Source organism: Chiloscyllium punctatum, chromosome 1 (assembly GCF_047496795.1).
Source record: "Chiloscyllium punctatum isolate Juve2018m chromosome 1, sChiPun1.3, whole genome shotgun sequence".
Classification (NCBI taxonomy): Eukaryota; Metazoa; Chordata; class Chondrichthyes; order Orectolobiformes; family Hemiscylliidae; genus Chiloscyllium; species Chiloscyllium punctatum.
The window spans coordinates 46,156,457-46,300,635 of NC_092739.1; the positions used below are offsets into that span (position 1 = coordinate 46,156,457).

The 144,179-nt window shown below is 41.3% G+C and overlaps 1 protein-coding gene and 1 long non-coding RNA gene across 6 annotated transcripts; both read right to left on the reverse strand.

The window, feature by feature from the left end:
* Window positions 1-63,902: 63,902 nt before the first annotated feature.
* On the reverse strand, window positions 63,903-115,723 carry LOC140460727 (uncharacterized). 2 transcript variants are annotated; one of them, XR_011954325.1, is made up of 3 exons: window positions 115,478-115,585; window positions 114,903-114,985; window positions 63,903-64,004 (listed from the first exon to the last, which is right to left on the reverse strand). It is a non-coding gene; the product is annotated as an uncharacterized lncRNA (long non-coding RNA). The 2 variants fall into 2 exon arrangements; XR_011954324.1 differs by lacking the exon at window positions 63,903-64,004 and adding an exon at window positions 115,678-115,723 and having other exon boundaries at window positions 114,457-114,985; window positions 115,478-115,541.
* Window positions 115,724-118,718: 2,995 nt separating this feature from the next.
* LOC140460429 (heparan sulfate glucosamine 3-O-sulfotransferase 1-like) lies at window positions 118,719-124,846 on the reverse strand. 4 transcript variants are annotated; one of them, XM_072554996.1, is made up of 2 exons: window positions 124,504-124,846; window positions 118,719-120,581 (listed from the first exon to the last, which is right to left on the reverse strand). In XM_072554996.1, exons 1-2 carry the CDS (start codon window positions 124,506-124,508, stop codon window positions 119,528-119,530), a joined length of 1,059 nt encoding a protein of 352 aa, XP_072411097.1. In that variant the 5' UTR covers window positions 124,509-124,846; the 3' UTR covers window positions 118,719-119,527. The 4 variants fall into 4 exon arrangements, with proteins under 4 accessions (XP_072411097.1, XP_072411167.1, XP_072411294.1 ...); XM_072555066.1 differs by lacking the exon at window positions 124,504-124,846 and adding an exon at window positions 123,371-124,492; XM_072555193.1 differs by lacking the exon at window positions 124,504-124,846 and adding an exon at window positions 122,730-123,056.
* Window positions 124,847-144,179: the final 19,333 nt, after the last annotated feature.

Sequence of the window (144,179 nt, forward strand, 5' to 3'; positions counted from 1 at the left end):
ATTTATTATCAAACATCAATAAATCAACCATTTCAAATTAATCAGTTTTTGTTTCAAGACCTTTTTGGGGGGTCCTCTTGTGGTCCAGTGGTACCGTCCCTGCCTCTGGACCAGCGGGACCTGCGTTTGGGTCCCACCCTACACCAGAGGTGTATGCTAACATCTCTGAACAAGTTGATTTGAAAAATAGGTTGAAAGGAAGAAAAAGATCAATTGTTTTTTTTTGAAAGGGGCCCCCCTTATGATATAGTGGTGGTGTACCTTCCCCTGGATGGGGAGACCTGGGTTAAAATCCCCCCTGCCGCAGAGATTGTAATAACATTTCTGAACAGGCTGCTTAAAAATATACGATTTTTAAAAATCCCGACCCTTTTTATTGGGGCCCTCTTGTGGTACAGAAAGAGTGTCCCTACTCCTGGACTGGAAAGCCTGTGTTCAAGTCCCACCTGTTCCAGAGTTGCGTAATGACATCTCTGAACAAGTTGATAAAAAAAAGTTTTAAAACTGTTGTTTCAATCCACCAATTCAGAGATGTTACCACACACCTCTGGAGTAGGTGGGGCTTGAACCCAGCCATTGTAGTCTAGGGGTAGGACGCTACCACTGTGCCACAACAGCCCTTCAAAGCTGAAGTGCTACCACCTGAGCCACAATTGGTGTCTGCTGATGCCTGTTACTTTTTTGTATTCTGTAGAATAATACTGATACCTCAAACCAATAGCACAAAATCCTTTATTATCTTTATTTGTCCAGCAGTGGCACTATTTGCCTGTTGCATCAAGCACTTATAAATCTCCCGCTGAGCTCCAAACCCAGTTAAACGTGCGGGAGGTAACATTGGACAATGGAGATTCACCAGGTGTAGCCATTGCCTAAAGTTTTTTTTTGGTAATGAGTGACACTGTCACTCACATTATTTAGTCATCCTCTTATGGCCTTTCCTTATGTCGCTCCCTCAGTTTTATACTATTGACCTTCAAAAATAATTTTCTTTCTTTGTCATTTCGCATTGACAGTGTTTGGAAAATGTAGATTTCCCACAGTTGCCAAGCTGCAAATAAATGAATTAATTAGTGAATACAGCTACCACCTGATTAAAAATAATCCCTGGCTTCATTTCATACAATCCTGGCCTTTTGAAATGAGGATTTCTCTGTCACTGCTGGCACTAGACTAAATAAATAACAATTATCTAACTTCCCTTCATAATTTTTTTAAATACTACTATTTGAGAAATCAGCATAACCTTCCACCAGCAGATGAAAAATAAATGTGATTGCAATTATTCATTGTTCTCTCCACGTATAATTCATAGTTACCTTTTAAAATAGCTGCTTGCTGGGATTCATACCAGCCTCTCCACTGATGATTTCACCCTTTTATATTTTTTTATCTTCTGAGCTTTCCAAAATATCCCTGAAGCCGTGAGGGATTTTAAAAAACGATTTGCTCATGGCGTGTGTCAAGGCCTGTGTTTGCTTCCTATCCCTGAATGCCCTTTAACTGTGTGGCTTGCTATTCAATTTGATGGGAAGTTAAGAGTTAACCACATTGCTGTGTGTCTGAAACCAGGTTGAGGCAACACCAGATGAGAGTGACAGATCTCCTTTCTTACAGGACATTTGTCACAAAACAGCTATCAACTCATGAAAGTGGTTTCATGGCCACCATTAAACAGGTTTTTAATTTTGTGTTTATTATCGAATTCAAATTTCACCAGCTGCCATGACAAATTTGAACCAAAGTCACTAGACATTAGTCTGGGAATGATTGCTCGTTTAGTATCATTACACCCCAGTAAAATACGGCTTAAATCCAAGTTCAAGAAAATAAAGGTACAATTGTCTACTACAACCTAAATGTCACTGGTTCAAATTCCGCCAGTGCAAATGGTGTTCAATTGTAGTTCCTGCAAAAGCTCCTTAAAGACTGAACTGACCACCAACTATCCCCACCTAATATAGCTAACCTGTGATGCTTCTCCAGCCTATGTGGTAGATACTTCATGTGAAACTTTCCCAAAGGCTTCCCAAGTCCGGATCAAATGGAGGCACAAGACAATTTCCTGTACATCCCCCCCATATCCTTGCTCACCATTACTGGACAAATAATCAACAATACTCTCTTGAATGCCTCAATTGAACCTGCCTCCACCACACTTACAAATAGTGCATTCAAAACCCTCGCTACTCACAACATCTTTGCTCCTTTTGCATATCCCTTTAAATCAATGCTCTTGGTATCTCTCCTAATTGACTTCCTCAAAGCTCACCAGTTAATTAAAGCTGGCAGGCAGGCACAATGAGATGCAGGCTCAACTGGAAGACTGGCACCTCTGAAACTGGGCAACTCTGCCTGGAAAGATGACAGCAGATTTAAAGGTGACACATAATTAAAGGAGAGAGGCAACTTTAAAGGAATCATTTCAGGCCTGGCATAGAGGAGCCATGTGCTAGGAGTTGGTGGGAAGTTGGGGGGGGGGAGTTGGGGGCTTCCAAATTGTCCCTAACTTGGGCCTTCAGGCAGCTGAATCAAGTTTTTGCCTGCTGCTGAGGAATTATTCCATATCAGGGATCTAGGGTGATGCTGGGCTTGCTGTTTTCCCACCATTCCCATGTCAAAGCCTGCCAATATGGGCTTGGAAAATTAATGGGATTTAATTTCGGGCACTGATGGCAACCTGCACCCATGCCAAGATGTATGAAATTCCGTGGGCCTTATCTGAATAGTTGTATTGAGTTGCTCATGGAAGCTGCTTGCCCATTGGGTAAACATTGGGCTTGCTAACCCTCTGCAGCTGTCCTCCGGTAGACCTGGGCACAGGAAAACAGAGAATCACTGGAAGAACAACTTGTGCTGGGGAATGGAATTGGAGGAATGTTCCTGCTTCTGGTTCATTATTAAGGGTTCAAAACAAATTCTCAGACTTACCTTTCTTTCGCACTGTGGACAGCACTGAAGAATCAGAAAATTGAAAATGAATCCTCTGGCTGTAATTACCTCATTGACACATGTAAGAGACATCATGTGAGTTTGAAGCATGATCAGAGAGGGTAATAGAATTAGTCGAGCGTGTGGCACAAGAAAAACACAGCAAGTCAGGCAGCATCCAAGGAGCAGGAGAATTAACATTTCAGGCATAAGCCCTTCATTCCTGATGAAGGTCTTATGCCAGAAACGTCAACTCTCTTGCTTCTCGGATGCTGCCTGACCTGCTGTGCTTTTCCAGCACCACACTCTGGACTCTGATCTCCAGCATCTGCAGTCCTCACTTTCTCCCAGGATAATAGAATGAGTCTTGCACATTTAGTTGTGGACTGTACAGATTGACATGGGCTGCCCTACCAGTATATCGATGTGCTCTGCAGTTTTCACCTATTTTGCACTAAAAGAACAATATATTAATTGTTACCCGATTTCCTAGTGAATTGGCAAATGATACCATTGTCAAGCATCACCACATTTTTAACTGGTGCTTTGCAAGTACGCTGTGATAGTATAGATCCTAATAAGAACTGAATAGTCACTGCATTACTGGCAAATCATCCAATATTTATAACTGATTTACGTATATACTCGGATAATAGTCTACCCCATATTTTTGGCCAAAAATCCTGGAATTTTCCATATATCTTATGTAAACGTTGACCCTTGTTCTTCACAGATAACAGATCACCATTTATGAGTCAGTATGCCGGCTGTCACGTCCCGCTCCAGTTCCAGTCTGCCGGTTGTTCCACTCCACTCCCAGTCTTCCAATCCGCTGGCTGTAGTGCTCCGCTCTGGGTTTTCAGAATTAACATAATTTGTTTTTTTCTTCTTCATTACTTTACACATCACTTGGCCTTCTGCTAATGATACAGGCATAAATTTTGACAGGCATGGATTTCAGTCCCTCGAAAGTAGTATCCATGTAATAGTCGACCCCATAAATTTAACCTTAAAAAGTAGTCATAAAAATTTGTACGGTATTTTCCTTGTTTCTTTTTCTTGTCTTTCCTTTTAATGAATATCAGCACTATTTTCAATACCAGTCCTTACATTAATATGATGAAAGTCTTGTAACTGCCATGTACTTTTTATCACTATTTGTTTTAGACACCACTGAGAATCAAGGTATATTGGAAGGGGAAAAATGGATTAAATTGGAAAATCAAGCCTAATCTTATTAAATGTGGAGTAGGTTTGAAGGGCTCTGAAACATACGCCCACTCCAAATTCTTATGTTCTTAAATTCCTGCTCATGACACCCCTTTTATAAAATAACGTACTATGTGATGAGGGATCTACTAGCATAGATTAATCCTTCAGTAGGTTGTCGTGCCTCCCCATCCCATTGAAGTCTGGGGCATTGTAGTAATGGTACTGGTGTGATCACAGTGTGCAATCTCTAAAAATAATTTCCATTCAGCATCTTTGATCTCCAGCCATTACTTTTGTTCAAATTCCAGAGAAAGGAAATAAACAGTCCATTATGCCATATGTGTGGGTTTCTGGTGAAATGATGATAGGTAAACCATCATAAGAATTAACAATGAATGTTGTTGATGTTGTAAATGATGGCCCCTTTCAGCATGAACATCTCCAAAAATAGTAAAGAGTAACTAACGCTTATTGGAATATGTTGAAAAAGGCTGATGTTTTTCCCTCACAGTGGGGATTTGATTAGGAAGGACAGGAAGTAGACCTGAGTTTGTATTTAACTATGAACTGCAAAAATCAGTAGTGGAGGATGACTGTTTCCTACTTCAGTCAATAGATGCTGAGCAAAATAAAGAAGACTAGGATCCCTTTGTGTAAGCTCTCTCAGCCTGTTTCAGCAAAGAACTTAAAGGCATTCCCCTGACAAACTATGTAAAAGGCTGTGCCAGCTAATGTAAGCTTGTTGCAAATCAGTTGCAAGGATCTAATTCAATCAAGATGGCCTGATAAAATTGTAAAATTGGGAAAGCAGTAATTCAAGCCTATTTGCAATTTGAAGATCTCTGAGACAACTTTGACTCATTTTGCATCCCTGATCTTTCCAGCTCAACATGTAGGTTGGTGCCTGTTGGTCTTTTTTTAAAACCACCTGCCTACTGGACTATATATAGACCTGGTGGTAATGAGTGTAGATCATGTGATCAGTATTTCTTTCAGGAAGGGCCTCAAACAGTATTTCAACCCCTTGCTTACCTATACAATGATGTGGACGCTGCGTGCCATTATCTTGGCTTTTCACTGAAATGGCTGGTGGCACAATTCCAATTTGTAATGGGTGTGCACTTCTTGACACCTTTGAAATTATTTAATGCTGGAAAAATAGTCAGGCACAGTCAAATATCTGGACCATTTTAAAAATATTCACAAGAAGTGTTGTGCTTGGCAGTAATAACTGGTTTTAATGGTCCTATAACTGCTGCCGATGTTCACTTAACAGTTTCCTACCTCTGGCACAGATGTTTGGCTCAGCATTCAGTTTCCCACTGGCAGATTTTATCATAAATCCCATCAGCAAGTTTTCATTTTCTGACCTTAGGGGATTTGTTTAACAAAGATCAAGGCAACAACTAAATTGCAAAAACTGAAAACATACCACGACACTACTTTTGGTTTAAATGGATGCAGTTTTAGCAATTAACCTTTCTTTGCAGAGGTAGGTCCATCATTTAAATATTTTAATGAGACTTCATACTGCAAATTCTACCATACTTTTTAATTAAGTATTGGGCACAAAATTTAAAAGAGGTACATGTTGCCAAAACCTATCATTGTGCAATCAACAGGACAAATGTAAGAATAACAATTTACATACACTCATGCAAATTTATAACACAGGAAAGGGATTCTGACAGGATGGCAAGTTGTCTCTGATTTGCTGAGGCATTATCATGAGAGAGAAATGGGAAGCCATTGGCTTCCTGTGCTTCCAGTAACTCACAAAGAAGGACGCAAGTATTAAACATCTTCCTTTGCTTGCAAAGAACAGGTAACACATTGGTAACTTCTTACAAGCATAATGACCTATGCTACAATCTCATCTAATGATCTTATATTGATTGTTAATGTGGCCATTTCTGCACTGAGAATGGTTCCAAAGATGTTGCTCAATTTTGGAACCATATCTAACAGTAGATGCATTAGTGCACGTTTTATAGTCATAGGTATTTTGAGCACTGTCTGTATTTTGTTATGAACAGTTAGAGGAAGGTGCAGCTGCAGTTGTGGACCAATGGCTATGTTAGCTGGGAGGGGACTCTGCAATAAAGCGTTGGCCTAACATCCATCTGGAGGCCATGTCCTCCCATTGACTGTGTTTCAGTTGTAGTGTGGGCCAACCTGCCACATGGACTGTATGGGAAAGAGGCTTTAATTACATTAATTGGATACACAGTCTGTCAATGGCTCAACTACTGAGTGGTGCCAGAGAACATGCACGCTGGCCAGCACTTTCAGGTCCTGCTCCTCGGATGCTGCTGCCTGACCTGCATTTCCAGCACCTCTTTAATCTAGACTCTGATCTCCAGCATCTGCTGTCCTCACTTTCACCTAACTTCAGGTCCTAATCTATCCTTCATGAGATCCTTTACAATCTTCTCACGCCCTTAATTATGTGAGCTTACATTATATAGCACTGTGTGAGAATGATTTCACTTGTATTTATACCATTCAAGAAAAGGAAGTTGTGAGCATGACATTCAAGGACACTGCTGAGAAATGTACACATTTACAGGAAGGAAGTATAATAAAATGGGCATGTTTGAGGCAAATTGTTGCAATATCTATGACCTTATAATTGCTTCGAGCTTGCAGGATGCATCAAATATTTGAACTTTTATATGCTTAAGGGCATATATTTAATAGGTCTCAAGAATATGGGTCTATGACCATAAGAGATTAATGTGAAATCAATGAGCTACTCCAAAAGTATCTGTAATTAATTTCTGGGAATAATTATTTTGTGCAATTAAAAGAGTTCATTCTGATAATACATGGAAATTTGATTGCATTGTTTGCTCACCATTTGAAATGAAACAATTAATTAATATCTAGTAATGTCCAATTCATTATGAAAAACACAAAAATTGCATGAAAATATTCTTCACTTTCCAACACTAGAATACAAATTTAGCACTATTCTAATTTTAAAATATGACTGGAAGACAACTTCAGTAAGGCTTTCGACAAGGTTCCCCATGGGAGACTGATTAGCAAGGTTAGATCTCATGGAATACAGGGAGAACTAGCCATTTGGATACAGAACTAGATCAAAGGTAGAAGACAGAGGGTGGTGGTGGAGGGTTGTTTTTCAGACTAGAGGCCTGTGACCAGTGGAGTGCCACAAGGATCGGTGCTGGGCCTCTACTTTTTGTCATTTACATAAATGTGAGCATAAGAGGTACAGTTAGTAAGTTTGCAGATGACACCAAAATTGGAGGTGTAGTGGACAGCTAAGAGGGCTACCTCAGATTACAACAGGATCTGGACCAGATGGGCCAATGGGCTGAGAAGTGGCAGATGGAGTTTAATTCAGATAAATGCAAGGTGCTGCATTTGGGGAAAGCAAATCTTAGCAGGACTTATACACTTAATGGTACGGTCTAGGGAGTGTTGCTGAACAAAGAGACCTTGGAGTGCAGGTTCATAGCTCCTTGAAAGTGGAATCGCAGGTAGATAGGATAGTGAAGAAGGTGTTTGGTATGCTTTCCTTTATTGGTCAGAGTATTGAGTACAGGAGTTGGGAGTTCATGTTGCGGCTGTACAGGACATTGGTTAGGCCACTGTTGGAATATTGCATGCAATTCTGGTCTCCTTCCTATCGGAATGATGTTGTGAAACTTGAAAGGGTTCAGAAAAGATCTACAAGGATGTTGCCAAGGTTGGAGGATCTGAGCTACAGGGAGAAGCTGAATAGGCTGGGGCAGTTTTCCCTGGAGCATCGGAGGCTGAGGGGTGACCTAATAGAGGTTTACAAAATTATGAGGGGCATGGACAGGATAAATAGACAAAGTCTTTTCCTTGGGGTCAGGGAGTCCAGAACTAGAGGGGGTTTAGGGTGAGAGGGGAAAGATATAAAAGAGACCTAAGGGGCAACTTTTTCACACAGAGGGTTGTACGAGTATGGAATGAGCTGCCAGAGGATGTGGTGGAGGCTGGTACAATTGCAACATTTAAGAGGCATTTCGATGGGTATATGAATAGGAAGGGTTTGGAGGCATACGGGCTGGGTGCTGGCAGGTGGGACTAGATTGGGTTGGGATGTCTGGTTGGCATTGATGGGTTGGACCGAAGGGTCTGTTTCCATGCTGTACATCTCTATGACTCTATGACTCTATGATATGTATAATTAACTCAAAAAATAGCTATGTCTCAATAGGTAATAATTAGTGTTTCCTCATTCCCATGGCATCTAATTGCCTTAAATTATTTGTTATGCTTTGTAGTTCCCAAAAGTTCAAAATAATCATGCTTTTATACACCTGAGGCTGGATCTTCATGAAGCAGGCAGAAAGGTTGACTTGGGAAACCGAGAGGTCCCATTTGCTTTTAAAAGGGCCCTCATCTACTATATTTACATTCCAGAGAAACAGGTTAGGATAGATTCTGGATTACCATAATTGGAGATGGGCTCAAGGCAACAGAGGCAAGCAGGGGTTAAAGCCAGTAGGTTGGATTACCTGCTTCTGTTGACTGGGATGTCATCCTAGTTTTAAAGTGAATGTCATGCCCTCAAATCCTCACCCTTCATGTCCAGTTCCCTGTCTCCATCTACCTTCCAGGTCCCTACCCTGCCTCCTCAAATCCCCGATATGCCCATGAATTCTCCATAGTCACACATTCAGTATCCACTTTAAGCATACTGAGCCATGTCACTAATGTGGACAAAAAAAAAGCCTCTGAAAATCTAATGCTATTGCATTTTGAACACAATGCACACTGTAAAAGAAAACTCTCCTTCAAAAAGTTATTACAAAATAAACAATTCTCCCTAGGCGCTCAATCTGTTCCCACAATAGACACAATTTTCCTAAATGCAACAAAGACAGGTAATCCTTTAATCAGCATTTAGAACCGTGAAACAAAATGTGAATACAACCCACTACCCTGAGTAGTTCTGGAGTTTTCATAATATGAATGTTGTAATGTGTTATATTGTTGTGGCTGCCAAACAATGGTTCCTATTGAAATTGCAAAAACAGGTGCCTTAAAAAATCACCAGATGATCTGTCATTCAATGCACTCCAAAGGAGATATCTTTTCTCACTCTGTGAAAGTTTCATTGTTTTTTCCAAATCTGAAACAGGTGTGATTCCAATCATTTCATATCATAGCACTTAGAGTTCATAAGCAGTGTTTACTTCAGTTTTTATTTCATAATAACGTTTTTCCTATTATTTTCCTTCAAAAAAGCTACCGCATCTCAACGCTTACAAATGCAGCTGAACATATGGTTAAATTACCTTGGCAGGACTGACCCCGATAATCAATCAAAAAAAGTTGCCTAACTTGGAATATAGCATCTAACTATTGCAACTGAAAGTGATGTGTTTCATGCTTCAAAGCTTGTCTATGGAAGAATTCAAAAGCAGATGATTTTTAAAATTTATTAGCCACATGGGACTGTCATGACCATGGATCACAACTTATGGTCATCTATGATGATAGTAAACTTTTAATTGCAAAATCTTGTTTTACAAAGACACGGTGCATCAAAAAAGTGATGGAAGATTTCAATTCAGTAACTCTCCCAAGAGGAATCCTGGAATGTCACCCCTGAAGGTGTTAAAGAAGCTTCTGAAAATCTAACACAGCTGCAATCTGAATATATTGCTCACTGAAAAAGAAAACATTCCTTCAAAAAGCTATTACAAAATAGCCAGTTCTCCTTAAGTATTCAATCTATTGTCACAACAAACACAATTTCACTGACTACAACAAAGAAAGGAAAAAAAACAGATTAAATTACAATCTCCTCTGAGAATCCATTTTGAATATAACGGAAGAAAATACAACAATATGGGTAAGAGGCATGTTTCCTCTTTCCTCTTTCAAGATTGCATATGGTCAAGAGGTTAAAAGTCAGCTTCAACCTTGGTCTATCAATTTGTCTCTGTTTGCCTAGGAGCTCAGTAATTTTGGGTATTCTTTCTGAAAGCATGACAAATTAGGGAAAATTGCCTGGAGTCTGGTCAGAACTGACTGACATTTCTCTGTGCTTCACTGATATACTGTGAATTATATATTCTTACAAAAGAGACTGATTCCTCAAAGAGGCCAATTCCTCAAAAAAGTCAAAGGGGAGTTAGACTACCCAGCCCCCCAATGTAGTTATCCAGGTGAGGAGTTTACTATGTAGACTACGTAATCTTAAACTGTGCTGCAAAAAATGTTCAAAGACTGGAATAGAAGTAGCAATTCCAGAATCTGGTCCTTCTGCCATTTTCATAGAGTTTCCAAGTTGTGGTGTGAATTTCTCTCTGTCAGGATGATTTACCTGATATGGCAATGCTTCTGGGCATGATATTGTGATATTGAAGATTTAAACAGAGATTTATTATTATTAAATCATGTACAAGCATTACATTCCTCAGCTGCAAGTGTTGGAGCAAGTATTAGGTTATAACAGAGGGGCATTCTTCCACAAGGTTTCACTTGATCTGAGGTAAGATTGTGCATTAGACGATTATACCCTTGGGTGGAAGGGAATTTCCTATTTAACATCCATTCAATGCCTGATCAAGTCTGTAATGGGTGCCAGTGAAAGATGATATTCTTACATTGACCCCAGCACCACTGTTCCCTATAACTAGCACCTACCATGGAACCCCTTGGAGCAGTTCCAACAGCAGCCACTGCTCCCATGTTATAGTCCGTGCCAGAGAGCTGCTACCTTGGATTGATCAACAACTCTTGGGCCACATTATTACCCCACTAAAGTGTGTGTAAGTCATTGCCATTCTAAGGAATGTAGTTCTAATTATGCATTACATCTTGGATATTATCCAGTTTTGTCACTTGTTTAGAGATTACATTTTCTATGATAATGAATTATTTTGGATTTATCAAAAAAAACCTAGTGAATATTCTCTGGATAACAGTATCAAAGAGAAAACAAAATCTTTTTGTTGATTGAATTGAAACCAATTAGACTAATGAGGCAAATTGTGGAATGGTGAGATTTGATTTTCAGTACAACCAAAGCACAAAAGGATTGTTTGCTGGCTTTGACTAGTTCGCTTTACTTCCATGTTGGAGAACTGACACTATTAAAATGATGGTCCCATTGATTCTTCAAGTTGTGAGGAAAGTCCCTGACACTAGAATTCAATCCTGCTCTTTGTTAGTTTGGCACAATGAATGCAGTGTGGTCATGTATAGTGTGATGTGATACTTGTGTACATATGAACACAAAGTTCTGAACTCATATTAGAATTACACAGTACAATATAACAACTCATTAAAAAGATGTTTCAATATATCAATATAATTGTTCAAATTATTAACTTTAATTTTCTTTAGGTTGGGAATAAAAATAATATATAATTGGAATGAATATTTTAAATCTTTTATAACTAGTTTTCCTTCCTTGAAATATTATTTATGGCATTGACTACTTAGTTAAAATATTCTGTTTGTTCTTCTCAGCTAAAGTTGCATGTTGCATTTGATCTAAGGTCTGGCAATAATTCTCCTCCAGCTGTACATTCTGATTCTGTAGCTTATATTTTCCTTCCAACCACTCTGTGAGCCTGAATTCCACCAGTTTTTCAGCTTCCTGCTGTGCCCACTTTGCTTGGCTTCTTGCTTTTCATATTTCATCTTGTAAATGCTCCAGCGTTTCTTACAGTTTGCTATTAATCTCCAGTAAATCAGTCTCTGACTAATACAGTGTTAAGCTGGGTATACAGCACAATAGTTTGCTGTCTGACTCAGTGTTGTTATTCTTTATTGTTTTCCAACTTCTATTTGAAGCAGATACTGCTGACATTTTGTCCCAAACTCTGCCTCCTCTGTCATTTGTACAGCATGCAGTTTCACTTTCCTTAAACAGCATTATGTCTTGCTTAGTCGTCAGTTTTTTGGGTTAATGGCTTTATTCTCTCGTTTGAACTTACCATCTTGGAATGCTGTAACTGTAACATGGAACACTTTTTTTCCAGGTGTCTGAAATTCTTAAATTGGTTTTCTGTCTCTCTCTGTCTCTCTCCTCTTTCTGTCAAAAGCTACTCATATCTTCCAGGACGAGAGAACCTTCAGTAGCTGACTGCAACCAAATCATTTGGCTTTGAACCATATATCATGAAACTAACCCCACTGTAGATTCTGTGATTCAGGCATCATTTTTCTGTACGTAACTGAAGGATGCTATTCAATAATTGTGGGAGGTCTAACGGGCTCTCAGAGGAGAATTGTTGTTTACTGAGACCATCTGTAGTTCATTGCAATTGTTCGATTCCATGATTGCATGGCTATTGGTGACCAGTGATATCTTCTCCTTTGCATACCTTTGATTTTGGTCATTCATATTTGTTATATCTCAGTTCCCTAATATGCCAATTTTAAAGCATTTTTCTTTTAGGTAGCCATTTTGTTTCATATTTTAGGGAAGATAACCTAAGCTAACTCTGTGCTCCAGTATCAAGTGATAACTTTAAATGTTTGGTTGTTGACATATCTCTCAATTTCTTAATGACCTGGTGGTGTGAATTTTGTTTCCTGGGAGTTGTTGCTTCCAGCCATTTCCTGCAACAGTATGATTGCTATTTTTGTTAAATCTTCAAAATTACAATTACTTTCCAGCGGTTATTATATTAATATTTTGGTTTAATTTCTGAAAATGCTCTGCTTCACTGCTGGAATTCTGCTGTCACAACAGAGTTCCAACTAGAGCAATTACTTCAGGATCAGTGTGGTGTTGGAAAAGCACAGCCGGTCAGGCAGCATCCAAGGAGCAGGAAACTCTTCATTTCGGGCAAAAGCCCTTCATCAGGAATGAAGGCAGGAAATGGGAGGGGGATGGGGCTGGGGAGAAGGTAGCATAGAGTACAATAGTTGGATGGGGGTAGGGATGAAGGTGATAGGTCAGAGAGGAGGGTGGGAGAAGGTAGCAGCACCACTCTAATCTAGATTCTGATTTCCAGCATCAGCAGTCCTCACTTTTGCCGAGTTGATTTTAACCTTTCTGCGAATCCTCTTGCAAGGATGCCTACCTTGCAGAAGTTCTCCTCCTCTGTCCACAGGAATCTCAGTGAGTCTCTCTCTCTCACTGCAACCGCCAGGTCAACTTGTCTGCCCTGAAGCTGTTACTCTTTGCTACCCTCTCCTACCCTCCTCCCTGACCTATCACCTTCAGCCCCACCCCCATCCACCTATTGTACTCTGTGTTACCTTCTCCCCAGCCCCACCCCCGCCCCCATTTATCTCTCTACCCTGGAGGCTCCCTGCCTTCATTCCTGATGAAGAGCTTTTGCCCGAAACATTGAATTTCCTGTTCCTCAGATGCTGCTTGACCGGTTGTGCTTTTCCAGCATCACTCTAATCTAGAGTCTGATTTCCAGCAACTGCAGTCCTCATTTTTGCCCAATTACTTCAGGAGTCTACTATCAAGAATATCAATTTGTCATGCCCATCAATGTTGGTTTTGAGTAATTAGTACCTTCTCAGGCAAGTTGGCTTGGGAGATGATTTTGATTGATTTGTGGGTATAAGTATGCTGCCATTCTCTTCCATTTGACTGGGTCTGAGGGTCAAATTGGTTTACAGTGGTGGAGGGTCAACCATATTGAATCTTAACAAACAGAGGCTTTGTCTTAACAAGATGTAGTTTACTATATGACAGGCATTATGTACAAGTTACTTTAGCTTGTTATACATTGATCCTATTCCTATGTGGAGACATGTGAACAGAGGTCTGCAGTGTAAATAAGATTCAAAACTATTCTGCCTTTTCTCCATTCAACCCAGTATTGCATCACCAGGTTGGGTGAAGCTCAATGTGGTCTCAAGCATTAAACCTTTCTGAACCATTTTTTTCTCATTGAGCATTTAACCCCAAGCTTTTCCTTTTGGTTAAGAACGGTACAATCCAGTGTATGGTTACATTGATCACAAATCCATCACCACCCACCAAGATTCTGATGTCACAGATTGAGGAGGATGGCATTTTTACATTTTTTCAGAATGCTCTGTTTTGAGTTTAGGAATATTTATAGGTCTTTGATAGTTTGAGAACTGTTGACCTCAGTTCTGTACTTGACCCTGTTATGATCTGCAATGTGTCACTCCATTGGTGCATATTGTCCCTTGGATCAGATTTGCTGATGATGCAGATCCTGCCAAATAGTGCTTAAACAGCACCTCATTTGGAAGGCTTTTAATGTCTTGGATTTCAGTCAAGGTGGAACTGTTCCTTGCTGAATGTGCATGTTGTTACTTAACATCTAGGGGGCATTTAATCTCATGAATTCCCTTTCTGGAGGATGGCTGCCTTTGTTTAAATGCGTGCTTTCTTTTTGAACCAGGCAATTTCTTCTTGACAGTTGGGTGGTTTCTTCTTGATGTTTCCAGAATCTGCAGATGTTGTTCATGTCAGTGTTGACTCTCCAAGAGTTGCATCATCGATCTGTGGAAGCAAATATTTATTCTCAATATGAAAGATCTGTATTGAAATTTTGTAAACTCATAATTTCAAGTGAATGGGCGGAATATCTTTGTTCACCCTCTGTGGTTGTCTGACTGGTGAAACCAACTTATTCACATCCTCAGCTATGCTCATTAGGGACTCTGTTGACTTAGCTCTGTCATTAGTATTGACAGTTCCTCATCACAAGATGAAGAATTCAAATACTCGTCTTGAACTTGTGTTGCTTCATCATTGAACATCAAATTAGAATCTGTCTCTGTGCTCTGTTCACAGGGTTGTTTTGATGTCTGAACAATTTCAGTTTAGTTTTGCTCAATTAATTCAAATACATAATGCATCCCTTTTTTAACTCCTTTTCTACATCATTGTATAAATTTTGCTGGTTTCTTTCACCTGAATTTTCTAATGCGACAGTAAAGATGACTGTAGTAAGTGGAAAACAAGTATAACCACATATTTCATGATGAAATCTTAAGTCTCTGTTGCAATCTGGCCACCGCTGATTGAGTTCTGGCTGTATACCTGGCAATGCTCACTTGTCCTCTGTGCATCTTTTCCAAACCATGCTTCCAAAGTGAAGACTGATGTAGGCTCAAAGATGAGAAGTATTGATTGTAAATCACATATGCATTCTTAACTCTGGTGCTGCCAGTGTTTCACCTTTGCTTGTAACATACCTTTAATCTTGGTAAGTATTCTAGCTGACCATATGTTTTCATCTCTGTAGGCTTTACCTTCTGTTTCATTAGCCATAGTATTTAATCTGTCATGTCAGTGGCACTCACTCAGTCCTGTATCAAATTTAAAATGAATGGAGTATGCATTGATATAAACATTTTCTGACAAACTGGAATCAGTTTGATCACCAATTTCTTCTGGGAACACACTGGGTATCTTTTCTAATATTAGTGCTTCTATCACATGAACATCTCTGTATGGTATAGGTATTTGACTTTTTGTTGCACTGAAATTGCATCCTTCTCCTGTACAACTTCTGGCAGTGGCTTATGGTTTTCCAGATATAGAGTTCTTTTGTCTCAGTTTGGACTACTTGTGCTTGTGAGGCTTTTTATCCCACAATGCTGACACTGACTGTTGGGGTCTGATGTTTGGTTTTATATGCTGTTAGCTTGTCACATGTCTCTGTAAAGTGTTTATATCTAAGAAAATGGATAGGATCTGTTGCTTTACAGTGATGGATGAAGTAGTGCATTTATTTGTTCAACATGTACTTTATTATTTAGGTTTGAAGCAATTATACATCATAAGAACTGTTTTCTCCAAGTAGTCTAATCCTGATTTCTGTTTGGACCATATATGAAATTTAATCCTGGATATATAGTTTTGTCTATGTCTTCCTCATATAATTATCTCTTCTTACTTAAATCTTTTAAATTTTACAATACATCAATGCTATTGGATCTTCTTTCGTTTGAAGAATTTAATCTTTTACATTGAAATGACTTTTTATCTTTTTTGTCTTAAACTGTTTAAACTGAACAGTTGTTATAAAGTGGAGACTGACTCCTCCCTCTGAGAACTAAAATTGAAATACCCAACGAGGAGCACCTTGCCCTAAATCTGTGAAAGGAGTGTGAAACATGGTGTAACCTAACTTTCAGCAACTTCTAGTAGTTAAACAAAATAAATCCGAGACACTGTCTTTAAAATCAACAAGTAACAATTTATGTATCTAACTCTAACCACAAGCAAATTAACTAAAATGTTAACAAACTGAATAAATCCCTTCTAACTACTAACTATCCCCGAATGAATCAAGATTCCAATGGTATGCTGTTCCAATAAATACAAGTCCCACTCATATAAAAAAAAAGTCTAGTCTCTCGAAATTGTAGCTCGGTCACGTGTTTTCTGGAATATTCTGTGCCTTCTTCTGTCAAGTCTTCTGTCAGGAACTTCTCCTCTGATTCGTCTGTCAGGCATGCTTCCTCCAATTCTTCCATCGTTAGTACTGCTTGCTGTTAGATGGTGCTTCCTCTAATACATAAATGAGTGTGACAGCCAATTTCTCTCTTGAGAGCTGTTAGCTCTGGTAGATGCCAGTTCACTCTGGAGTCTTTGTCCATATGTCCCTTATTTCATACCCTTGGTGACATATCAATATTTCTTACATAGGATTGGTCCTATGTTGTCAAAGCCTTCAGATTTAAATTTATTAGGTTTTTGGTATCTGAGGGCCTGGTTCAATATATTGGCTAAATTCAAAACCCTGTTGTCTTGATAAAAACTGCTGCTTGGCCCACTAATTGTACGGCCTGTCAATACAAATGTTTCAGTTTGGGTGCTCTCTGTGCACCTACAAAACCCCAACCTGCTGCTCATATATCTACATTTAAAATATCTTAAGCACTGAAGAAATGCCATCTTTTAAAGGGAACACGCAATGCTTTCCCCCCGTAGCATTTTACAATTTTACAATTATATGAATACCAAATTCTACCTTCCTGCCTCCCAATCTGCAATTACTCTACCCAACTTTGCAAAACAGCATAGCAATGCTGTATTCTTTTCATTCGAGTCATAGACATAGAGATCTACAGCACAGGAAAACAAAAGCCCTTCAGTCCTTTTGAGTAAGTGCCAGTCAAAAACAACCATCCAATTATTCTAATCCCTTTTCGCAGTACTTGGCCCATAGCCTTGTGTGCCTTCACAGGTGCACATAAAAATACGACTTCAATGCTTGAGGGTTTCTACTTCTACCACCTTTTATAGGCAGTCAGTTCCAGATTCCTCCCACTCTCTGAGTGAATATGTTTTTTCCTTACATCCATTTTAAACCATCTGTCACTTACCTTGAATTTATTTTGCTTGATCATTGATCCCTCCATCAAGAAGTAAAGTCTTCTCCTGTTTAAGCTGCTTATGTCCCTCCATAATTTTATGCATTTCAATCTTTTAAAACTTGTAATTCTGTTAATTAGTAATGCTGTATAACTGTGCTGCTCACTGTGCAGTTAATTTCAAGTTTTACCCCTTGCTCAACAGGAATTTTTAAGTCTACTCATGGAGCTCCAATTTTACTTTTTCTCAATTATTCCTTCATGAGATAAAGGAATTGTTGGTGTGGTCAGCAATTACAGCCCATCTCTAATTGTCCAAACAGTCTATGTATGCCACAATTCGTGGCTCTATTTTAGGTGTTCAACAAAAGGGATGGATCTGCAGAACTGTCTGTCCCAGGTTGGGACTAGCCTATGTATGTACAGATGGTAGCTCTATTTTGATATAAACGTGTCCCATGGACAATGTTATGAGTCAACCACATAGCTATACGTCTAATTGCATGATCATTATTAGGCTGATTTTTAAATTCCAGATTTGGATTGACTGCAAATTTCACCATCTGCAGGGTTTTGAACCCATAACCCCAGAACATTAATCTGGGTTTCTGGATCATTAGCCCAGTGACTTTACTGCTACACCAGAATTTCCCCATGTTGTTTGTTTCCCCGTCCAAACTCTAACTGCATATGCTTCTACAGACCATTGCTTCCTGAAGCAATCTTTAATTGCTAGGTAGTAGTAATTTTTAAAAACTTTGGAGCCCACACTGTTCCTTCATACTTTCTCAATAGGTCTGAAATAAAAAAGTTTTGAGGGCAGGGCTTGTACACTTAATGATAACATTTGGGGAGTGTTGCTGAACAAAGAGACTTTGGAGTGCAGGTTCATAGTTCCTTGAAAGAGGGTTTGCATATAGATAGGATAGGATGTCTGCCTTTATTGGTCAGTCTATTGAGTATAGAATTTGGGAGGTCGTATTGCAGCTGTACTGGATATTGGTTAGGCCACTATTGGAATACTGCATGCAGTTCTGGTCTCCCTGCTATAAGAATCATGTTGTGAAACTTGAAAGGGTTCAGAAAAGACTTACAAGAATGTTGCCAGAGTTGGAGGGTCTACAAGGTCTTGTTCGCTGTTTCTTCATTCAAAAGCTTCCAGATGTCGATTGTCCATGTGAATCGTTCTTGACATGATATGTTTCCTAAGTTGTATACTCAATGTATGCTCGATACTCAGATAAGTTTCTGGCAGCATCTTTGAAAGAGATGTTGAGTTTCATGGTGGATTAACAGTAACCTTTTGGGAGACCATTTGTGCTAATCAGACTTAATAGATATAGTTTATTGAAATACTAGGCTCTTTAAAATTTTGTTCTAAGTTGATGTAAATGGTGCCTATGTACGGAAGCAGTATACACTTATCACAGTATTTTATACTGAATACACGTGACAATAAATTATTCAATTCAATAAATTATTCAACTCGATAGTAATTATGTGATCATTGCATTGGTTGGTTTGCATTGCTACTAAAACTATGAGGAGACATGTGGATGTAGGTCTGTACTCCATGAGATCCTAAGATGTCCACTTAAACCTTTGTAACATCATGTCAGGCAGCAATGTTGATTTTCCTGCTCCTCGGATGCTGCCTGACCTGCTGTGCTTTTCCAGCACCACTCTGATATAAACTCTGGTTTCCAGCATCTGCAGTCCTCACTTTTGCCTTTGTAACATCATATTTAGTAGAGTTTAATGCACTCTCCAACTTTAACCCTTTCAGAACCATTAGCTTATGTTGGACTGCCTGACATTACACTAGATTTAGAGGACCTTGTAAAGGCAATGCTGACAGTATTTCTTCAGTGCTTTGAGATGCCTGTTTCAGATTGTCTAAGTCTCTGAAGTATGGGGTTTATTGGATGGTAAGCCAGAATATTAATCAAGCATAGCCCACAGTACTGATTTTAAAAAAAACTGTTCTTTTATTGTATATTGGCTGGCAACTTGCCCAAGGCTCCTTACTCAGCAGCTTTGGAACCCGCAATCACTACCATCTTGAAGGACAGCGGATGTAGTGGAATATCACCTCCTGACTTGGAGCCATACCATTGTTCCTTCACTGTCACTGAGCCAAATTCTCATAATTCCTTCCCTTTTTCTATAGTTTATAGTGGTTCAAGTAGCAACTCCTATCACTTTCTCAATGCTGACCACATCCAGTGAATGAAATAAAAGAAATATTCAGTGTGAAAACCCTTGAAACTGTTGAATGATGGATAACTGTGTTTAAAAAGCATATTAAGGTCATAATTTTTATTGAACCTCTTCACAACCAGGAAAAACACACTTTATATTTTACAAACTGTGAATTTTTCTGCTGCGCTAAAGCATATCTTTCAGTTTTTAAAATAATATTTGTTAATTTTTCAGCTTCTTCATTAATCCTATTTAAATGTCCTAATGATTAATTTTGTCTCCTGTGATTTTTTTCTATTAGAAAGACAGGAGAGAAAGAAGCAGTGCATTTGATTTCTTGATTTGCTGTCTATCAGAGTGCCCCAATATGATTCTGAACAAGGGTCACTTGACCCGAACGGTCAACTCTGATTTCTCTCCACAGATGCTGCTAGACCTGCTGAACTTTTCTGTTTTTGTACTCCAATATGATTGACTGTTCGACTGCTTGATCACATCATGTTGATGAAAGTCAGTAAGCCTGTTGAATTTTTACCATATTCAAACTAACATTGACAAAAAGAAAATCCATGTCACAGAGGTTAATATTTCTGGGCAGATTTATTTATGATCAATTGCATTCACTCTGCTGCTTAGCACAGTGCAGTTGATTGGATGGATGGCTTGTAAGACAGAGTGAAGCCAACAGTATGAGTTCAACAGTATGAGCACCAGTTGAGGTTACTATGACGGATCTGCCTTCTCAAGCTTGCCTCTCTCCTCGGGCATGGTGACCCTCAGGTTAAACTCACTACCAGTCATCTCCCTTGAAAGAAAGAGCAGTTTGATGGTCTGCTGCACGTATGGCGAGTTTACTTAATCATATGAGGTTGCCTTACACTGGATTTCTGCTCACATAACATATTTTATAATATTACATAAAAGTATCTTTTTCCAAATCATCTTTCAAATATATAAACCAAAGAGGCATCAAATCTACATGCACACATTCATGTCAGAGCCTTTTACTTTCTAATTATCTTTTGCTTTTTATTGCTAAGCCAGCTTTAATTTGCTGTTAATTTTATAGGCCAGAGACTTCTTCATCAACTTTGTATTCATATTATCTATCTGAACATCTTAAATAAGTCATGGCTATTGAGTATCCCTTGTCAAATTTAGTTGCTTCCTCCAAGAATTGCAACAGGCTCATAGTATATGACCTACTGCTTTTTGAATTGTGCTGACTACTCTTTATGGTTACTGTACTCACCAGGAGACTTCCCTTCGTGGCTTTATTGAGGCAGTTAAGTGTGAAAGCTGAATTAATATCGGTGGAGATAGTCATTAAACCAGAACACTTCTTTAATTGCATAATTTTACTTATGTGTGCATTGATGCAGCTCCCTCACACTATTCAGCTCACTAAAATCTTCTGTAGGTTCTTTTTCTCTCTTGCTAATGTCGTCAGTAACTGTTTTGAGAACAAATAGTGTTTTAATGTTAAAATAATTTTGATGTTGATAATTATTGAGAAGTTAATGTTTATGTTGATTAAATGTATTGAATTAGCCACACATAAGAACAGATTTAAACTACTTAGCCCCTTCTGCCTGTTGGACAATTGAGGTAGATCGTGGTTGATCTTTACTTCAAATCCACTTTCTCTTGTTGATCCAAAACCCTTACCTAATAAAATCTAGTAACCTTGCCCTTGAAATTTCAATTATCTGACCTTTCATTAGCTTTTGTGTGAAAAACTGTTGGTTGATTTCAGTGCTAACCCTCATATTTCTAATTTTGGAATTATACTGATCTCAACTGGAAGAATCTACTCAATCAAATCATTTTATCAGTTGAACTCCTGTATTAAATTATCTTAGCTCAGCTGGATAAATTCAACAGAATGCAAGCTGGAAGGAAGCTCTGAACAATCTCATGGTAATGTAAGGAGATTCATAGAGATCATCGGTGGAAGCTGGACCCAGGTAAATTCCGTGTTTTTCAGGCTGGAAGAAGCCGAGTGCACTAGAGTAGGATGATACAGGAAGAGTTTTGGAAGCTAGGTGGGGAGCAATAAAATGGGACTACAACATCTTGGAGGGATATGCTGGATATGTCTGAATTAGGTGACCCCATAAGACCGTAAGAAATTGGAGTTGAAGTGGACCATTCAGTCCCGTCATTCAATGAGATCATGACTGACCTGATTTGGAGATGCCGGTGTTGGACTGGGGTGTACAAAGTTAAAATTCACACAAAACCAGGTTATAGTCCAACAGGTTTATTTGGAAACACTAGCTTTCGGTGCGCTGCTCCTTCATCAGACGATTGTGGAGAATAAGATTGTAAGACACAGAATTTATAGCAAAAATTTACAGTGTGATGTAACTGAAATTATATATTGAAAAAAACCTGGATTGTTTGTTAAGTCTCTCATCTTTTAGAATGACCATGTTGGTTTCAGTTCTTTCATATGTAAATCCCAGAACTTTTTAAAAAGTTACATTCTCAAGTGAACTTTAACAACAGGTGCTATGTCAGCCCAGATATTGCATTGAAGGTGTGAGGAGCCCTGTGTGAGGCTGTGCCACAATGTTCGGACTGATTCTAATCTAAAAAACGGATTTACAGAATCTTACATGGATTCATGCAGTTTTTGAGCAAAATAAAATGTAACTGTGCAAGTACAAATTCACCCTACAAACTTGTGTGTGTGTGTGTGTGTGTGAGTGATGGCGGCGGGGGGGGGTGGATATGAGTGTCAGTGAGAGGGTGCGTGTGTGCATGTGAGTGTGGGAGGGTGTCTGTGAGTGTATGAGAGAGAGCTTGTGTATGAGAGAGGGTCTGCATGTGTGTATGAGTCTGTAGGAGCGTGTGTCTATAGGTGTGTGTATGGGTCTGCAGGAGTGTGTGTATGTGTAGGAGTGTGTATGTGTACGAGTGTCTGTGTTTGTGTGTGTGTGTGTCTGTCTGTGACTATGCGGCTCTCTCTGTGTGTGCCTGTGTGTGTGTGTGTGTGTGTGTGTGTATGTCTGTCTGTCCTTGTGCGTGCAATACAGTGGGATCACCTGTTATGTGACATGAACCCAAGGCCATTCCTATGGGTACCGAACTTGGCTATCAGCCTATGTTCGGCCACTTTTCATTGTTGCCTGTCCTGAAGTCTGTCTTGGAGGACAGTTACCTGAAGGTCTGAGATCGAATGTCCTTGACCTCTGACTGGGAGGGAACACTCCTGTCTGTTGATTGTTGTGCGTTGTCCATTCATCTGCTGCCGTAGCCCCTGCTTGGTCTCACCAATGTACCATGCCTCAGGGAATTCTTGCCTGCAGCATATGAGATAGACAATGTTGGCTGAGTTGCATGAGTACCTGCTACGTACATAGGGGGTGGTGTCCCCACATGTAATGGTGCTATCTGTGTCAACACTCTGACAAGTCTTGCAGCGTCTACTATGACATGGTTGAATGGTGTTGTTGTCCTGAAAGCCGGGCAGTTTGCTACAAACAATGATCTTTTTGAGGTTTGGTGGTTGTTTAAAGGTGGAAAGTGGAGGTGTGGGAAAGGCCTTGGCAAGGTGCTCATCTTCATTGATAATGTGTTGCAGGCTGCGGAGAACATGGAGTAGTTTTTCGGCTCTTGGGAGGTACAAGAAACGAAAGGTACCCTGCCAAGTGCACATTGTGTCTGTCTCCTGACCTGACCTGATAGTCCACAAATTCACTTTCCTGCCTTTCCCCTATAACCGTTGATTCTCCTGCTGATTAAACATTTGTCTATCTCAGCTTTGAAGATACATAACAACAAAACTTTGACAAATATCTGCAGTAAAGAATCCCTCAAATTCACCATCCTCTTCCTTCCTGCCTTTTCAACAAAGTTATAAATAAAATTGAGGTTTGATTTTTATTTGCAAACCACTGTGCAAGTTGTTATGGTGATGGAAATGAATCAACGGACATACACAGGTAATAATTGGCCACTTAAGGCCCTCAGTAAACTTAAGGATGATCAAGTTGGTGGACACCCACACCACCCCATTGGATATGAGATATGAGATTGAGCAGGAAGACCTATTATATTCCTTTGCTAACAATTGATCACTGCTTGTTGTGGTGTGGGGTGCATGGTTTTGGGGGAAGTCCCTTACTTCTATCACCTCAATTACCATTTGCCTCTAATTGAACATTGTTGTGGAAAATTCAATTTCTTGACTGAAACATCTTTACAATAAAGGAGCTTCATTCAAGATGAGATTAAAAGCTGATAAAAAGTAATTTTTCTTTAGATCCTTGGTTTACAATGCACTCTAATACAAAGCCTAGTTTTACTCAAGGTTCAATGGATGAGCAATATATTTTAGCTGTATAAGTGCTGATTTTTCTGATCTGTTTAACATCCCATTATTAAATCAGGCTTTTGATGGTTTCACACATGAAGACATGGAGACAGAGCTTTATCCATGCATAATACATGGGGGACAAAGATGAGATTTGCCAGTGGTAGAAAAACAGTTCATAGCAAACTGGCAGCCCATTTTAAACATCGCATAAAGTCAGCTCCAAATTCAATACCAGCTTGGTTTGGATGACTAGCAAGGAGCAATTTCAGTACCAGATTAATTTTGGTATTATCTTTTCTAATGTTAGATTTGCTCTGCGAATTCTGTCTGTCCTGCTTTTAGTTAGGCTGAAGAAAAGTGGCAAGTGGAAGCCAAAAGCTCACAATGATCACTGGCCTAGCTACTTCCTTCTTTTCTCCTATCCTGCTCTACGTGTAATGAAAAGGTTTTAGATGACCTATTTTAGAGCGCAGTCTTGCTCCAGCAAATTAAAATAATGATATCCTCTGCACTGTATGCCTGTTGGAAAGAGCTACATATTCTCTACAAATGGTTCAGGCCTGCCATTCGATTCTTTTGCTTCATTAGGCTTGCAATGACGAATGGGAGCTGAATCATTTGAATTTTTTCATTGATTTTGCTCCCATTTAGTACCTTGAAGGAGCCATAGAGCACAGTTCACAATTTGCAAGTGAATGACCTCAATGAAGACAGCCCTGCAGCAGTCATTTGTACCAGTCAGTAAACTTTGCACTATTGAGGGCGAATAATAAAAGGCAAAATAAAAGCATGAACTAAGATTACTATTTGTAATATATTGCTGTTTTGGTGCTCGTTGGAAAGCAAGGAAGCCTTTTCTGGAAGATGAAAATATGACCTTGAAAAGAAGCAATTCCCCAAAGATTCACCAGACAAGAATTTATTTAGAGGCATCGAAAACAAAGCCTGAATAAAAGGCTTCATTTTTGTTCTCAGAATGAACCTACAATTTTATTAAAAATGTATGTTTCAGCCTTGATGATGAGTATCATGCCCGAGAAAAAAACCCTGTTGCCAATGTTTGCTCCTGTTCACCGCTGGGGATAAGACTTTCATTCAATGACATGAAACTGGAGCATTTTCTGATTGCTAGAAAAATTGTTAAAATTTCTCAAAAATAAAACAGCATCAAAAATCATGACCAAAGGAAATATTTGTGGTTACATCGAACAAAGTTCTTCCAGAAATATCAATAACTTTAATCACAAAGTAAACCTGATCCCAGGAACTGGAACCTTGTCTAACTTTCACCTGAACAACTCAGAAGTATGGATGAACATTTGTAAGCAAATGGTTGAAATAGGCACAAAGTAAGATCAAATCCAAGATCTTCCTGACCTGTATATTCTCATTTTGTCATTGTTTTGCCTTAGGCCTATCTTATTTTTGAGGGTAGAGGATACACCAGTATAGAGTGTCTTCAGAACGAAACTTTTTTTTTAGATACAAAGGTTTATTACATGATAGTAATATATACAACTACATTTGGTCAGCCATAATACCAAGGGCCTTTGAGAGCTCTTACAATCACATTTGACGCAATAGTGGGACTCTTCTTTCCTAAAAGAAAAACCCAATTGGGAAGTTATTCCACTTCATTTATCATAGAATGTAATTATAATTTTGCATTGCAGCTCAGGAGCTGTAGTTGGTCAACATGTTGGGTAGTGTTGACAGTGATATTTACAGATCAGAGTATTTCATTCCCTTGGCTAATGTTTGGAGCTAGAGAAACAGCAAAAATAAGGAGTCAATAGAAGGGCTTACATAAATTATTCAAGCCAAAAAAAAAGAAAAATGATAATAACCTCCAAATATTCAATGCAGTAGCATCAGTTCGATATGTGTTTTATCTTGCTGTAATTAGGGTATCATTAACTACTGCATCCCTTTCGATTACAAACTATCATTCTGTGTCTGTGAGTGCCTTCTGTAGCTCGAAATCAAAGCCCCTCCAGGTATAATTGACATTGACCTATTTCTGAAATCAAACATGTAATTACATTAATTATATTCCTCTACTCATTTCTGTTTGTCTTTTGTTCATTGCTTCCTTTCTTTATACAATGAACTTTGTGGCGTTTTCCCAAATGACCACTGGTGATACCTTGTGGTATTTAGTACTGGATAATACTTGCTTAAGGTTGTTCACAATCAAAAATCCTCATTTGCTCTTTGCTTTGTCTTAGGTTTCTCTTATGTTTGATGGGACAGGATACACTACTGTGGAGTGTCTTCAGAACTGATACATGTTTTAGACATAAATGCTTATTCCATGAGAGCAATGTGTATCACTTCATTTGGTCAGCCATAATGATCAGGCTTTAGAGGTGGCACAGATACACCTGCTCCCTCTTCGAACTATAGTAGAGCTCCTTGTCCACCCACAGACTCTGAAACATCAGTAGAATGGGTTAAGCCAATGTCACCTGAACACTAACTTCCCCAGAACCATTAACCTATATGACAGACTTTTGCATAAACAATATAATCACTGTGTCTTTTTCAGCCAGACTAACATGTTCTGAGAGGCATCTTTGTATCTCAGTAAATGCTGGTTGTTTTGTTAAACTGTGACCATAATAATCTGCAAGGATTTGAATTTCTTGCCAAGTAAGTGTGTATGAAACTACATGATGCAACAATCAGACCTAAAGTTCTGCACTTTCTATTAGAATAGGTGGCCTGCCCAAGCTTTCAAACCTAAGGTAATAGCTTTCTCATCTTGCAATAGGCATATGGGCGGTGGCTCAGTGGTTAGCACTGTTGCCTCACAGCACCAGGAACCTGGGTTTGATTCCACCCTCGGGTGACTGTCTGTGTGGAGTTTACACATTCTCCCTGTGTCTGCGTGGGTTTCCTCCGGGTGCTCCGGTTTCCTCCCACAATTCAAAGATGTGCAGGTTAGGTAAATCGGCCATGCTAAATTGCCCATAGTGTGAGATGCATTAGTCAGGGGTAAATGTAGGGGAATGGATCCGGGTGGGTTACTTTTTGGAGGGTCGGTGTGGACTTGTTGGGCCAAAGGGTCTGTTTCCTTACTGTAGGGAATCTAATCTAATCTAATCTAATATGGTTAAGCCTCCTTGTGCAATACATCCCCATCTGGAATTGTGGCTTTCCTGGGATTGGAGTATTACAGTAAACAAGATGTTCCTGACTGAACTGGCTTGACATAGTGGTCATCTTGTCACACGTCGTGGGTGTCTTTCTTGAATAAACCTTGCAGCAGAGAAACCCTCTCTACAAAGTTGGGAATGTATAGAAAAAGAAAGTTAAAATAACTGATGGAACATCGTGGGCCCTTTTTATCCCATGCAGTCTGTGTTTCTTCTCCATCCCTGATCCTACCTGGATTAGGATGGGTCCCCTGCGCTGAAGTAAATGCATTCAAAGAAAAATATTATCTGGCTGATATTGACCCGGAATTTTGCGCTGTTAAACATTAAACTTGTTGCTCTGCTGTCATTAGTAGATGAAGGTTGTGATCATCCTTGTATCATCAGAACACCTACGTTCTCTCCACAAAAATGACCCTGAGCTTCCTGTTGTCTGGCACTTCAACAAACCTACTAGTTCCCAGGCCAATACTGCCTTCTGCAGTGCTCCAGTGAAGCTCAGCACAAGTTGAAAGAACAGCATCTCATCTTGCACTTGGGAGCTCTACAGTCTTCTAGACTCAATATCAAGTTCAACAATGTTCGGGATTGAGGCACCTTCTCCATGTCCTTACCCCAGCCCCCGCACACCAGGCCTTGTCATCAGATGGGTTGCTACCACACACAAACTATTGTCAGCTACTAATAGCCCCCATAGCAGTTATTCATTCCTCCAGACTGAGCTTTACCCATCCCTTTGTCTGTCCAACTGTTTTTCTCTCCCCGTAGGCTCTATCTTCACTTATTATTTACTCTTCACCTCACCCCCTCCTCCCTCATCCCCAACTTTTGCACGAATATCAATGTTTTCCAGCTACCACCAGCTCTGAAAAGGGTCACTGGACCCAAAACGTTAACTCTGATTTCTCTCCATGGATGCTGCCAGACTTACTGAGCTTTTCCAGCAATTTTTGTTTCTGCCTTCAAAATTAAGATTGGTGTCAAGCAAATATTTACAATCTACCTGATGGCAACTAATCGCCTTATCAATGATCAAATGATTTTGAATAGTATACACTACTCGAATGAAAAATTCCTGCTTAACTCTGCCATCTCTAAGACAAAGCTAGTTTAGTTTGACCACAATAGGCAAGTATGATCTATGTTTTATGAATGGCTGCTGTGGATTGCCCACTCTGCAGTAGATCTGCATGGACTTTTGCAATATTGCTAAAACAAACATATCAACCTAGACCTGGCCAATCAAGTAGACCACTTCCTATATACAAGAAAGGAAAGACTTTTGAATATGTTGGAATATATAGTGGTCAGCCACCTTTCTCAAAAAGGCACCATTGATGAAGTCAGCCAACAGCAGAATAGCTTTATCAGCTCCACCTTCTACAAACAAATGGAATGAGTTTTGAGAAAGAAACCCTCTGCAAGACAATGAAATTCTTGCGTACAAAAAAATTATTGTCACCACATTACTGTATTTCAGTGTGACCTGGAGAAGGTATTAGTGACACATAAAAGTACAAGAAAACGTCCACCAGCAATGACTTCACTGCATCCTCCAGATTCAGTGGGAGCACCATCAAAACAAATGCTCGTGCCTTTCTTGAAGGCAACTTCACAAGCAGCCAGCCATAAAAGTCAACTTCAATGGACTGAATACTGTGTCCAAGTGATAGAAAAGCATCCCTCCTGCCAGGTCTGTTTTCTCAACCCTCAAATGGGCAACATTCCAGGAAAAGACAGAGAATGATTCACAGATGCTCCGATGTTAATGTTGTTGCACTCAAGGAGAGCATCAATGATTGGGGGAACCCTGCTGTAAATAGTTTAAAATAGTGACACTTGTTTATCAAGCTGCAGAGGCAGCACAGTGGGAACAAGAAATTAAAAAGAATCTAATCTTGCACTCTGGATGTCACTGCCTTGTGAGATATTCTATCCTAGGTACCCAACAAGCTGCCGGTTGAGAGTTGACCAATCCACAGGAAGGTCCCTGGCAATAAATACAATGTGAACCCATTGAATTAAGGAATGTCCAATGACAATGGCTTAGCTGTTTCTCAGCACAAAACCCTCTTATGATTTATCAGCTTTTTGAGGCTTTTTTTTTGTTTATGGCTTGTTCCTAAGTTTTCCCAAGTATATTTGCAAACTATAAATGATAAAATAATTTTAAAAAACACAAAGAATGGATGCTGGAAATCACAAACAATAACATAATATGCTGGAGAAACCATGCAGGTCTGGTGGGATCTGTGGAGAGAAATCAGAGTTAATGTTCAGAGTCTAGTGACCCTTTTAGCTAACTCGAGATGATGCCAGCCTTCCTGCTGACATTGATAGTCCTGTTGACCTTACAGTATTGCTTCAGTGTACTTCAAATCAATCTGGAAAAAAACTATTAAAAAGCATATTGGAAAGTTTTTGACATTCAATATGATGGTGGTGTATGCCAACTGTAAATCCAATTATGATGCCCAACTGATTTCATAAACCAATAGAGGCAGTTTTGTATTGTATTTTCATTCCCCGAGACTCACTGCTCGATGTACATTTTTTTTAGGATTATATGGATTCTGCTGTGGCCTTTCTTCCAATGTCAGCAGTGCAGAATGTGAGATGGAAGCTGAATATGATACTCTCTGTGGTAGATGCATGGGTTGGTCCCTGATTAGATGTGTTTGTATTGGTGACTCAAGTGAGCGAAGCTTAGTTAATCTTATGTTAAGTCTTGAATCAATACCTCATCTGACTCCTAAACCATGAAATGCCCTAATGAGAAAAACAAAGGAAGCTGAAAGGCAGAGTGTTCTTATGTAAAACTTGGAAGAGCCCCTCTCAGCATCCAAATGTGATTCAGATTTATGTCAATGATTGTGTGTTAATATTTTGTTTACATGGAATATACTTCTGTAGGCCCATAAGTAATGGGTGCTTGAACAAAAGGACCTGATGACTTTTTGGTAGATGTGTATTCAGACTGAATTAGCATCAGATAAATGTGATGTGCTGCATTTGGTAAGGCAAATCAGGGCAGGACAGGGCCGAACAAAGAGACCTTGGAGTGCAGGTTCATAGTTCCTTGAAAGTGGAGGCCCAGGTAGACAGGGTAGTGAAGAAGGTATTTGGTATGCGTGCCTTTCTTAGTCAGTGCATTGAGTATAGTAATTGGGATTTCAGGTTGCGACGGTCAGGACATTGGTTAGGCCACTTTTGGAACACTGTGTTCAGTTCTGGTCTCACTGCTATAGGAAGGATATTGTGAAACTTGAAATGGTTCAGAAAATATCTACAAGGATGTTGTCAGGGTTGGAGGGTTTGAGCTACAGAGAGAGGCTGAATAAGACGTGGCTATTTTCCCTGAGCGTCTGAGGCTGAGGGGTGACTTGATGGAGGTTTTTAAAATCATGAGGGGCATGGATAAGATGAACAGCCAAAGTCTTTTCCCCAGGGTGGGGGAGTCCAAAACTATAGTGCATAGGTTTGGGTGAGAAGGGCAAGACTTAAAAGGGACCAAGGGCAACTTTTTCACGCAGATGGTGGCACATGTATGGAATGAGCTGCCAGAGGAAGTGGTGGAGGCTGGTACAGTTACAGCATTTAAAAGCATCTGGATGGGTATATGAATAGGAAGGGTTTAGGGGGATATGGGCCAAATGCTGGCAAATGGGACGAGATTAATTTAGGATATCTGATCGGCATGGATGAGTTGCACCAAATGGTGTGTTTCCATGCTGTACATTTCTCTGACTCTATGACCCTAACTTGTCAAAGGAGCTATCAGGTGTGGCTCCATTGCTAACAATCTCCCTTCTGAGTGACAAGGTTCCAGGTTCAGGATCCATTTTAAGGCATGAGTACAAAAATCAAAAAAGTCACTCCTGTACAGTATTGAGGAGGGTGGGCACTGCACTCTGGAGGTAGTCTCAGGTAAGATGTTAAATCCAGGTTTAAACTTTCTGCTTATGAGTATAGAAGATTGAAATATTTCAAAGGAGCAGAAGCGAACTCTCTCAGGAATCCCTGACTAATAACTTATATATACTTATATATACACTTACCTTCCAATAAACATCATCAAAAAACAGAATATCTAGTTATTATAATGTTCCTGTTTTGGGGAGCTAGTACTGCATATATTGACTGCTATGCTTCTTACATTACATCAGTGAATACACTTCAAAAGTACATCATTTGCTGCAAAGCATATTGAGTCATCAATGGTTGTGAAAGCTGCTATATAAATGCAAGCCTTTTGTTTTCTGAGAAGAACAGTGCTCGATTTGAGCTTGTCATTGTCGGACTGGAAAGGTGCAGGCTATCAGAGGATGTAAAAGCCTGCAGCATGTCAAACAGGCAGCACAACAAATTCAATGATTTCTAATAGGTCTGGAAAAAAAGCTAGCTGAACATTTGCAGAGCAAATATGAGGCAACTGCTTACCAGCTGCAACGTTCACTTCCTGTGTGGATGTCCATGATGCTGCTTGACTAGGACCAGTAGCGCCACAGGAGTATGGTCAAGGTAAGTGCTGCTAACTTCAGGAGCTTACTCATGACAATACAGATCTGTCAGGATGGAAGAAACGATTGCATCATGTAAGTATCTCCTCTCACTGTCTTCAAGAACTCATTGTATGCCAAAGATACTGTAGAGCTCATTGTACCTAAACCTTCCCCAGCAATTGCTCCTTTACAACTATCCATCCATGTTTCTCCTGCTCTGATAACTTCACATGTTCTGCAGTTGTTTGGTTCATGCATGTTATCACTATATGATGGTCTGCATGCACATTTATGAAGGAGAAGAGGAATGCAGAGACAATGTTGGTAGAAACCTCTTTTCCCTGAATTATTACCATCTTATTCCTAATGAGGAAGAAGGTCTGAATTTCTATGGCGGGAAGTAGAAGATGGAGTTGGAAACTAGGGAGGCTATTGGGATGCATCATTTCCTATTCCAGCTTCATTTCCTTCATTTACTTCACATAGAGTTTAATGTAGGAAAATGTAAGGTGTTGCACTTCAGTAGGAGGAATCAAAAGGCAGGCTATTATTTAAATGGAGAGAGACTCCAAAAAAAGTGCAGAACATAGGGATCTGGATGTTTTTGTGCATAAACCACAGAAAGCTAGCATGGAGGTGTAGCAAGTAATAAGAAATTTAAACAGAATTCTGGCTTTCATTGCTAGGAAGTTGGAGTTCAAATATAGGGATTTTTGTCACAAATGTACAGGGTATTGGTGAAGCTTCACCTGGTACCTCCGCATAATTTTGTTTCCTATATTTAAGAAATGATACATTGGCACAGGAGACAGTTCAAAAGACATTCAGTCGGCTGATTCCGATGTAAGAGGATTGATTATTGATAACAGCTAAACACATTATAACTTTATTCACGAGTGTTTTAAAGGATGAGGTGTGATCTTATCGAAATGTGCAATTTTCTAAGAGAGGTTAACACGGTAGATATTGAACAAATGTTTTGACTTGTGGGTCACCCTCAAAGTAGGGGACATAATGTTAAATAGATGTCCCCTTATTCTGTAACTGATATGTGAAGTCATTTCTTCTCCTAGAGAGTAGTGAACGTCTTGAAATCTGTAGCTTAGAGAGCTGTGGAGGCCAGATCACTGAAAATATTTAAAGAGCAGGTAGGCAGATATTTGAAATATCAGGCAGTGGTGGACCATGGAGGAGCTGGTACAAGAGGAGAGTTAAAGTCTGGGACAGATCAGCCATAGTTTAAGAAAGTGGCAGGGCAGGCTCGAGGGGCTGAATGGCCTACTCCTGCTCATATTTCTTTTTTTAAAATATGTACTACTTACGAAGAAAATAGATCATGTCAACCTCCTCTAACTTTCACCCAAATGTGATTCAACTGCTGAGTAATACATTCTCAGTGCACTACTTCTTTCTCCTCCCCAGGTATATCCACAGACTTCCAGAAACAAGGAAGAATCAAGAAACAGAATATGGAATCACAGAATACCTACAGTGCAAAAATAGATCATTCTGCCATCGAGTCTCAGTCTAAAGATCATCCTAATCAGACTCACACCCCAGCTTATCCTCATAAGCTGCATTTCCCATGGCTAGTTCACCTAACCTGCACATCTTTGGACTGTGGGAGGAATCCAGAGCACCTGACAGAAATTCATGCAGACTCAGGGAGAACATGCAAATTCCACACAGACAGGTCAACAGATTAGGGTGCACCCATCACTCACTTCCCTGTCATGCTCCAAAGGCACCTTCCCATTGTAAATTGGAGGATAAGGCTGGGAGGAACAGATGGCATAACGCAACTTGGTAACTGGAGGGCCAGGAAATTTCACCGTCATCTGAAAAGTCTATGACACACATCTTGCTTTTCAAGTAAAGAGCGTTGGCATTGTGAAGGGACCAGACAGTGGTGGCCAACTGGAGGAATCTACAGCATCAGGATGGATGAATAGTTGCAGAGCGATTCCCAATGGGAAACAGGGTTGTCACTTCTTCAGGGAGTAGGGGAAAGAGGAAGATTCACAGCGGAAGGCACCAAAAGAAAATGCAAAGTTTCACTAAGTAGTAACAGAATTTAAAAAAGTAATGTAAAATTATTGAAGAGACAAAAGGGTGAAATTGATCATTTTGGCAAGTTATCTTCAATCAAATGTTTTTGGTTTGAATTTCCTCCCCTCATGGACAAGCTATTGATGTGCTGTTGCCTGTATTGTTTTGCCATCCTTCATCTTCAAGACCAATTTAATCTTTTAGATATTTTTAAGAGCATCTGAAAGATCATTTAAATTTACTTCTGCCTTTTTGCACTGCTTAGCAACGTGAAATATCTTTTCCCGTTTGAATCTGCAATTCATATTCTGCGCTAATGCTAAAAGATGGTGTCCACGGCAGCATCACTTCATTACTAACTAATTTAAATACCATCTTTATTCTGTCATAAAGAACAGATCAGAACTAGGGAGATTAAATAGAGTATTTTTGCCAAATTGACAAGGATGTTGCTGTATCTACATGATGCACAATGTATATTGAAGGGAGTTCAAAGAATAAGAGGGGATCTAATTAAAATGCATTGAAACAGATTGAGAAGGTAAAAGCTGAGAGGCCACTTTTTTCTCACCGGATAGTCTAGAATTAGAGGTCATAGCCTTCCTAAAAATAAAGTGATTAACCATTTAGAACTAACAGGAGGTGAAATTTCTTCATGCAAAGGATTATCTGAATTCTCGAGATGAGAGTGCCGTGGATGCACAGTCAGTGAGTATATTTGAGAGGGAAATCAATTGCTTTTTGTCACCGAGGTAATTTCAGGGATATAGGAACAGGGTAGGGAAGTAGAGTTGATGTAGTAGTTCAATCATAATTTTATTGAATGACAAAGCAGTTTCAAAAGTCGACATGGGTTGGAGGCTATTCACAGGGTCAGGCAGAGTCTTTGGGTCGAATGGCCTCCTTTCACATTGTATGGATTTGATCATTGTAAATAATTCTGGTTTTGGATGATGCTGTAAAGCAGACAATGTTGATCAAGTGATTAATTCTACAACTCTTTGCATTTTTAGTTTCATAGTTCCAATTAAAAAAAAACTGAAGAAGTGATTCTGGTCTCCTTCCTATTGGAACGATGCTGTGAAACTCGAAAGGGGTCAGAAAAGATTTACAAGGATGTTGCCAGGGTTGAAGGATTTGAGCTATAGGGAGAGGTTGAATAGGCTAGGGCTGTTTTCCCTGGAGCGTCGGAGGCTGAGGAGTGACCTTATAGAGGTTTATAAAATCATGAGAGGCATAAATAGACAAAGTCATTTCCCCAGGATGGGGGAGTCCAGAACTAGAGGGCATAGATTTAGGGTGAGAGGGAAAAGATATAAAAGAGACCTAAGGGGCAACTTTTTCACACAGAGGGTTGTGGGTGTATGGAATGAGCTGCCAGAGGAAGTGGTGAAGGCTAGTACAATTGCAACATTTAAAAGGCATTTGGATGGGTATATGAATAGGAAGGGTGTGGAGGGATATTTGCTGGGTGCTGGCAGGTGGGACTAGATTGGGTTGGGATATCTGGTTGGCATGGACGAGTTGGACTGAAGGGTCTTTTTCCATGCTGTACATCTCTATGACTCTATGACTCTAAAGTGTATAATGGGAAATTGCATTGATCATGTCTGTTTCAAGCAACTATGCAAACGTACATTTACCCTCATTAATTAGGCAAAAATGAACACTAATCATAGGTTTCATTACAACACTAGAATGATAGGATCTGGATTTTAACAAGGCAATCTATTTATTTTGAGCTAAAAGAGAATACAGAACAACCTCGATTATCCGAACATCAATTATCTATATTTTGCATTATCCAAACAAGATACCAAGGTTCCGTATCAATGCTATCCATTAGCTGAACAATCTGTTATCCAAACACTCAGTTATCCGAACAAAAGACCCCCCCTGCCCATCTCATTCGGATAATCAAAATTGTTCTGGATATCTGTTAATCCATTAGGATCTTATTGTTGACTGACAATAATGTGGATGGATTCAAAATAATGAAAGCAAAGCTGACCATAATGATGGGTGGCTAATTTTTTAAAGGTAGAATGAGATAAAAGGCAACTAATTGATTTTAACAAAAAGTAGACAGTTTATATTATAAGTGGGGATTGGTTATAATTGTTTTCTAGTTCAACAGCACAAACCTCATTTGGTAGGCAGTAAGAGAGATTTGCGACAGCTGCTCAGGAGGATTTAAACTAGTAAGGTGGGGGGGGTTGGGACCCAGGGAGATACTGAGGAAAGACATCAATCTGAGACTGGTACAGTTTAGAAAAGAAGTGAGTCAAACAGTCAGGGCAGGCAGGGACAAAGCAGAGAACAAAGTAGGACTGATAAATTAAACTGCATTTATTTCAAAGCAATGATCGTCTGGCCACATTGATAGCTGTTAACATGTGTCCTTCTTCTTCATGAAGTACCTTAACACAAAGAACATTCCGTAGTAGTGTCATATTTGTCTAGAACATTGACTCTGTTTCTCCACAGATACTGTCAGAGGAGCTAAGTATTCCAGCAATTTTATTTTTTAAAAGAATATTATAAGGGTAGTTACATCAGCATAAGCCTGAAAATAAATCTAGGAAAGAGTGTTGAAGTGACACTGGATGCGTCAGAGGTGGTTGGGGGCAATTATAAGGACTGTGGAATCAGAGGAACACTCAAACACCCTGGTTTTCAAAATATTTAAAGACATAGCTGTACAACAGACTGTACTAAAAATTAGGTTTAGCAGAAATTTAAAGCAAAAGTGCATGAGAATTCCCAGGATAATGTAAAACCCAAAAACAAAGGAGAGAGGAAAATAGAGAAAATAAGAAGAAATATAAGAAAGGCAAAGAGTGAATATGAAAAACAATTAGCAAGAACGTAAAGAATTCTGAAAATGCACAATAAATAAGAATAATTCAAAAGGGAGAGTTGATGAAAGTTCAAAGAAGAAATATTGTTGAAGTACTCGTAAAGTCTCAATGCCTTCTAGTCATTGAAGCTGTTTTGCAGTGTAGTCACTGTTCTAATATATGGAATACAGCAGCTAAACTGCACACAGTTCGCAACACACATCAATAACCACATATTTATATTCTACTAATGTTGATTGAAGGTTAAAAATAATCGAGGATACTAAGAAGCCTCCCCTGTTCTTTTCTATATTATTTCATGGACTCTTTAACATCCAACTGAGAGAGCGGTCAAATCACCAGTTCATGATATTATCCAAAATCTGACACCTTTAGTAGTGCATAGTTTCCTGAGTACTGCACTGATGTCTCAGCCTAGCTTGTTTGTTCAAGTCAGTGGAATAAGACTTCGAGCTCACAGTTTTCTTTTTTTTAAACTCTTTAATGGCTGGGTTAAGATCCTGGAACTCCATCCTGAATGGCCTACACCGGTACCTGCTACCTCCACCTGGGGTCAGTTAACTCAGTTGACTGGATGGCTGGTTTGTGGAACACGCTGATGCTTTACCCAATCAAGAAGGCAGCTCATCATCACTTTCTCAAAAACAATTAGGGATGATCAATAAATGCCATCAATTAATAAAGACCAAAGGAGAATTCTACCACTGAATGAAGTCCCAAAAGCTTTTGAATGGAGAAAATTGAGGAAGGATCTAACTGATTTGTTTGACAAAGGAATGTGTAGAATTGGTACGTAGAAGCTATGCTCTCTGATAAAGAGTCTAGAACAAGGGAGAGCAATTTTAGCATTGGAGTTAGATCATTAAGCAGTGAAATCAGGAGCTTTTTTTATGTAAATGGAAATGTATAACATTTTTGTTTCCCAAAACACTGTTCAGGTTGTGAGTTTTATTTATCTCTTATTTGTGTAAGGGTATCAAGGAATAAGGACCAAAGATGGGTAAAGCAATTACTTAATACCTAATTACCACATAGATGGGTTAACTCCAGGAAAGGTAAGAGAGGTAGGCAGCTAGTGCAGGAGTCTTTTGTGGATATACCCATTTCAAACAGGTATGCTGTTTTGGAAAATGTAGGGGGTGATAGATTCTTAGGGGAACATAGCACGAACAGCCAAGTTTCTGATATTGCGACTGGCTCTAATGCAATGAGGGGTATGTCGGGTTCCACGAGATCAACTGTTTTCGGGGATTCTCTAGTCCGAGGTACAGACAGGCGTTTCTGTGGCCAGCAGCGAAAAATCAGAATGGTGTGTTGCTTCCCTGGTGCCAGGATCAAGGATGTCTCAGAGAGGGTGCAGGATATTCTCATGAGGGAAAGGGGCCAGCAAGAGGTCATTGTCCACATTGGAACCAATGACATTGGAAGGGAAAAGGTCGAGATTCTGAAGGGAAATTACACAGAGTTAGGCAAAAATTTAAAAAGGAGTTCCTCAAGACTAGTAATATCTGGATTACTCTGGTGCTAAGAGGTAGTGAGAGCAAGAATAGGAGGATAGAGCAGATGAATGCATGGCTGAGGAGCTGGTGTATGGGAGAAGGATTCACATTTTTGGATCATTGGAATCTCTTTTGCGGTAGAAGTGACCTGTACAAGAAGGACGGATTGCATCTAAATTGGAAGGGGACTGATATACTGGCAGGGAAATTTGCTAGAGCTGGTCGGGAGGATTTAAACTCGTAAGGTAGGGGGTGGGACCCAGGGAGATAATGAGGAAAGAGATCAATCTGAGAGTGGAAAGTTTAAGGGGGATACAAGGTGGAAAGTTTAAGGGGGCTACACGCGGCAAGTACTTCACACAGAGGGTGGTGGGCATTTGGAATGCATTGCCAGCAGAGGTGGTAGAGGGAGGCACGGTAGATTCATTTAAGATGTGTCTGGACAGATGCATGAGGAGGTGGGGAGCAGAGGGATACAGATGCTTAGGAATTGACCAACAGGTTTAGACAGAACATTTGGATCGGTTCAGGCTTGGAGGGCCGAAGGGACTGTTCCTGGGCTGTAAATTTTCTTTGTTCTTTCTTTGAGACTGGTACAGTTGAGAACAGAAGCAAGTTGAACAGTCAAGGCAGGTAGGGCCAAGGTAGGACGAATAAATTAAACTGCATTTATTTCAATGCAAGGGGCTGAACAGGGAAGGCAGGTGAACTCAGGTCATGGTTAGGAACATGGGACTGGGATATCAAAACAATTACAGAAACAAGTCTCAGACATGGGCAGGTCTGGCAGCCTAATGTTCCAGGATACAAATGCTACAGGAAGGATAGAAAGGGAGGCAGGAGAGGAGGGGGAGTGGCATTTTTGATAAGGGATAGCATTACAGCTGTGCTGAGGGAGGATATTTCTGGAAATACATCCAGGGAAGTTATTTGGGTGGAAATGAGAAATTAGAAAGGGATGATCACCTTATTGGGATTGTATTATAGACCCCCTAATAGTCAGAGGGAAATTGAGAAACAAATTTGTAAGGAGATCTCAGCTATCTGTAAGAATAATACGATGGTTATGGTGGGGGATTTTAACTTTCCAAATATAGACTGAGACTGTCATAGTGTTAAGGGTTTAGCTGGAGAGAAATTTGTTAAGTATGCTCAAGAAAATTTTCTGATTCAGTATGTGGATGTACCTATTAGAAAATGTGCAAAACTTGACCTACTCTTGGGAAGTAAGGCAGGGCAGATGACTGAGGTGTCAGTGGGGGAGTATTTTGGGGCCAGTGACCATAATTTTATTAGTTATAAAATAGTGATGGAAAAGGATAGATCAGATTTAAAAATTGACATTCTAAATTGGAGAAAGGCTAATTTTGATGGTATTAGGCAAGAGCTTTCAGAAGCTGATTTGGGGCAGATGTTCGCAGGTAAAGGGAGGGCTAGAAAATGGGAAGCCTTCAGAAATGAGATAACATAAGTCCAGAGAAAGTATATTCCTGTCAGGGTGAAAGGAAAGGCTGGTAGGTATAGGGAATGCTGGATGACTAAAGAAATTGAGGGTTTGGTTTAGAAAAAGAAGGAAGCATATGTAAGGTATAGACAGGATAGATCGAGTGAATCCTAAAACGAGTATAAAGGCAGTAGGAGTATACTTAAGAGAGAAATCAGGAGGGGAAAAAGGGGACATGAGATAGCTTTGGCAAATAAAATTAAGGAGAATCCAAAAGGTTTTTACAAATATATTAAGGACAAAAGGGTAACTAGGGAAAGAATAGGCCCCTCAAAGATCAGCAAGGCAGCCTTTGTGTGGAGCCGCAGAAAATGGGGAAGATACTTAATGAATATTTTGCATTAGTATTTACTGTGGAAAAGGATATGGAAGATATAGACTGTAGGGAAATAGAAAGTGACATCTTGCAAAATATCCAGATTACAGAGGAGGTGGTGCTGGATGTCTTGAAATGGGTAAAGGTGGATAAATCCCCAGGACCTGATCAGGTATACCCGAGAACTCTGTGGGAAGCTAGAGAAGTGATTGCTGGGCCTCTTGCTGAGATATTTGTATCATCGATAATCACAGGTGAGGTGCCAGAAGACTGGAGGTTGGCAAACGTGGTGCCACTGTTTAGGAAGGGTGGTAAGGACAAGCCAGGGAACTATAGACCAGTGAGCCTGACCTCGGTGGTTGGCAAGTTGTTGGAGGGAATCCTGAGGGACAGGATGTACATGTATTTGGAAAGGCAAGGACTGATTAGGGATAGTCAATATGGCTTTGTGTGTGGGAAATCATGTCTCACAAACTTGATTGAGTTTTTTGAAGAAGTAACAAAGAGGATTGATGAGGGCAGAGCAGTAGATGTGATCTATATGGACTTCAGTAGGGCAGTCGACAAGGTTCCCAATAGGAGACTGATTAGCAAGGTTAGATCTGATGGAATACCAGGAGAACTAGCCATTTGGATACAGAACTGGCTCAAAGGTATAAGATAGAGGGTGGTGGTGGAGGGTTGTTTTTCAGACTGGGGGCCTGTGACCAGTGGAGTGCCACAAGGATCGGTGCTGGGTCCTCTACTTTTTGTCATTTACGTAAATGATTTGGATGCAAGCAAAAGAGGTACAGTTAGTAAGTTTGCAGATGACACCAAAATTGGAGGTGTAATGGACAGTGAAGAGAGTTACCTCGGATTACAACAGGATCTTGACCAGATGAACCAATAGGCTTAGAAGTGGTAGATGGAGTTTAACTCAGGTAAATGCGAGGTGCTGCATTTTGGGAAAGAAAATCTTAGCAGGACTAATGGTAAGGTCCTAATGAACAAAGAGACCTTGGAGTGCAGATTCATAACTCCTTGAAAGTGGAGTCACAGGTAGACAGGATAGTGAAGAAGGCATTTGGTATGCTTTCCTTTATTGGTCAGAGTATTGAGTACAGGAGTTGGGAGGTCATGTTGCAGCTGCACAGGACATTGGTTTGGCCACTGTTGGAATATTGCGTGCAATTCTGGTCTCCTTCCTATCGGGAAGATATTGTGAAACTTGAAAGGGTTTGGAAAAGATTTACAAGGATGTTGCCAGGATTGGGGGATTTGAGCTATAGGGAGAGGCTGAACAGGCTGGGGCTGTTTTCCCTGGAGCGTCGGAGGCTGAGGGGTGACCTAATAGACGTTTACAAAATTATGAGGGGTAAATAGGCAAAGTCTTTTCCTTGGGATCAGGGAGTCCAGAACTAGAGGGCATAGGTTTAGAGTGAGAGGGGAAAGATATAAAAGAGACCTAAGGGGCAACTTTTTCACATAGAGGGTGTTATGGGTATGGAATGAGCTGCCAGGGGAAGTGGTGGAGGCTGGTACAATTACAACATTGAAGAGGCATTTGGATGGGTATATGAATAGGAAGGATTTGGAGGGATATGGGCCGGGTGCTGGCAGGTGGGACTAGATTGGGTTGGGATATCTGGTCGGCATGGACGGGTTGGACTGAAGGGTCTGTTTCCATGCTATACATCTCTATGACTCTTTGACTTGATAATTGAATTGAGGAATAGTCACCTCTGTAGGATAACTTAGCTCTGTTTCTATATTTTTATGCTCATTTGAAGAAAGTGATACATTTTAACTCAGGATGTGATAATTAACTAAAATGATAAAAAAGAAGCCAACCAAATGATTATCACCCAGTAGCCCTTATTCTTTGACACATTCCATAATCTGTTGGAAAACAAGTCCAATTAAGGCAAAACTACTGTTGATTAGTTATCATAGTTCATTTTCTTTAATCTTTGCACTCCACATTTAGGTTGCTTAGCCAAGTAGAAAATGATCAGATAGGTACCTGTCTCTTTCAGAACGTTGCAGCTAGAATCACATGACATTTCCATCCTGTGCAAGATAACAATGTCATGTGTCTGATATTATCAGATCTTTTTCTCTCTTTATCATTCACACTTTCATTGTGTCTGCTCCATCATGAGAAAAAGGCTTGTTAGTCTAACTTGATTTGCTTCGGCTCTCCTCAACTGGTGAAAAAGGATTGTATACTCCTTTGAATAGATTTTCATATCATACTTTAAACTTGTATTCTGGATTTTAAAGTGTTTAAAAATCGAATAAATCTGTTAGTTGCTTTCGGGTGGTCAAACATATTACTTGAATATTTTGGAAGCGAGCAATAACATGGCTGATAAAAATTTTGTTTGGGTGCTCAATAAAGCTGAAATAAGAAAGAATTCAAATGCTGTATTTTTGAGTTGAATTTTACAAGTGGGGTTTGATTTCAATGATAAAATCCAGAAACCAAGAATTAAGTATGGTGGGACAATGAAAGTGACCTCCTTAGCCAATTAAGAAGCCACCCCCATGAGTTCTTTGGCAGAGTGGTTGGGTTCCAGCATTGTATACTCCATTCCACACAACCCATGGGGCATGACTGCAGGTCACCTTTGCAGAGATGGTGATGTTTCGCCAACAGTATTCTCTCAGGGTGTAAAGGTCTGAAAGAGTTAATGCTGAGCAGTGCCTTTTGCACTAACTCCTGTAATCACTGTCATATGGACTTGGGTAGAAAGCAGCTTAGGATCTCAAAGGAGTAAAACCTACTGCCGTTATCATAGTCTCTAACAATCTTTATCAGATCAGTGCGACTTGACTAGAGTTGCTGTCCTGTACCAAATTACATCTCGTGCAAAGACAACAGCCTCTTCTTATTAGACCATGGGCTTTTTAAAAACTCTGTCACATTACACTGAGCAGGCCATGTGAATCTCTGCCAAAGAGAAAATAGTGGCAGAAATCTAAATGGCAGCAGATAGCTGTGTCTCATTGCCAGACATTCAACTATTTGATGTTTATAATCAATGACTTGTTTAAAGGAATGAGTGTATTGTAGTGAATAACATCAAGATAAGTGGGAAAACAAGTTGTCAAGAGATACAGACTTTGCAAAGGAATATATGTAAGGTGAGGAGACAGAAATTTGACAGATGGGGTATCATGTGTGAAATCTTAATCACACCTTTGGCAGGAAGAATGAAAAATCAACATACTATTTAAACATACAAAGATACTACAGAACTTGGTGGGACAGAGGTATGTGCCTGAGCCAGTACAAGAATCACAAAAAAGTTAGTATGCAGATACAGCAAGTGATTAGGAAGATAAATAGAATATTGGTGTTTTTGTAATAGGAATTGAACATAGAAGTAGGTAAATTTTACTACGACTGTATAGGCATTAGTACATCACCTGGAGTATTGAGTACAGTTTTGGTTTCCTTATTTGAAACAAAATATTATTACATTACAAGCAGTTCAAAGGTTCATGTGACCCATTCCTGGGATGAAGGCTTATTTTGTGAAAAAATATTGAACAGTTTGGTCCCCTATCAATTCATGTTTCAAAGAATGTTAGGTGATCTCATTGAAATATGGAAAATCGTGAGAACAGTTGATCGGGGAAGTTGAGTTCCCTTGTGATCGGAGACTAAAACTAAGGGGTATCATTAAAGCTGAAGAGGATAAGACCTGCTGAGACAAAGGTGAGGAAAATAATTAACCCCAAAGGGGTTGTTAGAGTGTGGAATTCTCTTCCTCAGCAGGCAGTAGAGGCTAGGACTATAAACTAACTCAAGACTGCATTAGAAAAAAATTAGTCAAACAGGTCAAGAGTTATGAGGTGCAGAGAGACAAGTGGAGATAAGATGTAATCAAATCAGTCATGATGTTATTGAATAGTGAAAAAGGCTTGAAAGACCAAATGATTTATTCCTGGTCCTGTGTTCATGTTTTGTCTTCCCAGCATCCACAGTACCTGCTTTGTGTTAGTATTTTATTCATTGCCAGTTTCCTCCCAGCTTGAAGCATTTGTCTTTTCTGTCCGATCAGTTTTCCGTTTCTTGCCTCTGCGTTGTTCCTTTTCTTGTTGCATTACATTAGCTTTCTCTTATCTTGTCAGGTACTTCAAAGACAGAAGATCTACTCTGCTGACACCATCAATGTGTGTCTGGAATCAAAAGTTGTTGCTTACTGCACCCAAAAGCATATGCCATAGAGGGCTTGTGACACGACTATATCCAATGCTCCATGGCCTGCTTAGTCCACCATTTAGTTACCAAGCCATTTGGTGCTTTATTCCTGCTCTGGGTCACCACCTACTTGGGTACCCCCCTGCTGTAAGAACTGTGACATTTTACTTCGCATTAAAAAATATTGGGACTGAAATTAGAGAAAACTGTTTTAAAAAACAGTGTTTAAAAAAATGGCTGCAGTTTTTAATCATATAAAACTGAAACCTATGGCAGGCATTATAAACAACACTTTGAACAAACAGTAATTGAAGTTCAGATTGTAGATGATCTGGAGTGGAGGCTATTAACTGTTGGGGCACTTGTAGGCAACAAGATGTTGATTGATCTATGGACTAGTGACAGTTAACAATGAAGGGTTACTTTGCTTAGTAGCAAATTGGTTCTTGGGTGGCTAAACTCCTTGGAGCTGGAAATAAGTTACAGAGATTGAAGAGAGAGAGGAAAACAAAATATGCGGATCTTCTCCCAGCTAAAAAGTTGCCTGATCTCTTCTGGCAAAAACTTGCCGCAGTTGTTGTAAGATGTGCCTTTTGAATTGATAAATCACAGACATTTTCCAAACGAACAAGTCACTTTGTATTTTTGACAAATCAGTGGAAGCAGCTAAAGGAAGACTCCTGAACACCATCTGGCCTCAAAGAATCATCTCATCATTGGAACCAGGAAGTAAAAAACCACTGAAGTAACTTTCCAATCTTTCTACATCTGCTATGAACCTATTTTCCCAGTTTGTTTTTCTGTCTAATTGAATGTAAGAGGAGTTTATAAGGGGATTAATTAATAGTGTTAAATACCAACAGTCTATATCTGTTTACCTGTACATATAGTTTAATTACTTTTAATAAATAATTATTGGTTTGTGCTTTCTCTTAATCTACCTTGATGTGATAGTCAGGTACAGTGTGTACTTTAAAAACAACTTCAACATCTGGTACAACTCGGGAAATAGTGGGTGCCCGATGTTTACTGAGTGCTAACCCTATGGATTGTAGCATGCTGTCTAGTCACCATCTCTCTCTGGTCACACCATTTGGTGTTCTACACCCACTCAGGCCAGCTTCCTGCTCGGAGAAAGATGGCGATTAAATTCAAATTCAGATGCTGATTAGGTGAAACTGTTTCTTTCTTCTATCAATGGATGTAGCATAGAATTGTACAATGATAGAGCACAAGCAGAAGCTATTTTCTCTATTGTGTCTACACCTGATCTCTGAAAGATTTGTCCAATTAGAAGTATGCCCCTGCTCTATTCCTATAGACCTGCATTTTAAAAATCACTTTCAAATATACATTACTTTGCTTCTGAAAGTTTATTTATTTTATTATTTTTGCTCTTTGACCCCTTATAAATGAATGGAGGAGGTCATGATCAGCTCTGATAGTTGTAGAATGGAGTGCTAGTTGAGATGACGGTAGGAAGGATTTCGTCCTGGGTAAAAAATCCTTGACCAATGATGTATTTTCTAACTACACAGAGATGCACCGAAAGAAGTGCTTGCACCTGCCTGCCTGAGAACTGCCAAAGGACTAACAGATGTAGGCTGCTAGTAAGGACTCTCTGAGAGAGCTGAAAATGTGTTGCTGGAAAAGCGCAGCAGGTCAGGCAGCATCCATGGAGCAGGAGAATCGACGTTTCGGGCATGAGCCCCTCTGAGAGACACCTGTCCAGAGAAGGAGTTTGTACAGAGAGAGAAAAAAATCATCGACACCACCCTGGAGAGCAAACCTACAGAGGAAGATACAAAGAGAAGATTTGACAGCTGGTTGGTTTTGAAATTTGTAATTTTTTTTGGTAAATCTTACTTGGGAGTTTTATTGGACAAGTATTATAGGAGGGAAAGTAAAAGGTTAGACGAAGAAGTTGTAAATAGTTGTTAGTCAATTATTCTCTGTACACTTTAAGAAATAAAATTGTTACTCTTTGCTTTAACTCATTCTTGGCCTCTCGAATTTTCACAGATTACTACAAAAGATAAATCTTTCCATGCTGCTGATTTAAAATTAACAGAGGGGGTTTACCCTGTGTCATAATATAAGGCAGAATCATATTGGTACAGGACAGTTAGAACCAAATGTTCTTGAGATATCGTTGTCTATAAATAGTCTGGGTACTTTTTTTTAATTGGAGAGGGAAGTAATGTAATGGCTTGACTCTGAAGACGTAGCTTGAAGTCATTGTTTTGTTTATTCAGGTCATGCTGACTCTCTTGGATTTCTGCAAAGCTTTGAGCCAGAGGTTTTGCAAACAGCAGCAATTTGTAAGCTGATTCATAGATAAGCACCTTTAAAACCAACTGCTATGTGGTAACTCAGGATTTACATGATCTTGAAGAATAGATCCTCAAATCAAGGTGTTGTTTTTCCAAACATGCATTTTAATGGGGTACAAAACCAATTTCCAGCATAAAAGACTGAGGAAATTAGGGCGTCTGTTACGTATTTGCTACATCTGAATATTTCAAGTTTTATGATCCATTTATCAAGTCATGTGTTCAGACCTGACTCAGTACAATGGCTCAGTCCCACAGTAAAGTGCAGTTTGTATGAATACCATGTAATTATACTGGTTCAAAATGCATTGAAATTTTAGGTCCAAGAAGAAACAAATTCCTTTTTCAAATGTTCCACATAAATTGATTTTTAAATTTAATCTCACTGAGACCAATATTGTGACTCCTATTTCCTTAAGTTATTTTTATGGCATTAATACAAAGCACATTAAAAATCGTAAAACATCTATAATTGCAATTTTTATAAATGCTGTGGAATGTGCATGAATGGTAGTGAGATAGTTTCAAATGTTAATTTCAGATTTAAAGAAGGAATAAATGGTGTGAGATCTTTGCTTCCTTTGGGGCCTGTTGTTTACATTCATTTCCATTAAGTCCCACAGAGATATGCACATCCATATAGTAATAAGGATGAAAGTTCAGTGCAAGATTGCCATTGGCAAAATAGGTTGAACAACGGGCTGTACAGCTCGCCAATTATGCTTCCATGGGAAATTCGGGTGGTTTCATAGCAAAGGGTCCCTATCATGCCATTTGATATCATATATTCTGATTTCCAGATTTGCAAAAGAGACTTGGTTTATTACTTCCTGTGTTTTCATCTTCCACTAATTTGAAAAGAAACCGAGCAAATCACTTCTACACTCCTTGTTGTAGAGTTTTTAAAACATATTCTCTCTTTATTCTATGAAAGCCAAATTTGTAGTGATCTACAGGACAGAAAATATCGTTTTGCAACATTTGGTCCATAGCCTTGTATGACTTGGCATGACAAGCCTCTTTGTTATGTTGTGCATTAATAGAAAACTAGTTTCAAATATCTTATCACACTATTGCACCATGTGATGATGATGTACAAAAGTCTCTCTTTGAGCATTGCTCTTTAAGATGAAAGAGGTTTTACCCTTCACATGGGTTACTTACCTGCTATCGAAAGTCCTGACCCATTAATTTCATTCTCACTTTGATTGGCACCTATTGTGATTAGTAAAATAACGAAACTACAATATGTTTGACAAAATATGCACATAAAACAATGACATTAAAAAAGCAAATACTTTTAATATTTGACTCTATTACTTACACTTGGAGTGGAAAGTTTTTATGTCACTTGAGAGCTAATTTTCCCTGTCCATTAATGTACGAAATTTCAATATTGTTTCAGTGCACAGGCTGGTTTAATTGCTCCATGTGAATTAACTAGGGGCAATTTAATTGGTCTGGTTAAGGACCTCAGTTCTTTGGGGTGTGATGCAACCAATTCAAACACATGCATAGGTTAGATTAAAACTGTAAGGAAGCTGGATGTAACATAGATAGGATTATAGTATACTAAATGTTAAAGTAAACTGAAGTGCTTTGATTGACTTGTAGACTGCCTTCCTGTGCTATACAATTATGTCATATTAGAATTTAATTCTCATTTGGCAGTATGCCAGCTGATCTTATGCAAGTCAGGGTATTAAGCCTTATTTCAGTATGCCCAACTGGAAGAAGGGGAATTCATTCAGGATACTTGATAAGGGCTAGCGTAACAGCTTTACTGAGGGAGGATATTCTCAGAAATACATACAGGGAAGTTATTTGGGTGGAACAGAGAAATAAGAAAGGAGTGATCACCTTACTGAGATTGTATTATAGACCCCCTAATAGTCAGAGGGAAATTGAGAAACAAATTTGTAAGGAGATCTTAGCTGTCTGTAAGAATAATAGGGTGGTTTGAGTAGGATATTTTAACTTTCCAAACATAGACTGGGACTGCCATACTGTTAAGGGTTTAGACGGAGAGGAATTTGTTAAGTGTGTACAAGAAAAATTTCTGATTCAGTATGTGAATGTACCTACGAGAGAAGTTGCAAAACTTGACCTACTCTTGAGAAATAAGGCAGGGCAGATGACTGAGGTGTCAGTGGGGGAGCATTTTGGGGCCAGCGACCATAATTCCATGAGATTTAAAATAGTAATAGAAAAGGATAGACCAGATCTAAAAGTTGAAGTTCTAAATTGGAGAAAGGCGAATTTTGATGGTATTAGGCAAGAACTTTCAGAAGCTGATTTAGGGAAGATGTTCGCAGGTAAAAGGACGGCTGGAAAATGAGAAGCCTTCAGAAATGAGATAATGTGAGTCCAGAGAAAGTTTATTCCTGTTAGGGTGAAAGGAAAGGCTGGTAGATATAGGGAATGCTGGATGACTAAAGAAATTGAGCATTTGGTTAAGAAAAAGAAGGAAGCATATGTCAGGTATAGACAGGATAGATTGAGTGAATCCTTAGAAGAGTATAAAGGCAGGAGGAGTGTACTTAAGAGGGAAATCAGGAGGGCAAAACAGGGACATGAGATAACTTTGGCAAATAGAGATAAGGAGAATCCAAAGGGTTTTTACAAGTACATTAAGGACAAAAGGGTAACTAGGTAAAGAATAGAGCCCCTCAAAGATCAGCAAGGCAGCCTATGTGTGGAACCGCAGGAGATGGAGGAGATAATAAACAAGTACTTTGCATCAGTATTTACTGTGGAAAAGGACGTGGAAGATATAGATAAGTAGGGAAATAGATGGTGACAGCTTGAAAGATGTCTATATTACAGAGGAGGAAGTGCTGGATGTCTTTAAAGGCATAAATGTGGATATATCCCCAGGACCTGATCAGGTGTTCCTTAGAACTCTGTGGGGGACTAGGGAAGTGATTGCTGGGCCCTTTGCTGAGATATTTGTATCATTGTTAGTCACAGGTGAGGTGCCGGAAGACTGGAAGTTGGCTAACATGGTGCCACTATTTAAGAAAGGTGGTAAGGACAAGCCATGGAACTATAGAGCAGTGAGCCTGATGTCAGTGGTGGTCAAGTTGTTGGAGGGAATCCTGAGGGACAGGATGTATATGTATTTGGAAAGGCAAGGACTGATTAGGGATAGTCAACATGGCTTTATGTGTGGGAAATCATGATTGATTTCTTTGAGTTTTTTGAAGAAATAACAAAGATGATTGACAAGGGCAGAGCAGTAGATGCGAACTATACGGACATCAGTAAGGCATTCGACAAGGTTCCCCATGGGAGACTGGTTAGCAAGGTTAGATCTTATGGAATTAGGCAGAAGCTGGGAAATGTGGATTGGACACAGGTATTTGAAGGGAAGTCCACATTTAATATGTGGGACACTTTCAAAATAGGTTAAAGATAGTGCAGGATAGACATGTCCCATTGAAGGCAAAGGATAGGAAAGGCAAGATTTGTGAACTGTGGATGACAGGAGAAATCGTATGACTAGCCAAGAGGAAAAGGGAAGCGTGCATTAGGTCCACGCAGCTAAGAACAGGATGGGCCATGGAGGAATATTGGAAGAGTAGGACCAGTCTTAAACGAGGAATCAAGAGGACTAAGAGGGGTCATGAAATACCTTTAGCGAGCAGAATTAAGGAGAATCAAGAAGGTAACTAGAGAAAGGATTGGTCCACTAAAGGATAATGAAGGAAGGCTGTGTGTCGAACCTGAGAGAATAGGTGAGATTCTGAATGATTACTTTGCATTAGTGTTCATGGGGGAGATGAACATGATGAATGCTAAGATTAGAGATAGAGGTTTGATTAGTCTGGATCACATTGACAAAAGTAGGGAAGATGTGTTGGGTAGACTAGAGGTTATTAAGGTGGACAAATCCCCAGGACCGGATGGGATCTATCTCAGGTTGCTGAGGGAGGCGATAAAAGAAATAGCTGGGGCCCTGACTGATATCTTTGTGGCATTCTTAAATACAGGTGAGGTGGTGGAGGACTGGAGGGTTGCTCATGTTGTCCCCCTGTACAAGAAGGATAGTAGGGATATTCCAGGTAACTACAGACCAGTGAGGCTGCCGTCAGTGGTGGGAACGTTCCTGGAGAAGGTACTGAGGGATAAGATCTATTTATATTTAGAAAAGAATGGGCTTATCAGTGATAGGCAACATGGTTTTGTGTGGGGGAGATTGTGCCTTACCAACTTAATAGAGTTCTTTGAGGAATTGACCAAGTTGATAGATGAAGGAAAGGCTGTTGATGTCATATACATGGACTTTAGTAAGGCATTTGATAAGTTCCCCGTGGTAAACTAATAGGGAAAGTGAAGTCACATGGTATGCAGGATGCTCTAGCTAGGTGGATAAAGAACTTGTTGAGCAACAGGAGACAGAGAGTGGCAGTTGAAGGAAGTTTCTCAAAATGGAAAAAGGTGACTCGTGGTGTTCCATAGGGATCATTGCTGGGGCCACTACTGTTTGTGATATACATAAATGATCTGGAAGAGGGCACTGTTGGTATGATCAGGAAGTTTGCAGATGACACAAAGATTGGTGGAGTAGCAGAATGCATAAGGGACTGTCAAAGAATACAGGAGAATAGGTAGACTGGAGAATTGGGCGCAAAAATGGCAAATGAAGTTCAATCCAGACAAATGTAAGGCAATGCATTTAGGCAAGTTTAATTCGAGAGCGAATTATACTGTAAAAGGAAGAGCCTTGGGAAAGTTTGATGGGCAGAGAGATCTTGGAGTGCAGGTCCATTGTACCCTGAAGGTTGCTGCACAGGTGGATAGAGTGGTCAAGAAGGCATATGGTATCAGACGGGGTATTGAGTATAAGAGCTGGCAGGTCATGTTAAAATTGTACAAGCTATTGGTTCGGCCGCATTTAGAATACTGTGTGCAGTTCTGGTTGCCACATCACCAAAAGGATATGGACACTTTGGAGAGGGTGCAGAAGTTTATGAGGATGTTGCCTGGTATGGAAGGTGCTAGCTATGAAGAGAGGTTGAGTAGGTTAGGTTTGTTTTCATTCAAAAAAAGGATATTGAGGGGGGACATGATTGAGGTCTAAAAAATCATGAAGGGTATAGACAGGGGAGATAGAGATAAACGTTTTCCCAAGGTGAATGATTCCATAACGAGAGGTCACACTTTCAAAGTGAGAGGTGAAAAGTTTAAAAGGGATACATGCGGCAAGTACTTTACACAGAGGGTGGTGGGTGTCTGGAACGCGTTGCCAGCAGAAGTGGTAGAGGCAGGCATGGTAGATTCAGTTAAGAGGCCTCTGGACAGATGCTTGAGTAGATGGGGAGCAGAGGGATACAGATGCCTAGGAATTGACCAACAGGTTTAGAAAGTAGATTTGGATTGGCTCAGGCTTGGAGGGCCGAAGGGCCTGTTCCTGAGCTGTAAATGTTCTTTGTTCTTTGTTCTTGAATACAGGGAGAACTCGCCATTTGGATACAGAACTGGCTCCAAGGTAGAAGAAAGAGGGTGGTGGTGAAGAGTTGTTTTTCAGACTGGAAGCCTGTGACCAGTGGTGTGCCACAAGGATCGGTGCAGGGTCCAAAACTTTTCGTCATTTATAAAAATGATTTGGATATGAGCAGAAGAAGTATAGTTAGTAAGTTTGCAGATGACACCAAAATTGGAGGTGTAGTGGACAGTGAAAAAAGTTACCTCGGATTATAACGGGATCTTGATCAGATGGGCCAATGGGCTGAGAAGTGGCAGATGGAGTTTCATTCAGATACATGCAAGGGCTGCATTTTAGAAAACCAAATCTTAGCAGGACTTATACACTGAAAAACGTGTTGCTGGAAAAGTGCAGCAGGTTAGGCAGGATCCAAGGAGCAGGAGAATCGACGTTTCGGGCATAAGCCCTTCTTCAGGAATGAGGAAGATGTGCCAAGCAGGCTAAGATAAAAGGTAGGGAGGAGGGACTTGTGAGAGGGACGTTGAGAATGCGATAGGTGGAAGGAGGTTAAGGTGAGGGTGATAGGTCGGAGTGGAGTGGGGGGCGGAGAGGTCAGGAAGAAGATTGAAGGTCAAGAAGGCGGTGCTGAATCCGAGGGTTGGGACTGAGATAAGGTGGGGGGAGGGGAAATGAGGGAGCTGGAGTAATCTGCATTCATCCCTTGTGGTTGGAGGGTTCCTAGGCGGAAGATGAGGCGCTCTTCCTCCAGGCGTCGTGTTGCTGTGGTCTGATGATGGAGGAGGCCAAGGACCTGCATATCTTTGGTGGAGTGGGAGGGGGAGTTAGTGTTCAGCCACAGGGCGGTTGGGTTGGTTGGTGCGGGTGTCCCAGAGGTGTTCTCTGAAACGTTCCGCAAGTAGGCGGCCTGTCTCCCCAATGTATAGGAGGCCACATCGGGTGCAGCAGATGCAGTAAATGATATGTGTGGAGGTGCAAGTGAATTTGTGACGGATATGGTAGGATCCCTTGGGGCCTTGGAGGGAAGTGAGGGGGGAGGTGTGGGTGCAAGTTTTGCATTTCTTGCGGTTGCAGGGGAAGGTGCCGGGAGTGGAGGTTGGGTTGGTGGGGGGTGTGGACCTGACGAGGGAGTGGTCTTTCCGGAACGCTGATGGGGGAGGGGAGGGAAATATATCCTTGGTGGTGGGGTCTGTTTGGAGGTGGCGGAAATGACGAAGGATGATACGATGTATCTGGAGGTTGGTGGGGTGGTAGGTGAGGACCAGTGGGATTCTGTCCTGGTGGCGATTGGCGGGGTGGGGTTCAAGGGCGGAAGTGCGGGAAGTGGAGGAGATGCAGTGGAGAGCATCGTCAACCAAGTCTGAGGGGAAATTGCGGTCTTTGAAGGAGGAGGCCATCTGGTTGTTCGGTATTGGAATTGGTCCTCCTGGGAGCAGATGCGGCAGAGGCGAAGGAATTGAGAATATGGGATGGCGTTTTTACAGGGGGCAGGGTGGGAGGAGGTGTAATCTAGGTAGCTGTGGGAATCGGTCGGTTCATAGTAAATGTCCATGTTGAGTCGGTTGCCTGAGATAGAAATGGAGAGGACGAGGAAGGGGAGGGAGGAGTCTGAGACGTTCCAGGTAAATTTGAAGTTGGAGTGGAAGGTGTTAGTAAAGTGGATGAACTGTTCAACCTCCTCCTGGGAGCACGAGGTAGTGCCGATACAGTCATTGATGTAGCAGAGGAAAAGGTGGGGGGTGATGCCAGTCTAGCTGCGGAAGATGGACAGTTCCACATATCCTACGAAGAGGCAGGCATAGCTGGGGCCCATGCGGGTGCCCATAGCTACTCCTTTGGTTTGGAGGAAGTGGGAGGATTGGAAAGAGAAGTTGTTCAAAGTGAGGACTAGTCCAGTCAGTCAAAGGAGGGTGTTAGTGGAAGGGTACTGGTTGGGTCGGTGGGAAAGGAAGAAGTGGAGGGTTTTGAGGCCTTCATGATGGGGGATGGAGGTGTACAGGGACTGGATGTCCATGGTGAAGATAAGGCGTTGGGGGCTGGGGAAGTGAAAATCATGGAGGAGGTGGAGGGCGTGGGTGGTGTCCTGAACGTAGGTGAGGAGTTCTTGAACTAAGGGGGATAGGACCGTGTCGATGTATGCAGAGATGAGTTCGGTGGGGCAGGAGCAGGCTGAGACAATGGGTCGGCCGGGGCAGTCAGGTTTGTGGATTTTGGGCACGTGGTAGAAACGGGTGGTGCAGGGTTGTGGGACTATGAGGTTGGAGGCAGTGGATGGGAGATCCCCTAAGGTGATGAGGTTATGGAGTCTGGGAGATGATGGTTTGGTGGTGGGAGGTGGGGTCATGGTCAAGGGGGCAGTAGGAGGAGGTGTCTGCGAGCTGGGATTTAGCCTCAGCAATGTAAAGATCGGTGGGCCAAACTACTACCGCGCCTCCCTTGTCTGCCGGTTTGATAGTGTGGTTGGGGTTGCAGTGGATGGAGTGGAGGGCTGGACGTTGCGAGGGTGAGAGGTTGGAGTGGGTAACAGGAGCAGAGGCCTTAGAGGTTACTTTAAAAAAAGGAAATTAAGGGAAGCAAAGAGAGGTAGGATTGAGGCTGATAACATGAAGGAAAATTCAAAGTTATTTTATAAGTATACTGGGGAAAAAGAAAGAGTAGAGCCCATTAGGGACAATCGGTGTATGAAGCTGGAAAATATACTTGTGGTTTTAAATTACAATTTTGCATCTGTATTCACCGTAGAGATGGATGATATAGGTATAAAATCAGGGAGACTCTAACATAATTGAACAGATTAGTAGAGAGAGAGAGAAGGTACTAACAGTTTAGCAGGCTTAAGAATCAGTAAATTCCCAGGCCCAAGCTGCTGTATGAGGCAAAGGAGGAGATTGCAGACGCTTTGATGTGAATTTTCAACTATTCTCTGACCACAGGAGGGGTGCCAGAAGACTTGAGGACAGCTAATATGGTACCATTATTCAGGTAGGTTGGTAGGGATAAACCAGGAAACCACAGGCCAGTGATTGAACATCTGTGGTAGGGGAAATTATTGGAAAAGATTCTGAATGACAGAATTAAACTCCACTTGGAGAGGCAAGGATTAAGCAAGGCTAGTTAACATGGCTTGGTAAACGGGAAATCGTGTCTAACAAAGGTAATCTTTTTGAGGGGAGGTGACGAAGTGTATAGATGAGGGTCATGTGGTTGATATTATCTACATGGACTTCAGTAAGGCTTTTAACAAGGTCTCATGTGGCAGGATGATTAAGAAGCCAAGAACCAATGGGATCCAGGGCAATTTGGAAAATAGGATCCAAAAGTTGCATAGAAGCAGGAAGCAGAGGTGGATGCGAGAAGGGTATTTTTGTGACTAGAAACCTGCATGCAGTGGCTTACGACAGGGTTCAGTGCTACATCCCTTCCTGTATGTTGGGTACATTAATAATCTAGACATGAATGTAGGAGATATGTCAGTAAGTTCACAGATGACACAAAAATATGTGGTGCTGTAAATAACGAGGAGGGAAGACTTAAACTGGCTGGTCAGATGGGCCAAGCAGTGACAAATGGGATTTAACCCTGAAAGGTGTGAAGTTAAGCATTATGGGAGACAAACAAGGCAAGAGCTTACACGTACAGATGACTGAGGGAACTGATTGTGCATACCATAGATCTTTGAATGCAATAGGACTGGTAGATAAGATGGTTAAGACAGCATATGGAAAATTTACTTTTATTAGTCTAGACGTTAAACACAAGAGCAAGAAGGTTATAGTGGAACTGTGTATAATGTATGTGACCTTCATCAAGTCATGGGTGGAGTACTATGCAGAGTTCAGATCATCACACTATTGGAAGGATGTGATTACACTAGAAAGGATACAGAAGAAATTTATCAGGATGTTGCTGGGTTTGAAGGTATGTAGCTATGAAGAGAGACTTGACAGGCAGGAGTTGTTTTCTGTCGAGGAGAGAAGGCTGAGGGAGGGGTCTGATTGATGTGTACAAAGTTCTTTGAGACATAGACAAGGTAGACAGAGAAAAGCATGTTTTCCTGGGTAGAGGGGTAAATAACCAAGGAGCACATCTTTAAGGTAAGGAGTAGAAGGTTTAGAGTGGATTTAAGGAAAACCTTTTCACCCAGAATGTTGTGGAAGTCTGGAACTCACTGCCTGAAAGAGTGCTGGAGGCAGTACCTCAAGCCATGTAATAAATATTTAGGTGAACACTTGAAAGGTCTTAGCATACAAAGCTTGGGGCCAAGTGCTGGAAAATGGGATGACTGGTGTGAACACAATAGTTTGAAGAGTCTCTTTCCATACTGTAAAATCTCCAAGATCCTATGACACTATGGCCTCCTAATGCCAACATCAGTAATCTCAATAGGTTCTTCCTATTTGGTGTTCAATTTTGAGTCTAAGAAACCTAATGATACATTGTCTACCAGTTACCCCTTGATCAGTTAACTGAAAACAGGCTATTCAGCGAAAGTTGTTCTTTCACTGGTTTCACTTTAAATACACCTGGAATAATTTGATTTCTCATGATTTGTTTGCTGACTCTTAGATCTAGCTGTAAAATGTCCTTACCTCAAGGATTTTGGTGTCAAGTCATGACTGCAGGCTCAAACGTGAGATGCGTTGTTTGTAAATCACAAAGACATACTGAATTTTGCTGCATTCTTGGTGTTGCAGAATTACTTGTAACGTGCTTTTGATCTTGAAAATTATGCCACTTTGATAATGTAGTTCTATCTCCATAGGCCATATTTCTGTTTTTTTAGTTATGAAAATCAATCTGATATAGTAGTGACAGTTGTCTCTGCATCATGCTTCAAATTAATTCCATGTTGCGGAGGTTCAAATGTCAGACTGAGGTAGACAATATGAAAAATCACACAACATCAGGTTATAGTCCAACAGGGTTATTTAGAAGTACAAGCTTTCAGAGCACTGCTCCTTTATCAGGTAGTTAGCGGGGCATCTGTTGTATGACACTTTGATCTTTTACTATAAATTCTGCGTCCTATGACCCTGCCCCACTAGCTACCTGATGAAGGAGCAACACTCCGAAAGCTTGTACTTCCAAATAAACCTGTTGGACTATAACCTGGTGTTGTGTGATTTTTGCCTTAATTCCATGTCCCATTGATATAACCTAGTTCTGTAATACTTGAGTTGCTTGGATCACCAGTTTCCTCTTTTATAATGCTGATGGTTTTATTGCATTACCATATTTGCATGAGTAAGCAGTTGGCTTTTTGCTGCTTTGAAAATGTATTTGATTTCTGCACTGAAAGTAACCAATAATTTTACAGATGTATTATTCTTTAGTTATCACTGATTATGCTTGATACTCTTTTGCTTTCCTACAGTTTTAACACTCTCTCTTCGTGTTTACCCTATATTTGTGTTGGCTTGTAAGATGTCTTTTTACAGTAATTATAATGTAGATAAGTTCTGTTATTCTCCTGTGATTTGATGACCTTTTAGCTGTCAGAATTTCTGGTTTCTGCTTCTATCTGAATAGCTTTCTCCAAAGTCAGATCCTCCTTGGATTATAACAAATCTGACCAAGATTCATCAGTAATTACAACAGTTTTGTCTCTCATGAATTCTAACTCTAAAGCACCAGAATCACAATTATTCACAAGTCTGGGGAGACCATTAATGAAATTAGCTATGACTCTTTCCGGTGGAGTGAACTCCTCTTTTAAATGATACTTTTTCAAGCAATGTATTTGTTCTCAGATTAAAGTAATTGTCAAAACCATGCAGATCTTCTTAAAAACATTCTTGAACATTTTATGTTTGAACATTATAACATCATCAGTGTAAGTCCAGTCTGAAATATTGCATTTATCAGCTTGAATTTTATTCTTTAAATTGAAACAATTTTGAATCTTAATAATTGTTTCTCAAAGATGTCCAATGCTTTAGCCTATTTGGTGTATCTTGCGTCACTTCTCCGAACATATCACCCATAGAGGGTTTTAAAAGCTATTTATGAGTATACTTAAGATAGAGATTGATATATTTCTGATTATCAATTTTTAGTGTTTTTTGGACAAGTTGATTAAGTGAGCAAATGCTTGGCAGAGGAAGCATAACTTGGATAAATGTTATGCTATTTGGTTACAAAAACAGGAAGAAAAATTATTGATGTTAGACGAGGAAAGGGAGAGGTGTCCTTGTACATCAGTCATTGAAAGTAAGCATGCAGGTGGCGAAGGTAGTAATGGTTTGTTGGTCTTCATAGCAAGAAGATTCAAGTACAGGAGAAGGTTTGTCTTGCTGCAATTGTACAGGACTGAGGTGAGATGATGTCTGGATTACTGTGGGCAATTTTGGTCTCCTTATCTGAAGAAGGATGTTCTGACTGTTAAAGGAGTGCAACGAAGGTTCAACAGACTGATTTCTGAGGTGGGAGAACAAATGGATGAAGAGTAACTAGATCAGTTAGCTCAATATTCACTGGAGTGGAGAAAAATGAAGGGAATGTCATAGAAACCCGCAAAATTCAAAAAGGTCAATGCAGGGTAAATCCAGTTTGGGTGGTCTTAAATGACTGAGAGTCCACTTGAAGAATACCAGGTGGGTCATTTATTGACAGGGGGAGAAATTTCTTCACCCAGACAGTGGTGAGTCTGTGGAATTCTTTGCCACAGAAAGCAGTTGAGTCCAAAACATTGAATGTTTTCCAGGAGGAGTTAGATATAGTTCTTCGGGCTACAGGGATCAAAGGGAATGTGTAGAAAGCAAGGACAAAGTATTGAGTCAGGATCATATTGAATGCTGAAGCAGACTTAAAGGATTGAATAGTCTACTCCTCCAATTTTATACTTTTATGTTTAAAGGGATAATGTGGGTAAAAGGCATTGAGCTGTTCAATTAAATCAGTTGAATGGCCTACTCCTAGTCCCATGTGCCCATGATCCTATATTCCTCATGTAAATATTTATTCTTCTCACTTTAAATCCTTTTAGTTTTTGCAGTACCTTGATATTGATGTAATCTCTCTGCAATGACAATCTTTATTTCTTATACACTTAATGATAAGGCCCTAGGGGGTGTTGCTGAACAAAATGACCTTGAGGTACAGGTTCCTAGTTCCTTGAAAGTAGAGCCATAGGTAGATAGGAAAGTAAAGGTGGCATTTGGTAAGCTTTCCTTTATTGTTCAGAGTACTGAGTACAGGAGTTGGGAGGTCATGTTGCAGTTGTACTGGGCATTTGCTTAGGCCACTGTTGGAATTTTGTGTGCACTTCTGGTCTCCATCCAATCAGAAAGCTGTTGTGAAACTTGAAAGGGTTCATACACAATTTTGAATGATGTTGCCAGGGTTGGAGGATTTGAGCTATAGGGAGAGACTGAGTAGGCTGGGGCTGTTTTTCCTGGAGCATCGGAGGCTGAGGGGTGCCCTTATAGAGGTTTATAAAATCATGAGGGGCATGGATAAGATAAAGAGACAAAGTATTTTCCTTGGGGTGGTGGAGTCCAGACCTAGACTCTAGGTCTGGACTCCACCACCCTAGGTTTAGGGTGAGAGGGGAATGATTTAAAAGGGACCTGAGGGTCAATGTTTTCAAACACAGAGTGGTATGTGTATGGAATGAGCTGCCAGAGGAAGTGATGGAGGCTAGTACAATTGCAACATTTAAAAGGCATTTGGATGGGTATGTGAATAGGAAGGGTGTGGAGGAATATGGGCTGGGTGCTGGCTGGTAGGAATAGTTTGATTTGGGATATATCTGGTCGGCGTAGACTAGTTGGAACAAAGGGTCTATTTCCGTGCTGTACATCTATATGACTATGACTCTGGTATAATGACCAATGCTGATAAATGGGAGGAAACTGTTATGACACACTGCTGTGGCTTGGCTCCCATGTCAATCCTGTCTCACATGAATGATGGAAATTTGAACAAAATATTCGAGGATTGTATTTGTTAGAGACACTACTTTTAGAAAGAAGTGGAGAAATTTATCAAGAGGAAAATGCAAATTATAATGTTGAAATTTTATTTTATTTCAAACAATTGTCAATAAGTAATGAGACAATGTTGTTGCATGTCATAATTAAGCTCTAACTCAGTTCATAAATGAACAAATCCTTTTTTCAAGATACTTTCCTTGCAAAATAGGACATTACAGCATGGTCAAGAACTAACGCAGAACATTGAAAATATTACCACAGAATTAGCAGGAGCAAGTGCCTGCCACACTTCTGCACCTCAAATTGCCAAAAAATGAAAATAAAAGTAAAGTACTGTGGATACTGGAGACTTGAATAAAACAAAGTGCCGCAGAAACAAAGTTAACATAGGTTGTAAGTTTGCTCAGTGAGCTGGTAAGTTTGTTCTCGGATGTTTCATCGCCATGCTAGGTAACATCGTCAGTGAGCTTCTGGTGAAGCGCTGGTGTTCTGTCCTGCTTTCTGCTTTTATGTCTTGGTCTGTTATAGTGGGTGATCTCACTTCTGGTTCTTTTTCCGAGAGGTTGGTAAATGGGGTCCAAATCAATGTGCTTATTAATGGAGTTCCAATTTGAATGCCAGGCGTCTCGGAATTCCAGTGCGTATCTTTGTTTAGCCTGTCCCAGGATGGTTGTATAGCCCCAGTCGAGTTGGTGTCCCTCGTTGTCTGTGTGTAAAGATACTAGAAGTAATTGGTTGCGTCTTTTGGTGGCTCGTTGATGCTCATGTATCCTGGGGCTAGTTTCCTTCCAGTTTGTCTGATGTGGTGTTTGTCGCAGTCCTTGAAGGGTATTTTGTACATGACATTCGTTCTGCTGCTTGTTGGTACAGGGTATTTTAGATTCATCAAGAACTTTTCAATATGTTGGCAGGTTTGTGGGCTACCATGATGCCAAGGAGGTAGAGTATTCTGGTCGTCACCTCAGAGATGTCATTAATGTATGGCAGGGTGGCTATAGTCTCTGAGCATAGAACATCAAAGACACCAACGTAGAGGATAATGAAGTCATAGTCTCCTTTAACGTTATGGCGCTATTCACATCAATTCACATCAGCCTGGCCAAAGAAACTCTGACCACACTACTAGATGAACCAAGGACACAAACATCAGACAGCACCAACTTCATCATCAAGGACAACATCCACAAACGAGTAGTCCTATGTCTCACAACCCATGTCTTCAACAACAAGACCTACAAACAAATCAACGGGACACCTATGGGATCACCAATATCAGGGTTCTTGGCAGAAACAGTTATACACAGGTTGGAAATAGCAGCCCTTCCCACAATCCAGTCCAAGCTTTGGATCCAAAGAGTGGGTGCTGGAAAAGCACAGCCCAGCACCACACTCTTTGACTCTGAACTCCAGCACCTGCAGTCCTCACTTTTTCCAAGCTTTGGATCCACTATATGGCTGACACTTTTGTCATTACGAAATGGAACAAATTAGAAGAAACCAACAAACACATAACCAGCATCCTGACTAGTATAAAGTTCACCAAAGAGGAAGAGAATAACAACAGACTCCCTGCCCTAGATGGTCACAGTGGAATGAAAAGTCAATGGAGAGCTGCAGACCAGCATCTACAGCAAAGTGACACACACAGACCAGATAGTCAACTGCAGGAGCAATCATCCCAACACCCACAAATAGACCTGTGTCAGGACATTATTTAGATGAGCCACAACACACTGCAGCATCCAGGAACTATGAGAAGCTGAGGAAAAACACCTATACAACATATTCAAGAATAACAGGTACCTGATAAGCACCTGTCCGCCGATTCTTACAAACCTAAAGAAGACACAACACACCCAGAGACTCTAGCCACACCACCATACACTAATGACATATCAGAGATGATGACCAGACTATTCCAGCCCCTTGGCATCATGGTAGCCCACAAACCTGTCAACACACTGAAACAGCTCTTGATGAATCAAAAGGACTCTGTACCAACAACCAGCAGAACAAATGTTATATACAAAATACCATGCAAGGACTGCAACAAACATTACATTGGACAGACGGGCAGGAAACTAGCCTCCAGGATACACGAGCACCAACTATCCAGCAAAGGACATGACCAGCTATCACTAGTATCCATACACAGACAGCGAGGGACAGCAGTTTGACTGGGGCAATATATCCATCCTGGGACAGGCTAAACAAAGACAAAGACATTCATGGGAATTCCGAGAGGCCTAGCATTCAAACTGGAACTCCATTAACAAACACATTGTTTTGGACCCCATTTACCAACCTCTAAGAAAAAAGAACCGGAAGTGATATCACCCATCACAACATTCCAAGACCATAAATAGCAAACAGGACAGAACACCTGTGTTTCACTGGAGGCTCACTGATGATGTTACCTAGCATGGTGGCAAAACATCTGAGAGCAAATCTTCCAGCTCAGCGAGCAAACTTACAACCTGTGCTACAAATCTTCACAAAAATAGCAAACAAAGCTAACGTTTTGTGTCCGACATGATCTTCTTCAGAATTATGTTCTGCAGACTTTCTCTAGGATTTTTCTGTTTTTACTCCTGGAAAGAAGATTTGTTAACATAACATGTTAACATCAGATATGGTTTGTCATTAACATTGTTCTCAATGGTCTATGCCTTTACCAATAAAATAAAACTATAAAGAAAGAAACAGGCTGACAAATATGAAGGAAAAAAAGTGTAAATTAGAGGCTAAAAGAAAAATAATGAAAGGGATGTTAGTGGATTAAAGTAACAAAAAGGAGGCAGTAAACTAAGAAAAAAAACCAGAAAAAATTGAATAGAGAGTGAGAAGATTGTAACCCTGTTGTGAGGAAGGGTCTTTGAAAAATTACAAGTGAATGACAGGGAACATTTAATTCAATGAGTAAACGTTTGTAAGCCAGGAAGTATTGAACCATTCTAATTGTTGATTCCGTGGTAAATTACAGAATTGCAAAACCCTGGAAAAATCACCTCACATGGGTTTAAGGTGAAGGTGAGGGGTAGTCCATTCCCCTGACCGTACACTTGAAGGTATTGGAAAAGCACAGCAGGTCAGGCAGCATCTGAGGAGGAGGACAGTCAACGTTTTGAGTATAAACTCTTCCTCAGGAATGAGAGGTGTGTCCAAGGGGGCTAAGAGATAAATGGGAGTGGGGTGGGGCTGGGAATGCCATAGGTAGATGAAGGTGGGGATGATGGTGACAAGTTGGAGAGGAAGGTGGCGTGGATAGGTGGGCTTCACCCTCCTCTCTGACCTTCGTTTACCTATCGCATTCCCAGCTACCTTACGCCCAACTCCACCCCCCTCCCATTTAGCTCTCAGTCCCCTTGGGCACACCTTCATTCCTGATTCGAAATGTCAACTCTCCTGCTCCTTGGATGCTGCCTGACCCACTGTGCTTTTCCAGCATCACACTTTTGAATCTGAATGCGAGTATCTGCAGTCCTCACTTTCTCCTAGTACTTTTGGAGGGACAGAAACTCTCATACAGATGCTACCATATCCCAAGAGTTATTTTTCTATTGATGGCCAGGCTTCAGTACCTCTGTCCTGGTAGATGGTGTTTGGAAAAGAAACTGCTATTGAGAACATCATCTTCACAGCCTTCCCTGACACAGGCTATTTGTTATGCTTACCTCTGCCATTCCATTCTTTCAACAAGAAGTTCCAATCACTGTGCTGATATCTGTGTTGGTGTCTGTGATATTTGTTCCTTATGGTGAATACACCACTGAATGAATGAATGGTCACAACTATGACCACCGAACTGCTTTCCCGGTGTTCCTTCCATCCGTAATGGCCATGGTTTATTTTTTTCTTGTGTGTGTCTGTATCAGTAAAATGGAGTCTATAAGGGAATTAGAATTATGTTCTGACATTATAATTATAGCTCGACTCTATTTACTTGTTGTAAGTTGTTGTTATTGTGAAGTACAGAAATCTTATCCAAACTTTCTGTCAACCCAGGTCTCGAGGACACGTAAATTGCAGGACAATGGCAACTTTTTAAAATCTTTCATTTTTGTGACAATTCTGGAAATAATGGGCTTGATTCCCATTATGATACCCCAGTGAGTTGTGATTGTTTGTGTATCCAACAATGCATCACTTACCTTCCTCTCAGACGCCAGTATTCCTTCATGTTCAATCCAGGTGATTCCTTTTCTCTTTTCTCTACTCCAATCGTCAACAATCATTTTAGCTCTCAGTAGCTTCTCCCTGAATGTCCATTACAGAAGTGAACAAACTCTTTGAATGGTCTATCCATCTGTCTTTTCTCCTGTCTTCATTTCCAAGGGTTAGACCATAGATTTCCAAATGATTGCTCCACCCAATGATTTGCCATGGTTTACTGCAGGATGGTTACCCAAAAGATCCTCCCATTCTCAGTGCCTGCCACATGCGTACTAGATGGTTTTATAAGCAGATAATCATCTGGCTTTGACATGGCCAATAGACCCTGGCATGGAACCAAACCCCTGAGCTTCTGGTCTCAAAGAAGGAGTGTTATGACTGCATGACAAGATATCCCTTTTGGAAATTTCATCTAAACACCTGGAAGATATATTTACATGACTATCTACAACTGGCCAGCTTTATATCTCACAAGTTGGTAATGGTTCACTAACCACTAAGATGTTCCCATAGAAGCTTTGCGTTCTCTTCTTCATGCAGTAACATTGCAGAATGACTTCAAGGTACTGCAGGTATTTAGAATCTTCAGTCAGGGGTAGGCAATGATTTACTATTTCCCTCATGGATAAGCTGCCAACCTTGGTCACTGTTCATTAAGTTTACAATGCAAATTGTGCATACTCATTTGGGTTTAGCTCTGGTCTAGGCAGACATTGATAATCTTGTCATGGCTAACTCTTTTCAGTTTCACCTCAGCAAATGATATTTGATGCCGCTAATTATTTGTCCACCATTTTTTGATAGCTCAATAAACAAGACCATAACTTACTCACATTTAACAGTAATGTACCCTAAATTAATTTTTAAGAAGTCTTTCTATAGTTCAACATTCTGTTGGCACTATCCTCCAGGCAATATTTTGAATGAAGGATTTTTAAATGTTTTGTATTGAAGTTCTTAAGCAAACTCATTTATTGCCATTAGCATTCCTTAGGAAACAAAAGCTAAAGTACTCTACAATAACAATATCATAGACCTTTACAGTTACATTTGTACTCATCCAGCTGCCTCTCTGAGTGGAAATAAATTTAACATTGACTGTCTTCCTGATAACTTGGAAGTAGTCAACAAAGTGCCAATTGGCATGTTAGACTACCTCTTGGTCTCCATCCGAGTCTTTTGAAAGGAATTGCAGCCACAGGGTTGGCTCTCTGACAACACTGATTGGAACAATCTCAATCAAGTGGCTTCTTTCTCAGAATAGCATCCTCAACAAGACCAAAAATGCAGATTTCATCTGGGCTCAAGACAAACGGATTGCAATGAATGCTGCAAGGCTTAGTACCCCAATCAAGGAGCAACAATCTGGCATTGCTTCACAGCTTTGATTCCAGACAGAATATTTTTAATCTTTTCCAAATGATAGAAATCTTGTGGTTGGTTAGGAAGATCAGACAGCAAATAGAGTAGGGAAATCATGGGCGATTTTAAGATTAAAAAATCCTCTCAAACAGGCACCAGAAGAATACGTTGGAAATCAGCTTCTTAATGTGTAAGTAGGTTGCCAGATGTTCTAAAAATACAAATATAATGGATTAGTACAAATAGCCTGTCTTACACTACGCTGGTGCAACTTCTGCACATAATGACCATAACTCAACTTCACCTTAATCCCAAGATCTCTCCATTTTACATCAAGTAATCTGCTGGAAAAGGCAAAACATTCCAGGGGTAGGTGAAAGGAAACACTCCAAGATTCCTTTTCAGAATCTGAAATTGATTAAGTAAGTTTCAGGAGTCCGTAGTGTTTTCGGGAAATATCCTTCAATATCACATTTAGCTTTTATGTGTTATGATGACAGCCTCAGCAAGCAAGACAGCCAACTCTCTTTCACAGTGATTTGGTAGTCAGTGCAAGATCTGATAACCTGTTTCTTGCAATTCACTGTGAGAGGAAATAACTGAGACCTAACTGGTTGAGGTTAATTTAAATTTATGTTTAAGTCCACTATCTCTCTCTATACTATTGAACACTGATATTAATCCAGATAAGCCAAATCCAATTCTGTTATTATTTTTAAAATCTCAAGCTTTTTAGCTACATTTTCCACTCTAAATCTGTCTGGGAAATGCCAGTTAAACTGGACATCAGCCTATGGTCCTTTTCTGAATATTTTCCAAATTCTCTGTCTCACTCTGCCTGTGAGGGAGCAACATCTGAATATATTTTTCTCGATGAGGCCTGAGCAAGGTCTTCCACAAGGCCAATATATTAATTTTTGTTCTGTGATAGATTGCTTTGGCAATGCACATTCATATTTTGTTTACTTTTGCAATTTCCTCATTCAAAACCCCTCAGATTTATGTGAGATAACACCTTGATCATTCTCCCATTTATGGAAAATACACAAATTGGTTCAGCCCAACTTAGTTATCCATCTTGACAATGACAGGATGATGTGCCACAGAGTTCATCATTAAGCTTGCTGGAAAGACTTTGAAACTTCAAGGCCATGTCAAAAAAAAAGAAGAAAAAAAAAGTCGAATTGCATCAACTTCATCAAGATTAAGTGGAATAATTAAAATATTTCTTCTCTGTTGCTCACTTTGGCACAACAACATGACTTCATGGCATGGGGCAATATGTGAAGGATCCTGAGTTTTAACAGTTTATTTCACAGCATATAACCATATCAAAGCGAAATACCATAAATACACCTTAAAATATTGCAATTTTTTTTCCAGTTATAGGTGCCAATCTAACTCAACCTGATGCAGTAACACTCTCCTCTCTGAGCTGGCTTTAAGGATTCTAGGAATGATTACTTGAGGTAGTTAATTCTGTTTGAAATGGATATTCAGGCTACAAATTGTTGCTAATCAATACCAGTTGACTTTAATTTTGTGCTTATTCTCAATCAGATTGCGTGTTTAATATAAGAAATGCAAATTCACCTGATATGTAACTGTTTCTAAAGTTGCAGATTAGACACATTATTGAAGACACATTAGTGAGCATTGAATTCACCTACTCTATGCTACATTGAATCAGAGAGTTCCAGATGTTGACACAAGCTGTCTAAAACAGAAGGGTTTTATTGTCTGACAGCGGCATCTCTCACTTTGACTGGGTATGTTTAACTATAGACTGCTGGATATGACACAGCCGTACATTTTTTCACTTCAGTATAAACCTTAACTATTGCTAACAAACTATCCTGGGTATAAAAAGATACCTTTTCGGACTTAGGTTAAATCAGTGAAAGAATAAGGAGCACTAAAAAAAAACTGAAAATGCAGTGCAGAGACTGAAACCAGAGGGGTGAGTGTATAGGGAGCAGAGAACAGAAACACAGCAGGGGTCAGGATGCCCTAGATCTCTGCTGTTCTCAATATGTTTCATGAAATCACAATCAGACAAAAATAGATACTGAAAAAAAAAAACACTATGAGATCTGTGGTAAAGACAGTCAAAGCTTTGTAAGGGAGATGTGTTTTAAGTTGGATGTTTAAGAAGGAGGGAGAGTCAGGTGAAGCCAGACAGAGAAGTTGAAGAAAGGAATTCCAGGGTGTAGTGCCTGGACAGCTGAAGGTAAAATCACTAAGAAAGGAAGACATGAAATGCAAGAAACCAGACTCCAAAGAATACAATTAGGATTGGAGGGCTTGAAGAAGTTATAGAGTAGGCAGGGCAAGGCTATGAAATTGAAATTTGTGCCCTGCTAACCAATGCAGGTCAGTGAATTCAGGAGTGATGCCCGATTTGGGAATTGCTGCTGACAGGATATAATGATTTGGATGAACTGAAGTTTAATGAGGGTGGAAATCAGAAAACTGGCTCGGAGAGAATAGGAATATTCAAATCTTAGATTTTCACTAAGAGATGGAAAAAGAAAGTACAAAGATGTCTGAGCAATGTGGAAATAGTTGTTATTTTTGATAGTCACTCAGCATGGAGGTTACAAAATAGGAACTGCGATTTTTTGGTGTCAGAAAACCAGTCTCCATTTGGGAACTTGATTATTTACCAGGATTTCCCTCAAGGAAGCACTTTGAGAGATATGTTTAGCATCACTTACAACCAGGGGAAGTGAATCAGATTAGACTGCCAAGAGGTAGCATCACTGAGACTGCTGTTTGTCCTGAAGGAGAGATGTATGTTTTTGCTAAAACCTTCCTTTTAGTATCATAGAGTCATAGAATCATACAGCACAGAAACAGACCCTTCGGTCCAATCAATCCCTGCCGAACATAATCCCAAACTAAACTAGTCCCACCTGCCTGGTCCAGGCCCACATGCCTCCAAAGCTTTCCTATTCATATACCTATCCAAATGCCTTTTAAACATTGTAATTATACCACATCCACCACTGCTTTAGGAAGTTCATTCCACAAGCAAACCATGTTCTGTGAAAAACATGCCCCCCATGTCTTTCCTAAATCTCTCTCCTCTCAACTCAAAAATGTGCCCCAGTCTTGAAGTTTCCCATCCGAAGGAAGAGACAACTACCATTAACTCTACCCATCACTCTTATTTTTTTTATGAACCTTTATAAGGTCACCTCTCAACTTCTTCTGCTCCAGTTAAAAAGTCCAAGCCTATCCAACCTTTCTCTACAACTGAAACATTCCATACCCAGCAATATCCTGGTAAAACTTTTCTGAACCCTCTCCATCTTTAATAATATCCTTCCTGTCACTGGGCCACTAGGATTGAAGACAGTATTCCAGAATAGGCCTCATCAATGTCCTGTTCAACCTCAACATGACTTCTCTACTCCTATACTCAAAGGAATGAGCAATGAAGGCAAGCATGCCGAATGCTTTTTTAACCACCCTGTCCAAATGTAAAGCAAATTTCAAATGTTTATGTACTTGCACTCCTAGGTCCTTCTATTCTACAACACTATCCAAGGCCCTACCATTCATTGAAAAAGCCCTAGCTTTGTTTTTTGTACCAAAATGCAATACCTCTCATTTATCCAGATTGAATTCCATCTGCCATTTTTCAGTCCATGGACCTATTTGATCAAGATTTGTTTGTAATCTTAGAAACCCTTCTTCAATGTGTATTGTGCCACCAATTTTGGTGTTATCTGCAAACTTACTATGATTTCTATATTCACATCCAAATCATTTATGTAAATGGTGAAAAGCAGTGGAGTCAGTGCCAATCCTTGCAGCACACTGCTGGTACACAGGCCTCCAGTCCAAAAAAAAACCCTCCACTACCACTTCCTGTTACCTACCTTCAAGCCAATTTGTATCCAATTAACTAGCTCCTGTTGGATTCCATGAGATCTAACCTTGCTAACTAGTCTACCATTTTCAACCTTGTTGAACCCCTTGCTGACATCCATATATATCACCTCCACTGCTCTGCCTTCATCAATCTTCTTTGGCACTTCCTGAGAGAACTCCATAAAATTAGTCAGACATAATTTCTCATGCAGAAAGCCATGTTGACTGTTCCTAATCAGTCTTTGCCTTTCCAGATACATATAAATCCTGTCCCTCAGGATTCCCTCCAACAACTTATTCACTACTGAGATCAGGCTCACTGGTCTATAGTTCCCTGGCTTTTCCTTATTAGCTTTCTTAAATAATGGCACCATATTAACTAACCTCCAGTCTTCTGGCAAGTCACCTGTAGCTATGGATGATACAAATAGCTCAGTAAGGAGCCCACCAATCACTTACCTAGCTTCCATCAAAGTTCTGGGATTCACCTGATCAGGTCCTGGAGATTTGCCAACCTTCATGCCTTTTAAGATGTCTAACACCTCCTCTTCTATAATATTGACACTTTTCAAGATACCACTATTTATTTCCTGAAGTTCTCTAGCTTCCATGCCCTTCTCCACAGTAATTACTGATGGTAGACAGATTTTGAGAAATCAGGAGATGAGTTACTCACCACAGTATTCTCAGTCTCTGACCTGGTTGTGTCACCACAGTATTGATATTGCTGGTCCAGTTCAATTTCTAGTCAATACCAACAATCAGAATGTTGATAATGAGGGAATTAGGTGATTGTAGCATCATTGAATGTCAAGTGATGATCACAAGGTTCTCTCTAATTGGAGATGGTCATTGCTTGTGTGGATGTTATGTGTCCCTTTTCAGTCCAAGCCTACATGTTGCCCTGGACTTGCTGAAGTCAGACTTGAATAGATTCTGTCTCTGAGGAGATGCAAAAGGAGCTGAACATTGCACAATCATTTATAAACATCGTCACTGCTGGTTTTCAGGGGTCCGTTATTGCAGTTACCTAATAAAGGCAGTCGACGATTTATTTCAATTTTCTGATAGTTTATTGAGAAGCAGTGGTTTATGAATGATATTAGTTAATTAGGCAAATAAGGAAATATCCAACCCGAGACTGGTAGGAATGCCTTATTGATCCTGGAGCCAATACATAGAATGGGGAGTAGGGGCGATATATTTCCATTTTCCAATGGTCTTATGTCCTTATGTGGTGACCTCTGAAAGTCTTTGGTGGCCTCAGTACTAATAATCTTTGCTTTAAGACTATTAGCCGATGAGATCTAAGAGCAGAATTAGGCCATTTGATCATTGCTGATATGTTTCTGAACCCTATTCTCCTGCTTTTCCCCATAAATTTTGATTCTCTTATTTATCAAGAACTGATCCATCTCTGTCTTAAAAGCACTTAATGCTATATTGCCACAGAAGGATGTGGAGGCTGAGTTCCACAGATTAGCTAACCTGTAGCTGAAGAAATTCCTCCTCATCTCAGTGCTACAAGGTCATCACATCACTTCCACACCCTCGGGCTGATGTTAAAGGGGATCACCTAATCTTCCCCCAGGGCGCTGGTGGACTTATCTCCCTGAATCTTCTTGCTGCTTCCTCCCCTCTTGTTCCTGTTAATAGAACTTATGTTGGGAGTTGGACATCAATGCTATGTCAATCAACTCTCTAACCACTCTTGGCCAATGACCATGGGACAGTTACTCATGAGTCAGATGACCATTGCCCACTTGCCCACTTCCACTTTAAGGTTTCAGTCATCTCCTGGACCTGTGGGAATCCAGCCAAGTTACATGGCCAACAGTTCCATGAAATTGATTCACCTCATCCACGGCAAAGTTGATAGGATTTGCAGAATTTGCGGGTAAAGCATCAGTGATGTAGCTGGGGCACTTCTGGGAGGCTGAGTATGACATCCTGGATATGTCAGAGCAGGTCATTGGAAGAAGCCATTGGTAATGTTCACAGTCACCAGCGGGGCATGGCCATAAGTTCTTGTGGACTGATGTTTGCTTTCAGCGGACAGTAGATGTCTTCTGAGGCACTTTTGTTGAGAGCTGTTCAGAAAGTTCACTGTTGCTCTAAATCCATGTTCGAGCTGGTATCGTCACCTACGAGATGGAGCTCTCTGTCTATCGCCTTGCCACCAATGGAGATGCACGTGGCTGTGGGTGAGGCAGCCCCTTGTCATAATCCCTCTGGGAGTTGCTGCATGAGTTGCTGTCATTGCTGGGCCTGAATCGAGCTGCTGCTCCTCCTCAGGGATCCAACTGCTGCTGCAAGGATAATTCCCATTGCCAGGATTTTCCTGCATGGCATTAAGTCCTGAGAATGAAGGCCCTGAGACTATTTTGACAAGCAGTGGGTGCGCAGTGATAATCCTTGCAGTGGCAGCCAAATCAGAGGTTTAATTGTGCTACACTCTTTACACTTAACAGCATATTTTTAAAAATTACTAATAATTATGTTTTATCTAAACTCATAGATTTGAAGCTCCTCTGATCCTCAAAGCTAGCTTACTGGATGAAGGCAGCAGACCTCATGGTGCCCACGACACATCTGACCACCCCAGAAGAAAGCCAGGCCAGCCGGAGGCAGCCTAAGCAAGCCCCAGGCTTCAGGCCTGCCAGCAAAGGACCCAAGAGACCTGCCCCTGGAAGGAGAACCAACACGAAACATTCCCGGCCCCAAAGACGCCTGCCTGACATGAAATCGATCAGAACGTACCTTGAGACCAGCCCAAACACTTCTGTAAAAAACATGGCTGGACCTGGGGAAAAAAACCACACAGTAAATTACCTGCTTCACTAGATCCTAAGCAGACCCTCTGCAAAATATACTAAACTGCTACATACCTACTCCACAGGGTCCTGGAAGGATCACTTAACTGGAAGCCATCATAATCCATTCCACCAGATCACCGGACCACTGAAATGTAAGAAACCTGCGAGGAAGCGGGGTAAGTGTGCCGGCCTGCTAGTAAGACTGAGACTATGTAGCTTCAAGATCCCCTTCCTAACTTACTCCGAGCAAATGTACAATCTCTGGAGAACAAGATGGATGAACTCAGATCACGGCTCAGCTTCCAGCATGAACTGCGGGATTGCTGCACACTCTGCTTCACAGAAACCTGGCTCAACCCAACCCTTCCCGACTACGCATTTCAGGCTGATGGTTTTTCTATCCATCGTATGGACCACACAGCGTCCTCAGGTAAGTCAAAGTGTAGAGGGGTTTGCTTTTTAATCAACAACTTGTGGTGCACGGACATTGAAATCCTGGGCAGCCATTGCTCCCCAAACCTTGAACTCCTCACCATCATGTGTCACCCCTTCTATCTACCACGGGAATTTACCGCTGCTATATAACTGCTGTGTACATATTGCCACAAGCAAAGGTTGAGGAAGCTCTGGATGTGCTGGACTCCACCACTAACACCCTGGAGACGGAACACCCCGAGGCCCTGTTTATTGTAACTGGTGACTTCAATCAAGTCAATCTAAGGAAAGTGTTGCCCAACTACCACCACAACATTACCTGCCCCAGGGGCCCGAACATTTTTGACCACTGCTACAGCACTGTGGAAGACACCTACCGCTCCATCCCTTGCCCTCATTTCGGGAACTCCAACCACAATGCTGTGTTTCTTCTCCCGGCTTATAGGCAAAAGCTCAAGCAGGAGACCCCCTCGTGGATACAGGTTCAGTGCTGGTCGGAGGAAGCAGAGGATCAACTCCAGTGCTGTCTGGAATTGGCTGATTGGGTCATGTTCAAATAGTCCACAGGTACACCACCATTGTCACAGACTTTATCAGCAAGTGTGTGGAGGACTGTATACTGAGGAAGTCAATCTGGGAGTTCCCCAACAGGAAACCCTGGATGAATCAGGACATACAAAACCTGCTAAAAACCAGGTGTGAGGCCTTCAAATCAGGAGACCCACTAAAATATAAGGAATCCAAGTATGACCTTGACAGAGCCATTAAGACAGCCAAGGACTAATACCGATCCAAACTAGAGACCCAGACAGACACCCAGCAACTATGGCAAGGACTGAATGACATCACAGGTTCTAAAAAAAAGACAGTTCAAGATAGAAGATGATGACACATACCTCCCAGATCGTCTCAATGCCTTTTATGCTTGCTTTGAGCAGAACTTTGGCAGACAGGTAACACCTATTCCGACAAGTCCAGACGAACCTGTCCCAACAGTCACTGCATCAGAAGTCAAATCAGTTTTCCTTTGTGTGAATCCAAGGGAGGCGATGGGACCAGACGGTGTACTAGGCTGTGCACTCAGAGCATGCACAGATCAACTGGCAGAGGTCTTCTCGGACATCTTCAACCTCTCCCTGCAGCAGGCCACTGTCTCTGCCTGTTTCAAGAGAGCCAACATCATCTCTGTGCTTAAGAAGGCTCATGCAGCATGTCTCAATGACTACCGCCCAGTGGCCCTAACTTCGGTGGTCATGAAGTGCTTTGAAAGGCTGGTCATGGCATTAGTCAACTCCTGCCCCCTAACTACTCTTGACCACTCCAATTGGCCTATCGGACCAAGATTCATGTCAGATGCAATTTCATTTGCTCTTCACTCCTCCCTAGAACATCTTACTCATTGACTACAGTTCAGCCTTCAACACTATTATCCCTTTGAGACTGATTACTAAACTTAATGATCTTGGACCAAGCCCCACTCTCTGCAACTGGATCCTCAGTTTCCTGACCCACAATCAGTGAACACTATCGCCAACACTCAAGACTGGAGCCCCCCCAGGGGTGCGTATTCAGCCCCCCACTGTACTCACTACACCGATGATTGCATCGCCAAATACCAGACTAATGCCATTTACAAGTTCGCTGATGACGCCACCACAGTTGGTCGAATCTCAGATGGCGATGAAACAGATTACAGATGGGAGATGGAAGACTTGGAAAAATGATGCACTGAGAACAACCTAGCTCCAATGCTGACAAAACCATTATTGACTTTCAGCTGGATGTTACTTATGTCCCCCTTACACATCAACAGCACAGAGGTGGAACGAGTAGAGGTGTCAAGCCCTTGGGAGTGGCCATCAACAGCAAACTTTCGTGGACTCTTCATGCGGACGCACTAGTTACAAAGGCCCAACAACGTCTCTTCTTCCTCAGGCAGCTGAGGAAATTTGGCATGACAGCGAATGCCCTTGCCAACTTTTATAGGTGAGCCATTGAGAGCATTCTGTCTGGATGTATCACTACCTGGTATGGCAACTGTACCATTCAAGATCGGAGACTGTTACAGAGAGTGGTGAACTCGGCCTGGACAATCATAAAAGCCAACTTTCCATCTATAGAATCAATCTACCAGGCCCGCTGTCAAGGAAAGGCCGCCAGCATTCTCAAAGATTCATCCCAATGTTTTTCTACAACCTCTACCATTTGGGAGAAGGTACAGCAGCCTGAACCAACCAGTTTCAAAACAGTTTCTACCCTACTGTTGTTAGAATACTGAATGGACTCACAAACTCTTAACATTCGCCTGTACCTGTGTTGTTGTTTTTGTCCCTGTTTACCTATTATTTATTTATTGATGCTATTTAACTATGGGATCTGTCTGTATTGCTCGCAAGATAAAGCTTTTCTCTGTGCTTCAGTACATGTGACAATAAATTCAATTCAATTCAATTCAATCAGCTGGCAGATTGGCAGTGCCATCAAGAGAGAGAGAGGGCAAAGAGAACAGGAGGGTGCCTTCCATAGTGAGGAGCTCTGGAAGGAGGTTCCTTGCCATGTCAGGCAGGCTGGCAGGCTCAAGTGATCAAAAGGGTGAATTCACCAGCAGTGGGATCAGGGCCGTGAGGAAGGCAATTATTTCACAGTGCCCCTTCCTTGGCTACAGGAAATCAAGGCAATGGCCTTACCAGCTCTGGGTGCATGTGTTTCCAGATCCTGTGCAATGGGACTGATTCTCAATTACCCTCTGAGCCGAGCCAGTGACATCCACATCCCATGAGTGGGAAAAAAAACATCCAAGACATTTGAAAGATCATGTAGCAAATCTGTAATTTCCACTGAAGCTATTCATTTCAAGCTGAATGAAATACATTTGTCAGCACGGGGCTTTCACGAAGAGACTGCTGTATAGTAACATTACAAAATTTGAAGAAATGTATTGAATATTATAAAATCTTGTGAAGAAAGATTCCATAGCAGCTTACTCGCTGAATGTACAAGATGGGTTTTTTAAAATCTTTGCCAAGGACATATCTTTATCAAAAGCACAGAAAGACAATATTGCTAAGGTGGCCTCTTGCCTCATACAGAAGCCAGTTGTCTGAAGGCTAAAAACAATGTGAGAAACACAGGTTTAATGATTTCACGATTCATCCTTTTCCAACAGATCAGTTTCAGTAAACCATCACTTCCTGCTGGACTCTCGCTTTTGGCACTGTGGAACGGTGCTGAGATCTTGGAAACTATGCACTGACTGTTCAGGCCAAATCAGGATTAAAGACAGATATAAAAATAAAACAGACAGAAACTCAGCAGGTCTGGCAGCATCTGTAGAGAGAATAAAAGTTAATATTTTGAGTCCAATCTGACTCTTCTTCAGACTGAAGACAGACTTAATTAACTGCTTTTATATGTCTACTGACAGCTACATGGAGCTTCCCCTCTCACCTTCAAATCAATCAGATGGGCTCATGTGGTGCAGTGATAGTGTCCCTATCTGTGGACCAGCAGGCCTGGGTTGAAGACCCACCTACCACAGAGGTGTGTAATATTATCTCTGAACAGGGTTGATAAGACAAATATCAAATGCGCCACAATCAAGCTTGAAAGAGGCTGATTAAGTCAGAATCCCAACCTAATGTCCCTTTTAGGGGATGTAATTCCCCAGACAACCCAAACCTGCCTACCACTGCCTGGGAAATCACTCTTGTCAATACTCAGTAAGGAACTGTAACAGCCAATTTGTGCATTGCAAAGCGCAGTTAGATAAATGACCAGATTTCTGTTTCAATGTCCTTGAAAGTGAGGACATTTGAAATTCTCTCTGGACTTGATTGAAATTCTTATTTAAAATGCGGCATCTCCAAACAATTCAGATCTTCCTCAGAACTACCTGCGTCAGTCTTGATAAGGGCTCAGATTTCTCCAGTTTAATTGGAATATGTTGTTGCTCATTTCAACTTCACTAGAGACAACAAAAACTGCAGATACTGGAATCCAACGTAGACAAGCTGGAGGAACACAGCAAGGCAGGTAGCATCAGGAGTGTGTTCTTCCAGCCTCCTGCTTCTCATTTAAATCTCACTGGCAGGCATGCAGTTTGATAGCACACAGATAGTGGAGGGAAGCAGGAAATTATGGAATCCATCCGGAAGCAAGGATCTGTCGGAGCATTCCCGGTTAGATGTTCAGCTTGGAAGAGAATGTATTGGAGTATTAACTCTCATGTCCTAGCTGCCTTGCTCCCCTGCAATTTGCCTACCAACAAAACAGATCCATAGTGGACTCCATTTCCCAAGCCCTACACTCATCCCCGGAATACCTGGATAACAACAGCATTTACATCAGACTCCTGCTCATCAACTACAGCTCCGCCTTCAACACCATTATCTCCTCGAGACTAATCTCAAAACTCCGAGACCTTGGTCTCGGCTCTGCCTCTGCAACTGGATCCTCAGCTTCCTGACCCGCAGACCACAATCAGTGACGGTAGGCAACTGCATCTCCTTCACAATAACCTGCCTTCACACTGGAACCAGCCAACGATGCGTCCCCAGCCCCCTACTGTACCCCTGTACACCCTGACTGCGTGGCCACATTCCAAATGACCACCATCTACAAGTTTGCTGACAATACCACTGTGTTAGGACGGAGACCAAACAATGATGAGGCAGAATACCAAAAGGAGACAGAGTGTTTGGTGTCATGGTGCAATGATAACAACCATACTCTCAATGTCAGCGAAACAAAAGAACTGATCATTGATGACAGGAAGAAAGGCAAACACACTTCAATCTATACAAACAGAGCAGAGGTGAATAGGGTGTAGTTTGTCAAGTTCCTAGGAGTAATGATAACCAACAATCTAGACTGGACTTCCCATGTAGGTGCGACAGTCAAAAAGGCACAGCAACGCCCCTTCTTCCTCACACAGCTCAGGAAATTTGACATGTCCATAAGGACACTCAAGTTTTACAGATACCTCATAGAAAGCATACTTTCTGGGTGCAGAATGGCCTGTTACGGCAACTGCTCTGCCCCGTAAGAAACTACAGAAAGTTATGTGATCACAGGAGTCAACCTCCTATCCATGGAGTCCATTTAAAACTCCCATTGCTGCAGAAAGGCTCCCAACGTCATCAAAGATCCCTCCTATCCCAATGATACTCTCCTACAATCTCTGCCATCGGGCAGAAGTTACAGAAGCTTTAACACACACACACACACACACGAACACTAGCAGCTTCTTCCCTACTGTTATTAGACTGATGTATGGACTCTCTAACTTCAAATAATATTGATCCTGTTAATATTGATTTTGCTTTGTGTACCACCTGTGCAGTGTAGCCTGGTATTCCTTGCTCTGTCCAAGCACCCTGTGATCTGTATGTCCTTGCTTACTATGATCTACTGCTCACAAAACAAAGCTTTTCGCTGTATTTAGGTTCACATTAAATTAAATCAAATCAAATGAAAGCATTGCTGTTTGAAGAAATAAAGATTGTCATGACAGAGAGATTACATCAATATCCAGGTACTGCGAAAATTAAAAGGATTTAAAGTGATAAGAATAAATATTTACATGAGGAATATAGGATCATTGGCACATGGGACTAGGAGTAGGCCATTCAACTGATTGAGTTAATTGAACAGCTCAATGCCTTTTACCCACATTATCCCTTTAAACATAAAAGTATAAAATTGGAGGAGTAGACTATTCAATCCTTTAAGTCTGCTTCAGCATTCAATATGATCCTGACTCAATACTTTGTTCTTGCTTTCTACACATTCCCTTTGGTCCCTGTAGCCCTAAGAACTATATCTAACTCCTCCTGGAAAACATTCAATGTTTTGGACTCAACTGCTTTCTGTGGCAAAGAATTCCACAGACTCACCACTGTCTGGGTGAAGACATTTCTCCCCCTGTCAATAAATGACCCACCTGGTATTCTTCAAGTGGACTCTCAGTCATTTGAGAGCAACCAAACTGGATTTACCCTGCATTGACCTTTTTGAATTTTGCGGGTTTCTATGACATTCCCTTCATTTTTCTCCACTCCAGTGAATATTGAGCTAACTGATCTAGTTACTCTTCATCCATTTGTTCTCCCACCTCAGAAATCAGTCTGTTAAACCTTTGTTGCACTCCTTCAACAGTCAGAACATCTTTCTTCAGATAAGGAGACCAAAATTGCCCACAGTAATCCAGACATCATCTCACCTCAGCCCTGTACAATTGCAGCGAGACAAACCTTCTCCTGTACTTGAATCTTCTTGCTATGAAGACCAACAAACCATTACTACCTTCGCCACCTGCATGCTTACTTTCAATGACTGATGTACAAGGACACCTCTCCCTTTCCTCGTCTATCATCAATAATCTTTCTTCCTGTTTTTGTAACCAAATAGCATAACATTTATCCAAGTTATGCTTCCTCTGCCAAGCATTTGCTCACTTAATCAACTTGTCCAAAAAACACTAAAAATTGATAATCAGAAATATATCAATCTCTATCTTAAGTATACTCATAAATAGCTTTTAAAACCCTCTAATGGTGATATGTTCGGAGAAGTGACGCAAGATACACCAAATAGGCTAAAGCATTGGGCATCTTTGAGAAACAATTATTAAGATTCAAAATTGTTTCAATTTAAAGAATAAAATTCAAGATGATAAATACAATATTTAAGACTGGACTTACACTGATGTTATAAAGTTCAAAACATAAAATGTACACAAATGTTTTTAAGAAGATCTGCATGGTTTTGACAATTACTTTAATCTGAGAACAAATACATTTCTTGAAATAGTATCATTTAAAAGAGGAGTTCAGTCCCCAGAAAGAGTCATAGCTAATTTCATTAATGGTCTCCCTAGACTTGTGAATAATTGCGATTCTGGTGCTTTTGACTTAGATTTCATGAGAGACAAAACTATTGTAATTACTGATGAATCTTGGTCAGATTTGTTATAATCCAAGGAGGATCTGACTTTGGAGAAAGCTATTCAGATAGAAGTAGAAACCAGAAATTCTGACAGCTAAAAGGTCATCAAATCACAGGAGAATAACAGAACTTATCTACTTTATAATTACTGTAAAAAGACATCTTACAAGCCAACACAAATATAGGTTAAACACGAAGAGAGAGTGTTAAAACTGTAGGAAAGCAAAAGAGTCTCGAGCATAATCAGTGATAACTAAAGAATAATACATCTGTAAAATTATTGGTTACTTTCAGTGCAGAAATCGAATACATTTTCAAAGCAGCAAAAAGCCAACTGCTTACTCATGCAAATATGGTAATGCAATAAAACCATCAGCATTATAAAAGAGGAAACTGGTGATCCAAGCAACTCAAGTATGACAGAACTAGGTTATATCAATGGGACATGGAGTTAAGTTAAAAATCACACACCAGGTTATAGTCCAACAGGCTTATTTGGAAGTACAAGCTTTCGGAGTGTTGCTCCTTCATCAGGTAGCTAGTGGAACAGGATCATAAGACACAGAATTTATAGTAAAAGATCAAAGTGTCATACAACAGATGCCCCGCTAACTACCTGATAAAGGAGCAGTGCTCTGAAAGCTTGTACTTCCAAATAACCCTGTTGGACTATAACCTGATGTTGCGTGATTTTTCATATTGTCAACCTCAGTCCAACATCGGAACCTCCGCAACATGGAATTAATTTGAAGCATGATGCAGAGACAACTGTCACTGCTATATCAGATTGATTTTCATAACTGAAAAAACAGAAATATAGCCTATGGAGATAGAACTACATTATCAAAGTGGCATAATTTTCAAGATCAAAAGCACGTTACAAGTAATTCTGCAACACCAAGAATGCAGCAAAGTTCAGTATGTCTTTGTGATTTACAAACAACACATCTCACTTTTGAGCCTGCAGTCATGACTTGACACCAACATCCTTGAGGTAAGGACATTTTACAGCTAGATCTAAGAGTCAGCAAACAGATCATGAGAAATCAAATTATTCCACGTGTATTTAAAGTGAAACCAGTAAAAGAACAACTTTCGCTGAATAGCCTGTTTTCAGTTAACTGATTAAGGGGTAACTGGTAGACAATGTATCATTAGGTTTCTTAGACTCAAAATCGAACACCAAGTAGGAAGAACCTATTGAGATTACTGATGTTGGCATTAGGAGGCCATAGTGTCATAGGGTCTTGGAGATTTTACAGTATGGAAAGAGACTCTTCAAACTATTGTGTTCACACCAGTCATCCCATTTTCCAGCACTTGGCCCCAAGCTTTGTATGCTAAGGCCTTTCAAGTGTTCACCTAAATATTTATTACATGGCTTGAGGTACTGCTTCCAGCACCCTTTCAGGCAGTGAGTTCCAGATTTCCACAACATTCTGGGTGAAAAGGTTTTCCTTAAATCCACTCTAAACCTTCTACTCCTTACCTTAAAGATCTGCTCCTTGGTTATTTACTCCTCTACCCAGGAAAACATGCTTTTCTCTATCTACCTTGTCTATGTCTCAAAGAACTTTGTACACATCAATCAGACCCCTCCCTCAGCCTTCTCTCCTCTACAGAAAACAACTCCTGCCTGTCAAGTCTCTCTTCATTGCTACATACCTTCAAACCCAGCAACATCCTGATAAATTTCTTCTGTATCCTTTCTAGTGTAATCACATCCTTCCAATAGTGTGATGATCTGAACTCTGCATAGTACTCCACTCATGACTTGACGAAGGTCACATACATTATACACAGTTCCACTATAACCTTCTTGCTCTTGTGTTTAACGTCTAGACTAATAAAAGTAAATTTTCCATATGCTTTCTTAACCATCTTATCTACCAGTCCTATTGCTTTCAAAGATCTATGGTATGCACAATCAGTTCCCTCAGTCATCTGTACGCGTAAGCTCTTGCCTTGTTTGTCTCCCATAATGCTTAACTTCACACCTTTCAGGGTTAAATCCCATTTGTCACTGTTTGGCCCATCTGACCAGCCAGTTTAAGTCTGACCAGCACCACAAATTTTTGTGTCATCTGTGAACTTACTGACATATCTCCTACATTCATGTCTAGATTATTAATGTACCCAACATACAGGAAGGGATGTAGCACTGAACCCTGTCGTAAGCCACTGCATGCAGGTTTCTAGTCACAAAAATACCCTTCTCGCATCCACCTCTGCTTCCTGCTTCTATGCAACTTTTGGATCCTATTTTCCAAATTGCCCTGGATCCCATTGGTTCTTGGCTTCCTAATCAGCCTGCCACATGAGACCTTGTTAAAAGCCTTACTGAAGTCCATGTAGATAATATCAACCACATGACCCTCATCTATACACTTCGTCACCTCCCCTCAAAAAGATTACCTTTGTTAGACACGATTTCCCTTTACCAAGCCATGTTAACTAGCCTTGCTTAACCATTGCCTCTCCAAGTGGAGTTTAATTCTGTCATTCAGAATCTTTTCCAATAATTTCCCCTACCACAGATGTTCAATCACTGGCCTGTGGTTTCCTGGTTTATCCCTACCAACCTACCTGAATAACGGTACCATATTAGCTTTCCTCAAGTCTTCTGGCACCCCTCCTATGGTCAGAGAATATTTGAAAATTCGCGTCAAAGCCTCTGCAATCTCCTCCTTTGCCTCATACAGCAGCTTGGGCCTGGGAATTTACTGATTCTTAAGCCTGCTAAACTGTTAGTACCTTCTCTCTCTCTACTAATCTGTTCAATTATGTTAGAGTCTCCCTGATTTTATACCTATATCATCCATCTCTACGGTGAATACAGATGCAATGTTATCATTTAAAACCACACGTATATTTTCCAACTTCATACACCGATTGTCCCTAATGGGCTCTACTCTTTCTTTTTCCCCAGTATACTTATAAAAAAACTTTGAATTTTCCTTAATGTTATCAGCCTCAATTCTATCTCTCTTTGCTCTCCCTTAATTTCCTATTTTTAAGTAACCCCCGTTCAATCCTCTAAGGCCTCTGCTGTTTTCAAGTTTCAATACTTACCATAGTCTCTCTTTTCTTTTCCCTTTTATAATCCTGTAAATCTCTTGACATCCCGGATTCTCTGGGATTGTTGATCCCACCCCTTAACTTTACAACAATATGTTGGCCTTACACTTTCGCTATTATTCTTTTGAATGTTTCCCACTGGTCTGATGTGGATTTCCTGCAAGTAGGTGTTCCCAGTCCACTTTGGTCAAATCCTGTCTTATTGTAATAAAATTGACCTTCTTCCAATTCAGAACATTTATTTTAGGTTTATCTAATTACCTTAAATTTTATTGAACAATGATCACAACCACCAAAATTCCACCCTTCCCTGCCTCGCCACATCTACCACTTGCCCAACGTTGTTCCCTAAAATTAAGTTCAGCACTATTCCCTGTCTTATCGGACTTTCTAAATGCTGGCTTTAAAAAGCTCTCCTGAACACATTTTAAGAATGCCACCTCCTCCAAGCCTTTCATTGTGTCCCAGTTACTTTTGGGGAAAGTGGGGAAGGTGGCACAGTGGTTAGCACTGCTGCCCCACAGCACCGGAGACCCCAGTTCCATTCCCACCTCAGACAACTATCTGTGTCGAGTTTGCACATTCTCCCTGTGTCTGCCTGGGTTTCCTCCGGGTGCTCTGGTTTCCTCCCACAGTCCAAAGATGTGCAGGTTAGGTAAATTACCCATAGTGTTAGGTGAAGGGGTAAATGTAGGGGGTGTGGATTGGTCTTCAGAGGGCTGAAGGACCTGTTTCCACACTGTAAGTAATCTATTATTATTACCCTATTATTTTGTAAACATCTCTTGAGATTTACCTCGATTTTATCTTTCTATCTTTCCCTGACAATTTAAGGGTCTACACCACACCTCAAGCAAAGTGATTACACTGTTTTTGTTTTTTAAATTAAATCTATTTGGCCACATTTGAGGAACCAGCTAAGATATTATCCTGCCTCAAGCATATCTTCAGAACACAGTAATATTGCACCCCCAAGCAGGAATCAACACTCTAAACTTATTTGCCTTACGTGCAAGACACCTTTCGTTAAAGTAATATCCAGTCTTGCCACGTTTTCTTGCACCTTAACATGACTGAATTTGAACTCCCTTTTGACTGACTTGGTTTTTATTGTATTTATTGGTGTATTATATGTACCTCCACTCTACAACTCTCTTTCAAATTAGTTTAAAGCACCAAGAAATACATTAGCAGACCTCATCACCAAGATGTTGGTTCAGTTCCAGGTTTGTTTCCTATTGTCAACAGGAAGGAAACCCAAGACTCTGCAGAAGTGGTGGAAATACTTTCATTTCCTATCAAACAGTAGAACTTACTGCAGAAAGAAATCAGCACATTGTGTGGAGAAGCAAATACCAGCAACAATGAACAGCACAATACATTCCTCAAGCTCATTGATAAACTTTTGACAGGAGTCATTCGGACAGCAGAACCATATGCAGAATAAATTGTGACAGAAATTAATGTCAGATTGGAAAATATCAACACAGGACCAAGTGGCCTGCCCCGCTTTTCAATACGATTATAGCTGATCGAACCTTTCAATGTCTTTTACCCACCCCATTTCCGTAACCTTGAATGCCACTTGTAATCAGAAATCTATCAATTTCCACCTTAAATATAGCCAAAGCTGAAGCTTACACAGCCCTGTGTGATTGTGAATTCCAAATGTTCTGGATGAAAACAAATTGCTCCTCATTTTCAAACTAAATGACAGCCCCCCTTATCTTTAACTTGTATATGGTGCCTTGGTTCTGCACTCCTCTATCAGGGGAAACATCTTATCTTTATCTACCCTGCCTATTTCTCTAAATATTTTGTCAGTTTCAATCAGACCACTTCTATTCTCAAGAGTTTTGGAGGCCTGGGTTTCTCGATCTCTCTTCAGAGGCAATCCAGTCATTCTAGAAACTAGTCTACTGACCTTGATGATGAGAGTTCAAGAAGAACATTTCAATTCTTCTTCTTCCAAAACAGAAATCTCAGTGCAAGCAATCATGGGTTCTGTGAATATTGGGGTTCCTTAAAAACTGAATTTTCACTGTACTGATCTATCGTGTAGCCGGAGAGATCATTTAACAGATATTTCAGCATTACTTAATTTTCCAAAGTTCTTGTGAAATCAAAGGGAGGAATTACAAAATAACACAGAGGTCATGATGCCAATTGAACTAGCATCAACAATTCATCTGGTGCCAAACACAGTCTATTATCAGTGTATTATTCTTGACAATAACCTTTGAAAGAATGGTAAACACACCCTCAGATGACGGTAAGCAAGGAGATAATGATCAACTAATGTCATGAGTGGCTGTCCCATTGTCATTGGCCAAAGAAGTTCAGACAATTGAATGACAGAGAACATAACCCACCCCTGAAATGATATACAACTAAGTGGCAGGGTCAGAGAGAGAGGAGTACTCAGGATAGGGAAGTGCAAGGGGTGAAGCACATGTGGTCTAGGCCAGTTCCACACTGGAATACCCACACCAGGGATAGGTCTGGAGGATCTGTGGCAAAAGCCAAGAATAGAGTAGATTCATGGCAGAGGGGAGTTTTCCCAGAGAACAGTTCTCATTAAGCAGACCTTAAAGGCAGCAGTCATTCTTGAGGAGTCCTCACCAGATAGATGGAAGTAGACCAGAAGAAAAGGAGGTTAAAGAAATAATTTCCTTAACCTCGGCTAGAGATGAGGATGTTGTCCCCATCACTTCAACAAGACCAAAAGATTCCAAGCTAACAGCTTATTTGTTCTCTGCTATCAATGGGCCCTCTTCAATTGTCATGGCTGTATACTTTCTGTATACAACTAGCTAATGTATCTAATATTCTGCTTCTTAACAAGCTCAATAAACTACCAGAAAATCACTTACAGATCATCAACTGTCTAACTCTGATCACAAACTACTAAAAATTACAGCTCAAAAATTTCAAATACAGACCCATCAGCAGATTATAACTAGAGATTTGTTTGCACAAAATAAAAACATCCCCCTTTTGACTCCATGGTCAGACCAGGTGCAGAAGATAGTAAAAGAAGTTACTTGGATTAGAGATTCAAGCACAAGTAATCATTTCGCAGTGCAAAGCCATCGAGTCATACAGCTGTACAGCACAGAAACAGACCCTTTGGTCCAACTTGTCCATGTTGACCAGATATTCAAAATTAATCTAGTCTCATTTGCCAACCTTTGGCACATATCCCTCTAAACCTTCTTATTCATATAGCCATCCAGATGTCTTTTAATGTTCTAATTGTACTTTGCCATTTCCTCTGGCAGCTCATTCCATAGCGCACCACCCTCTGCATAAAAAAAATTACTGTTCAGGTCCTTGTAAATTCTTTCCCCTCTCATCTTAAACCTATGCTCTCTAGTTTTGGACTCCCCTGTTCTGGGGAAAAGACCTTAGCTATTCATTCTTTTTATGGCCCTCATGATTTTATAAACCTCTCTAAGGTTCAGCCTCTGATGCTCCAGGGAAAACAGCCCCAGCCTATTCAACCTCTCCGGATAGTTCAAACCCTCCAAACCTAGCAACATACTTGTAAATCTTTTCTGAACGCTTTCAAATTTCACAACATTCTTCCTATAGCAGGGAGACCAGAATTCCTTGAGCATTCCAAAAGTGGCCTAACCAAATTCCTATACAGCTGCAATATGACCTCCCAACTCCTATACTCAATGTACTGACCAATAAGGGAAAGCAAAACAAACGCCTTCTTCACTATCCTATCTACCGGCAAATCCACTTTTAAGGAGCTATGAACCTGCACTCCGAGGTCTCTTTATTCAGCAACACACCCCAGGACCTTACCATTAAGTGGATAACTCCTGCCCTGATTTGTCTTTCCCAAATGCAGCACCTCACTTTATCTAAATTAAACTGTATTTGCTACTCCTCAGCCTATTGGCCCATCTGATCAAGATCCTGCTGTACTGTCAGGTAACCTTCTTCGCTGTCCACTATACCTTCAATTTTGGTGTTATCCCCAAACTTACTAACCATACCTCCTGTATTCACATCCAGATCATTTATATAAATGACAAAAAACAGTGGACCCAGCACCAATCATTGTGGCACACCACTGATCACAGGGCTCTATTCTGAAAAGCAACCCTTCAGCACCACCCTCTGTCTTCTACCTTCGAGCCAGTTCTGTATCCAAATGGCTCATTTTCCCTGTATTCCATGTAGACATTGCTAAGCAATCTATCATGAGGAACCTTGTCAACCACCTTACTGAAATCCATATATCCTTTCTACCACTTTGCCCTCAATCTTCTTTGTTAGTTCTCAGTGCTACAGCGGGCGCACAGAGAGGGGAGCCGGAAGGTAAACAGAGACCAGTTTAAATTAACGTTTTTCTTTTCACAGTCTGGGCTTTTTTTTAAACTAGGAGTGGGAGCCCGGAAGTCATCAAGAGAGGCTTCTGGGAAGGTAAGAAGTTTGAGTGGAGAAGGAACCCGAGACACTACATGTGTCGTGTCTCCCACCATCCCTCCTCCTCTAACCTTAGAAAAAAGGACTCAGTCAGCTGAACAGGTAAGCTACTTAGTGTTCTTGTTTTGGAGACTAAGTGTAGAGTTATGGCAGTGCAGGCAGTGGAGTGTTCCTCCTGCAGGATGTTTGAGGTAGGGGTGACCACCGATGCTCCTGACGACTTCACCTGCAGGAAGTGCAGCCAGCTCCAGCTCCTCACAGACCGCGTTAGGGAACTGGAGCTGGAGTTGGATGAACTGAGGATTATTCGAGAGGCTGAGAGGGTGATAGATAGAAGCTACAGGGACATAGTTACGCCAGAGAACAGAGGTAGCTGGATAACAGTTAGAGGTGGGAAGGGGAGGAAGCAGGCAGTGCAGGGATCCCCTGTGGTCGTTCCCTTCAACAATAAGTATACCGCTTTTGATACTGTTGGGGGGGACGGCCTCGCAGGGGTAAGCTGCAGTGACCGGGCCTCTGGCATGAGGTCCTGCTCTGAGGCCCAGAAGGGAAAGGGGGAGAGGAGGAGAGCGCTAGTTATAGGAGACTCTATAGTTAGAGGGACAGACAGGCAGTTCTGTGGACATGGGCGAGGCTCTCGGTTGGTTTGTTGCCTCCCAGGTGCCAGGGTCCGAGACGTCTCGGACCGTGTCTTCAAAACCCTTAAGGGGGAGGGTGTGCAGTCAGAAATCGTGGTGCACATTGGCACCAACGACATAGGTAGGAAGTCGGGTGAGGAGGTCATTCAGGAACTCAGGGAGTTAGGCTGGAAGCTAAAAGCTAGGACGGACAGAGTCATCATCTCTGGGTTGTTGCCAGTGCCATGTGACAGTGAGGCAAGGAATAGGGAGGGTGTGCAGTTGAACATGTGGCTGCAAGGAAGGTGTAGGAGGGAGGGCTTCAGGTATTTGGACAACTGGACTGCATTCTGGGGAAGGTGGGACCTGTATAAACAGGACGGGTTGCACCTGAACCAGAAGGGCACCAATATCCTGGGAGGTAGGTTTGCTAGCACTCTTCGGGGGGGTTTAAACTAATTTGGTTAGGGGAATGGGATCCGGACTTGTAGACCAGCAAGTAGGTTAGCTGTTTTTCAGCATGTCCAAGAATGTAGGGAGGCTGTGGAGAAGGTAGCACTGACAGGGAATATTTGCGACACAGAGATGGGCTCAAGTGTGTATACTTCAACGCAAGGAGTATCAGAAATAAGGTGGGTGAACTTAAGGCGTGGATCAGTACTTGGGACTAGGATGTTGTGGCCATCACAGAAACATGGATAGAAGAGGGACAGGAATGATTGTTAGATGTTCCTGGTTACAGATGTTTCAGTAAGTTTAGGGGGGGTAGTGAAAAAGGAGGGGGGGTGGTGTTGCTAATTAGAAATGGTATAACAGCTGCAGAAAGGCAGTTTGAGGGGGATCTGCCTCTGGAGGTAGTATGGGCCGAAGTCAGAAATAGGAAAGGAGCAGTCACCTTGTCGGGTGTTTACTATAGGCCCCCCAATTGCAGCAGAGATGTGGAGAAACAGATTGGGAAACAGATTTTGGAAAGGTGCAGAAGCCACAGGGTCGTAGTCATGGGCGATTTCAACTTCCCAAATATTGATTGGAAGCTCTTTAGATCAAGTAGATTGGATGGGGCGGTGTTTGTGCAGTGTGTCCAGGAAGCTTTTCTAACTCAGTATGTAGATTGTCCGACCAGAGCAGAGGCCATATTGGATTTGGTACTCGGTAACAAACCAGGACAAGTGATGGGCTTGTTAGTGGGTGAGCATTTTGGTGATGGTGACCACAATTCTGTGACTTTCACCTTGGTTATGGAGAGAGATAGGTGCGTGCAACAGGGCAGGTTTTACAATTGGGGGAAGGGTAAATACGATGCTGCAAGACAGGATCTGAGGAGCATAAATTGGGACCATAGGCTGTCAGGGAAGGATGTCATTGAAATATAGAACTTTTTCAAGGTACAGATATGACATGTCCTTGATATGTATGTACCTGTCAGGCAGGAAAGAGATGATCATGTGAGGGAACCTTGGTTGACGAGGGAGGTTGAATGTCTTGTAAAGAGGAAGAAGGAGGCTTACATAAGGTTGAGGTAACAAGGTTCAGACAGAGCGTTGGAGGGATACAGGATAGCCAGGAGGGAGCTGAAGAAAGGGATTAGGAGAGCTAAGAGAGGGCATGAAAAATCCTTGGCGGGTAGGATCAAGGATAACCCCAAGGCCTTTTATGCGTATGTGAGAAACATGAGAATGACGAGAACGAGGGTAGGTCCGATCAAGGACAGTAGTGGGAGACTGTGTATTAAGTCGGAAGAGATAGGAGAGGTCTTGAATGAGTACTTTTCTTCAGTATTTACAAATGAGAGGGATCATATTGTTGAAGAGGAGAGTATGAAACGGACTGGTAAGCTAGAGGAGATACTTGTTAGGAAGGAAGATGTGTTGGGCATTTTGAAAAACTTGAGGATAGACAAGTCCCCCGGGCCTGACGGGATATATCCTAGGATTATGTGGAAAGCAAGAGAGGAAATTGCAGAACCGTTGGCAATGACCTTTTTGTCTTCACTGTCAATGTGGGTGGTGCCAGGGGACTGGAGAGTGGTGAATGTTATGCCCCTGTTCAAAAAAGGGAATAGGGATAACCCCGGGAATTACAGGCCAGTTAGTCTTACTTCTGTGGTAGGCAAAGTAATGGAAAGGGTACTGAGGGATAGGATTTATGAGTATCTGGAAAGACACTGCTTGATTAGGGACAAGGTAAAAACAATGACTGCAGATGCTGGAAACCAGATTCTGGATTAGTGGTGCTGGAAGAGCACAGCAGTTCAGGCAGCATCCAAGTAGCTTCAAAATCGACATTTCAGGCAAAAGCCCTTCAGCTTTTATTCCTGATGAAGGGCTTTTGCCCGAAACGTCGATTTCGAAGCTACTTGGATGCTGCTTGATTAGGGACAGCCAGCACGGGTTTGTGAGGGGTAGGTCTTGCCTTATAAGTCTTATTGAATTCTTTGAGGACGTGACCAAGCATGTGGATGAGGGTAGAGCAGTGGATGTAGTGTACATGGATTTTAGTAAGGCATTTGATAAGGTTCCCCATGGTAGGCTTTTGCGGAAAGTCAGGAGGCATGGGATAGTGGGAAGTTTGGCCAGTTGGATAGAGAACTGGCTAACTGGTCGAAGTCAGAGAGTGGTGGTAGATGGTAAATATTCAGCCTAGAGCCCAGTTACAAGTGGAGTTCTGCAGGGATCAGTTCTGGGTCCTCTGCTGTTTGTAATTTTTATTAATGACTTGGAAGAGGGAGTTGAAGGGTGGGTCAGTAAATTTGCAGATGATACGAAGATTGGTGGAGTTGTGGATAGTGAGGAGGGCTGTTGTCAGCTGCAAAGGGACTTAGAGATGATGCAGAGCTGGGCTGAGGAGTGGCAGTTGGAGTTCAACCCTGTCAAGTGTGAGGTTGTCCATTTTGGAAGGACAAATAAGAATGCAGAATGCAGGGTTAATGGTAGGGTTCTTACTAAGGTGGAGGAGCAGAGGGATCTTGGGGTCTATGTTCATAGATCTTTGAAAGTTGCCACTCAGGTGGATAGAGCTTGTAAGAAGGCCTATGGTGTATTAGCGATCATTAGTAGAGGGATTGAATTCAAGAGTCATGAGGTGATGTTGCAGCTGTATAGGACCTTGGTAAGGCCACATTTGGAGTACTGTGTGCAGTTCTGGTCACCTCAGTTTAGGAAAGATGTGGAATCTTTGGAGAGGGTGCAGAGGAGATTTACCAGGATGTTGCCTGGAATGGAGAATAGGTCGTACGAGGATAGGTTGAGAGTGCTAGGCCTTTTCTCATTGGAACGGCGAAGGATGAGGGGTGACTTGATAGAGGTTTATAAGATGATCAGGGGAATAGATAGAGTAGACAGTCAAAGACTTTTTTCCCCAGGTACAACAGAGTGTTACAAGGGGACATAAATTTAAGGTGAAGGGTGGAAGGTATAGGGGGGATGTCAGGGGTAGGTTCTTTACCCAGAGAGTAATGGGGGCATGGAATGCCCTGCCTGTGGGAGTGGCAGAGTCAGAATCATTGGTGACCTTTAAGCAGCAATTGGATAGGTACATGGATAGGTGCTTAAGCTAGGACAAATGTTAGGCACAACATCGTGGGCCAAAGTTCTGTGCTGCATTGTCTATGTTCTATGTTCTTCAAAAAACTCAATCATGACATGATTTTCCACACACAGAGCCATGTTGACGATCCCTAATTAGTCCTTACCTTTCCAAGTACATGCAAATCCTGTCCCTCAGGATTCCCTCAACAATTTGCCCACCAGCAATGTCAGGGTCACCTGTCTATAGTTTCCTGGCTTTTCCTTACCACCCTTCTTAAATCTTGGCACCATGTTATCCAACCTCTCGTCTTCCGGCATCTCACCTGTGACTATCGATGCTCAAATATCTCAGCAAGGGGCTCTGCAATCTCTTCCCTTAGCTTCCCAGAAAGTTCTAGGATACACCTGATCAGGTCCTGGGGATTTATCTACCTACATGCGTTTTAAGAGGTAAAATTTTTCTGTAAAATTTTTCAAGATGACACTATTTACTTCCCCATGTTCTCTATCTTCTATATCCTTCTCCACAATAAATACTGATGCAAAATACTCATTTAATATCTCTCCCATCAATTGCAGTTCCACACATAGGCAGCTGTGCTGATCTTTAAGGGGCCCTATTCCCTCCCTAGTTACCCTTATGTCCTTAATGTATTTGTAGAATTCCTTTGGATTCTCCTTAACCTTTTTTTGCTGAAGCTATCTTATGTCCCCTTTATGTTCTTCTGATTTCCCTCTTAAGTACAAAACAACCTCGGTTATCCGAACATCAATTATCTGAATTTCGGGATTATCCAAACAAGCTGTCAAGGTCCTGTAAAAATTTTATCAAATTTAAATAGAAGCACAGTGAGAGCAGGCAGCCTGGGCTGGCGGTGGGAGCAGGAACAGGGTCGTCACGGGAACCCTGTTCCTGCTATTGCCGCTGCTACGGGAGCCCTGATCATTTGTCCAAACAATCAATTATCCAAACAAAATATTCCCTGCCCACCTCATTTGGATAATCGAAGTTATTTTGTATACTCCGACTGTCGTTATCCTCTTCCAGGGATTCACATGATCAATGCTGTCAATACGCTTCTTTCTTATTGACCAAACCCTCAATTTCTTTAGTCATCCAGCATTCCCTACACCTACCAGCCTTTCCTTTCACCTAGTCAGGAACATACTGTCCCTAGACTCTCCTTGTCTCATTTTTGAAGGCTGCCCATGTTCCATTCATCCCTTTCGCTGTGACCATCCGCCCCCAATTAACTTTTGAAAGTTTTTGCCTCATACTGTCAAATGTGGCCTTCCTCCAAGTTAGAACTTTATATTTTAGATCTGGTCTATCCTTTTCCATCACTATTTTAAAATTAATAGAATTATGGTCACTGGCTCCAAAGTGCTCCCCCCACTGACACCTCAGTCACCTGCCCTGCCTTATTCCCCAAAAGTAGGTCAAGTTTTGCACCTTCTCTAGTAGGTACATCCACATACTGAATGAGAACATTTTCTTTTACACAGTTAACAAATTCCTCTCCATCTAAACCCTTAACACTATGGCAGTCCCAGTCTATGTTTGGGAGTTAACACCCCATATTATAAACACCCTTTTATTCTTACAGATAACTGAGATCTTACAAATTTCTTTCTCAATTTCCCACTGACTATTTGGGGGTCTATAGTACAATCCCAATAAGATGATCATCACTCTCTTACTTCTCAGTTCCACCTAAATATCTTCCCTGGACAAATTCTCAGGATTTTCGTCCATAAGTACACCCATAATGTTATCCCTAATTAAAAATGCCACTCCCCCTTTCTATCCTCGCTATAGTATCTATACTCTGAACATTAAGCTGCCAGACCTGTCCATGCCTGAGCCATGTTTCTGTAACTGCTATGCTGTCCTAGTTCTACGTTCCCAACCATGCCCTGACTTCACCTGCCTTACCTGTTCGGCCTCTTATATTGAAATAAATACAGTTTAACTTATCAGTCTCATCTCATTCTCTGTTTTTTTGCTGCCTACTCTGACTGTTTGACTTGCCCCTTTTCCCAATTGTACCAATCTCAGACTGATCTCTTTCTTCACTATCTCCCTGCGTCCCACTAACCACCAACCAACACCCTCACCAAATCTCGCTGCCAGTATATTAGTCCCCTTGCTATTCAGGTGTAGTCCATGCTATTTATACAGATCACTTCTACCCCAGAAAAGATTCCAAGGATCCCATAATGTGAATTCTTCTCCCCTGCACCAGCTCCTCAGCCACGCATTCCATCTACTCTATCTTCTTATTCCTACCCTCATGAACTCATGGCGCCGGGAGTAATCTAGATACAACTACCCTTGAGGACCTCCTTTTTAAATTCCTGCCTAACTTTCTATATTCTCTCCTCAGAATCTCATGCTTTTCTCTTCTTATGTCATTAGTTCCAATGTGTACAATGACCTCCTGCTGGTCCCGCTCCCCTTTGAGAACATTCTGCACCCTCTCTGATATCTTTGATACCAGGAAGGCAGCTCACCATTCTGATTTCTCCCTGTCCTCCGCAGGAATGTCTGCCTGTGCCTCTGCCTAGAGAGTTCCCTAGCACAATTGACCACTTGGAACCTGACATACCCCTTGTTACATTAGAGCCAGTCTCGATACCAGAAATTTGGCTGTTTGTGTTACATTCCCCTGAGAGTCCATCACTCCCTGCATTTTTCAAAACAACATACTTGATGAAATGGGGAAAGCCACAGAAGACTCCTGCACTACCAGCCTACCTCTCCTAGCTTTCCTGGAGCTAATCCCTCTGCCTGACTGTATCTGTGGCTTTTCTCCCTTCCTATAACTGCGATCCATCACACCCCTTAGCTCCTGTAAATTCCTCATTGCCTCTAACTGCCGCTCCAACCAATCCATGTGATCCAATAAGATTTGCAACCAAGCACACTTCCTGCAGACGTAATCATCGGTAACATGGAAACTCTCCCTTATCTCCCACATCGAACAGGAAGAGCTCGTCACTCCAGTAAAGGCCGCCTTTGCACCTTAACAATCAACAGACCCAGAAAATAGCACAGTCTTACTGCTCTAAAATGCTGCTCCGGGCTGAATTTGTATCTATCTTTTTATATATTGCTTTATTTATTCATTTTTGGGATGTGGGCATTGCTGGCTGGCCAGTATTTATTGCCTGTTCCTAGTTGCCCTTGAGAAGGTGATGGTGAACTGCCTTGTTGAGCCATTGCAGTCCACCTGCTGTGGGTTGACCCACAATGTCATTAGGGAGGGGATTCCAGGATTTTGACCAAGCGACAGTGATGGAACAGTGACATATTTCCAAGTCATGGTGGTAAGTGGCTTGGAGGGGAACTTTCAGAGTGGCACGGTGGCTCAGTGGTTAACACTGCTGCCTTGCAGCGCTAAGGACCTGGGTTTGATTCCAGCCTCAGGCAACTGTCAGTGTGGAATTTGTACATTCTCCCCGTGTCTGTGTGGGTTTCCTCCGGGTGCTCCAGTTTCCTCCCACAGTCCAAAGATGTGCAGGTGAGGTGAATTGGCCATGCTAAATTGCCCATAGTGATAGGGGAATGGGTCTGGGTGGAATACTCTTTGGAGGGTCGGTGTGGACTTGTTGGGCCGAAGGGCGTGTTTCCATACTGTAGGGAATCTAATCTTGAAGCTGATAATGTTTCCATGTATCTTCGTCCCTTGTCCTTCTGTGAGTTTGAAAGGTGCTGTCTGAGGACCATTGGTGAATTTCTGCAGCACATCTTGTAGAGAGTACACACTGCTACTACAGAATGTCAGTGATGGAGGGGATGGAGTTTTAAAGACTAATCAAGAGACAGAGCTTGGTGTTACTGAAAAAAATACACATTTTGTTGAAGCTTTTTTTCTTGAAATCATCAGGTCATTTGACAAGAATACAAATTTAAGCAGTCAGAAAAAACATGTAAATATATGACACCTATTTTAGCTCAAGAAAATAGGTGACAGCCATTTGTTGGTTAATTTTTTAAGGCAATATCCTAACAAATCAGAGTCAATGCTCCTGCTTTAAAATTTAAACAAAGCCTGGCTGTTAACTATCAATTAGCCTTAAGGGGTGCAATCTCCATGTCAGCACCTCTATACATCAGAATCTACTTGCCAACCAAACAGCATCCTCCTCTCACTCAGTGCAGGCTCTCAATTTATTTCTATACGATAATGCCTCTGGCAACCTTGAAACACTCTCAGTACCCATGTGCAGCACCTCTGCCAATTATCTCATGACATCCCATTTTCTCATGCTGATTGTGCTTATTTAGGCACTACCATGTTTTCTTTTGACTGACACAGCATTGTATAATATGAACATTTTGAGGTGTCAGAAGATATTGCATTAGTACATGTCAGCTAATGATCACAATGGGAATACATGAGATTAAAGTTCCCCACATTTTATTGTGGAGCAATGACCTGATTCACCCAGGAAGAGTTAGATACATAAAAACATTGAATAAGGGAGCAGGAATCGTCCATTCAGCCCTTCGAACCTGCTTTGTTATTCAATATGATCGTTGCTGATCATCCAACTCAGCACCTTGTTCCTGTTTTCTCTCCATATTCTTTGAACCCATTCAGTCCTCAGAACTACATCTATACCTTTCTTGAAAGTCTTCAATATTTTTGACTCAACAGTTCCTGTGGTGGAGAATTCCACAGGCTCACCACTCTCTGAGAAAGTAAATTTCTCCTTATCTCTATCCTAAAAGGCCTAATCCTCATTGTTGGAACTTAAACCCTTGTTCTGCACTCCTTGGTCATTGAGAACATCCCTCATGCATCTACCCTGAAAAATCCTGCGAGAGCTTTACAGATTTTCAAAGAAATCCATCCCCTACACCCTCACCATTCCTCTAAATTCTGGTGAATATCGTCTTTACCAATCCAATCTCTCTCCTTACGTCAATCCCACCATTGCAGGCATCAGCCTGGTAAAATATCTTTGCATTCTCTCAATAGTCAGAAGATCCTACCTCAGGTTCTTCTGAACACAACATTTGTGTGACCAAGGGTCGTACAATAAAAGTAATGAAGCGACCACATGAATTAGCTGGAAGATATTCTCCATGAAAAACTTCCAAGAGACAAATGATCCTCCTGGAGGTAGTTTACAAATCGCACACAATCAAGAACAGAATCAAGGTCACAGTCCTCAAGCTATAACCTAGCAATCTTCAGGTCTTCAGAGACCATGTTCAAGAAGAATTGTGAAATAACCAAATGGCCTGAATATGTAAAGTCGAAAACATGGAGTGGAGATGGGGTAGTAGTAAATAAAAGCTGTTATGGTCATAATGAAAATGGACTATATTATTCAACATTCATCATTTGACTTTAATACCAAAGATTTCCATGGACTAAAAATGAGGTTAAGCAGGACCAATGCTGATCTAAACTGGCTATTATCACATGATTAACTTGACCCAAGCCCATGAACCCTTAGTAAACATGGTTAATATCATAGAGATCACTCAACTCCTGACTTCATTGCAGCTATGGTCCAAACATGGACTCAAGAACTGAATTGCAGAGATGACGGGAACATGGATACCTTTGACACTGCAGCCATATTTGACAGTGTGACATTAAGGAGCCCAAACAAAAAGTGGTGTCAATAGGATTCAGTGGGAAAGAAATCTCCTCTAACTGGTATCATGTCTGTCACGGAGGAAGATGGTTATGATTGTTGTGAATCCGTTTTCTTAGATCCAGGGCATCTTTCTTGGAGTTCCCCAGCATAATGCTTTTGGCCCAATCATCTTCAGTTACTTCAGCAAAGACCTTCTCTCTGTCTTAAGGTCTGGTACAGGGATCTTTACTGATGACTTCATGGTGTTCAGCATCTTTCTTGACTCCTCAGATACAGAAACAATCAATGTTCAAACACAACACGGCCTCTATAATATGAACATTTTGCTGGCAAGTGACAGTGAACATCTGTGCCACGTACGTTCCAGGCAATGACCATCTTCAATGAGAGAGAATCCGTTGCCCTTTGGCATTCGATGGCATTTCCACCAATGAATCCTCCACTGTCAACATCTTGAGGGTTGCCACTGACTAGAAACTCAAGTGGACAAGTCATATGAGTCCTGTAGCTACAATGTTGTCCCATTCACCTCTGCCACCCCCCCCACCTATCCCACCCCCCCCCCACCCCCTCCCCCACACACACTCAAAGCAAAATGCTCAGAGCACAGTATGCTTTTACCTCCTTCACCTTTATTCCGTGCCCTGGACGGAGAATGATCGCCCATGTGCACAGAGAAATGAGTTCTCGGTCTTCCCTCGAACAGCAGTTTTTTACTAAATTATATAGTCTTTTTTACAGGGAGGAGCATTCAGATAAGGCAACATACATATTGATTGTGTGACCATTACTCTCAGTGAGTGTCAATAGTAGAGATTAAGCCTTCTGCTGTTATACAATGAATGTTATTAACTTTGTTAATTGTCTTCACATAATGGATGCTCTTCCACTTATTAATTGACCTTCCATACTGAATACTTCCAATATTGTTAAATGGTTTGATATAATGAATGCTTTTCTACCTTATTAAACCATTACCCTTGCCTCCAGCACCCCAGTGTTAACTGCAAGTTCTTATCTGATCTGAGTCATGCGCAGCTGAACTTCTTGTTTCACTAAACTCAAATCATAACTCTTTCCCTACCTGATCATACCTTATACACTTTCTCAACAAGAGCAGGTCAGAGGTTAAAATTCTTGTGGCAAAGACAAAGCAGTCTATTTGTATGACACTATATTCACAAACATTCAGTCCGCCCCCCACTGACTCTCAGTAGCAGAGGTGTGTACCATCTACAAGGTGCACTGCAGAAATTCACCAAGGCTCCTTAAGGTATCCCCTTCCAGACCTGTGACCCCTTCCATCTAGAAGGACAAGGGCAGCAGGTACATGAGAACACCACCACCTGCTAGTTACCCTCCAAGTCCCTTACCATCCAGACTTGGAAATCAATCACCATTCTTTCATTCTTTCAAAATATGATATCTTCCTCCCTAATGACATTGGGAGTGTACCTACACCAAATAGACTCCAGTAGTTTAGGAAGCCAGCTCAACACCATCTTGTCCAGGGCAATTACAGATGGACAGTAAGTGTTGGCCAAGCCAGTGACACACACATCCTATGAGTGTGTAAAAAACATATATCATTGATCATATCAGTTCGCATCATAGCAAAAGGGCACTGAAACTCTCACCTGTGTCTCTAGTCAATTCACACCTTGAGATAAAAGGCTGCCTGTGAATTGTTCCATTTGGGAAAGCAAATGTAGAAATTGACTTTTAGTATCAGCTCCTTTTCAGCAGCAGTAAAGAGACAATGAAAATAGATCTGTGGGCAAGAACTGGAAGCTGCTCCTTTGCGTGAGTCTCTTCCTCAAGCTCAGAAAAGCTAGTGATAAAGCCAGTGGAACAAAATCAATGATTCATCAACAAATCCAGGACAGTTGCAGTTTCACCATGATGACAGCAGCTAAGAAGCGGAATTTAAGTTTTTCCATTCTCATAATCCAAGGTTCTCTTAAGATCTGCAACGGTATTCCCTTTACCTTCCTATCTGTACTGCACATCCCTTCCACTTCCCTTGTAACATCATTACCCATGTTTCTCTATGCCTAATGCCACTTTTTTTTTGGAGCATTAAGTAATAAAACCCCACTGTCTTTCACTCGGGAAATCTTTGGAATTAATTTTGTGTCATTTATGGTCTGGTTAACTGAATTTAATTGATGTGTGATACTGTAAAAGGATAAACAAAAATGTTGGGAATGACAGAGAAGTCGTTAAAAAAAAGAGTGGGGTGGGGGGCAGCCATGACCCCTCCTCATCTTATTGTAACAAATTATGTCCATCAATCTACTAATAAGAGAAGCTTGGGTGAAATATTGTATGAGGCAGTGGTTCTGAAATGATTAACGTTGGAGATTGCATTCAACTCCAACTGACGTAATGATATTAGCCCATATTAGCTTGAGTGCAGATAAGGCAGGCAACCTTGGCACCTCATAGTCCCATGCCCACAGGTCTCCTCATCTAATTATTCTAAGTCTATTGAACCAACTAATATAACTTTTAACTACCATGCATTAAACCATACCTTGTGAGATATTTTCTTTTGTTAAGGCTTAATAGTAGTTGTTCATCTTGCACTTTAAACCAATTACAGTAGACAATTAGAGCCAATCAAATGATAGTGGATTGGTGGTAGCACCTTTCTACCCCAACTACCACACTCTCATCCTATTCCCCTTCCTTCAACCACTCATTTTCTTTCCCTTTCTAAACTCCTTCCCTTTCATTCCATTTGCTCACCCTCCTCACTTTATTGAAGAAGGTCCTTTACAAGGACTTCCTTTTTCATTCCATCACGAGGTGCTGTCAATGTGGGTGGGTTTGTTTTTCACATCTGAAGGCAAATAGCTGACAGATTTATAGTTTTTTTTTCTCCCTAGCATACAATCAGAACCCAAATTGTTCTTTGTTTGGGTGGCAGCCAACTCTTTGAGCTATTGCAGATGCAGAGTTCTGCAACAGCAGCAAATTCCCACACCCAGAGAGGGGATTCCCCATGATAGCAAGAGACACCGGAGTCAAGAAAAATACATGAACCTGATCTCAGAATTCCCCAGAGCTCAAGCCAGCGCTGAGGACCAGATTTCAACCCAACAAAATTGCCTATTCCAGTAAAGAGGAAATTGTCTTTACTGGAAAAGCCTGGGCTTTCTTGTGCTGGCCCACATTTCCTCCTTTCTAGATCAACTAGGTATTTACAACAATTTTATTTTCATTAACTATCTGCTGCATCTGCAGGATTTATTTCCTTCTTTTAACATGTTCATCTCCCTTGGAGAGGACTATTGCCACATGCTCTGGAACCAAATCATTGCTCCTTGGGTTGACATATTTTGAATGTTTCAGCCTTTTGTCCTCTTTGTGTCTTTTATTGTTTCATCGAGATCACTTTTTAAATAAAATTTAATGATTTTCTAACTACATACACTCCAGCATAAATAAATAATATTTTTCTAATTAGCTGTTTGCAGTTCATTCAGTCAAATGAGACCCCTTTATAATTAAAAAAAAACTTGCGTACTTCCTTTCCTGTTTATTCCCTAACCTTACTAAATTGATTGCTTGTCTTTAATTTCTTTGTACTGACTGAAAATATAATTTGAAACAATAAAAAAGGTCGTCATCTTTGTAAGAAAACCATAAAGCTGTCTTTGGCTTTTATTGTGATCAGTTCACAATTTGCAGTAATCAGAAAATGAAACAAAAATTATCCACAAAATAAATAGGAAATGAATCAGACATGTTCCTCTGACTGAATCACTTTAAGTCACACGAACCAGCACATGCCAATTTTGGACCATCGTGCATGCTTTGTTGGTTGATCATATGGCAATTTTGCTCCAATTTGCCTCCACTCCTTTTTGTTAGTGAACGTAAACGGTCTGATTTTCTTGCCGTATTTGCTACCTGACAGTGAGTGCTGCAAGTGTTTGTACAAAAGCATAATGAGGCTTGCTTGTGAAGCATCCTGCAGTCCAGTACAGCTAACTCTCACGCAAGTAAGTACAAAACATTCTCGTAACAAAACAATTCCCTCAATTCATTTAATGGAGATACACAAAGCTTTCAGCACTAAAACTATGACCCCAATATTCAGACAGTCATGTTTCTGAGCCTGGCTGAGAGTTTTGGGTCAGGCTATGGAGTTTTGCTCTGCAGTGTGCAGTTTTGAACAGGTTCTCGATCTGGAAGTCAACCTGATTAATGAGCTTTGCTTGCAGTTTGGTGGAAAGCACTCAGAGCAGCTTACACCCACAGGCAGGGGGACAGCAGCTACATGAGGTAGGAGTCCAACCCTCTAGAATTGACCTCGGATTTCCCAGAATTGAAGATCCATCTCAGGGGCCCTACTAAGCGCAGATCTGGAGATAATCCACAAGGATATTAAAAAATATCTTTTTCATGTTCTTTGGATATATTTCATGCTAGATACAGAGATAAATCTGAAACATGGCTTTTTGGCTGACAGTCAGAGCATCATCCAATAAGGTTGTGAGGTTTTCTTTGCTTTCCAATTGGTGTTGGAAGGCAATGGATCACTAGGATGGATGCATTGGCCGAATAATGGCAGGAGCATTGGGTAAAGTCATATAATGAAACCTCTAGGATTACATTAATTCAAGGTTGGTAATGCTCACTGCTGTAAGGATGGATTGGTGACTTGATGTACGAGGTGAGATGGTGGTGTGTGATGACAATAGGCTTTGAACCCTGACACCAGTGAAAAAGGAAAAATAAAGCCCATGGGCCTGATTCCCTCAATTTGGTAAAGGGGAACAGAATAATCAGGGAATCATAGATGGGGCTCTTTGAATGGTGGAGGCATTGTGATTCCAGTGAGAGATGAGTTCTTTATTATTTACTCATGGGACATTGGCATCACTGGCTGGCCAGCATTTGTCCCTAGATGCCCTTGTAAAGGTGGAGGTAAGCTGCCTTTCTGAACCGCTGCAGTCCACCTGCTGTAGGTTGACACACAATGCCATTAGAGAGGGAATTCCAGGATTTTGACCAAATAACAGTATTGGAACAGTGAGATATTTGCAAGTCAGAATTGTAAGAGACTCAGAAGGAAACTTGCAGGTGGTGGTGTTCCCATATATGTATGCCCTTGTCCTTCTGGGTGGAAGTGGTCGTGGGTTTGGAAGGTGGTGTCTGAGGATCTTTGGTGATCTTGTAGATAATACACACTGCTGCTACTGAGCGTCAATGGTGGAAGGAGTAGATGCTTGGGGATGTGTTGTTAATCAAGTCGATTGCTTTGTCCTGGATGGTGAAAAGCTGCTTGAATGTTGTTGGAACTGCACTTATTCAAGAGAGTGAGGTTTATTCCATCACACTCCTGGCTTGTGCCTTGCAGATGATGGACAGGCTTTGGGGAGTCAGGAGGAGAGTTACCCACCACACTCTCAAAAAAATGAAACTTGATGGATCACTTGGCATCAACCTAGGCACCAGAAAAGATAATGGCAGAAACAGCCCTGACAATCCTGCAAAGTCCTCCTTACTAACATCTTGGGGCTAGTGCCAAAATTGGAAGAGCAGTCTCACAAACGAATCAAGCAACAGCCTGATATAGTCATACTCATGGAATCATATCTTACAGAAAATGTCCCAGACACCACCATCACCATCTTGGAAATGTCCTGTCCCACTGCCGTGCCAGACCCAACAGAGGTAGATGCACAGTGGCATACAGTCAAAACAGAGTTGACCTGGGAGTCCTCAACATTGACTCCAGATCCTATGAAGTCTCATGGCTTCAGATTAAACATGGGCAAGGAAACGTCTTACAGATTACCACGGACCATCCTCCCTTGGCTGATCACTACTGTTCCATGTTGAACAACACTTGGAGGAAGCACTTAACTTGGCCAGGGCACAAAATGTACTCGGGGGGGGGGGGGGGGGGGGGGGTGGGATTTCAATGTCCACTACCAAGAGTGGCTCGGCAGCAGTACTATTGATTGAGTTGGTCAGGTCCTAAAAGACATAACTGTTAGACTGGGTCTGTGGCAGGTGGTGAGGGAGCCAACAAGAGGGAAAAACATGACCTCATCGTTATTAAAATACTGTCCAGGACTGTATAGTGACCACCACACAGCCCTTGTGGTGACAAAATCCATTGTTCACTCAGTGAATAATCTCCATCATGTTATGTGGCACTATCAAAGTGCTAAATGGGACAGATTTTGACCAGATGTAACAACTCAAGCAGCAGAATTGTACTTCAGCACAATCAGTAATCTCATGGCCTGCCATATCCTCCATTCAATTATTACCATCAAACCAAGGGATCAACCATGGTTCACTGGAAACTGCAGGGGGGCATGCCAGGAACAGCACCAGGCATACCTCAAAATGAAGTGTTAACCTGGTGAAGCTGTCGAACAGGACTCCATGCATGCTAAACAGCAGAAGCAGTAAGTGATAGAGCTAAGCGATCCCACAAACAACAGATCAGATCTAAGGTCTGGAGCTCTGCCACATCCAGTTGCGAATGGTGGTGGACAATTAAATAACTCACTGGATGAGGAGGCTCCACAAATATCCCCATCCTCAATAACAGAAGAACCCAGCACATCAGTGCAAAGGACAAGGCTGAGGCTTTCGCAGCAACCCTTCAGCCAGAAGTGCTGAGTGGATGATCCACCTCGGCCTCTCTAGTGGTCCCCAACATCACAGATACTGGTCTTCAGCCAATTCAATTCACTCCACATGATATCAAGAAACAGTTGGAGACGCTGGATACTGCAAAGGCTATAGGCCCTGACAACATTCCGGCAATAATACTGAAGGCTTGAGCTCCAGAACTTGCCAAACACCTAGCCAAGCTGTTCCAGTATAGTGGTAAGAGTGGCACCTACCGTCAATGTGGAAAATTACCCAAGTCGTGTACATAAAAAGCCTGACAAGTCCAACCCAGCCAATTACTACCCCATCAGTGTCTTCCTGATCATCAGTAAAATGATGGAAGGGGCCATCAACAGTGCTATCAAGCAGCGCCTACTCAGCAATAAACTGCTCAGTGACCCCCAGTTTGGGTTCCACCAGGGTCACTCGGCTCCTGACCTCATTACAGCCTTGCTTCAAACATGGACAAAAGAGTTGAATTCCAGAAGTGAGGTCAGCGTGACAGCTCTTGACATCAAGGCTGCATTTGACCGAGTGTGACATCCAGGAGCCCTATCAAAACTGGAATCAATAGGGCGGCACAGTGGCACAGTGGTTAGCACTGCTGCCTCACAGCGCCAGAGACCTGGGTTCAATTCCTGCCTCAGGCGACTGACTGTGTGAAGTTTGCATATTCTCTCCTTGTTTGCGTGGGTTTCCTCCGGGTGCTCCAGTTTCCTCCCACAGTCCAAAGATGTGCAGGTCAGGTGAATTGGCCAAGCTAAATTGCCCGTAGTGTTAGGTAGGGGTAGATGTAGGGGTATGGGTGGGTTGCGCTTCGGCGGGTTGGTGTGGACTTGTTGGGCCAAAGGGTCTGTTTCCACACTGTAAGTAATCTAATCTAATCTTAAAGGAATCTAGGGGCAAACTCTCCACTGGTCCAAATCATACGTGACACACAGGACTGTTGGAGGTCAGTCATCTCAGCTCCAGGACTCCGTAGGAGTTCCCCATGGTAGTGTCCTGGGCTCAACCATCTTCAGCTGCTTCATCAATGATCTTCTCTCCATCATAAGGTCAGAAGTGAGGATATTCACTGATGATTGCACGATGTTCAGTAACATCCATGGCTCCTCAGATACTGAAGCAGTCTATATCCAAGTGTAATGATGGCATTTATTTTGAGAGAACTTGAATACAAAAGCAGAGGTGTAATTCTGAGGCTCTATAATGCTCTGGTCAGACCACATTTGGAGTATTGTGTGCAGTTTTGTGCCCCATGTCTCAGGAAGGATGTACTAACCCTGGAGCATGTTCAGAGGAGGTCCATGAGAATGGTCCCAGGAATTAAAAGCTTTGCATTTGAGGAATGTTTGAATACTCTAGGTTTATCCTTGATGGAATTTAGAAGGATGAAGGGGGATCTAATTGAAACATACTGAATGGCCTGGACAGAGTAGATGTCGGGAAGAGAGAGAGAGACAAGGACCTGAGGGCACAGCCTTAGAATACAGGGAAGACCTTTTAGAACAGAGATAAGGAGAAGCTTCATCATCCAGAGTGGTGAATCTATGAAATTCATTGCCAAGGCTGTGGAGGCCAGGTCATTGAGAATATTTAAGACTGAGATATCAGTATCAAGGGGATCAAGGGCCATGGCGAGAAAGCTGGAGAATGGGGTTGAGGAACTTCTCAACCATGATTGAATGGCGGAGCAGACTCAATGGGCTGAATGGCCTAATTTCTGCTCCTATGTCTTAGGGTCTTATGGTCAAATGCACTAAGTTCTGGACAATATCCAGGCTTGGGTTGACAAGTGGCAAGTGCCACACAAATGTCAGGCTATGATCATCACCAATAAGACAATCTAACCATCCCGTGACACCTGTTCTTGTAACCACTCCATTTACATGGCATGTTGGTTGAGTTTCAGTTCAATGGTAGCTCCCAGAATGTTGGTATTGAGGGGAATTCAGTGATGGTAATGCTACTGAATGCCAAAAGATGTTGGTTAGATTGTCACTTATTAGCAATAGTCATTGGTGTGAATGTTACCTGCCACTTTTCAGCCCAAACTCTGCTGCAGTGAGTAGCCTTACTGGATGAGTGGTAATTGGCCTGATTGTATTTGTCCTGCTCTTTGTGTACGGAGTAGGCCTGGGCAATTTTCTGTATTGTCAGTGTTATAGCTATACTCAAACAGCTTGGTTAAGGGAATAGTAAGTTTGGGAGCACCTGGCTTCAGTACTAATGCTGACTGGCCATTAGCCTCTGTTGCATCAAGTACCTCCACTGTTTCTTGACATCACGTGAAATTAATCGAACTGGCTGAAGACTGTTATCTGTGATGATGGGTACTACTGGAGGAGGCCGAGATGGATCATCATCCACTCAATACTTCTGGCTGAAGGTGGTTGCAAATGTGTCAAACTTAACTTCTGCACAAGATACATAGAAACATAACGTAGGCCATTTGACACCTCAAGCCAGCTTCATCCTTCAATAAGTTCTTGGCTGATCTTCTTCCATCATGAAGGATGGGGATATTTGTGGAGCTTCCTCCTTCAGTGAGTTGTTTAATCAACGACCACTATTCACCACTGTATGGGGTGGGACTGCAGTGTTTAGATTTGATCTGATGATTCTGAGATTGCTTAGCTCTGACTATCGCCTGCTGTTCATGTCATTTGGCATGCAAGTATTCTTGTTGGTAGCTTCACTGGGTTTAGTATGCTTGGTGCTGCTCCTGGTATGCCCTCCTGCACTTTGAACCTGGGTTGATCGCCTAGCTTGATGATAAGGATTGAGTAGGGGATATGCCAGGCCATGATTTAGCAGATTGTGCTGGAGTACAATTCTGCTGCTGTTGATGGCTCACAGTGCTTCATGGATGCCCAGTTTTGAGTTTCTGGAGGATATTCTCAATATTAAGACAGGTCTGTCTTGGACAGTTACATCTGCAGTTTGGTAAAGATAATGTCAAGTATATTTTTCCATCTTGTTGGCTCCCTCACCACCTGCAGACCAAACCTAGCAGCTAGCTTTTAAGACCCAACGAGCTCAATCAGTAGTGCTACTGCCAAGCCATTCTTGAGGGTGGACATTGAAAATCCCCCACCCAGACTACGTTCTGTGTCTTTGATATGCTCAATTCTTCCTCTAAGTGTAATTGAACATGGAGAAGTACTGATTCACCAGCCGAGGAAAGAGGGGTTACATGGTCATCAGCAGGAGGTATCCTTGTCCATGGTCAACCTGAAGCCATGAGACTTCATAATGTCCGGAGTCAATGTTGAGGACTCTCCACTATTTCCCTCTGTTGAATCTGTGGTATCAGTGGGACAGTTAATGGTGGTGTCTTGAACTTTCTCTGTGAGGTATGATTACATGTGTATGATTATGTCAGGTTGTTGCTTTGCTATCAATTTTGGCACGAGCCTCCAGAAGTTTGTGAGGAGGACCTTGCCAGGTTGAAAGGGTTTCTGCCATTGTCAATTCTGATGCCTACATTGATGCCAAGTTGACCATATGGGAGATTTCTCTCCCTGAAGTACATTAGTGAAACAGATGGATTTTTCTACCACATTGACAATCGTTTCATGGTTATCATTAGATTCTTAATTCCAGATACTTTTTGTCATGATGAGATTCAAACCTGCATCCCCAGAATATTAGCTAAGTTTCTGGATTAATAGTTCGGCAATATCTGGGAACTTGATAGGTTTGAAGATCTAGGGAAGCTCTCCAATGCTGTGAGTCCACTTGCATTTTTCCCAAAGCTGTCCTTGATTCTCTTGAGGACAAGACTGATTCCTGGAATGGCAGAACTGATGAATAAAGAGAGACCGGTATGGTTAGGATCATGTTCACTGCTGTTTTGAAAATGAAGGAATCTCTCACAGAAACTCATAAAACACTAACAGGACAAGACAAGATAATAGCAGGTGGGATTTTCTCAATGACTGGGAAGTCCAGAGCCAGAAGTCACAATTTATGGATACAGAGTAGGCCAAAAAGAACTAAGAGGAGGAGAAGTTTCTTCACCCAGAGGGTGGTGACCCTATGGAATACTTTGGCGCAGGAAGTGGTCAATGCCAAAATGTTGAATATTGTTTAAAAAGGAATTAGATATAGTTTTTAGGTCTAAAGGGGTCAAAGGGTATGGGGAGAAAGCCGGAACAGGATACTGAGTTGGATGATCAGCCATGATCATATAGAATGGTGGAGCAATCACAAACGGCTGAATGCGTACTCTTGTTTCTATTTTCAATGCTTCAATGTTTGAGCTGCCAGATGTCTTAAGACCTGGGAAACTCAGCCAGTGAGGGTCAAGTCTGAAAACGTGGTTACATATAAGGGTACCAGTGTTATAATAATGTGTAAAAGGCCATACTTGCCCTGTATCCTTCCTTTGGTTAATTTTGGAACTGAAGTGAAACCTTTACATCTCATTTGGTCCCAACATGCATCTGCCACACATCTTTGTGCTAAAATTACACATATTGACTTGGTTGTTGGTCATGTGGTAGCACTTCGAATTAACAAACAACTCTCCTGAAAGCAGTTATAAACAAAGTAGTAAAACTGAGTTTAATTCTATTCAGGAGAATTAAAAAGATGAACATAAAATGAGAAACAACAAGTTTAATAGTCTATATGGAATTCCTGGTTTTGTTAGATTATATTTCATCTGAATGTCCTATTATATTTTCACAGACAAGGGTCTCTAGTACCATTTTCCAGTCGAGGCTTCTGTTGATATTTACAATCTTATCTGTTCCACCTTTTCAATAATTGTGCCACCAGTGAATGTCAAGCAAGTAGGACCAATTATTCAAGAAACTACAGACATATAACACACAGTCTGGTCATTTATATTGCAATTAAATTAGTGGACTTAATTTCTTGAAAACTTGGAGGCATTTGTTCATTAACTGAAAGATAGAAACACAATGTTTACAGTCTTGCAGCTGTTACATGTAGCAACTAAAGTACAATGAATATAATGGTGATCTAATGGAAGGATTCAGGGATCATTTTAATTAATAACAATATAACTCAAATGACTAGTGAATTTATTTTAAAAATCCATTTTCTTTTTCCAAGTGTTTTACTTTATTTGGACTTCTTATATACTAACAAAATTCATCATATTGGAGGGCTGGTGGTATGTTTTATATTGATCTGTACTGAAGAATTAATTGTCAAAATGAATAATTTATTAATGGTGGAGCAATATCCTCTATGCCTCTGGAATAAACAATGATTAGGACAGTATCACAGTTTGGTCACCATTTCTGAGTATATTTATTTTCTGTGATATCAGGAGTTTGCAGTTATTTCACTTTCTGGTCTGTATGTCTTACTCTTACCTTTACACTCTTCTGATGCCCACTTTAGCCTCTGACATCAACATTACACTAATTTTATGCAAATTCCTTTGGCAAAGGAATCATCCTTTAAGTAGGATGGTGTATGAATTATAAGCATTTACAAATGAATTAGGGACATGTATTTGTGGGTGATTATAAGTTTATGCATTTGTACGTTATCATATAACACAAAAAAAACTGAGTTTTTTTAAAATTGGAGGTACAATGACAACCAGTAAATGAAAGAAATAATTTGCAGAAAGGGCAAAAAAGACCCTTTTTCTCTATGAAGATGGGCAGCAATCAGGATTAAATAGGGCAACAGAGGATTCACCCATATGAAAAATAAGACAGGCTGGGGGAAGATTGGGAAATGGAAGAGAAAACATTTTCAAAGGAAAGATTTTTTCCTGTCCTTGCAAATACATTGTCTTAGTTACTTGCTGAGGACAAACGATGGCCGAGTGATATGCTCACCACATTATTAATCCAGCAATCCCGTGGGCAAGGGTTCAAATCCCACCAGCACAAACAGTGGAGTTTTAATTCAATAAAAGTCAGGTGTTAAGAGACTTAATGGTGGTAGTTGAAAGGACATCTGAGGCCCTCTTGTGGTGCAGTGGCAATGTCACTACCCTTGGACTAGGAGGCCCAGACTCAAGACCCACCAGCTCTAGAGATGTGTAATAACAGCTTTGAATGTGTTGATTTGAAAAATATGTTAAATACCAAAAAAATGAAAATCCATCTGGTTCACTAATATTCTTTCAGGAAGGAATCTCATCAACATGTGACTCCAGTGCATAAGTAATTGGTTCTTAATTGTCCTCTGGGCAGTATTTAATAAATCTTGACCTAGCATAATGCAGGACAAATGTAATCAAATACTCTCTGGGCAATCTTTCAGGATGGAGCATCTGCATTTTGTGATGTAGTGTATTATTTCTAAAATCATATGCTCTCAAAAATGATCGTCAGTAATGCCTTAAGGAAATGATCAGACTCATAGACTCAGACCATATTTCTACAAATATTATTATTTTCTTTGAACACAAACCTTGCTAATGACTGTACAGTTGTGATCCTGCAGATCAGATGTTTTGGACCTGGTAAAGTAGAAATATTATTAAAAGGGATAAAAGGTTAGACTAAGCCAATCAGCCTAACCTTTCTAAAGGAAAAAATATTCAAAAATATTTCTGAGGGTCAGTAGAAATTGTCATGAAAATATACATTCCTTAAGCTGTGGTAGTCAGCATGGATTTATTAAGAGAAAGTCATTGAAGGTGACAAGAAGGGACAATGAGTGTAATGTGTAGGATGTAGTCTCAATGGGTTGTAGAAAGGCTTTTAATGAGGTCCTGTATGACAGACAGGTCAGAAATGAAAAGCTCATGCAAGCCTATGACATTTTTAATGCATCCAAAAATGGTTCAGTACCAGGAAGAATTGGGTAATGGTTGATGAGTGATTTTGTGGCTTGATCTGTTTTCAATGAATTCACTGTTATGTTTCCTGTATTTTCTTTCAAAATGTGGGTGGTTTCTTTAAGTGCATGGCACCACATTTCTGGGGGACTGCCGCATATGAAAAGTAGTTTGAAGAGACTAAGTTATGTGGGGACATCCGTGTAGCTATGTATTTGCATAAATTACAGGGAACAGTCTTGAGGTACTTTACCCTATCTGTAAATGTAAAGGATTTGGTTAATAAGTTTGCTGATGAAATTAAAGTCCATCCTGTGATTGTTTGTGTGAAAGGATAGTCTGCAAGAATGTATGATGAATTAATGAAAATAGTTGATAAATATCAAATAGAATTAAAAACAAAGAAGTGTCAGGTGAAGAATTTGAGGAAGGAAAACAAGGAAAGACAATAGACAATACAGTGACATATAATAGTACTGTTAAGATAGTAGTGCAGAGGAACAGTGGCACACTAGAATGTATATCTACAGATCCCTGCAGTTGGTAGAGTGTTTAGATAAGGTAGGTAAGAAGGTATAGGGGATAATTCCCTGTATTTGCTGAAACAAATATAAGAGCAGGGAGGTTACACTTGAAACAAGTGAGGTAAAGCCAGAGTACTATGTTCAGTTCTGGTCATTACATTACCTGAAGGTTGTGATCACACCAGCAAGGGTATTAAGGAGACTGATAGGAATGCTAGAGTGGACAATGTCATGCATGCAGAAAGCTTCCCTTTCATGGGATTATTTGCTTTCTTTGGAACATGGAAAGCTGGGAAAGACATGTACTTTGGAATGAATAAAATTACAAGGGGTCCAGATAAATCCTATAGTTTAAATCAATTTCTTTGATTAGAAACCAATAACTATAGTGGATAGATTTGAAGTAATTGTTAGAAAAATTACAAGGGTTTTGACAAGAATATTTTAGAAAAGTAGTGTTTTAGGTCCTGAAACACCTGAAATAACAGTAGAGATCAAAACTCTCAACTCATGTAAAAAGTGTTGGAATATGCACTGAAATTGTTTTAACTTTCAGATCTGTTATCTGAAATAAAAATTTGAACATCATTGACTGGATATATATCTACGTTTTGGACTTTTTCAAAAGGACCGTTTGCAAAGAAAGGATATTGGCTCCAAAAGGGGAAATAGTTGCCTTTGCACAGGACAGAACTTTTTTGAATTGAGTCAGAGTCCACAATGTTCATGATCTAGCTATGAGAGAGGTAACTTGCTTTAACCAACTTTGCCCTCTCTCTTTTTTCTCTGACACCTCTCTGACCAAAGGGCATTGGCTGAAAATTCATTGAAAGTGGGAGATTCTTATCAGAGAATTCAGAATGTACCACCAGTTAAAAAGAAAACCCAGCCAACCATCACTGATCCAGGAATAATCCAAGTGCCAACAGCTTGTGTGGAAAGCAACTTCAGCTGTATTTGGGACAATCTGTGAATAATCCTTCTTTTTAATTTAACTGCTACTTGGCCAAATACTTCTACAATAACACTCTGCAGACCATTATATTTGTTTCCAGACTGGAAGCTTTTGCAGATGTGTGTTTAGATTAGATTAGATTCCATACAGTGTGGAAACAGGCCCTTTGGCCCAACAAGTCCACACCGACCCTCCAAAGAGTAACTCACCCAGCCCCATTTCCCACTGACTAATGCACCTAATGCTATGGGCAATTTAGCTTGGCCAATTCATCTGATCTGCACGCCTTTGGACTGTGGGAGAAAACCAGAGCACCCGGAGGAAACCCACACAGACGCAGGGAGAATGTGCAAACTCTACATAGACTTGTTTGCATCCATGTGTGAACAAGAGTAACTGTATATGTTTGCACTGCTTAAAACTTTATTTTCACATTTTTGCTTGAGTAAATTTTGTACGTTATATACTGGTTCTTTGTTTGTACTTAAGGAATCTGACTGACATATTTTTGATAGTGAGCAATACATAGTCTGATATAATTGGCAATATCACTTCAATTTTCAAAGTTAATTTTGAATTAATTTTTATAACCAATGGAGGACTGAGACAAGGAAAGGAATCAGTTCACCTCTGTTAATTTGGTTGTAACAAGGGTTAAGGGCTAGAGCTGGGCAGTAGAAAAGATTGGATAGGTCTTTTTCAGCTACCACATGCATGAAGGTGTGGATGGACTTACCTTTATTAGTCAGTGCACTGAGTATAGGAATTGGGAGGTAATTTTGCAGCTGTTGCGTCTGTACAGAATATTGGTCAGGTCACTTTTGGAATACTGCATGCAATTCTCGTCTCTCTGCTGTAGGAAAGTTGTTGTGAAACTTGAAAGAGTACAGAAAAGATTATCAAGGATGTTGCTAGGATTAGAGGGCTTGATCTATAGGGCCAGGCTGAATAGGATGGGGCTATTTTCCCTGGAGTGTTGGAGGCTGAGGGGTGGTCTTAACGAGATTTATAAAATCATGCAGGGCATGGGTAGGGTGAATAGGAAGGGTAGTTGAGTCCAAAACTAGAGGCCATAGGTTTAAGGTGAGAGGGGAAAGATTTAAAAGGGACCTAAGGGACAACGTTATCATGCAGAAGGTTGTGTGTGTAATGAGCTGCCCGAGTAGGTGGTGGAGACTGGTACAATGATAACATTCAAAAGGCCAAATGAACATTAATTTAGGATACTTCGTCAGCATGGACAATTTGGACCGAAGGGTCCATTTCAGTACTGTAAACCTCCGTGGCACTATGACGCCGATGCTGCAAATTATCCATGTTTCAATGAACAGGAAATAACATTCAGTGCTTGCAAAAGAGATGTTATTAAATGAAACCAATCTTACTTACTCCTTCATCATCAGTTTTCAAAACATTAAGGTCTTTCAGTAACTCTCACAATAGAAACAAATGTATGACGAAAACAGTCAGTTTCAGATATTACTGTTTGATCAAGCTTCTCAACTTACACTGTTAGTTCAAATTTCCCTTGCTGGTATTATTGCTGTCTATTGTTATGAATTGTGGGAGCCATGGGTATATTTTGAAATGACTTTTCACTTTTACATGTAAATTAAAAAAAATATATCTAATGCACTTGCCCCTGTAGGTTTCTAGTGTAGCTCTAAGTCTCTCTTCCTATTATATATCTCTCTCAGTCACATCTCTCTTGGCCTGCCATTGCATGCCATTTCTTTTTCTTTAAATTGGCAGAGAGTCAGTGAATGATACTATAAGGCAAATCTAGCCTAGTTTCCCATTCAGTATTAAATCAATCTGTTCACTATTGTAAGAATTCAGTCTCAGAGCACAGAAAGCAAAAATAATCCTCTCTCCCAGTAGCAGTGCCTGACTTGTTTCATCATGAGATGAATTGTTTCAGGGTATGTTCGGAGCCGCAAAAGTTGTGGAGAAGGGTCATTTGATACACATGTGGATCTGAAAAAATGAGCTACAATGAGCAGGAGCAGTGAATTCAGATACATAACACTATTGTGGATCAGCTTTCCTAATAAATTACATTTTCTGTTCAAACTTTGCTTTCTATTACTCACCCCCTAAAGCACAGTATGGAACACTTCAATGGTGCTATGACAAAACTAACAGGAACAAGTATTTAATCTGTTGAGGTTGTTTCAAAGTAAAATACATCTTATAATTCATCAAAAAAATCCCTCTGCAAAAAATGTTTTAATGTTCTGGCTGTCTCTTTCCAACTAAAGGACAAATGAAACAGTTAATGGCTAAACAAAAGGGACAGCTTGGGATAGAAAGGTTGGCACAGAAGTAGAGAAAAACAATTTAATGTAACTCTGAAATTCAACAGCGAAGTTCATCTTTCAGTCTCCACTGTCATGTCTTAAACAATATTTATCTTTAGGGGGACACTAAAACTAATTTAGATTTTGCATAATAGCACAAGAAATAACTCACATTTTGTTTGGAGCCTGGGCATACCACAGTGCAGCAAATTAAAATACTCTAAAGGTGTGATCATTATTGACAGCCATACATAAACTGAACAAAGTCCCACAGAAAAGATAATGACCATGCAACATGTTTTACTGATTGTAGTTGAGGGATAAAAATAGTCCCATTACTCCTTTGTACCAGGATTGTTTATGACTAACTGAGAGGACAAATTGGACCAAAGTTTAATGTCTCATCTGAAAGACTGCATATTGAATAATGCAGAACTTCCTCAGTGTTATGCTGGAATATCAGCTTTATTTGTAAGCTCAAGTCTCAGGAGAAGAACTTAAAGCCACAAATGTGCTAAGAACTGAGACACAACCAATTTTGACTTTGAAAAATGAGACTTGACCCTGGCTGTTGTCATCGTGTATCAGCCTATCTCAGATATATATCTCCAGGATTAATTCCACACAGGCAGGGCCTGTTTTATATGGCCTTGACTAATGATTGTCTGTGCTTGCTTTCAAACATGTGCACAGCTTTGGTGCTACTTTTGCATATACTGAGATTGTCAGGACCTTCAAAGTCTTTAATTAAATTGTATTTAGTTTACAAACTCAAATGGATTCACAAAATACTTTATAAAATGGTGTTGGTGCATTACTGAAGTCGTGTTCACAGCTGTGAGTTCAACTGACCCAAAAGATTTCATGTTAGTTCCCAATGGAAGGGAATGGTGCCTTACTTCTGGAATCATACATCTTATAAGTAACCAAATTATAGAGAAACAGAAATGTCAGTGCAATCATTCAAAAACAGCAACATACTTTCCAGTTTATTTGATTACTGCATATCAGAATTAATTGACTTATATTCCATAATTTCCAAATCAAAGTGGCCCTTACCTTCTGATCTGTAACCTCTAAGTGTACATCACAGGTGCAGCAGTGGCAATGGTTGGGGTTTGGTAGCTCAGTTGGCAGGAGGCCTAGTTTACAAAGCAGAATAATGCTAACAATGTTGGTTCAATTCTTATACAGTTACCATGAAGGTCTCACGTTCTCAACCTTGCCTGAGGTTAAATGTGCCACCAGTTGTCTTCCTCTAAAGTGACTATGCTAAAGTTGCTTTAAAAAAAACTTTATCATGATAACGTCACTGAACTAATTATGCAGAAACCCATAATGGCAGATGGTGGAAACTTGAATGCAGTAAAAATGTGGAGCAAACCTCATGGTGACGGCATAACCATTGTTAATTGTAAAAACCCATCTAGTTCACTAATACCCTTGAGGGAAGGAGTTCTATCATTCTTACCTGGCCTTGAGTACAACTGACTCCAGATTGACAGTAAGTTGCCCTTTGTAATAAATACTGGTTTAGCCAAGAATGAATGAGAAAAGCAAACAACAAAACTTAACGCTGTTACAGCCAAACTGGTCAAACCTGAACACTATTTCATTATTGATGGATTACTTACGTTGCTAAAATTGTGAATATCATCTTCTGCGCCTGATGAATGTTAAAAAGCTTTTTCACGATACCTTAAAAGCAGAAAGGTGCAAACGTCACATGATATTTATTTTAAATGGACGTTACCTAGTTGCTAACTGTATAGCTAACCAAAACAAATTGGGATTTATTGGTACAGGAATCGTGTTTTTTAAAAAAATCCATAACCTGAACATCTCCGCTGAGCTGGCTAAGAACACCGCCACTCATTCAGACAGCCAACTGTACAGCTATCGAGCGAGCTTTCTTTCCCAGAGTTCACATGACCAGTTGGAAAATTATCAACAATTTAAAAGATGCTTGACTTGTATAACTTGTACAGGCCGTGAACACCAGACATTACAATCAGGCGGTTAAACATTAATTAACTTTAGTCGACAGCTGACTTTACCTTCAGTATCTAAATGTCTTTTCTGAAGCTGTTTATTTTCAATCTCCCACGGACAAAAGGTCGCTTACAAAATTTGATTGTGCTATTTGGATTAAAACAAGGGAAACGACAAATCATTTCTAGAGATCGTGCAAGGAAACTTGCATTTATATAGCTTCTTTAAGGCAGTGAAATCTCAATGCTCTTAAACAGGATATGAATGAATCTTTAACCATTCACAACTGTTAAACGGCTGTTTAATAATTTCACCGCTGACTGAATGAGACGTGTTCTAATTTGCCAACAGTTCTGCGAGTGTTGGAAATCTGAAAGAGAAATGCGGGAATTTCTCGGCAGGTCTGACAGCGTCTGAGGAGAAACCAAGTTAACATTCGCGGTCGATGAACTCAGGGTTCGGATGAAAAGGTGCCGACCTGAAATGTTGACTTTGTTTCTACCACTTTACAATTTGAATTGTGACCAGCTGCCTCCATTTTTTTTAACAAAAGCGTCACTATTCTATGTTACGTAGTTATAAGTTTCAAAAACGTAACCCACTAAAAATGACTTCCGGCCGCAACAGACCATTACATGTATTAAGCATAAAGCCAGTGTTTCCCAAAAGCAGAAAACTGCACACTTACAGTGAATTAAGTTTCCAAATAATCTCAACCAACAAGATAAAACTAAAAAAAAGAAGCAATAGTGTAGACTTTTCAGTTATACAGTAGCGATAGGAATTTAACATTTGAAAGTAATTTGTGTCCACTATTTTGTTACAGCGGAACCTGCTGTCAAACTTCATTTTTTTTCCTTCAGTCAATTGATACATTGAAGTACGAATGAAGAACGAATGTTAGAGATAAGTTTAATATCTCAATCTCCGTCTTTATACAACACATCGGAGGATTTTAATTCAGAAATGGATTATATATTGAGGCAATGCTCTGCTCCATGTATTGGGAATCCGGTCATCGATGGAAAAGTTGGTTCCACCTATGGAATTAGCTGTTCCAACAAGCGGCGAAGGCACGCGAATTTTGATAAGTAGAATGACTTCTGGTGTTTTTGTGTTGACATTTCCAACATGCAAATCTTGACCACAATCTACTTCCACGCATTGTGAGAAGGAGAAAGGGCGGGAGTGGGAAACGTCATTTGGTACGGCATGTATTTGAAATTTCGGTGTGAAATTCGGTCTGAGTGTGAAAGGCATTCACTTTGCTTACTGTAAATCATGTCGACAAATTACGGCGCAGATTACTTTTAAAGGTTTGTTTTAAATGCGCCTCTTCAATCCTTATTCAATCCTCCACCCAGTGGTTTAGTATCCGACAGATCAGCAGATTGATTCACTGTATCTTATTTAAAGCTGACACGCATATGGCCGGGGTTTGCTGCCAGTTCATATGGAGTTTATGATTGTAGTGCTATCGTCGTTGAGAGGAAGAGAGTGGATTATTTTCTGCCGAATGAACCTGCAGCAGACTTTACAATGAAGCAGACTGTTCTACTTCCAGGTACCAGGTGAAATTACTCTGATGTTTTGGCTGACATCCCACTTTCAGCCCAGGCACTGCAGTCACTGGCGAGAAATGCGACCAACTCCAGATTCCAAGGGCAAGTGTGATGAGGGGATGACTGAATATCTGTCATAAAACCTAGACTAATGATCCAGGGACATGATCGGGTGAAATATTAGTTCACGCAAACCTCATTGCCTTCCAGAGTTAAGACCTGGTCCTCTTTGAACCTGAATATGGAGGGGGTTTAGTGAGTTAAAATCTCGCCCCAGGATTTGAAATCATGTCCTGACAACTGTGGAATTTTAATTAAGTTAAAATCTGGAATTTAAAAAGACTGGTCATAACTCCCCCATTCAAAAGTCAGGCTCACTAACGTCCTTTTACCGAGTCTAACCTCCGCACCCACAGTGTGATTGTCTCCAAAAGGGTTTAATAAGTAACTCAGTTCAAGACTATGTGGAATAGGCAACAAAGGCGAGTCTTGTGGCGTAATTATCGTGACCCCAGTCTGAGACATGGAGGCGCGGGTTTGAGTTCAATCTACTTCAGAGATACGTCACATCATTTGAGAACAGGTTAATTAGATCTATTAGGTAAAGGCCGATATCAGCCTGGAAGTGAACACTGAGAATCTGTCTCTGAACTTCGTGAGCATTAATTCTCCCCTTTTGGTTTCTATATTATTATCCACAAAACATGAATATATTTCAAAGTGGCTGTAACCTAAAGGTGAAGGCAATATTATAAATTGAAAATTGTTACGGACTAGAAATGGATTCAACAAAAAATGAGTGGAGTGGGGCTATGTTTCTATTTGAACAGTATCTTAAAATTTGGCCTTTGCTTCCTTGAATTTATGAATGGATACAAACTATTTCACACGGGCGGCACGGTGGCTCAGTAGTTAACACTGCTGCCTCAGAGGGACCCGGGTTCGATTCCACAACCTCGGGTAACTGTCTGTGTGGAGTTTGCACATTCTCCCTGTCATGCATGGGTTTCCTCCCACAGTCCAAAGATGTGCACGTTGGGGGATTGGCCATGCTAAATTGCCCACCATGTAGGTCATTAGTCAGGGGTAAATATAGATTGGGGAAATGGGTCTGGGTGGGTTGCTCGTCGGAGGGTCGGTGTGGACTTGTTGGGCTGAAGGGCTTGTTTCCACACTGTCGGGACTCTAATTCAATTTCCTTGCAAAGTGTTGGTGATTCCAAATTCAGGTTTATTTGAGATTCGTCCCATTCTAATTCAAGTTGGTTTGTCAACGACGAATATAAAATACTACAGGGGAAATAAAAGATGAGATACCCATGTTACAAACACTGTTTCTTTATTTCATAGCATACGGTCTAGTTTGTACAATATTATCCGAAAATTCGTAGTTTACAAAAAAAAAGACAGTATCCAGATCAAGAATGCATGGATACTCAATACAAATAAAAAAAAGTTCACCTTTACTGCCCTCCCGCGTGAATAAATAAACCTAACATAAAACTGAAGTACTGTGGGAATTAGTAGTAAATATATAAATGGCGCTCTCGGTCAGATGGTGTCCCCATCAAACGCTTGCCAGCGGTGCAGTGTCTGTAATTGTTTCAGTTGTGGGAAGTGCTTAATGCCACTAACAATAGCAGCGTTTGTACAATATCTTGTGAATGACATGATTCCAGTAAAATATTGCACTTGTTTGGGTTGGGGGGGGGAGGGGAGAGAATATTTTCTTCCAAAACTATATAAAAAAGAATTATACATATATTGAATTCCAACATCAAACGACATGGTCCCGGACTTTTTCTTTCCCGCGAAACACATGCCAAATCCGACTGATTTCACCGTCTCCATCCCCACCCACCCCCAACCCCCACGCCCATTCATTACACACAACCTTGTCTCTGTAGCAGTTCGGTGACATAACTAATGAAACAAACAGGACTAACATCGGGGAGCTGGGCTTTACAGCATTCTTGCGACAATGTAGAAAAATATAACTAGCTCTGAATAAAGATTGGTCTACTTGTCATATTGTACAGTTACTCGTCCTAAGGAAATCCACTTAAATTACTATTTCAGTATAACTTTGTACATTGTATATAATGGGATTATAGAAAAGAGAGACATTAATTTAATGCCAGTCGAATGTTCTGCCAACCAAGTCGAAGAATTTGCGGTTGGGTTCACTGAAGAAACCGTGTAACTTGTTGAGCACAGCGGAGTCCACTGGCGGGTGCGTTCTCCCTTTGGACTCGTGCAAGCACCTCTCCCTGCCGCCCTCCCGGAGGCAGTAAAATCCCTTCGTTTTGTTGAAGTAAAAATTGGACCTGTTAATCCGCGGCGAGAGTCTCAAGAATTTCTCCACTTTCTCCATTTCCGGGAAGGGGTCCCTGATCAACCGGTCGCCGTCCACAATGTGGATCTGGCTGAGCGGGAAGTACCTCAGCCAGTTTTGCATATGGATGTAGTACAGGCTGCGGTTGATCGCCTTGTAGTCGACATTGATGCGCCCCCCTCGGACCAGCAGCTCCTCCACTGACTGGAAGGGCTTGTGTTTTTGCATCCTGTTGAACAATACCTGGGTGTAGTCCGATATCACTCTCTCGGTTGGGTCCCGCAGTATGAGGAGAAGGCGAATAGTTTGGTTCATTTTGTAGATCCTTTCAGGCACTTTGTGCGAGGTGAAGTAGGCGGGTGTCTTTTCCACCGTGGTCTGGTGGGGGTACGAGATGGGCATTTGGCGGCTGTACCACCGCAGCCCCTTCTCGTAGTTCCCTTCCCAGTCGAAGAAGTGGATCTCAGTCTCGGCAGCTCTGACCTCCGGGTGAAGGTTCAGCATCTCCAGCAGAGCCCGCGTCCCCCCCTTCCTCACTCCGATGATGATGGTCTGAGGCAGCCGCTGAATGGTCCCGTTGGGGAAGACCGCCTCCCGGAAGAGCTCCCCGCTGCCCGCGCGGTCCTGCAGCAGGTACCGCAGGGCGGGAGGCGGCAGCACCCGGCTCAGGTCCAACGCCGGCCGGGACGGCACCGCCACCGGGTGCAGCAGGAACAGGAACAGGCCCAGAAATAAAGTGGCCATCATGGAAGACTTCAGTCTGGATTTATTAAACCAGCGGAGGGGGTACGGAGTAAACTCCACATGGACTCTTCGGAGTATGCTGAGATTTCTCTGGCACCGACACTCACTGAGGAGAGAATACATTAAAAAAAGTGTTTAAATGAGTCTCACCAACACTAGTCAGTACAAATCAAGGGCGCCTACAGCTTCTAGCCATATGGTCTAAACGCAGCTAATATTCTTTACAAAATATGTTCGTGCCCTTTAAAACGTATTGATTTACATTCTCCAGAAGCAGGTATCTAACTTCCACTGAGTCCACACTGCGTCCTTTAGCAATGAAGCAAAGGGAAACTCCTCAATATTATGACTTGCAAATACAACGCTTCTGAATGAAAGTAGAGATGCTGGAGATATACCAGGCATCGACTCGCTTCTGTCAAGGGAAACCTCAACATTGCGTGCAGGAGGAATACCCTTCCCCAGAACTGGGGACCGACCTGGTCCTTCTGGGTTCTGAGAGGTCCGCGAAGTGCTTCCACAGGCTCTCTCTCTCCTGTCGGGAGTGTGGACTTGCTTTGGCCAGCATTAATAATCCAAGAATTGCTTCCCGATTGAATTTAGTATCAGCACGTTTCCCGATTGTGTTCGTAGTGAACGTAAGAACGAATTCTACTCTACAATAAGGCCAGGGAGGGGTTCAGCAACAGCCAGTTTGATTTCGCTCTGAAGGTAGGTTAGGGAACACACATAAAAGACATCTTAAGGAAATGTCTTTTTTTTCTCTGGTTTGAATCGAATTAGTTCCTATTGAAAGAGGCAACGCTTAAAAAAAGATTAAAAACCGACAAGATTAAGTGTGATAATATTCCAGTATCCCCCTCATCCAAACTCCCAGAGCAAAGCGCCCACCAACAGATATTTTGTATGTGCGTTTGTTTCGCACTCGCGAGGTGGTCCCTTTCCTGCACTTGGTATTATTGCATTCGCGTTCATCGAGTTTATCTTTTTTTTAATACAGCGCGGTGAAGCAACACTGAGTGATGAATAAGCATTCGGAATTTCTGCAACCCAGATGAACACGGCGCTAGCCGCTGTCTCCTCCGCTTCTGGTCCGCTCGATCCCGGGGGTGGGTGGCGGTGGGGGATGATAGAGGTCAACCAACCTCTCCAGTGTCTCGCTGCTGCGCGTCTGTCTTGAGCTGAGCTGCAGTCAGGGCGAGCGATCCACTGTGAGTCCGCATCCCGAATGAAATCCAGGCTTTCTGAAGTCAGACAGCGGCCGTGCTGGCAATGAGGGACTCCAGAGCGGACAGGGCGTGTGCTGACGCTGAGATGTCGGCTTTGCTGGGGGGGGGGGGGGGGGGTGTGTGGGGAGGGGGGGGGGGGGGGGGGAACAGACTGAGGGGGTCGGGCGATGGCGTGTTTACATCAGGTGCAATCCAAGTGCCTCTGGTACACAAGAGTCAGAGAGCGTCTTGCCATTGGATGAGCGGCGGCGGGGTGGGAAGGCTGACTGGCAGGAACACACCTCCCTCACAGGGCATTTGTTAGAAAGGTACATTTTAGAGCATCCACAACTACCGTCAGAAAGGGGGCAAAACACTTCCATTGCACCGTGTCCTTTCCCAATGACAGGAGAATCTTCAGGATAGAATTTCAATAAAGTTGACGGTGCCCCACTCCCCCCGTTTGCTTTGTGTCCACTTGAATGGATGGATGGCAGGGGATTCGATCTCAAAACAATACAGTCCAAGTGAGTCTCTCCCCAGACCAGCCATTCAGTAATCTCAAGGAACAGCCCTGGAAAGGCATTACAGTTTAGAATAAGATGTTATTGCGTGTTGCTTATGGCCGAGTATAGACCATCGCCGTCTCATTGATCTCTCTGGCGTTGTCGGGAACAGGCTAAAACTGACGCTCGGTTCCCCCCTCAAGCGGTTTCAATCGGGAGAGTTCTGATGGACGCGGAAGAAAATGCGATTGGCCAGCCCCTCTCAGTCTCCCTAATAGTCACGAGTTAACAATAACATTAACCCCAGTATCTGGGGAACGGTCACTCAAAGGGCGAGGAGACTGGCTCTGCTTGCTGGGACAGTACCGAGGCGTTAAGGAGTCACAGAGAAAGTTCAAAGGGAAGCCTTTCCACAGGGAACGGCGAAGGTTCAGCTGCTATTATCGAGTAAACTCAAGCTTGCTGATAATCGTGTAACACATAAATCGCCTCAGAGTTAAGATTCGGCAAAAATTCCTCTTTCAACACTTCTGTATTTACCGCAAAGTGAACCTGTACCAATGCACCGAGTGAGTCCGGAAACGAGCCACACTGCAGAATCGAACGATACGACTCGAAAAATGTAGAAATTATATTCGAAACTTCCGCCAGGCGTCATACACAGACACCTTGCAAACTCCCAAAGGGTCCCTGGCGACACGCCAACTTTACTTTCCTCCCGAACCCATTTGTGGGAGATTTCCAAGGCTTTCAGTCTCGATCACTGCACATCACTTCCATACCCTGTAGATCTCGCCCGTGGTTTAACATTAACCCAGTAACACTACTTCAGATTTGAAAAGGTTAACAAGAACCGACTAAAGCTTGCAACCAAACAAATGGCATTTCATGTTCGGTTTTAAAGTTTTTGTTTTGGGCTATTTAAAAGCAGCGCCCAAAGTCCGAAGTGATCATTTCTCTTTATCAAAACAAAACATATTGTTAAAGGAGCAGCACCTACACTTTGCACAGCCAGATAAATCACAGAATCGAAGCAATCCGGCACCATCTGCTGTTTCCTTTTCTATTGAGGTCAAAATATTCAACACCTTGAAACAAAACCCACCAATGATAGAGAGAAAAAAATAAACACACACAAACACACACTTAAGAGAAGGTGTACAATTGGGTTCCAACATTACCTGTGACACAAGTCTGCTTCACAAGCCACGGTTCAGCAACGAGTCTCGCATAGCAGCGAGCGGTAACTCCTTCCCTTCTCAGGGCTGCTATACCCCGTCAGCTTAATTCGCTTTGCTGTGAAATTCAAATCGACTGTTGACTATTTCTCTCTCTCTCTCTCTCTCTCTCTGCCTTTGGAGGCTGGGGCTGCGCGATCAGCTACTCACAACACACAAACACAGCCGGAAGATCGACTGGAACCGCTTGCTGTGAAGACAGTCCGGGATCTGGTCTCAGCCGTGAGACTGACAGCAGCGTTTGGGCTCTCTCATTGGCGAAGCCTGGGTTAAAGCCGCCTGCCCGCCCACCGCCCAGCCACCTCATTCTCACTCACACTCGGCCGCTCCTTGCTGCTTGCGCCGAGTGACTTCCTTCGAAACGCACGGGAGTTCCGTTTCCCAGCGGAACGACCCGATGCCTGGGAATGCGGAATCGGGTGGCGGATCTTCAAAAGGGATTGCTAATCCACCGGAGACTTCCCGTAGCCCCGAATCGGTGTGGCTGAACGCGGGCGACAGCTCAGAGAAACAGACCTGCACAGCGGCTACACTCAGTCGCAGCGCTATTGACATTATCAGGATGTAACTTTTTATCCTTTTTTGTTCAGGAGGGAGTGTGATTGCATTGTTCTGGCTTTTCCCTCAGGAGACTGAGAGGAGAGTTTCGCGGGGGGGTTGCGGATCCGTCCCTACCTATTCAGATATCCGCTTTTCTCTCGTACATCCCGATCACGGGGTCCGTCCCAAAGCAGAGCAGTATACTCTCAGTTAGAGGTCACAGGGACCGGGGGTCAGCAACAGATTTCGGGCTGTTTCTCAACCTCCTGAGTGCGGGTATGCAGAGGGCCGTCAGAAAGGCAAAGCCAGCGATCGAGGCTTCCTGTTCTGAACGAGCCACAAAGCGAACTGCCCGCATTTAATCAGCCTGTCAGCTTCTCTACACGTGATGCTTCTCTGACCAAGGGATAAAGCGGTTTCAATCCCACATCCCGGCAAAAGTGGAACCCGAGCCCTTGGCCTAACACCCAGAGTCAGAAACTTAACCAGATCCCAGGCAGTGCGAACGCCCCTTCCACCCCACCTCGCAAAATTACCTCATCAGTTAGACCTGGGGCTCTGCCCAAAAGCTAACTCCGAGGAGGTCGGAGTGCAGGTTGAAAAGGCGCTACAGCGACCTGTTTAAACCACGGGGACTTTATGAAGTGGCCGCGGTCTTTTTGTTTAAAGTGAGTGGAAACAGATGCTCCTGCCCATTGAATCCCGCATTAAAACACTAGGTACAAGTGGTCTGCATGGGAACATGACGACGCCGGGCTTCTTCCTGACGGACAGAGCCTGCCTTTGCAGCAAGGTGCCGCATTTGTTCTAGTTTCGGTTTAAACCTCACATTGGAACAGGAAGAGGAGCAGTGCATGAGCGTGGGGCTCCAGTATGGGGCTGCTCTGTTAAATCAATAAGGTCATGGCTGATTGTTTACTTTAAACTCCACCCACCGCTTTACCCTCCTCGATCTCGACCCCTGAACTATCTATGATCTCAGTCTCAGCCATGAATACACTCAGCGACTGAGTGCTCACACATACACGACGTTTTGAATTCCATATATTCATAAGCCTTTCAGTGAAAGAATTTCTCGTCCGTTCTAAATAGCGGAGCTGCCATTCATTCTGTAACCCCAGTTCTAGACGTACTGACCCTGACAAACATCCTCCCAGCTTCCATCCTCTCAAAGTCCCTTAAGAATTTTATAACCTCAAAGAGCGGACAGCTCTTTCAATCCAGGAAACAGGTTAAGTGAACTATTGTTGAACTTCTAGGGAAGTATCTGTTTCCTTGGGTAAGCTGAGCTGCTGGTCAGAAACTTGTTCTACGTTATAATGGGAAGCAATAATACTGTAATGTTTGTAACTGCAAATGTAAGAGGAAAAAGCTTAAAAGTTACTTTGAGGATTAATCATTATGTAGCAATGTTATTGTGGAACGTTGATGTGTGATGGGCTGATTTAATGTTGTGTTTCAGGTTGTGCTGTGGTCACCAACTCCCACATAATGGCCCCTGCATTCAGCAGAAACATGAAATTAAACTTGTTAGAGTGTCAAGATACTCACCAGTAAGTCACAATTTAAAATGGACTGCTGCTCTGTGAGGTCGCTGCATAAGCCAGCAATACCAGCAGGGTATTAAAGCAACATACAAGCAACTAGAAACACAGCATGATGTTTACATCACGTAAATCATCAGGATGAAATGACTCACCATTTAATCTATGGAACTTGCACAGCAGTGGTTAAGAATTCCAGTCCCACTATTGTAAGTTGTGTATCTGAGTTCAATATATTTGACAATTTGTAGCTTGGTTCTGGAAAATGACCATACTGCCAAATTGGGAAAAAAAAACTGTTTCACTGATCTTCCTCTTTCTGGAGTGGGACACTGCCTCCTGCCCCCTAACACACCTGAGTCTGTTACTCACGGCAACTAAGAAATTGAGACAATGACTGCTTTGCCAATATTGCATTAAATACAATATGAAGTGTAAAAATATTCCTGAAATGAAATGACAGCCCTGAAATCCTTACAGGACATGCACCTGTAAATGATCATCAAAGTGTCCACTTTGGGTATTTTCGTCAAGCACTTTGTTGAATGAATTAACATAATATCACTTCATCGCTGGAGTTGAGTTTTAATGCAGCTCACACTAGTCTGATGAAAACCTCTTCTGCCCATTGGTTGTAAGTAGAACATTGTAACTGAAGTTATGCATTTGTGGAATGAATTTTTGATAGTTTTAACTTGGTTTCTAATGGATATCATTTCATGGTTAAATAGTGCCAATCCTTTGCTACAAACTGACTGCATTAACAATGGTGTTTGTCCAAAGTCATAAGAATGACAGGTGTGTAAAATGAAAAAGTTCTCACTGGTGCAGTGGAGGCTGCTGCTTTGAGATTTGTTTTGAGACAGATTTAGGGAAAATTTATGCTGAAGTCTACGTGTAACAAAAGCACAAACCTGCATATCAAAAATACTTTGCTGTTTTGTTGAATGTTACACAATGAGAATCTCTCTATTTTAGACATATGCAACAGTTGACCTTAAGTTGAACAGACTAAGGGTCAAAAGTCAAAGCATGCTCTGTCTTCTGGTACTGAAGGCTGACTTAGAGGAGCATAATGTTACCAAATGGTTTGCACCAATTTAGACTGAATTACAATAAAATTAATTTTTCAAATTCCAAATGCAATCATTTAACTTAGGTGTCACCAGGTACCTTTTGAATGGAACATCCCCAGCAGCTAATATTAGCAATTAAAATTGCCATTTGTTGGTGTGAGGAATGGAGCAGTTACCCCTCAACAGAAACTGGTCACAGTTAATTTTAACAGTGAAAGGAAAATACTGCTGCATATCAAGGCTGTACTAAATCAAAATAATATCCTTGAACGTGAGCACAAACATCATCCAAATGTACAAACAAGGAATCATGTATGCACTTGATCCTTCAAACCTGCTTCATCTTTCAATGAGATCATGTCTGATTTGATTTTAACCTCAACTCGACATTCCTCTGCATCTCCGATACTCTTTCATCTCCTTGATATCGAGAATCTTATCTACCTCTGCCATAAAAATATTTGAACATTCAGCATCCACTTGGAGGAAGAGGCATTCAATGATTCACAAACATCCAAGCAAAAATGAAACACTGAAATACAGAAAATTTTGTTTTAACTGGCACCTCATCAACCAGCACTCTTGATGAACCAGAAAACAGAATTCAAATACCAGGATGTCCAAGTGTAACAGTGATCATAGAGTCATAGAGATGTACAGCATGGAAACAGACCCTTCGGTCCAACCCGTCCATGCCAACCAGATATCCCAACCCAATCTAGTCCCACCTGCCAGAACCCGGCCCATATCCCACCAAACCCTTCCTATTCATATACCCATCCAAATACGTCTTAAATGTTACAATCGTACTAGCCTCCACCACATCCTCTGGCAGCTCATTCCATACACGTACCACCCTCTGTGTGAAAAAGTTGCCCCTTAGGTCTCTTTTATATCTTTCCCCTCTCACCCTAAACTTATGCCCTCTAGTTCTGGACTCCCTGACCCCAGGGAAAAGACTTTGTCTATTTATCCTATCCATGCCCCTCATAATTTTGTAAACCTCTATAAGGTCACCCCTCAGCCTCTGACGCTCAAGAGAAAACAACCCCAGCCTGTTCAGCCTCTCCCTGTAGCTCAGATCCTCCAACCCTGGCAACATCCTTGTAAATCTTTTCTGAACCCTTTCAAGTTTCACAACATCTTTCCGATAGGAAGAAGACCAGAATTGCATGCAATATTCTAACAGTGGCCTAACCAATGTCCTGTACAGCCACAACATGATCTCCCAACTCCTGTACTCAATACTCTGACCAATAAAGGAAAGCATACCAATAGCCTTCACTATCCTATCTACCTGCGACTCCACTTTCATGTGTGTATACCTACTGCATTATGTTTCTATTACTTACTATGTTTTTGCATTGACTTCAGGAAGCATGTTAATGCTTTTACATAGATTTTTGGAGGGATGTTGGTGTGTGCCGAAGTTTCACTCAGTCAGGGTTCATTGCGGTTATGTACACTTCTTAATCATCTGGAATATTTGATCAATGACACACTCCTGGTCCTATAGGTGCCAGTTACTAAAAGTAATGACATAGAATCTGATCTAGGTTGGTGGGGTGTCAAATGTGTGTTTTCTTTGTGGTTAAGATGACAATAAATTGTTAGCATGGATTTTATGCTTTAAGGTGCCATTGGCAAGATTCATATTTTGTATTCACTCCTATCTCTTGTCCTTGGGTGCTCCACCCTAACTGTTATTTCTCAGTTAGGGACTGTGCATTATAATATTATTATAGAATCGTAGAATTGTACAGAAGAGGCCTGTCAGCCCATTGAGTTTGTACTAGCAAAACTAAATCTGTACGAATCCCACTTTTCAGCACTAAGCCTTGCATGTTATGACATTTCAAGTGCTCATCCAAGTACTTTTTAAAGGCCTTGAAATTTCCCAGCTCAATTACCCTCCCAGGCAGTGCATTGAAGATTCTCTCAGTGAAAAAGGTTTTCCTCAAATTCCTTCTAAATCTCCTTTTTTTTTAGATTAGATTAGATTACTTACAGTGTGGAAACAGGCCCTTCGGCCCAACAAGTCCACACCGCCCCGCCGAAGCGTAACCCACCCATACCCCTACATCTACATCTACACCTTACCTAACACTACGGGCAATTTAGCATGGCCAATTCACCTGACCTGCACATCTTTGGACTGTGGGAGGAAACCCACGCAGACACGGGGAGAACGTGCAAACTCCACACAGTCAGTCGCCTGAGGCGGGAATTGAACCCGGGTCTCCGGCGCTGTGAGGCAGCAGTGCTAACCACTGTGCCACCGTGCTGTCCACCTTAAAAGTGTGTCCCTTTGTTATTGATCCTTCCACTAAGAGGAACAGCTGCTGTCTATCCACCCTGTCCATGCCCCTCTTAAAAGTATACACCTTTGTCATGTCTCCCTTCAACCTCTCTGTTCCAAAGAAAGCAACCCAAGCTTGTCCAGTCCACTCCATAGCTAAATCACTCCATCCCAGGCAACATCCTGGTTAATCTCTTTCGCATCCTGTCCAGTCAATCACATCCTTCCTGTAGTGCATGACCAGATTGCTCACTGTACTCCAGCTGTGATCTAACCAAAGTTCTGTATAACTCGAACATGACCTTCTTGCTCTTTTAATTTATGCCTTGACTGATAAAAACAAGCATTCCGTATGCCTTCTTAACGACCAAATTAACCTGCCTTGCCACCTTCAGGGATTTGTGGACAAGTGCCACAAGATCCCCGTGTTCCTCTGAGCTTCGTCATGTCCTGACATTTATTGAGTCCTCCCTTTTCTTCTTACTCCAACACTATGATATCTATGAGACTGTTACTAGGATCAATCCTTTAGTTATAATCTGAATGTGATGACAGGTAGATACCCATTGCAATGTAACCTTGCCTTAGGATTCTGCTTCCACTGCCTTTTGAGGAAGAGAATTCAAAAGACTCACAACTGCCAATGATAAAAAAAAGATTCTCCTTATCTCTGTCATAAATAGTATGTTTAAACACAAACAAATTAGCTCTGGATTGCTCCTGATGTGGAACCACATTTACCCTCTCATGATCCCTTGGTATCTCACATGTTTCAGTCAAGTTACCTCATACTCATTTAAACTCCAGTGAATAAAAGCATGGACTGTTCAACTTTTTGTCATTGGACGATCTACCGTATGTTTGGCCACTAATGAATTACCTATTATGAGAAAAAAATGATTGCATGGTGAAGATTTCTGCCTGTAAATTCAGTCATCAGTTTCCTTCCAGAATCATTGTGTAACAACAACTACTAGCATGCAATCCACAGAACGCCTCCACCTGTGATATAGAACAGATGGTGGAGTGCTGTAGAGCACCACAAAGTGAGAAGCAGAAAACAGGAGTTCATGTTTGTGAGTCTTCACATGAGGAGTTCTCAGTTTCTGCTGCATCATGACGCAAGGCACTGAGCAGCTAGGAAGGGGAATTGAGAGGCAAAACAGCAGGCTTATTCTTGTTCACCTCGAAGTAAGCCAGCAGGAGCACTGGTCTTGGAATAGCTCTGCTGTCAGTCCTCGGAGCACAAAAATAGTACCTCTTAGGGAGCAACAAAAACTTGCATTTTGATAGTGCCTTTAATATGGTAAATTGACTTATGGTGCTTTATCTGGGTGGTATGAAACAAATATTTTACACTGAGCCATGTAAGGAGATGTGAGGACAAATGACCAAAATGTTCGCCAAAGAGGGAGGTTGCAAACAGCATCTTAATGGAAGAAGGAGGACAGGAGAAATACAAAGGTTTTAAGGAGAGAATTCCAGAAATCAAGGCCTTAGCGGTTGAGCTGGGGTGGACAATAAACCTGCTGGACTACATTCTGGTGTAGTGTGGGTTTTAGCAGCTGTAGGCAGAGCAACCAGTGGCAGAGTAAATAAAATTAGGGTGTTCCTTTTTCCAGAATTGAAAGAGCACAGGTACATCAGAGAATTGTCAGCCTGGAGGAGGCTAGAGATAGGGAGGGGTCAGAATATGGAGTAATTTGAAAATAAGGATAAGAATTTTAAAATTGAGGCATCATTTAAGTGGCAGCCAATATCGGCCAGCAAGCAAAGGAGTGATGGTTGAATGGATTTTCATGTGCTTTAGGATGTGGGCAGCAGATGATGTAAAATTTGAGGAAGGTAGACCCTAGCAAACTAGTCAGGAGTACATTAGATTCATCAACCCTAATGGTATCAAAGGCATGAGTGAATGTTTCAAAGGTAGATGAACTGAGTCAGGAGGAGTTGGGCAACGTTACATTGATGGAAATTGGTGTTGTTACTGACTTTGTAGATATTCAGTTGGAAGTTAATCTCAGGGTCGCCAATTATACCAATGTTGTGCACCATCTGGTTCAGCCTAAAACAGCAGCTGGGAAGACACACAGTTTCAGTGTTCAGGGACAGAATTTGGGTTGGGAGATTGAACACAAGTGTCTCTGGTGTTCAAAATATTTAATTAAAGAATTAATGGTCATTGGACATATTGGAGAAACATATTGTACAAACAGTCTGACCATTTAGTGACAGTGATGTGTGGCAGTGAGGTAGAGAGTGGGTGTCACCAGCAACCATATGGAAACTGGCACTTTTTTTGGATAATGTTGTGAAAGACAGCATGTAGATGAGAAAAGGAAGAGACCAAGGAGAAATCCTTGCCGGACACCAGGGAAAGGCAATGCAGAAATGGGAAGAGCAGCATTGCAGACAATTCTCTGGCTACAGTTGGATTGATAAAATGGAATCAAGTGAGTGCAGTTCAAGTCAGCTGAACAATGGTGGAGAGGCATTGGAGGATTGGTATTGAAAAGGTGAGATGGATCGTCTCCTTTGTGTCAGTCGTGTAGGGAAAGCGACACAAGGTGAAATGCTCATATGGAAAACCAACAGAGACACAATGGGCCAAAGGGCCTCCTTCATTTGTATCATCTGTGATTTTGATTTGAAAGAAGCAATATGGCCCTGTGATAGGGGTAGAAATCTGACAGGAATGATCTAAACTTGGAATTCTGGGAAAGATGTTTATGTATTTGGGAATTGAATTGAATTGAATTTATTGTCACATGTACCGAGGCACAGTAAAAAGCTTTGTCTTGTGAGCAGATCACATAGTTGAGTAGCATAGATTAGATTCCCTCCAGCCGAACAAGTCCACACCGACCCTCCGAAGAGTAACCCTCCCAGACCCATTTCCCTCTGACTAATGCACCTAACGCTATGGGCAATTTTAGCATGGCCAATTCACCTGCCCTGCACAGCTTTAGACTGTAGGAGGAAACTGGAGCAAACCCACACAGACACTGGGAGAATGTGCAAACTCCACACAGACAGTCACCCAAGGCTGGAATTGAACCTGTGACCCTGGTGCTGTGAGGCAGCAATGCTATCCACTGAGCCACCATGCCACCCCAAAGTCAGTAAATAATAGGTAAACAGCAGCAAAAACCAAAACACAGGTACATATGAATGCTCAAAGTTTGTGAGTTCATTCAGTATTCTAACAACCGTAGAGTAGAAGCTGTTGCGAAACTGGCTGGTGCGTACGTTCAGGCTTCTGTACCTTCTCCCCGATGGTAGAGGTTGTAGAAAAACATTGCCAGGGTGGGATGGATCTTTGAGAATGCTGGTGGCCCTTCCTTGACAGTGGGTCTGGTAGGTGGATTCTATAGATGGGACATTGGCCTTTGAGATTGTCCGGGCCGAGTTCACCATTCTCTGTAACCATCTCCAATCTTGAATGGTACAGTTGCCATACCAGGTAGTGATACATCGAGACAGAATACTCTCGATAGCGCAAGTTGGCAAGGGTATTTGCTGTCATGCCAAATTTCCTTAGCTGCCTGAGGAAGAAGAGACATTGTTGGGGCTTTGTAACCAGTGTGTCCACATGAGGAGTCCAAGAAAGTTTTTGTTGATGACCACTCCCAGCAGCTTGGCACTCTCCACTCGTTCCACCTCTGTGCTGTTAATGTGTAAGAGAGTAGCTGCACATTCAATGATTTTGGGATGGGAAAGAATGTTGGAGATAGGATGGTTGTTTGTAACATTGGAAGGACGAAGCATTGCCTGTTTGAGAGGAGGTTTGATGACAGCTGGTTTGAGGGAGTTACAGACAGCAGTTGAAAAGAGAGAACTGTTAACTGTATTGATGAACATGGAGCCAGGTATGGAAGTTGGGTGGCCAGCAGATTAGTGGGAGCTGGAAGTTGATCTCCTAGACAGGAAGAGTTCAGAGAGGGAATGAGGGCAAATACAGTACCAGGAAAAACCTATAAAGGGAGAAACTGTGAAAGACTTGCGATAACAAAATACATTGTCACAGCAGAGTTTTTTTCGAGCCACAAAGCAACTCAGGGATAGCGCATCAAGCTTTGCAGGTCAGTACAGTATGAAATTTATATTTCATCATAACTCAGCTTATAACTCTATTTGGGTTTACTTGTGAGTTTTCAGGCCAATGCTTATTTATTGAAATATAACTTCATATTCCACCATCTTCCATGGTGTTTCAGAACATTGAACATATAGTTCATGTTTATAAGTCAACATAAGGAGTTTGCAGTACTGAAAGCAATGTTGTGCTTGCATTGTAAACTATGATAAAAAAATGTTTAAAATAGAAACTGCTGTATGTTCCAAATTAATTATATTACCACTTGACTTTTTATCTGTCTGGATTGTTGTGTTTGATGGGTTTAAGATGCTCATTGGTTGCTAGGTTAATTTCTTAGATGTACCCAGCACAAACTAAGACGGTATTGGGAACGTTGACGGAAGACCAGGGAAGCCCATCAATAAAGTTATCCCAGTTAGAGAGATTCAGTCCATAAGTAATAGCATAGGAGTGCAGTGGGGATGCCATGAGACGGAGGAGATGGCAATGGGAGGGGTAAATGAGATGGTGGGAATTCCTTAGGTTTGGCAAAATGGTGGGGACAAATATTTGATAAACTTATTATTCAAAAACTATTCTTTGTGCTCAAACAGTGATGGTTCTCTAGCTGTCGCAAGGTTGTTACAGTGCAGAAGGAGGCCATTTTGGCCCAATGTGTCTGTTTTGGCTCTCGGTATAAGCAATGTACCTGATATCCTTTCTCCCCATAACACTGCACTTTCTTCATTTTTACACAAGAATTGAATTTCTTTCTAAATGCTGCAATTTATATTACTTCCACCACATGCTCAGGCAGCACTCCAGATTGTAACCACTCACTGCCTGAGGAAATCTATGGTTTGAATGGCCTAATTTCTGCTTCTGTGTCTTATGTTCCTATTTCTCCTCATGTCACCATTGATTCTTTTGCCAATTACCTTCAAGCTGGGTCCTCATGCTCTTGATCCTTCCACCAATAGGAACAGGCTTTTCCCTATCTATTCTGGCCAGTCATAGAGTCATAGAGATGTACAGCTCGGAAACAGACCCTTCGGTCCAACCGTTCATGCCGACCAGATATCCCAACCCAATCTAGTCCCACCTGCCAGCACCTGGCCCATATCCCTCCAAACCGTTCCTATTCATATACCCATCCAGATACCTTTTAAATGTTGCAATTGTACCAGCCTCCACCACTTCCTGTGGCAGCTCTCAGTACCACCTTCTGCGTGAAAGCGTTACCCCGTGGGTCTTTTTTATATCGTTCCCCTCTCACCCTAAACCTATGCCCTCTAGTTCTGGACTCCCCCACTCCAAGTAAAAGACATTGTCTATTTATCCTATCCATGCCCCTCATGATTTTATAAACTTCTATAAGGTCATCCCTAGCCTCCGACGCTCCAGGGAAAACAGCCCTAGCCTATTCAATCTCTCCCTATAGCTCTAATCTCCTCTAAATCTTCTGTACTCCAGGGAAAGGAGTACCAACTTCTCCATTCCATCCACGTAACTGAAGTTCCTCCTCCTTGGAAGCATTCTTGTGCATCTTTCCATGCTGTCTGTGATGCCTTCATACACGTCCTAAATTTCAGTGCTAACACTGGACGCAGTCCTCCAGTTGAAGCCAGAAGTGTGTTTGTATAAGTTTAACATAACAACTTTTCTTTCATATTCTATCCTCCTAAGAATAAAGAGTAGGATTCTGTCAGCTTTATTAACAACTCAACCTGTCCTTACACTTCAGTGACATGCATATATAACATCCTCATTGCTTTACTACTGTACCTCCTTTAGAATTGTTTGTCTTCCTCCAAAATGAATCAGTTTACACTTCGCTATATTGAGTTTCACCGGGCACTTGTCTGTCCATTTCGTTGAACTAGCTAAATCCAGTTGAAATGCTGTACAACCTTCCCACAGTTTACAATGCTTCCAAGTTTTGTATCATCTGGGAGTTTTGAAACATATCACAAATAATAAGGATCAAAGTAAGACTGGAGTATTACAGCCAGTGTCTTTATAATTTGCACTCTTGCTTCCCTCAATATACATGGTTACACCTCACCTGGTCTTGTGTTCTTATCAACTTTCAGTACAGGTAGCCTTTCCAAAACTACTTCCTCATCAATATTAAAGTATTCTAGTCTGGCAGTGGCAGAGGGAGTCATTTCAGTGGACTACCTGCCCCTGTTCTGCAGCTATGTTTGAACCCGGGTGTCTTTGGAGAGTGAGCACGTGGTGATAACCAATGATCATGATGCCTTTAAGGAGAAGTGCGCACTGTGGAGGGTGGAGTGTTTTATTTCCCCCTCTATTTCTATTTTTATTTAATCCCTAACATCTCCCTTCACCTTTTTTTCACATAAGCATTGTCTCCATCGGGATTTGCTTGTTACTGGTTCCCTGGCCATATGGGTGTTTTTCCTGGTGGTGGTAATAAGGAATAGAATTATTTGCACAAAAAGAAATACACTCTTCCAGTGCCTGCACTGTCTCCTCTTTCGCCATTATCTGTGCAACGCTGTCTTGGTAAAGATAGATACAAAATAGTTATGTACTACATCAGCGATGTTTTCTGCTCTATGTATAAGTTCCCCTTTTAGTTCTTAATTGAGGTCACTTCTTCTTTTGATATTGTTTTACTATTTCTTGACCTATGGAAGCCTTTGAGATTCCCCTTCATGTTTTCCACCAGTATCCTTTTATATTTCTTTTTAGCTTCTAGTATCTGCATTTTTCGCTGAGTTTGTATCATCCACCTGACATCTGCCTTCAGCACACCTTTTCTTTTCCGTTTTGTTATCTATTACTTTAATCAGCCCAGGAGCTCTGAATTATTTGCCCTACCTTTTCCTTTCAAGGAAAAATACCTTGAACAGCCAACTGTACAGTTATTTTATTGCCTACCAACCTTTGATTCGATTGTATTTGGCCCATTTCCATTCTTATGCCATTGATGTTGGATTTCCCTCAATTAACTATTCATACTGTAGATTGTTCCTTGCTTATTTCCATAGCCACACTAAACCTTATGAAACAATGATCATTGTCTGTGAAATGTTCTCTGTGAGATATTTGATCCACCTAGACCATGGTTACAACCTTATTTACTACATCTCAGATCTTAATCTGAGATTTATATTTAAGAATTGATAGTGTTCATTCATTTAAGATCTTTAACATTTCCCAAGCATAGCAGCTCCTGAGGTTAACCTTAAATTAGATATTTCACATTTATTTGCAAGGAATCATTTCAATTATTCGTGGATCCTGGTTAGCTGAGTATTCCTTTGTTGACAGGTTTAAAGTTGTTCTCTCTTTTAGGCATCCATCTCACACCCATGTAAAATGCACAGCAGAAATTCACTAAGGCAGAACCTTCCAAACCCATGACCGCAATCATCTAGAATGACAAAGACACCAGATACCTTGTCAACACCATCATCTGCAAGGTCCCTCCATGCCACTGTGCATCCTTTTTTGGAAATATATCATCATCCCTTCAGTATTACTGCCTCAAAGACTTGGAATTTTCTCCTTAATATAACTGTGAGTGTACCCACACCATGTGCATTGCAGCAGTTCCAGCAGACAGCTCTCAATGCCACGTTCTGAAGGGCAACCATGGCTGGGCAACAAATGCTGGCCTTGGCAGCAAGACCCACATCCCATTAATGGAAAAAAAGATACAATGCTTCCCCTCCCCATGCGCCTCTTGTAACCTCCCTCTTCCCCAATGCCTCCCTTGCAGACTTCTAAACTGCTATTGCAGCCTCCTCCCCAACACCTCTCTTACAGGGTTTCATTTACTGATAGCCCCTCTTGCAGCCTCCTTCTCTGTCAGATCTCTATTCTAGTGTTTCTTTAACTCAATCCCTCTTCTACCTCCACCTTTGTACCCCACCTTGTAACCTCCTTCCCACCTTCCAACTTGCCCAACATACCCCTCAGGCCACCTTCTTACCCTTCTCCAGAGCCCTTGCAGCTGCCTCCGTCCACTTTGCTCTCCCAGCCGCTGGATATTTTGGCTCTCTGTCCCTGCCCTCTGCATCCTAGCACATGCTCCCCCTGGTGACTCCCTCAAATTTCCACTTTCCTAATTACTTGCTGCTCCACCATCCCAGGTTGGTTCTTTCATGGTGTTAGATTCAAAGTGAGTGAGGAGTTTAAGGAGAGTACCATTGTGAGATTAGAGGAGCCCCTCCTCACCATTGCCGTCCCTCTTTTGTGAACTCCCTTTCTTTGTTTGGCTACCCCCAAGAGTAAATTTTCGATGGTGTTCTGGTGAACTACAGAAGGTGAATATGTCTTTCAGCAGCCCCACTGCTTTCTCCCTGTGTATTTTGAGCATCAAGGCCACCATTCAATGATGAAAAGAAACCAAACAAAATTTATAAATGATTGCATATGTAAAATCTCTCCCTCAAAGTACAGCTTAGAATGTAACTGAGTTTATGTGTAATATAACAAAGTAAAGAGTTGAATCGATGAATTACTATCACTTTTAACCTGTCAGTATTATGTTCTAGAGGACACATAGTTCTGGGTTAAGTTCATTTTATCAATGATAAATATAAGCTGTGAATAAATATGTTATAAATTATACATAAACAAGAAGTAGTGAAACAAACAAAGTGGCAAATAGATTCAGTAGTGAAAGCCTTCTATTGACTTATAGCCTGTTTTAGCTTTATCTCACAAATATTGCTGCAAGTATGGTGATGGGAGGCTCATTATCAGTACATCCAAACCCATGAAAACTGGTCCAACTGCATGCACTTAACATGCTGAGCACTCAGTTTAAATAATGTTGAACAAATCTTTTAAGCTAAGAATGTGAAATTGTTCTTCCCAAGTCAATGTTGGAAGACATTGGGTATGCTGTTAAATGACTGCTTGTCTTGCTATGAGTTTGTTTCACACTGCTTCCAAAACTCAAAATTACCCCTAATGGATTTATGATTTAAACACTTGAATGATATCACAAATAAATGGCTTAGTGATGGTGGGGCAGGTCAGTAAGTAGAGCATGAAACAGAGCATTCATGGGCCAGCTGCATGGTTTGTGAGAAACCTATTCCAGCTGTATGCACTTTATTTGTTTGCAGAGCGTTTCAGAACTGAGGCCCAATTTTAACAAAGCCACATTAAAGGTTTCATAGGATTCCTCCAGTGTGGTAACAGACTATTTGGCCCAACAAGTCCACACCAACCCTCCAAAAAGTAACCCACCCAGTCCCATTCCCCTACATTTACCTCTGACTAACACATCTATCCTACACATCCCTGAATACTATGGGCAATTTAGCGTGGCTAATTCACCTAACCTGCACATCTTTTGGATTGTGGGAGAAAACCCACACAGACACAGGGACAATGTGCAAACTCCACGCAGACAGTTGCCTGAGTCTGGAATCAAATCCAGGTCCCTGGGGCTGTGAGGCAGCAGTGCTAACCACTGAGCCACTGCGTCACCCAAAAATAGCACAGCAGAACTTTGCTTTGTTAGCTCTGTTAATACTTGAGCAAATAAATACCACTTGTGTGCTAATTCCTCAAAACAAAACTAAAATAAAACACTCTGCTTCCCTGACTTGAAAATTACTGGATTCGCATTATATGATAATTTGAAATGTGTGCGATTCTCTCCGAATGGTTGTGTTAAATATTCCTGCTTAATTAAATTGATTGAACAATTTAATTCTTTGGTTCAAAACTGACTTGATCAGAAATAGCTCAACAATATTGCAGACATCATTATGTTGTATAAAATGTGAACTGCAAAACAAAGGGAGCTGCTGTTTTCTAAATAAGTGATACAATGGTAGACACTCTACATTTAGTGGGTAATTCATTTTTCAACAGCACTATGATGGGAGATCCTGCTGGCTGTTCATGTATTGTTCTTCCCAATTAAAATTCAACAATGTCATAAATTTGTAATAGAGCGATTTCCAAAAAGGGGTGTTGGTAGATCACGCAAAGGAATTTTAGAGCAGCACTGTGTGAGAAAATGAATGGACGACAGCAAACAACTCTCTGCATTCTCAACAGCTCACCTGCAGCAAAGGATTGAAATGTCACTGTTGCTGGAGAATGGATAACACTTGCCTAACAAGCAGCATGTTTTGGGATAAGTGAGGGGAAATCCACTGTGGAAGTTCGGTGTGTGGCCTGGGCTACTTGAACTTCATGTAAATGTCGAAGGATGGGCAATGCTGATACCAGGATAGACGAGAAGGAATGGGAAATTTGCTCGGAACACACAATTAAAGCAATGCTGTTTTATGTAACCTGCACTTTTCAAAGAGCTTCAGCTGCTGATGTCATCATCCAGAGAGAGAGAGAGAGAAAGAGGGGGGAGGGAAAGAGAGAGGCAAGGTCAGAGTTGGAAAGAGCCAAGGATATTTTTGTGGGTTCTGAGCAGGAGGGGAGTGGGGGGAGCGTGGGCTGCTCATCCCAGTAAGAAATTCTAATAGAAATAATTCTTCAAAATCCACAATGTCATCTTCTGGCTGGTGTTTTAGTTTCCATATTTTAAACTTTTTGGGCCTCCCATTAATTTGTTGGCTAAAATATGGTGTGATCCTCATGAAAGTCAGCAAGGATGAAATTACGCCAAATGGGAAAGGAGTGATTTCAGGTCAGTGAATAGATACAGTCAATACTTAAATCCTAAACACTAGCCCCCATAACACCACCTTCCCACCTCTCACACCTCCCCACTCACTGAGGGGACTAAAACTTGCATTCATAGTTTCAGCCTTTGAAGTTATGCTTAAGGGAAGCTCATTGAAATTGTTGCAAGGTGTTTACTTAGCAAATCATTCTAATACAATTTTGTCTCAGGATGTGGGTTGATTAACCAAAGCTACATTAAGAATTCTTGGGGAACTGGGCACCAAAGATTTTCCAGGTTCCCCTTCATTCCATGGCCAACTCCTCCAAATAGTCACAGTCATACTCATAGAGTCACGCAGTCCATGCCAAACATAATCCCAAACTATACTGCTCCCAACTGCCTGCTCCTGGCCCATATGTCTCCAAACCTTTCTTATTCATGTACTTATCCAAATGTCTTTTAAATGTTGCAATTGTACCCACATCCACAACTTCCTCAGGAAGTGTAAAAAATGTGTTAAAAAATCCTATGTGTAAAAAATTTTCTCCTCATGTCTTTTTCAAATATCTCTCCTCTCACCTTAACAATGTGTCCCCTAGTATTGAAACTCCCCATCCTAGGGAAAAGACATCTTCTATTAACTCTATCTATACTTCTCTTTTTTTATACAGTTCTATCAGGTCACTTCTCAACCTCCTCTGCTTCTGTGAACAACATCCTAGCCTATCCAACCTTTCTTTATAAGTCAAACCTTCCAAACTTAGCTACATCCTTGTAAATCTCATCTGAATCCTCTCCAGCTTGGTAATAATCCTTCCCATAAATGGTTGACCAGAACTGGACACAATATTCTAGAAGAGGCCTCACCAATGTCCTGTACAACCTCAACATAACTTCCCAACTCTTATACTCAACAGACTGAGCAATGAAGGCAAGCATGCCAACTGCCTTTTTAACCACCCTGTCCACATATGATGCAAATGACATGAACCATTAAGATGCAAAAGTGTAGAAAATGCATGAAGAAACAAGCTTTTTGCATGTCTACACAAGTACTGAGTACCACAATGGGAGCAGAATGTTTTAGGACATTGATACTTTCGGCTTTTGCAATAATCTGCCTTGTAGTTAACTCATTTACTCAGGAAGATAGTGTGACGTTAGTGCCGCTGGACTGGTAATCTGAGACCCAGGTTAATAGACCATGGACAGTGGGATCAAATCCTACCACGGTAGCTAGAGACATATGAATTTAATGACAGTCTGGAATTAAAAGCTAGTCTAATGGTGACCTTTTATTCATTGTCACAGAACTATTTCTGGTTTACTCAGGTACTTTAGGGAAGCAAAATTTGTCATCCTTGCCAGGTCTGGCTTACATGTGGCCCAGATCCACAGAACAATGGTTGACTCTTAACTGCTTTGTGAAACAGCAGGCAGAATCAAACAGTTCAAGGCAACAAGGATGTATAACAAATGCAGCTCTTGCCAGTGATGCTCAGACCCCACGCAAGACTTAAAAAGAAACATACATGGTGGTCATGGTACATGCTTTCAAGTTCTCTTCTTGAAGTAGAAAATGGTGCATAACAGAAGGAAACACTTCTAAACTGGAACAGAGCCCAGAAATTTTAAAGCCATAATTGCTTTGAAGAAACCACATTTGATTAGTCTAACTATGAGAGCCTGGTGGGGAAATGCAAAACTGAGGGCCTTCTTTAAATTATGACCAATACTATCCTGTCCTTGTTATGCCATTTACCCATTATAATTTATTATGATAGGGTGCAGTCAAATAAAAAAAGAATACTCTCACATTGTATTTTAGAATTCTCCAGTATATTGCATTGTGTCATCTGAAATGAGCATTTTGACATTTACCCTTGAATAACAGCTTGCGAACTGAGTTAGAACCCAGGACAAGGTAACACCTCATCAGACTTGGTGTTATTCTCACCAAAAGTTAGAAGAACATGTGTATTTTTAGACTAACAAGGATGTTGATCATGAACTTGAGAAGGCATGTTGTGAGTTTCTCTCTTCAATGGTGATGCTCAAAAGATCTGAACTTTTTAGTCACTTATTCAAGAAGGTCACTCTGCATGAGAGAATTAAGTTTGTTTCAGTCTTCTGCGCAATCAGAGTGTAGTCAAGAGTAAAACATTTCATTGTTGTACAAGAAAGCTTCTTTGGACTTTGGTCTTCTTCAATTTGCACAACAGCAGCATATCTGCAATCAAGACCTCCCACCCCCGCCTCAATGCAAATGAGAATATGTTTTATGAACCTTCAGATCCCTGCTTTAGAGTTGTTCAGTGATGCCCTAGAATTAAGTTTAACCCAGTTTCAACATGATCAGATTGACCAAACCTTAAAGTAATAATTTACAGACCATATCTTTACCTAGAAATCTGCCATTTTACAGCTTTGTAGAAACACTGAGGGAACTCCCAGCATCAAAAAGGCACAACTGCTGAATCAAGCAATAACACAGTTTGCCTTCATGAGGAATGACAATATTTGTACCTGATTATGGCATGGTAAGCTAACCATTACTTTAGTCATGGAACCCATGTAAGGAGTAACACATTCATCTAAATACTGATAAGCTCTCAATTGAAATAACCAAGCAGGCTTGTTTGTATTTAGAAAGACTTACTCATCAAAGGGACCATAAGAACATGCAAAAAGAAAATATTTATGAATCTGGCCATGATCCAATGTCAGTGGACTTTCCTTATGTTGGTCAGGAACCTGCTGGACTTCCTTTTACCTAGAATTCTAACTGGCAGACAGGTCCTTGAGCTGGTCTGAGAAAGCCATATCTGTCCCCGATGACGTGTACTCAGATATAGAGAACCAGGTCAGGGGTCAGTGAGGTTCTGCCCTCAAATATCACCTTTATGGAAGTTTGCATTGGAGATGAGGACTCAGATTTGTTGGCCCCAGTCTAATTCATAAGGATTTTTTTCTATTCCATTGGTGTAATTGTGCCAAATTGTTGCGAAATTTTGATAAATGGATAGCTACAAGCAACGTGCAATTTCTTGGAAGCAATAGGTCACAAAATCTACCAATTGGTAACTTCCTGTTTTATAAAGTTGCGACACTATAAGAGGGACGAACACTCTAAAGTGATTGCTTTTTGGAATGGATCCAAATACAACACATGTGCTACATTCTGCAATAATGATGAAAAACAGTAACTCATAAAGGCAACACCTGTAGAACTGGAAATATGGTTGAGATTTAGTGGCTCCCAGAACACATTTATTTTCTACGGCTATCCATTTGGGTTCAAATTAAACACAGCCAGGTACTAACAGACTCAGTTTATTGGATTTTTAATAAAATGCTGCACCCAATAGTAGTCACAGGTTGTCATTTATTGAGCATTGGAAAGTTGCATAACAGGAAATTGATTATACATTCTTGGAACTTGGGCTTGGCAGACTCACGTTCTTTTTGTTTACATTATCAAATTTTGAATGAAATTGGAAATCTGAATGTGGGTTCTCAGCTGCGAGGGCGGATATAGGTGCCATGTCCTTAGCTTGGCTGTGATCATCAAAGTGCCAACTGTGAAGGTGTATTCCTGGGTTGAACTTTGTTGGCATATTTGGGTGAGCTCACAACATAACACAATACCAATGCATGGGCAGAATCTGCAGCTTCTACAACCTCAATGGGAAATTGATTTACTATATTGAGATGAGTAGACCCAGAATAGTAAACAATTCAAATATCTGTTGTAAGTGACCATGAATACAAGGCTTACCAGACTGCTTCACCTCTGCATATGGATTAATTATGGGGTGTAATACAGGGAGGAAAGGCAAAGTGTCTTTCCTCTAACTTTTCTTGATGAGTAATGGGTAACGTTTAAATATTGCACCTGATATAAAGCTTAGGACTAGAATTTAAATGAGTGACAATGAACATAATTTCAGCCTTATAGGTTCACATTCCTCTGATCTGCTGATTACATGACATGTATAAATAGCAAGTATTATTTTTCTTTTCTGCATTTTAAATTTACTTTGAGGTTATGAAAATTAGGTGTATAAGCCTACCATTAGTTACGGCCCAGAGTTCAATTTTACTCACTCACTGCATGCAATTGATAATGTATATAGAATAGAATATAATAGAATAGTAGGCCAGGCCTCTGTTGTCTTAGTATCATAGAATATTTACAGCAGAGAAAGAAGCCATTTTTTTTGTCCTGCACATGATGTGAGTTCTCACTGAGAGAAATGTGATGGCTTTTATGTAGAATCAAGACAACAGCGTCAACAAAGAGACAGGATAGACTCAAATGATCCATACAGAATCTCAATGTGTGCGTGCTACTTGGTGGAAGATGGTGGAGGAGAAGAATATAGGAACACAGGACTGATGAACAGGAGTTGGCCATTTAGCCCACCAGGCTTTATCCACCTTATAATAAGAACATGGCTGATTTGACTGAAGTGTCATCTCCACTTTTTTGCCTGCATCAATAATATTTTACTTCCATTGCTAATCTATCTAACTCGGGCATGAATATGTTTCAGCTTCCACCATCTTCAGGAACAGGATTTCATCATAAAA